This window comes from Lutjanus erythropterus, chromosome 10 (genome assembly GCF_056507025.1).
Source record: "Lutjanus erythropterus isolate fLutEry1 chromosome 10, fLutEry1.hap2, whole genome shotgun sequence".
Lineage (NCBI taxonomy): Eukaryota > Metazoa > Chordata > Actinopteri > Lutjaniformes > Lutjanidae > Lutjanus > Lutjanus erythropterus.
The window spans coordinates 5,176,120-5,312,680 of record NC_139326.1 but is presented as its reverse complement, the minus strand read 5'-3'; the positions used below and the strand labels follow the sequence as shown (position 1 = coordinate 5,312,680).

The 136,561-nt window shown below is 42.1% G+C and overlaps 1 protein-coding gene across 2 annotated transcripts; it reads left to right on the top strand.

The window, feature by feature from the left end:
* The first annotated feature begins 57,319 nt into the window (after window positions 1-57,319).
* Window positions 57,320-126,099, top strand: fam222aa (family with sequence similarity 222 member Aa). 2 transcript variants are annotated; one of them, XM_084727972.1, is made up of 4 exons: window positions 57,320-58,217; window positions 94,242-94,384; window positions 106,014-106,079; window positions 122,011-126,099. In XM_084727972.1, the coding sequence occupies exons 2-4, from the start codon at window positions 94,288-94,290 to the stop codon at window positions 123,483-123,485; spliced, it is 1,638 nt and encodes a 545-aa protein (XP_084584098.1). In that variant the 5' UTR covers window positions 57,320-58,217; window positions 94,242-94,287; the 3' UTR covers window positions 123,486-126,099. The 2 variants fall into 2 exon arrangements, with proteins under 2 accessions (XP_084584098.1, XP_084584099.1); XM_084727973.1 differs by lacking the exon at window positions 106,014-106,079.
* Window positions 126,100-136,561: the final 10,462 nt, after the last annotated feature.

The following is a 136,561-nucleotide window of genomic DNA, read 5'->3' as shown; positions in this document are numbered from 1 at the left end:
AGGTGGACACTATCTGCTGTATCCTGGGACCTTGAGACACACTGATGGAATCTGATTCCTTGTCAAAACAGATGTCAAACTGATGCTGTGGTCTTACCGACTGACCGGCCGACTGATGAGCTGGCCGCCGATATGTGAGCGAGCACCTGGACATCTGCGGGGGGTCACAACAACCACGGTGAAGTTGGAGCCTGGGGCAGGCTGCCAGGCCAGACTTCACCTTGCCACTTCCAATGAGCCCACAGCACATTTCCTCAGCCTTCCTGCCATTCATCACCGCACCATGACAGGCAAATTCATCTGAGCAGGAAAGAGGAGCTAATCCTCTATATCTGAGACAGTGATAGACTTGCTGCTCCACAGGACCAATGAAATTAGGCTAAAACTGCTGTGGGGGTTCACAGGAAATTGGCCTTGCCAATCATTCGCAGCAACCCAGTGTTGTACCACAAGCCTCAAATTTAATGTCAATCTCGCCCGCATCTGTTCATTTACACTGGCCTATTTTCATAATGCAGATGTATCCATCTCTGACTTTGATTGCCCTCTCGCAGAAAAGTTGCTGCTTTCTCTAACGTGATGTAGAGATTAATGTAAAAACTGTTTTGAATCCATAATTTGGGACATCAGAGGTAAACAGCAGCCCTGTGTCCATAGTAGAGGATCAAGTATATATTATTTTAGATCTCTCCAACTCTCTATGTGGCTGTATTGATGTAATTTCAACCCATTTTCCTGATGAGTGCCTCAGTTCTGACGCCCACACAGCTTCTCATAATCGCAGCGGTCAGCATATAAGTGGGCTCTCCACCAGCAACTCAGCAATATTGAAAAGTGAAAATCTATTCATCAACATGTTTTTCCGTTAACTACATCTGAATGCAGAGTGGAAGTCCCAATAGGGTTGAGTCATTACTTTCAGTAAAATAACTCCATTAAATAAGAGCGAACACAAAGCTGTCCCCCACACGCAGCCTCGACTTTTCCCTCGAGCTGCTCCCCCTCCTGCTGTCTCCCAGAGCTCTGGGTTCACAAACACTAATACTGTCTGCCACTTCAGTTCTACATAGATTTGTGAGGAGACCAGGGGTGATCATTTCTTCCCCCTTCTTTTTTTTCTCTCCCCCTCCCCTCAGGTGACACTCTGAAATATATTTTGTGTGCCCTTTCACTTCAGACGAGCTCAGTGTGGAGGAAGCCCAGAGGAGACTAATGAGAGAGCGCAGGGGTATGGCTCCGTCTGCCTCCATGCCTCATTTTTCTTGATTTCAGCCGCTCCAGTGTCGGCATGGGCTCCTGCTGGTCAGGTGATGGCGGTGCCAGCTGGTGCATCCAGCTCGGACGGACAGCGATTCATTTCCCCCAGCTGGTGATTTATGGCACGGCAAAGCAGAGAGAAGCTGGTGTGCATGGCACCAGGCCGCCTGAGTTAGTGCACTGTCCGGCCCCGTCATGCTTTACCACACAGCGGGCTGGACTGCCTAATTTACGCTGGCAGACAGTCACATATATCACACCCCGTCTGGCCAATGAAGATTGGTGGTGTTTGAAAGGGTCTGTATACACAGTCGATTTTACCCACGTGTTACTCCCTGCCCAGCATTGCACCAAGGAATATTGTTTTTCTTTTCCTCTCCTTCTTTGTCTATTTGATCTTTCATGCTTCTTTTCTGCACCTCTTTTCGGTGCCTCTCGTCTCTATCTTTCTCTGTCGCCCCCTCTCTCAGTGTGTGGACGTAATGTGAAGTGACTGTGTTGGAGGGAGGCCCTCTCTCGCTGGACCGGCTCCTGAGGACTGTGCCCTTCTGTTCAGAGAAACTGGGGGAGGTCACAGTAGGTAGCTCCCTCGAGCCATGGCGTATTAATGCCTGGGCTGACCTCGGTGATAAGAAGGAAGCTTCGGGCACATGTTTGATTCATGAGTCCATCCTCAGTGGGCCCTGGGGGGCTTTTTCCACTGCTGTCCTTTTACTGGCAGGGTGGAGGGTTGCTGCAGGGGAGATCAGTCCTGTCTGTCACAGAGAGGTTGGGGTGTGATAAAGGCACGGGGGCTGGGAGTGGGCCAGAGCACACAGATCGGCCCCTGTGTCGGGCACAAGCGATGACTTAATGGTGGGTGGTGATGCGACAGCCAAGTGTTGAGGGATATTAGAACGGATATCAGCGATGGGGCCTGACATCATGAGCACCCCACCTGCCTGGAGGAGGGTTTGTTCAGGAGCGGGATGAGAAAGTGAGTTGAAGGGCACTTGGCAGCTCCACTTCTTCAGCTTTTTTTCTCCCCCCTTTTTTGTCAGTATTTTACATTTTCCACCGTTTCAAAATATTGGACGTGTCTGAAGGCTGGCAAAAAGGAGTTAGATGGCTCAGATGGGGTGGAAGATGGGGTTTGTGGGAGTAAGCCGACACAGTTTCAGTTCCAGCACATATCTCCAAATTACATCCTCTGGAGTTTGGTTAGGGATTACTCCTGTCTAATCCTGACAAATGCTGCAGAGTGAGACACATCTCTGACAACAGAGCAACTACACAGCCTGCGATGACCACGGTGATCGGTTTAAATAAGTGCATGCAAGGGTACAGGACGTACTCACATGCACTCACATTTTTAAAATAAAGCTGCATGTGCTGTGATGAAAATTCAGATATCTACATTAATTAAATAAAAATCCACAAAAACAGAATGATGGGGTTAAATTTAGAGGATTTTTGCTCATTAAATGCACAATATATAAGTTCTGCCATTAGGGTTTGGGCTGTTGAAATAACCACAATTTTGAAATACTGCAGGGATACACAGGGAAAATTTTTATTCATGTAATGTTTAGTCCTTCCTCACTCTCTCATATGTCCGATGTATCCTGTGTTTACCCAGAAGTTATAGCATCTGGGGGCTGGTAATGTAATGTAATAATACCTTGAAAAATATCAACATTCAATACCATTTTTGATACTACGGGGAGCGCATACAATATAAAGGGCACAACGTTTGAGATTTTTATTAAAAGGTACATAGCTATGAGGAGGTGCGAAGGAAGGAAGAAGAGGTGCAGATCATGGAGAGGTATAGGTCAGCATTGGTGCAAAAAAATCACAAAAATGATTGCGTTGTGGCCACGATACTGCAGAAAATGAGCAATGAAACCATTGATTGTTGGAAACACTTGGGATAATGTGAGTACACGCCTCAACAAACTATGTAACACGAGGAATGAGGAATTTTTACATAACTTTAAATGGTCAGTGAAACATTTGGTTTGTGCAGAAAATGTGCGTGTTCTGGTCATGGTTGCACGCCTTCAGAAGAAATGGTTTTCTAAAAGCCCAGATCTGGGTAATTACAGTGCACACAGAGAAAGAGAGGGAGGCACATCCTTGAACAACAGTATCTTGCCAGACACTTCAGAGCTCCTAATGCCAGCTGTTTGAATGTGGCTGTGTAATACATAATCCTGATTTGTGTTCCTTTCAGTCACCAAAAGATCTGTACATGCCTCAAAGAAACTTGTCAAGGCTTTTCAGCGCACATTGCCTTCTCACAATCAAGTCGATGCTTGTCAACGCCACTGCTATCAAAATAGTCACAGTAGGGAGGGGCAATCCACTTTTCACATATCCCATTGCTGTCACCTCCTTCTGCCCGTCACTAATCTTTAAAAGCTATTTGCAGTTTTAATATAGATCTCAAATCCCGTTTCCCCTTTCTCTCTTCCACTTGTACACACACACACACACACACACACACACACACACACAAAATCATTGTTCTTCTTTTGTGGTTTGCTGGAGAGCTGGGTTTGGTGGGTAGAGCGAGCCTTCTCATTCCTCCATGCGTTCCCATGGTCGCGCTTTTGTTTTAGCTAAGCTGGTGCCCCCGGATTAAAGTGAAAATAATCCTTCTTTCATTGTTGTTTTTGTTCTGAAAACCTGCTGAAAAGCGATCTGTTGATTTTTCTCTCATCTTTCACAGATTAAGTTTAAATTGAACGATGAAAGGAGAATTTGCCGGTAATGTCTGTTTATGTTTGTACGTGCTGAGGCAGAGGTAACGTTGACTTTGTTTTTCTTCTCTGGTGATTTCATTCGCGCATGGCTGAGTGAAGGAGCTCTACAACCTTTTCCAATTTTTACGACGTGTAATGCACATTTGCAGTGAAATGCACTGTATGTTTAATTTATCCAAACTCTGATTCATATCCACTTGAATTATTGTCTGGCCCTGCAGCCAAGCTACCCATTTGTGTCAGATGGCAGACTAATGGTGATATTAATGAAGTCATTGCTTTAGTCAGAAAATCAATAGTCACTCGAAACGGTCAATGCAGGCGAGTAGGCTTGAATGGTGACCTAGTTCCCATGTAATGACAGCTCTTAACCCATCCTGTATTGTGTGATGCTCATAACATCTGCTCCCATACGGCCATACCATCATATTTGGGCCATTCTACAGAACTGGTTCAAAGTTGGAGTGGTGAACATCTTAAATAAATACTCTCTTTTTCCCAGAACGTCATGAATATGTAAATTCTATAACATCCAAGGTGCACATGTAACAAATTTCTAAGCGTATTTTCTTTCTTTGTGAAGGCATAAAATTGATCCTATTGATTAAAAACAAAGGAAACAGTCTTAATATACACTGACCCAATAATTTCATTTATTTTGTTTTCAACAAAACATGCCATGTTTCAGGAGAGACTCTTTTGATAGAGATCATTTCAGCTGTTATTCGTCACATTACAGGATTTTAACTGACATAGAGTTTGCTAACATACTTCGTCACAACCAAAGCATCATGTTTCGGTTGTGACAACTTTACATAATTTCGAGCTGATCTCAAAGATGCTAGTCGGCATGTGGTCAGCTGGCGCAGTTCTGAACAGTAATAAAAAACAACCAAAAAAGTTTCCTTAATTACAGAAAATATGTTTTAGTGATGAAATGCATTTATGTGAAAATGATGAGACCTATATTCTCACCGTGCAGCCATGGAAGAGAGAGAGAGAGAGAGAGAGAGAGAGAGAGAGAGAGAGAGAGAGAGAGAGAGAGACACAGGCATACTTTCTGATCAAAAGTGAAGTATAAGAGTGTAGAATTGGGTAGGGACTGTAGGGACGTGTGCAGGTATTATGGACTTGTCCCCAGCAATAATCTAATTTAAATAGAACCACTGCTGTCTCTCAGTGTCTAGTCAGTGTTAATTAATGAGATTAAGTATTGTGACAAAGCACCTGTGCTCACTGTAGACACAAAACAGTACATTTTTCAGTCGCTGTCCCTCGTTATTCCTTACACTGTTTTGGTCCACTGCCTATAGCCAGAACTCTGTTTTACTGACAAAACATTTACTATATGGTTTAAGCAACTAGCGACAAATCTTGCAAGTCATTCACACCATCAGGGGGAAAGTGAGAAATACACACAAATCAATTATTTTGTCATTTATTCCCATGCTGTAGTCTTAGTCAGCGCTTCTCTGGCAGCAGCACAGTGTCTTTCTGTCTCCCCTTGCGCCCTGTGCCGGAGACTGATAACTTTTTACTTTATTTTGCAACAACAGACTGTGATGTGTTTATTGTCCTCACCAACTGTGGCATGAAATATCTGCCCTTGGAGCAGGGGTGTAGCTAAAAACAGTCTTAGCCCATGGACTTGCTGTTTTGATCGTGACATGTAAATGCATGCCACGATACATCTATGATTTATGCACCTAAGTGGCTTTTAAATTTTGGGTTATGAGACAGCAGTTTGCACCAATTTGGTCGAATGGCCCATTTATGCAACCAAACAAAGTAGAATACAATGCACAGCAGTGCAGCAGAGTATAGTAAAAGAAAATTGGGGCAGCTGTGATGTCTTTGTTTGCATGTGCCAATCAGCTCTGCCAAGCAAAAATGAATTTGTTGATGCTTCACACGACTAGTAATACCAATATTATTCCACATCAGTTGCCGTGAACAAATAGCTCCAAGAAACATCAGCCCAGTCCTCTTTTTTGCCACAGAAGGCAGGGGCCAAGAGGGGCCAGGAGGTTAACCTGGGTTTGGCATTAAACAGCCTGGCTGTTATTGTTGGGTCTTGTGAGTCTGTAAAAGGCCCAGCAGCAGCATTGGAGTTGGAGTGGGGCCACGCGGAGGTCAGCTGGCCTCGCTGGTCAACTGAGCAATGAGGAGAAGGTGAGGGGGGCCCTGTGTACCAACCGGCTTCGGTTCCTGCTTACAGAAGCAGCCCCACACTGACATCAGTCAAAACTCATGACTGTGTTATTACTGTGTTCTGTTGTGCGCGCAGAGATGAATAGGCTCTGCATTCAGTGCAACAAAGAGCCTTGGCATGCATACAGGAGCAGGAAGTGGGAATTCTAATACTGCTTTATCATGGGCAGTAAAAGAAGACAATACGAGCTGTCCCCTCTGAACTGGTTTAGTGAACACTCAAATCCCTATCTTCTGTAGAGAGACACTCCCTGCAAGTCAGTTCACACACTTTTTATTTTTTTTTAATTTTTTTTTACAAAATGGCTCACAATGGCATGAGTACATACTTGTCTCAGCGCTGCTTGCTATATCCCTGGAGTTACCATACAGCAGTCACTTTCTTTACACTCATGTGACTGCAGCTGCTTCTAAATGTCAACTTTGATTTAATTAATTCCTTCTCTTTCTGCATATGCACAGTTTTTATGAAAGCAGTAAATAGCATGTTTAGCCTGTAAGACTAAAGGGCTTGTCTGTCACTAGAGATGAAACGGCATGAAAATTTCATATCACAATTATAGCGACCAAAATTATCATGATTATCATTATTGTAGTATTGTTAAAATGTGCTGGAAATGTTAAAAAAAAACAGTACTGGCACACACACTGAAATCATTTCACCGGTTTATGTTTTATTTCAAAAACCTCTCAATGATTTGAAATTGCATCACGTCCCTTACAATGTCAGAGTTTACACAGACACGAAACAGACGGACAGATGGACTGTTGCGAACTTTGGTTGAAGGTGGACAGTATTTACTGTGAATTTTTTCAAAGCACAGCAACCAAACACATTTTGTGCTTTGATGCCCTCGGAAACATTAGTTTAAAATCTTCTGTCCGTCTTATTTCGATTTAGGATGACAATTATGATTTTTGACATGAAAGAAACCTGTTTCCTCACTGCATTTGTAACTGAAGAATTTCCTGAGTTAGGTGATAATGAAGATATGATAATGAAGAATGATAATGATAATGAAGATAGCGAACTACACACCAAAATATTATGACTGAAATGCTGCTTAAATCACATGATGGTGCTTTAAAATTTCCTGGACCATGTATTTATGAGTATATATTGAGTCCCGAGACAATTCATTTTGAATCTGATCCATGTGCTACGTCATTGAAATCTTAGTCTGACTCACTGGATGCACATAGCTGGTATAAGCCCCGTCATTGTTCGCTTGCTCCAAGCGGCACTGTGGCGCCTGCATCAACATTTTCAAAGTCTTACAACAAAAGACCTCTGAGCTGCAATCTGTACACTGAAAACCGCAAACTAGCACCTGGGACACTAATGGTTTGAACGTAAACAAGCTAACAGCTATTACCAGTGTTTTAGACATTTTAATGCCGCAACTCGCCTCCCAACGTGCAAATGTTCCACCAAAACAAGTTCCCTCTCGACACTATTTTGCAGCAGCACCATCGCTGCACCCTGGACTTGGCACGGCCCCAGACTTCCCAAAAAGGTGGGGTGTCCTTTCCACAGACACAATTAATCATCTGACTCGCTAAAATTGAAGCTAAAATTGAAGCTAAAATTGAACGCCCATTTGTTGTCCGTTACAGCAAGCTAGCTAGCTAGTGACGAGTAAAGTGAGACAGCCGTTGTCAAGGATACGGTCAATATTGTGTACATTGTAGACGCAGATTCAGAAATGACAGGATAGTTTTTTAAAGATAAGATATGTGGTCTGAAACAGGATGGGACACAGCCATGAGTTTCAGAATTTCTTCTGTCATAGGAAGATAGAATTTTTCCTGTCTTTGTGACTTAAGTTAAGACAGGACAAGCTTTTCTGTAATGAGGCCCCTGCTGGCTGTAAATGTCAGAGCATATGATTCATATTACTTTCATTGTTATCAAACCAGTCAATGACCTCTTGTGCCCTGTGTGGAAGCATCTAGGATTCGTCCATATGTCGGATCAGGTTGTTAACTTTATTTCTCTGGTCTGTAGGTACTGAACAGTGTGCAACATGTTGACAATGACTTAAAACAAAATAGATTAAAAGCAATATTAATAAAATAGAGTAGATAAAATAGGTTAAAAAAGACAAAACAAAATGAAAACAAATAAAACATAAAAGGGCTGAAAACAAAACTGATAATAATAAAATAACAGATCATATTGAATAAAATTAATAAAATAAAATAAAAATAAATGAAGTCAGTGTCTATAAACCATTCTGAATCAAAAGTCAGGTAGGTTTTAAGTTTGCATTTTAAACTTTTTGACACTTCCAGCTGCCCTCAGAATATAGTGGCCAGAAAAAAAGTGTAAAAAAGGAACTTAGTCCTACAAATAGAAATTTTATCAGTGGACAATTTGGAACAAAATTAAAGCGATATGTAGAATATATATTTGTAGTGTTAAACACAACAACATGTAAACGTGAACAGTGACTATCACTTTAAGTTTCAACAGATTGAACTGTAAAGTACAGTTATAAAACACTAGACGTGTTGATAATAAATGCAAACACAACTGTATGAACATAAATACAAACTCAGCTGATGCTGATGGAGGTCGAGTGGATTGACATTAAACATTAAATATTCTATCCTGCATTTAAGACTTTAGTTTATTTTTCCACCCACCTTTTTTACTACTTTTAATGAAGCAAACAAAGACATGTCATGTTTTCTCTTTAAAATGTCTCTCTGCTCTGACCTTTTGTGCCACAGCGCTGCAGTTTATCAGTGTATTCATATATGAACATAAAAGTGACTTGCATATACAGCCATGTTGATTGTACTGGGGGGAAATACAGTAAATGGTGATGCTCAAAACTGAAATTGTACTGTAACAACGCTGGGGTTAAAATGCAAAGAGCTTAATAATAATGATTGTTTGTGCACAAAGGGCAGTAATCTGTGTCTGTGGGGCTAACTGAGGCACAGCGACGCGAGCCTCCTCTGTGGGCTGCACAGCAGATGCAACTAAAATGCTGTTACCAGAGACAGCCTGGTCCTCGGGCTAAGCTCAAATACCCAAATGCCAGCCCCTCCCCTCCCCCATCCCCACCCCCTCACCCCCCCTTCAGCAAAACTTCCACATTTTAATCCAATAGTGTGCACAGAGCTCAGGGAAATGATATTTAGGAGACAATGAGTGCCCTGCAGAGAAAAAGAAGGGAGGGGGGATTAGAGTGTGTCTCTGAAGTGGCTTTGACTCCCCTACTGATGGAGAGTAATTAAAGCAGCCTACTGTGTTGTCGATGTAGCTAAAGGGGGATAATAATGAAACATCACAGCTCATAGAGCTCAGGCCTGCAGCACCTTACTTTGGCCTGAAGCCCTGATTAGGAGACTATGTAGGTTGTTCCTAGACTCAATACTTAATACTCAAACACACACCATAATGCTCCTGCTCTCAAATGTTATGGCTCTTTCAGTTAGGCAGTTAAAAAAAAAATCTTGGTTATTTACTTTTAACCAAATGTAGAAGAAGTGATCACAGGCTCCTGTGATGACATTTACAAACCCAAATTCCCTAAAAGTTTTTGTAAATATGCACTCATTCTGAATTTGATGCCTGCAACGTGTTTCACAAAAGTTGGGATAGGAGCGTGTTTACCACTGTGATGCGTCACCTTTTCTTTTAACAACACTCAGCAAATGTTTCTGAACTGAGGACGCTAATTTTTGACAATTAAAGTGAAATTATTTCCTATTCTTGCTTGATATATGACTTCAGATACTCAAGAGCCTGAGGTCTCTGTTGTTGTATTTATTGCTTTATAATGCACCGCACCTGGGCCAGACTGGTGTCCAGTCTCTTTAAGTATGAAGCCACGCTGCTGTGCAGATGTGTCTTGGAATTGTCTCGCTGAAATAAGCAGGGACATCTCTGACAGAGACATCATCGGGGTGGCAGCATATGTTGCTTCAAAACCTGTTTGTACTTGTCAGCGTTAATGCGACCTTTATGGACCTTTATGGACATGAAGAGGTGAAATCTCTAAATTCCTGCAGTTTTGCACTGAGGAAAGTTAAACTGTTGGACTGTTTGCCCCTGCAGTTTTTCATAAAGTGGTGACCTTCACTCCATCCATGCTTGTGAATGACTGAAGCTTTCAAGGATGCCAATTTAATACCCAATCATGATGCTGTAACCTGTTACCGATTAACCTCTTTACCTGTGTTGGTGCTTTTCCAGTCTTTATTTGCACCAATCAAATTTAAAATTAGCAAATATTTACAATAATAATACAGTTTATCAGTTTGAATATTGAATATCTTGTCTTTGTACTGTATTCAATTCAATACAGATGAAAATAATTTTTCAAATCATTGCATTTTGTTTTTATTTGCATTTTACACAGCGTTCCAGCTTTTTTCGAATTGGGGTTTATATATTTTTTGATTTGATGACACATCATTGTCTGGCCGCTCCAGTTACAACTGAGAGGACAGTTGTAAAATGAATGTTAACTATCATAACAGTTATCTAAGGTCGCTGTTTGCTCACAGGCCAATTACACATAAAACTTTGTAAAGTCTCTGACTCATCCGTGTTGCCTGACTCCTCTTATCTTCCTTTTAAAATAATCTGGCAAGACCTAAATGCCACTGCTTGCATCTTGAAACATGTCAGCGGGCTCAACAAAGTGCATCTTTGATACAGCATGGAATAAAATGGATGAGTGATTTACACATAATGTCCAGACTCTGAGCTGAGGTGTCAACCAAACACCTGCGCTCTCTGTGCTCTGCTCTCTGCAGGTTACTGAGGGTCACGTCAGCTCTGGGGCCTCCTTTGACAATTCTACTGAAACATTACAATCATCAGACACCTGACTGTTAAAGCGACCCAGTATGAATGTATTATTGGGATAGTAATATTGTTTGGGTTTTTTTTTATGTCAGGACATTGAGTCAGTCTGGATGTCCTCATGTGCTTCAGTTTATCAGTAATTTTACATGCTAAGTTTGGGAAAACCATCATAAATGCCACAATCAGTTACTTGTTCCTGCCATAACTAGTGCAGCACCTGTTCAACATGGGTCACTTACTTTCCCTCTGGCGTTGCTGCTTGCACCTTCACCACTTGAACCTCACCAACTTCAAACATTGTCCTGAGCAATACACCTGCCATCAGGCAGTTGCGTCCCCCAAGCAATGCTAGAATATACACGTCGTTTGAGTGCAAAAGCTCACAAAACAAAGCAAACTCACTGAGTGGTGATACCCAGTCAGGGATCTGCATTTCAAGTAAAAGTAGCGTTCAACTTAATAGTGAACTTATGTAGCCATTTGGAACCAGGCTATTTAGTCATTTGGGACCAGGATAGTTAGCTACATGGCTATTTAGCTATTTGGGACATGTCTATTTAGTGATTTGGGACCAAGGTATTTCATTTTTTTGGGACATGGGTATTTAGTTATGTGAGACCAGGCTATTCAGCTATTAGGGACCAGGCTATTTAGTCATTTGGGACCAGAATGTTTAGCTACATGGCCACTTAGGTTTTTGGGACCAAGATATTTTGTTATTTGGGACATGGCTATTTAGCTATTAGGAGATACGCTGTTTGGTCATTTTGGACCAGGGTCGTTAGATACATGGCTATTTAGCTATTTGGGACCAGGATATTTATGTTTTTTAGAACATGCCCATTTAGGATCAGGATATTTATCCACTTGCAACCAGAATATTTAGTTGTTTGTGACATAGATTGGATGGCTGATGCTAAATATGTGTTGTGGTGTTCCTGTCTTTATAAATAGACAAATAACTTGACTCCTATTGTGAGACAGAGAGGAGTCACATGTGTCGTCTGTAGTAAACCATGATTTAATAGGTTTAATTTAACTGAAGTGAGCAACATTTCATTTCATTTGAATGGAGTGCAATATTGGGATCCCAACTTTGAGATCTACATAAAATGTATTCAATACATTTATTCAAATGTATTCAGCCTTAGTGGTGTTTTTTGCATTTTGGCTGGTCGCGGAGAATAAATCCTTACATTCCATATTCATCAGGATGCTGATCATATCTGTGCTTTTTTTTTTTTCAAAATGTAAATAAATGAACCCCAAAACAACAACACATTTTATTTATCACTTGTAATACTGAATGAATTGTATAGAGCAAACTAATGCAAAAAAAAAAAAAAAAAAAAAAAAAAGCATTTGTTTCAAGATGAAAGCAAATATTCATAATCACAGGGTTGTCCCTAATTAGCATGTCTAATTTTGGACATTGTTTTCCATTTGTGCCATGACAATATTTTTTGTAGTGTATAATTAATTCACATTAGTCTTTCTCCCCTTCTGCACTCCCTGACTTATTTATCATTCCTGAGGCTCAGGGTAAAGGGTTAAATACAACATCTGAGGAGGAGGAGACCTGCTTCACATTATTGTTTCCTGAATCTGTATAAGAAGATGATACCACATTTTATTGCACATATTGTCGCTCCCCGAAGGCATCCACTTTATGTATATGAATGACAGGTTCTGCTGGTAGAGGCAGACTCAGCCAGACTTTTCACTGACAGTGCAGTTTGGTTTGCACATGGTTAAAGTTGGGATTGTAGGTGAGAGACAATGGCAGGTTTCACCTAGTCTATTTCTGTCAAGATCAACAGTTGCCTTCTCATCATGAGTGGTTTGGTTTGGAGACAGTTCAGAGCGCGTTAAAGCAGAGATCGCAGTCACAGAAAGAAAACAGCTGGGATCGAGCTCACTCTGCCCAGACACATGTGGATAATGGATCATTTTCATTCCAACTCCCAATGCGTTTGCGCAAGTTAGGGGGTATAGAGCAGGGGTGGAGGAGTCAGCAGATGTTAAATTAAGCATGGAGTGAATACATAATGAGCTATTAAGGCAGGAAAACATGTCCTAAATACGGTGGTATTTTGCTCACACATCCCAAATGGTCAAAGGACTCTACACTCTTAGACTAAGGGTTCCGAAAAGGTTCTTCCTTTTTGAAAATAAAAATATAGGATTGTTGAAATCCTTGAAGAAGTGTTTTGTCAAATTTTATTCATACTATCATAGAATAAAATCATTCTTGGTAGAACCGAGTGTGTTCTGATAAAAACCCTTAGAGTATATAAAGGTTCTTGGTAGAACTCCTTTAGTGTGTTCTAAAAAAAGCCTGGGAATATAAAAAAAATTTCGGTAGAACATTCTGGGTTCTAGATAAAACCCTTGGAGCATATAGAGGTTTGCAGTAGAGCTCCCTGGGTGTGTTCTAGATAAAACCCTTTCAGTATAAAAAAGCTTGTTGGTAGAACTCCATGGGTTCTAGATTAAAACCTTTGGCATATATAGAGGTTCTCTGTATAACTCCCTGAGTGTGTTCTAGATAAATCCTTTGGCATATAGAAAGATTCTCTGTAGAATCCCCCAAATCAGAAGAGAAAAGAAAGAATGAAATTATGAACAGCTTCTCTCTGTGCATCAGAAAAATATAAAAATATAAAAATATTAAAATGCAAATAGAAGCAGAAACAGACAAACACCACCAATAAGAGCTTTAAAATCGATTAGAAATGTGTTCTAGATAAAAAGCTCTTTAATATAAAAAGGTCCTCTGTAGAACCTTCTTGGTGTGTTCCAGATGAAAGATGGAAAGATTCTAATTACAGCCCCCTGAGAGGGTTTTGGGTGGAACCATTACACCATAGATGGAGTCTCTGTAGAACCTCCCACAGGGGGTTCGGGGTGAAACCTTTGACAGATGGGTCTAGGTATAACCCTTGATGTTGGGTTCTAGTTAGAACTCTCTGAAAGGGTTCCAAGTGGAACCTTTATGGAAGGCTCTATCGGGAATCAAAATGGGTTCTCCATTGGGGACAAACCAAAGAACTATGTATGGTTCTAGATAGTACCTTTGTTTATGAGGGTGTTTCTGAAAGCCTCCCCCCCTGCGGTGGTCCTGGCAGGGGTAGAGGATATGAGCAGGATGGATTCTGAGCAGGGCAATTCTGTGGCGCTTTTTGAATTTTGAATTTCAGCATTTAGGTCAAACTTTACCTCGGGTCTTGCAACCATCTGCTCCTGGGATGCAGGCCAAGGCCACAGGGCAGGCTTCTGGTAGCAAGGAGGAGGCCGGCACCATCTCAGACTCTATAAAGGAGCTCTACAGAGCTCAGAACATCCCTGTGAGGTGCCCTCTCCCTACCCTGTGTTTCAGGTGTTTTCCCTTTTTAGCTGCATCCTCCAGGGAGCCAGCTTTAAAATGGATGATTGCCTGCGACCGTCGCATTAAAAGCATTAATCCCGCTCTTATCAAGCAGGGAATGATGAATTAGGAGCGTCAGCTCTGGGCTCACCTTTGTTGTCATTTGAACAGAATCAAAGCTTTAAATCACAGGGCTGCACCTGGTAATAGGAGGGGGGATGGCGTTCTAATACTGTGTGTGACAGAGCCGCACTGCTTCCAGCTGATTTAATAAGTCCAGAAGGAGGGGGTGGCGCTGGGCTAAATGAAAATTTGAGCAAGGTTTTGAAATATATGATTGCCGGATGAAATGGCAGTTGCCCTCATTTCTCTTTGGTTAATGTTCCTTTTTCCTTGCTGTGTAATACAAGCCTGCTGAATCTGAGCTGTCATTCAGTCATTGTCAGGCCAGTTTTGATAAGGTTCGTAACAATGCAGCACTGTATGTGCTCAGAGTACGATACTTGCTTTCCCTTTTCCTGCTGGTAATTCAAGTCCTCTTTGAAGGATCAGACCGACTCGCTGATGTTTTTGACAAGTTTTCACCGGGGAAGGCCTTGTTATAATCAAGGTTGATTTGTTTAGAGGTAGAGTGTGTGTCGGTACAGGAGCAGAGAACATGCTCTGCCACGGGTAGGACACTCACTCCCAGTACTGCTGAGCTGCTGCTACATTACTGCAATTCACAACAACATCAGGTCAAATTGCTTTTATAACAAAAACTACACTCCACTTGCTCTATAAAAATAAAAGTGCTACCTAGAACCATACAGGGTTCTTTGGCTTGTTCCCATACAGTATGGAAGCACTGGACACTACGCCGGCCAGTGTATCCTTCAATGTAACGCAGAAGTGTTGAAAACGGCAACAACAAATCAGACAAACACAGATGGCGACTGCCCATAATGCTTCAGTTTAAATGTAACTAAGGTTTAAATTTGCTTGGCGCAGTATTACCATGGTTACGTGTCTCCAGCTGGGACAGAGGCTCTCAAAAAGTGATGTGATGTGCACTGAGCAGTGCGTCCGAAAAGAATCATACGACTGTTTCATACGTGAGGTAAAGCCTGGTTAGGGTTATACCTAGAACCCACTGTGGAAGGTTCCAACAAGAACCTCCTGTCGATGTTCTACAGATAACCTTTCTATGGTGTAATGGTTCCACTCAGAATACTCACTGGGGGTTCTATTTAGAACCTTTCCACCTTATATGGGTGCTAACAAGTACCCATCCAGGGGGTCCCACTAAGAACCCTTTTATATTCCAAGGTTTTTAACTAGAGCCCACCAAGGGGGTTTTCCCAAGAACCCTTTTATATTCCAGAGTTTTTAACTAGAACCCACCCATTGTGGTTCTACCAAGAACCTTTTCACATTCCAAGGTTTTCATCTACAATGCGGCCAGGGTGTTCTCCCAAGACCCCATTTATATTCCAAGGTTTTCATCTAGAACCCACTCAAGTGATTCTCCCAAGAACTCTTTTATATATCAAGGTTTTTATCTAGAACCCACCATGGGGGTTCCACCAAGAACCCTTTTGTATTCCAAGTATTTCATCCAGCACCCACCCATGGGACCCTAAAAATACATTTTGTAAGGGTTTCATCTATAACCCTCTTGTTCTCTGAGGGTTCTCTGAAGAACCATGTTTTCGACAGATGAGGCATCATTTAACAACCACGTTTTCAGCAGTCCTTTAAGAACTCTTTCTTCCAGAAGAGGTTCTTTGGATGAAAAGAATTTTTTAATGAAACCCTATAAGAAGCCTTGACAAACTCTTTCCTCAAAAAAGGGTTCTTCAGAAACAAATGTTTCTGGGCAGAACCTCATCATTTCAGGAAGAACCCTTTTAGAACCCTTAATTCTAAGAGTGATGACCTGATGCAAGATGTCTGTGTGGTTTAAATGTTACTGACTACACTTTATGAAGGGTGGGGGAGTGCAGCAATTGAACATGACAAAACATATCAACCCCAGCCTTTTTATTTGTGCATCTTTGCATATTTTAATGAAATTAAATGGTTTATGAGCAACATTTAAGCTGCTAACCTCTCTTGTTTATGGAGTGCTGCCATGTATTTATGATAAAAACACGCACAGAATTAAGCGACTGCTTTAATGAGAAGAGACAATGCAAGTCTATTATTAAAATTATTTTACCACATTCATTTCTGTAAATTCCCACTTCAAAGCAGCTCATTACATTTTGTTAATTAAACCTAGAATAATTGAACCTTACTTCAAAATGCAGGAATATGAGAGCAGATTTCTGTTGTTCATTGAAATGTGGATTGGACTTCAGTAGCCTAGTTTTCTGCAACATCTGAGGCAGCTAAAGGTGATTATCCACTTTCTAAATTATATTATTATTCCCCTGTCCTCATCTTTCGTACTTTTCCTGTTTTTTCCTCTTTTCTCTCACTGTGTCATTTCTTTTCTGAACACCCACAAGGTCTGTAAAGCACTCAGCCAGCTCAATCCATACCCTTCGAGAAGCATGGAGACCACTCTCCTTTGAGTCTGTAAGTGCTGCACAGAAATATGTGAAAAGACAGTCATGTTGCAGTGAATATTAATGGCTCTTTGAGTGCTTGCTCCCTGGTAAACAGAAGGATTGAGTTGACATGTAGCCAAAGACATAATTTAAATCTGGGGAGGTCACAGGAAACATTAGCAAATTATCTACCCAATGCCTTCCAAGATCTCCCGGCAGATAATGGAAAAGCCAATCTATTTGGCTGATCGGTATCTTATCGGAATAGGCTGAGAAAAGCTCACAGTAATTTCACTTGATATGATAGAAGATTTCCCTTCACTTTGAGATTAGGTTTGCCTCAGGGGTCTGTGCTATAATTGTACGCTTCTAACAAGGTGAAACATTGGTGGAATTCACAACTATATTTCTCATGAAACATACGAGGAGAGGGCGGCACTGTGTGAGACGTGCATGTGGGAGTAAATATGCATGTCCTCTAGTTAGCACCAAAGCAGGACATGGATAAAGAAGGGTGATTATTGTCAGTACATTTCATTTAATGCAATGCAACATTTCATTTTCAACACTGGAACTCCTTATCAAGACTTTGCAATCGTGTATATCAACTTTGCTACTTACTTTTTGTCATTTTAGTGTTATTACTGTTCAGAATTATGCCAAAATAAAGGCTATTGTAATGTTTCTTCAGTCATATTTATGTGAAATAAATATAGAATTTACTGAATGTATGTAGTTTACATACACATTACAGAAAGTAATGAACTGACTGAAAATAAGTTGTCTCTTTTATCAGATAGAAAAATCAGTTCAAAACAAGACTAACAGGCCGTCAGCACCAGTTAAAGTTATACAACTTTAACTATAGCTAGAACTATAAAAAATAAAGTTCTAAAAGAGTTCAGCTATAAAGTTGCACCATCCACTTGAATTAAAGTGATTTTGGAACTATGTTTTTTATAATTATAGTTACAGTCCTTCGTGTGGACGGTCCATAAGAGCTTACTGCCATGTTAGCAGCTATGTGAGGCTAAACTTAGTCACAGTGGTGCTTTGAGCTAAATGCTATGCTAGCATGCTAACATGCTCACAATGACAGTGCTAATATGCTCGATGTTTAGCAGCTATAATGTTACGTTACAGGAATGTTAACAGCTTTGCAAATATTTAGGGTGTGTTGCAATACTCATGCATGACACCAAAAATACCAGGATGTTCTGCTGCACCCTGTGCCATTATGCAGGTATGCAAGCCGGTATTTTGCCCCACAATCCTCAGATCACAGGGGTCAAAGTTCAAGATGCAATACTGTGTCAAAGTAGCATGTCCCAACCGTATGCATACTGCATGCAACAATACATACGTAGTGTGCGATTTGGAATGCAACCCAAGTCATAAACCATGTTATCTGGACAGCTTAAATTTTTTTACCTGATGATGGTGCTAGATGGAAAGTCAGGGGGTCATCAAATTCACATGTATTCATCCTCTGGCAAACATGGAAATCTGTGCCAAATGTCACGGCAATCCATCCAGTATTTGGTTGAATATGTCAACCTTTTTGTGCAAAATAAATGAAAAGTTAAGGAATCACCAAATCGTCATTCTCTGGGGACTGAAAATGTCAAAATTAAAATACAGAATTTCATTGCGGTCCATCCAACAGTCTTTAAGATATTTCATTTTGTGCTGGAAGGACTGATGAGCTGACAAACTGACGCACATCCACAGACCCACGCCGCTAGCATATCTAAAAATTTAAAATCTAAAACAGATGGCAGGATAAATGTATGGACGAGAGGAGCAATGAATCATTAATTTAATCATGTTGTTGTCATTAGAACGGCAAAAATATCATACCAATCTGTCTAAATTATGTTTTACTACTATTATGGTATGGGGGTCATTCATCGTGATAAATGCAATGGCTATTGGTAAAGCCATTGTCTGTGACCTTAAAGATGTGGAAATGAGCCATCGGTGAACTTGAGGCCATCTGTTGCACATCTGCAGACTGAGGATCCATCCACTTCCACAGAGGAAGACGAGAGGAGCGGGAGATGGCGAGGCAGAGACAAGACGGAGGGTGAATCTTACCTTAATCTTCTGTCCATCCAGTCAGATTCCATCAGACTGCTTTCTGCCCCGTATTACTCTGCCCTCTAAGGTTTTGTTTTAGTTAAGCCCAGCTGAGCTACCTTCAGAAATGGTGGTCCACCTTGACGGGAATGAGCTCTGACAGCTGTGGCTATAAAGTGGAAACAGATCCGAGGCCTCCTGTATGGCCTCTGGAATTCCACAGCTCTCCGGAGCCAAATCAGCTGTCCTTTACACCTATCGATCCAAGGCCATTGATTCCTCCGCTGATTTAATTTGCTTTCTGGGGTCTGATTAGTAATGATTTACAGAGCCCTTTGTTCTCCATGCAAAACCTTAAAACAATCCTTTTGATGAATTATCTGTTTTTTTTTCTGTGCCCTTTCATGTATGAACCTTAAAAATTCATAGGTTATGACCCCACCCGCCAGAGAGGAGCGTGCTCTGCCCTCTGGTGATCAGTGGGAATTGGAGGAGCTTGTTTTCACCTCACCACAGTAAATCTAGCAGCAGAGGTCATCAACCCAAGAGACACTCGAAAATACGGGCTGACAGGTTTCTGCTGTTGGCCCACTAAACTATTGACAACTGCAGTGGCTTAAAAAATGTTTGGTAGAGACTGCTTTATAAACATCTATGCTGCCTGTTTCCATTAATGCACATATATTAAGCATGCCTTGATAACCATTAGACTGCTACTAGATGGTCTCTCTCCACTTGTTACACAACGGCACTGCATTTTAATGAAAGGTGGTGTCCAGGAGTTACCAAGGCTACACTAGATTAATATGAAAAGGGACCTACTTACTTGTGGGAATTAGTTGACTTTTGACTCTTTATGGTTCTTAATTGTGTGAAATTACACGCATATGTTTTAAATTAAATCAGTGGTTCAGAATTTTTAAAGTGGGGTTGTATGAGGTACTTATCCACAGTCAGTGTATCAGCTAAGCAATGAACTGCTGAGTACTGCAAAACACAATTTTGCAAGCATCCCACTGGAGTTTTTGTAACCGCCCGATGAACGTAAATCCAATATTCACTCACCATTTAGCTCAGGTTTTGTCCGCCTATGACAAAAACACTTCAATGAGAACCTCTTGAATCAACAATAATCAGTAGCCGACCAAAACAAAGAGCTAAAAGTAGCTAATCACTGTAGAGTTGTGTACAAACTGGCGCACAGTAAAAACCTCATCTACAGTCAGTGGTGCAGTGGTGCAATTTAAATGGCACATGGGTTGTAGGACAGTTGCAGGTTGCAGGTTTCCATGTGCACAGTAACAAGACTTTTGCGTAAATGACTACAACTTCTCTCTTAATGGGGAGAAGTTTCACCCTGTTTCACCCACTGCAACCCATCCTCTATTAATCAGAATATAAATTTTTATGACCCAGCCTGCCTGACCCACGGTTTCTCTGCAGTGCTTGCAATTGCGTTTATCTGTGGTCCGTGCGTAACTTAAAGCGGGTCATTTCACCATCCTCAAATTGCTTCTCATACTTGCCAAATCCGCCTTTTGTGTAGCGATGCCCCAGGTGCCGGCGCATCTGGTTTTTAAAGGAAATGGGAGATGACGCTATGATTGGTTTAATCCATGTTAAGCCCAAACCACACCTATTATTAATTAAGACTAAATACAACCCCTTTGCACCTTGCACCTTACTTTACTCCAAGATTAAGTGCAATTTAACTAGCAAAACTGAAATTCAACACATCCTATATGCAGCTGCACCATGCACTTCAGACCCTGCACTGTAGGTTGTTTAAATAGAGCCCACAGGATTTTATGCTTTGTTTTATTGAATTTATGTCATTTATACAACAGTCACAATACATTTTAAAATAGACATTATAATGCACAGTGTAGAAACACAGGATGATATACATAGAAAAAAAAATTCAAAAGAGGGTGATGAAAGTTACTTATGCACATGTACTGTAAACACACCTGCACACATGGACACCTGTCATCTGATATGTTACAGTTATGTAGGTCTGTAGGTAACCACTTTCATATCTGCACAAACAAACTATATGTACGCTGAATTTCAGAATGCCAACCATATTTTCTTTACACACACGTGTAAGGAGAAATAATAATGCACATAATATCTATGACGTTGACAGGTCCCATAATTTAAACTTAATAGGTTTCAGTAACATTAGAGAATCGTGTTAGTGACATTTCTGAAAAATACAGGGGCTGAAAGTATCAAGAGGGAATGTGCAAAAATAGCCTACATTACAGAGACCAACCCTGCATGCCATGCTCTCCACTTGGTGTAACCTCCTCCCACCATGCAGTGCAGAAAGAGCTCTGAGGTCACAGCTGCAGCGTGCGGGGGATGTCAGGGCAGGCCGGGTGGAAACCTGGGCCTGAGAGGAGAGCTTTTTGTTGAAGGGAAGATTTAGAGACTCTCTCCTGCTGTCAGGATGGAGGGCAGGAAGTGAAACTTGTGCCGCAGCTTCACAGCTGGAGCCCCTCCCCCCCATCGTGACCCAGTGACTCTGTGGTGTTTACAGCCCCATGATAAAACATGAGAACAACTTGCATGAGCAACAAAATGTTTACAGGTTGTGTAGCGAGTTTTTGATGTAGATCCCTCTTGATTGGAATGGGTGAAGAGATAAAATGAAAAATATTGAAAAATATAGAACAAACTAATTTACATGGAGGAGTGCTGAGAAAGAATTAAGCAGTCTCACAGCCTGAGGGAAGAAGCTGCTCTTCAGTGTGGTGCAGGGGTCAGCGAACTTTACCATCAAAAAAAGCCATTTTTGGTCGAAAAAGAAATCTGCCTGGAGCTGCAGCTATTTTCCTCTGAGACTTTTTTTGGATTTGGCATCCATAGCTAGCCGAGGGAGACTTAAGACTAGCCACCGGCTAAATTTATAGGAAAAGCCGCTGAGCTGTAGACTCAGGCTATGACGCACATTTTAGCTGTTAAAATATAAAAACTTTCTCTTTTCATTGCATGTATAAGCTGCACATTTTTACAACTGGAGAGTGTAAGAATCACTTTAGGCCTGCAAAAATTATGAATGAAAATTAAACTCTTTTAAAAAAGAACCAAAGAATTAATTTCCATTTAATTTTTTGTCAGTGCTGCAGGGAGCCACTGAAGAGGGCAGAGAGAGCTGCATGCTGCTCCAGAGCAGGAGTCTGCTCTGTTGGTACAGCTGTGGATACTTCTGTATCTCCTGCCCGACTGATGCAGGGTGAACAGGCTGTGGCTCGGGTGAGTAATGTCTTTTATTATGCTTTGGGCCACCGTAGGTTCTCCTGAAGGCTCAGAAGGGGAGGGCGAGATGAGGTTTTTGCAATCTGCAAGCTTACCCCGAGATGGTGCTATATTCTGCACACTGGTCCTTTAATAGGTTGGAGATCCAGGTTAAAAAAAACAGCGAGATGATATCAATCATATGTCTGCATATGAATTATGGACCTGGATTCAGGAAGTGTTTGGTCCAGCATTAATACTGGAAATCATTTTTTAAAAGCTACTATGCATGATTTTCCTAAAATAAAGAAAAGAAAAACAATTTATAGACTTGATAAAAATCAACTCTCTCAGTCATCACTTACAGCCTTCTAGAATTTTGTTGTGCTGTCTGTATCTGCAGAGACTCTGCTGGTTGATATGTGACGTCCTGGGGATGAGACTGACATATCCTGCTTATTCCACCTTTACATTTCTGTTTCTGCATGGATTAAACAAAGAAAATGCCAGGCTAACTGTTTCTCCCTGCTGCCAGTATTTATGGTTATTGAATTTCACACTAAAGACATTTTTGGAAATACAGTTATTCTGTCGTGCTGTGAGACAGATGAAAAGATAACAACACTTTCATGTCTGTATGTTAAATATAGCTTTGCTTGGGCGCAGATCTCATTACAGCTTATGAGTTCACACTACAGGATCATAGCCTGGTTTTCCACTCACCGAATCACCGTTTTTGAAAATCGCAGACAAAACCCATGAGAGCTGACTGATGCCTTGCAGACACTCAAAAAGTATCAAGCAGGTTGACTAATTGATTGTGTTGTGGTCAAGGAGTCATGCAACTAGCTATATGGTAGCAGATAGAAAATACAGCAACATCATATTGTATTGCAACTTTAAAATTATTGTATTTTAACAAAAAAGTTATGTACACTGCATCGACCTGGGATTCTACACTGAATGGCAAAACTACACCACGTGCACCATGTTACATGGAGGTTCGGTCGTCTGAACAAGACAGCGACTATATATCACCTCACACAGAGTCAGTCACAGCCCATTTCACAGTCACTCCTTCCATTCAAAACAAATGTCCCCGATCTACGCCGTCTTTACTAGATGTTTGATCAATGCTGTGCTGATATGTGATCAGTCGTGCTGAGGTGAACGGTTGCTCTCAAACTGCAAACAAGGTTTCGTTGATGGTTTATTTTTACACATTGCATTATCCTCTTAAAACTAAATATTTTAACTCTTAATAAAGCATAAAACTGTTGTAAAAACTGTTATATTGTATCAATATAATAAATTCTAATTGGGAAAGTATTAACATGGACTTAAAAACCTAGTTGGTTTAATTTGATAACCACCATAATTGTATTCATATTTATCACCGGCGCAGTCTGTAAATCAGAGCTGACAATGCTTTAACTACCAGTATGTAAGAGTCAGATTTCCATATGGAGCGCTCTTGATGTGAAATAAAGCAAAGGCACGTAACCTCTGGTGTGTAAATGTGAATGTTTGCCCCGAGTCATTTGCCTGCCAACAGACATGAAGACTCGGGGGAAATGAGGTGTGACACACGGGCCCACACACGCCAGGTTGTGGCAGTTGTTGCTTTGATGATCCTGCGAGCTTATGGGTCTCCAGGTGAAACGCAACTCCTTGTCCCAGACGTTGACTGTAAATATCCGACTGTTGTCTACACCACACAAGTGGAGCTTTGACTTTCCCTTCACGCCCTTTCATGCCATTTCGCCATATGTGTTATTCTTCACAGTCTTCCCGAGAACTTTCCTGATTTGTTGCATTACAAAGCAACAGCTCAGTAGATTATTATCCTTTGTTTGGTGCGTTCTGGACTGTCTGCGTGGAACAATGAGAGGAGATTGTCTCTGATTATTTGGAGGCTGCTGATAATTGATTATGATATTTGAGCAGCAGCACAAGAGCCTACAAGCTCTGTTGGGCAACCGGCTTCCCGATAACCCCACACCTGGCTTGATGGTGAGATATAAACAAAAGGAGCCTTGATCAGCTCAAGATACCTGATCTTAAAATAATCTTAAAGCACAACATTCGAACAGTTGGGGAAAACAAACTTCTCAGAGATGAAAGCGTTTTGTGTGCGTGCATACCCCAAAAATCAAAGACCACCTATGCCTCTTGGTATGTAAGATCATGTGAGGTGACATTGATAATAAAACCAATTTGTTTTCAATCAGAGGGAACATCTTGTGCTGAGATTCCTCTGTGTTTTCAGAAACAGGCCTTGATTATTGTTCTGCCCTTGCCTTCAAAGTAAGCTTCAATAACACTGCCTCACTTGCAGATGTCAAAAGTACAAGGCCTGCGAATACACACTGTCACATTCCCCCTTTCTGTCAAATGATTCCTTTCTGTCTTTGCACTTTGTTTGCCATCAAAAAACATCAAGCAGGGGCCTAGCGTGTTGTTTTCAGGGCTTTCTGTTTGTGTTTGTGTACATGAATGAGTGTGTGAGCGCGTGCATTTTTACGTGCACGGTGGGTGTTCCCTCAAACACATAGTAAGCTGATGATGGCTGGTGACGGCCTGATTGATTTCTGTCAAAAAATAAAGCAAGCCGAGGCTGCGCCGAGACAGCAGGTGGAGATTTCTGTTAATGGCAGAGCGGCCCAGCCAGACTCCACTGGGACACCTGGAGTGAGTCGAGCACTCTTAAGGTCAGGGAACAAGTGTGTGTATGTGTGCATTTGGTATCTTGAACACACACAAACAAACAGAGTTACTAGAGCGTAGCCTAACGTTAGACACAGCCAGGATGTGTTTCTTTATTCACATTCATTCAATAAAAGATAATTGTCCACTCATAGTCTAGTAACCATAAAGGCACGGCAGGTGTGTCAAGGTTTTGATTTCTGCACTTATTGAAGCAGCGTGCATGGGGCTGTGGCAAGTCAAATGCAAAGTATATAAACAATTTGCAGGGTGGTGCCTTTTTGCAACCTTTACAAAACTAAAAAATTGAAAGCAGAAGTAGATTAAAGTCCCAGTGGATATTTCAAAAGTATCTGGCGTCCGTATTTTGATGTATTTCCAAGTGGACCAGTATAGGCAGGCAGGACGTTGGGAGAAATTTGAACTTTGAAAAGTGAGTGTGTCATAACAAGACGTACCATGCCATTGCTAGCTAGCTAACTAATGAATCTTAGATCTGTGCTGCTAAAAGTTGAGGACTGATTGGTGGGTGGTTGTGATGATATTATTGGTTGAAGTAGTAACCAGGTGTTATTTCCAAGGCCATCCAGTATTTTATGGGCTTACGGGTTGTGCTGATGCTGGGGATGTTTACCCTCCAGCAGTCCCAGCCAAACAGGTTAACCGGGACTGTCACATTCACCAAAAACACTGCTCCTTATCATACTTACTCATTATACTTAGTATAATGCAGCAAACTAATAATGGTGTTTCCATATTTTCAGTATCAACTTGTGAGGATGTTGACTTTTTGCAGTAAATAGGACCTGTTATTTTAAAAGTTTAGTATGTAGGATTTAGGGGCATCTATTGGCAGAATGTGGCACAAATTTAATGTAATATTTGTAAGTATGTTTTCAAATAAGAGTTAAGAGTGTTTTTGTTATTTAATGATGAGATATGTATATCTACAGAAGGGCGCAGGTCCTGCCATGTTAAACTGCTATGTTTCTGCAGACCAAAAGAGACAAACCAAGCGCTGGTTCTAGAGAGGGCCTTTTGCGTCACACAGCCACCGCAGGTTCCCCTTCACATTTGGAAGGAGAGGGTGCAGATGTGGTGAGGTGTTTGCTATCTGCAAGCTCACCACTAGATGCCACTGAATTCTAAACACTGGTTGTTTAAAGTGAGTCTGCTGGAAACAAAAAATTTAGCCACCGACAGCAGCGAGGGCATTTTAACTCAAATTAGTTAGCTAGCTGCAGCTGACGAAAGCCACTGACAGTTTAATCATTATTCACCAGCTGGAAATGAGAAGCCTGCTTTTGTCCACCTCTGTCTGAAATCAGTCAATCAAAAGTGACAAAAAAATGTAATAAATCTGGCGTTCTTATCCAGGTAAACTGTATGTGCCGTGCCAGAACGCCAGAAGGCTCAACAGACACAGTAACTGAGGTCAGTTGTCCCCAGGCGGCCTGGTCTCTCCAAAAGACATATGAATGACACGCCAATGTCTTAAGTCATTTTGCCTGTTATCACAGTCATTTCATGCCATGAAGTATGCACAGATGTGTGTCACTGTACGTGTAAATGTCATTGAGAAAAAAAAAAATTATACAGCATCCCATGGGATCACATCTAGTATTTTTGTGGGCCCTCCTCACATGAGGGCCTGTATATTGACTTCCCTCCAGTCCTGCGCCCGTGGTTGTCCCTAAGAGGAACCCTTTATGTCCTGTCTGGGTGCCGCTTCCTGCCTCCACCCACAGTTCTCTCATCTTTTTTCACTTTTCTCCTCTTTCTTCCCTTTTCCTCTCCTTTGCTGTGGTGGCTGCGGTCGGGTGTCCTCTCACCTCTCCTCCCCAGAGGGCCCTCTCCCTGATTCAGTTCCCCCCTTATCTGCCACATCAAAGGATCTCATTACTAGCTGTGACACCAGCCCCACCCTGAGCCAACCTGTTCCTACCATCACATTTAAATAGCATCACATTGTATTCATAATAGGTAATGTCATGCACTGCGGTCTCTGATGTCTTGCTGATCCCCCTCTTCTCTCCTTTCCTTTCCTTTCCTTTCTACTTCTCTCTTCCCATTTCAACCCCACATGCCCGACAGACGCCCCTCTATAAAATTCTCTTTTATTTATAGCTTGTTTGCTTTTTATAAGGCAGCTGTGTAGACCAAAGTCGCTCGTCTTGTTTGATGTGCACATCTCTCATCTGTGATTACGAAGTGAATCTTAAAAAAAAGGACAGGCTGTTAAATGAAACGACTGGAGTGGAGCCTCCTTAGTGAAGATAATTCTGCACGCATTTTATTTGCCTGCTCTCCATCGACAGCACATAATTTGTGTCTCAGATCCTGTCTGAAGACCCCCTGCACTCTTTCCAGCACACAGAGGGGGCTGATTTTGGCAGTCCCACCTGAAAACCGCAGCATCCCAGGCTCTACCTGTTACCTCAGGAGTCCCAGAGCTGCAGCCTGGGCCATAATTAACAGGAGTGGGGTCCCCACTCATGTCGCTTGATGCCCTCATTTACCCACTTAATTTATTTACTAAACAGAGCATTGGCTCAGCTCCGCTCATGTTCCGGTAACGCTCTCCACGCCGGCAGGGCTGTTAAAGAACAGAGCAGAGCTTTCCTCATGTGTCGTAAATAATCTCCGTGGCAGACTTTACTGAAGCCACTGAGCGCAGCCAGAGATGAATCTGATTGTAATAGCGGATGGGGAGCTTTCGTGAGCTGCATTTATCATGACCAATGTGAAGACAATAGTGTCCAGCAGGAATAATGGATCTTTAAAGGGATAGTTTGGATTATTTGAGGTGGGGTCGTATGAGGTCCTTGCCGATGGTCAGTATTACCTACAGTGGAGCACAACCGTAGTTAGGAGAAGCAGAGAGGAGCACCAGCATGGAAGCTAATCAATGAACTGCTGTGAACGGGGTCAACAACAAAAGATATTTTAGAGACTTAAAGAGACAGTTCAACCCCCCCAAAACATATATTTTTCCTCTGACCCGAAGTGGTATTTATCCATCCATAGCTGTTTGGTGTGAGTTGCCTAATTTTAGAGATATCTGCTGTAGAGGTTTCTGCCTTCTCTTGAATATAATGGAACTAGATGGCACTGGTCCTTCTTTTATTAGAAAGAAAGTAGATTCTACGTCAGAGAGAGATTAGTTCCAACATAAAACTGTTCACAGCAAGGTCTGTGAAATATCTTAAGCAACCCGGGTCACGTTGTTTGGGGGGAAAAAAAGTGCTTTTTAGTCCCATTATATTGGAGAGAAGACAGACATCTCTACAGATATCTTCAAAACTCTGCAACTCACGCACACACACAAAAAAAATTTGTAGATGGATAAATAGCACTACAGGCCAGGGGAAAAATATGTAGTTTTGATTTGGGAGTGAACTCTCCCTTTAAAAAAGAAGGTTCAAATAAAAGAATCAACATTAGTTTAAATGTACACTATATTTGGAATATATTTTTTTACCAGTTTACCAATATCTAACTGTCATTAAGTAAGTCAAATATCACTCTCTCATCACTAGCCAGACTCCTGGCAGACTGCTGCCTTAATTTGTTAGTTTGGTGAATCCAAACTATCTTTTAAAAACACGGAAGTCATTCAGTGACACAAACAAACAAATCAGTGGTAGATCAGCAACTCATGTTCTGCAAAGTAAAAAGACTGATTTCGCACATGGAGTCTGGTTGGTGAGGATAGAGCAATATTTGACTCATATAATGGTAGTTTCCCGTTGCAAAAGGCTGTCTGACGACAAGGTAAACAGGTGAAAATATTCTAAAGATAGTGTACACTTTCACCACTTTACTTTGCCATCAGAAAGACTGGATTCACCAAAATCACACAATAATACAAACAAACAAACAGATTGAGGCAGCAGTAGACCCGCAGCTCCCGTAGTCTGCGAGGAAAGAGCAATATTTGGATTATATAATGGCAGGTATATAAAAAATCCATTGGAAAAGGCTCTCTGACTGCAAGGTGGATCAGTCAAAATATTCTAAATATAGTGCAAACTTAAGCTGATATTGCCTTTTTTTAATGGCTAAAATCCATTTTGCTGCTGACCCTGTCTGCAACCGTAGTGTCCGTGCCGGTGCCCCTCTCTTCTTCTCCAAACTGGGGGCATGTTGACAACCATCTACTGTTGGTTATACACTAACTTCATCACTAATACACTGAAGTACCTCATACAGCTCCACATCAAATAATCTGACTATCCCTTTAGCTTTGTCTCCTCTCTGTGCTCACTAATTTGACAGATATCAGTCACTCCCCACCTGCAGGCGGCCAATTAAACGGCTATACAGTCTAACCTGGATGCTCTCACTCGACTGACCCGGCTACAGTATGCAGGTGTGTGTGCATGCACGGTCTGTGGTGTGCAGTGTGCTGGTCGGGGAGAGGGCACATGCAGAGTTTAGTCAGAGAAAGCACAACTGCAAGGACAACTTCTCCATCTCTTCCAGACATTTATCTGACACTTGAGAGTAATAGATGAAGGTTGCAGCATTTTTGGAAGGGGATGCCGGAGTTTTATTTCACAGGATGTTTTGTTTTTTCCCGTAGAGGATTTATTTTGGCAGGGCTGTTACTCAGAAGCGCTGCTCTTTCCTCCCCTCCTCTCTTCCTCTCTATCTATCTCTGTCCTCTCTTCATCTCCATCCTTTATTTCTCTCTGAGGCGCTGTCTCTTCCTTACAGCCTCCCCTCCGTTTGATAAACTTTTGAGATTTTGTATAACAAAGCACACAAGAAACAGCAGCCACGAGAAAAAAAAAGGACAATCACACTGTCAAGGTGCTTTGAAGAGCAGAGCACTGCAGCAGCAGATTAATGTCCTCATAAAGCGAGGGAGCTGATTTTGATGGAGGACTTTATAGATTTTGTAGGTGGACCACCTCCTTTGGGTGATATTTCTTTTCTCCTTTGTTCTACATACTTGAGGTAAAAGAGAGAAAAGGGTGGAAAAATGAGGGAGCAGAGCGAGCACAGAGGTTGATGGTGACAGTGACAATAACCAGATCAGCTACACAGTCAGTCATGTATATGAAAATCTCCGCCTTGTGGGAGAATGACGTACTGTTCAATGATTATTACCTCTCAGGAACAATAGACAGTATGTGTCGCCTTCAGCCTCGTCCTCCTAACACACACACTCTGTCTCACACACACTTATGCACACTGACAAGTTAGGGTGCTAACTAGAACCATAAAGGGTTCCTCAGCTTCGCCCCATTGGAGAACCCTTTTTGGTTCCTAATAGAACCTTTTACAGAGATTCCACTTGGAACCCTTTCAGAGAGCTTTACCTTGAAACCTATAATCATGAATCATGAATCATGTGAAAGGTTTCACCCAGAACCCCCTATGAGATGTTCTATACAGAACACTTCTGTACTGTAATGCTTCCACCCAGAACCCCCTATTATCCAGACCTGTTCCACCTCCTAAGGGTGCTAACAAGAACCCACTATGGGAGTTCTAACCAGGACCTTTTGTATTCCAAGGATTGCATCTAGAATACACCCAGGATGTTCCTCCAAGAACCCTTTTTATATTCCACGGGTTTTATCTGGAACCCACCAGGGGGGTTCTACCAAGAACCTTTTCATATCTATCTAGCAGCCATCTAGAATCCTTCTATGGTGTAATGGTGCCATCCAGAACCCTCTCTGGGGGTTCTAGTCAGAACTTTTCCACCTTCTAAGGGGGCTAACACAAACCCACCCAGGGAGTTTTACCAAGGACCCTTTTATATTCTAAGGTTTTTATTTTTACTTTATCTTTATTTAACCAGGCAAGTCATTACGAACAAACTCTTTATCTAGAACCACTCAGTGGGTTCTACCAAGAACCTTTTAATATAATGGTTTGGTTTGTAGTTTGTATGGTATAAATAACCCTTGACAAAGGAGTTCTTCAAGAATGTCAACAATCGCTGAAGAACTCTTTCTTCCAAAAATGGTTTGTTAGATGAAAAGGGTTCTGAATGCAACCCTTAGTCGTACAAAGGACCCTTGACAAACCCTTTCTGTGAAAAAGGGTTCTTCAGAAGCAGAACCTCAGCCCTTCAGGTAGAACCGTTTTGGAGCCCTTGTTTGTAAGAGTGTAGGCAGAGTTTTCAGACAGCTGAAAACTGTCACTGATATAACACCATTAGGAGGCAATTGTCCAAGAGTGATTGGCCCCCTACAAACAATGAATCACTAGTTACTATGGAAATGAAGTCAAAAAGAAAACAGCAGTGGCTATTGACGTGGGCAGGTAATGAAATGATAATACCCCGCAGATGGAACGGTTGTCAAGGAGTCATTGACCTTGATTCCTCCCAGAGTTCCTTTCTGTTCTCTCTGCTCAGGGTTGATAAGAGCAAACAAGAAACGTGCAACATCAAAAGATCTGTCGGATCATTTTTGTCTCATGTAAAATGTAACGCAAATATGAAATATTTCAGAATTTTACCCACATGTCGCGGTGTGTATGTGTGTATGATGATGACAAACAAAAGTGAAGGTCTATCCTCTACTGTTGAGTACTGGAGTGATAACTCAGATGGTGTTTGCTTTTTATAAAATCAAAAGCAAACAGCAGCCCTTCCTGAACATTAACTATATGTGATTGCATATTTGTCTGGAGGGCAAATGGAGAGTCTGTGGAATACAAAAGCTTTATGCTATATATCTTCCCTTTTTTGTTGAGGCTGTTTGATGAAATTCAATTTGATGGCCCAAACTGCAGTAAGAAGAGAGGCTTGATGGAGGAGAGTTGAGCCTGAGCCACGCGAGCCGGGGTAAGGAGACCTCCCTCTGGGCCCGGCGGCCCAATCCAGTTTATTGATTTTCTGTCCTCTCCTTCAACATCTGGAATGCGCCATACCCAATAGATTATGACAAACGTGCCCGCCAGAGACCAACGATCCTCTAATTGAACTTGATGGACTACAGTCGAGGATCAAAGGTTGGGAAAAATTCGGTGACATAGCAGGTTTCTCTACTCCTCCCAAAGACACTCCTTCAAACTCTATAAAACAGGCCGAGGTCTCAGGGAAGAAAGGCGTGTCTTCTGTCCAACCGTCTCTCCTCTCTTGTCTTCTCCATGGCTGTGGACAGCTAGACTTTCACCGCACCGCTGAGCACAATGGAGTCAGTGCTTTACAATAACAACCTCCTGCCAAAAGCACAAAAAAACAAGGCAGGAGAAAAGCTCAGTGCTCTATTTTGATGAAAGTAACAAGCACAGCTTGTTGTAAATAGGCTTTCTGAAGCCTGAGGCAGCTTTTCTCCCCAGGGGACGTGCTTTCTGCATCTCTCCCAGGGTTGCTGTCGCCAAAAGGTTCTCTCTGTAAGGGAAAAAGGAGGCACAAACAAGAAGTTGCTTCAGCTCTTCTGGCAAGAGGAAATCATCCCTCAGTAGGGCACACTAGCTGGGATTTACCATCCATTCAGATTAGGAATAAGATGTTTGGGTTACAATATGCAATTGTGTATGGACCTTTTTGTTAGCTGCATTGTTAGGATTACAGTCCAGGTGCACACAGAGACACATTGTTAGCTGAGTGTGTCGAGGTGTTGAGCTACTGAGGGAAGAGGTAGCGCCCTGTCTGCCTGTGAGCTCTTCCTCCTGATCCCTGATAACTCGGATGTGTGCTTATTCAAATGGGTTTTGCTTCGGGCACCCTCTTGCAAATCAGGTGCCATCCGCAGTGGCATTGTCACACAAATTAGAAACGGATGTTTTGGGCAGAGCAGAGGTGCGGAGTCTGTGGACATAGTTAGCCCTGGTTCCTTTTCACGTGTTAGTGTCTCTCTCCACACCTCCACAGGAAGCTCAGCCACGGGACCAAAGCCTGTCTCACCTCTTTCTCCTCTTTAAGAGCGAAAAGGGACATAAAAGATGATTGTCTCCAACCTGCCACCCACATTTGAGAGTAGTTTTTTTTCTTTTAATAAATCTCCTCAAACCTCTCTCTTCAGTTACCTTTCTCCCCAATGCCTATAAGCCCCTCTGATCCTTTCCAATAATAATGGCATTGCCAGCCAATCTCTCTGAAAATGGGTTCAGCGCATACCTAATCCCATTTAATTACTTAGACACACAGGGCTCAGGACACACTCCTCAGGCGGCGGCCCCCCCTCTGTAAGCATGCCCTGTTTGCACCCCATCCACCTCTACTCATGAATTATGGATCCCTGGCTGCGAGGCGAGGGGTGATCATTCCGCCTGCTCTGTCATAAGGCTCAGGGAGAGCCTTAGCTCAGTGTAAATATGGTGCCTGTCTGGGGTTGAGGTGCCCTATTGTGCATGGTATTAAAAGCTCACCACTCTCCCTCTCAGTCCCTCCACCGCTGCAGTGCTCGCAGCAGGGGGGCAGGGGTAATCGCACAGGCCTTCCAGCACTCTGCTCAACTGCAGCCGGGCTCACGCTGACCGGCATTATGGCTGACAGTCATCATACCTGAGAGGTGGGGAGAAATGAAAAGGAGATGGAGGCTGAAAACTGGAGAAATGGGCTGAATCAGCCCGGTTTTACTGTTGATTTGTCAGCACAAATGCCAGTTTACACAGTGAGAAAACATCAACACTTTCAGTGTGATCGAATGTCAAAGTCCGCCCGACCCTGTACTCTGGGTGATGTAATGGTGATATGACTGAACAGACAGTCCCTGAATGATAAGGGGTTTTGAGTGCCAGGCAGTGGCTGTTTGCTTTTTTAAACAGGGAGATCTGTATGCTATCTGAACACGCTGTTGATTCCAGTCGCTGCCACAATGTTAGCAGCTGAGTGGAGCGGAGGAGCACGCCGGATAAATCATGTTGTCCACTTCCCATGTGCTCGGCTGACAGGATCAGACCTCTGCTTCACACACGCTCAGAAATAAAGGGTTCCTCAGCTTGTTCCCATAGGAGAACCCCTTTTTTTCACTTGGAACCCTTTCAGAGAGTTCTACCTAGAATCCAACATAAGGAGTTACAGGTTTCACTCAGAACCCTTTTCTGGTGTAATGGTTCCACCCTGAACCCTCTCTGGGGTTTCTGTCCAGAACCTTTCCACTTTTTAACAAGAACTCATCCAGGGGATTCTGCCAAGAACCTTTTTCATTTCAAGGGTTTTATCTAGAACTCACTTAAAGGGTTCAACTAAGGTGGAGGAGGGACATGGTTGGGGCACTGGCCATCCCTGAAATCTGATTACCCCCCCAAGTCATAAAAATACTTAATTCTTTAAAACTGTTCCTCCGTTGTACCTCTAACCTCAGGCTGCAGATTCACCAAATTCAATCTCCAGACTCCATCATGAAAAGCACTTTTAGTTTTATGATTTATTATTTTAGTGAATTTAGCAGAAATTAAAAGCAGGCTATATTCAAACTAAAATTATGCAAATTTAAAAATTTGCAAAATTTGTATCTTCCAAGGCTTTTATCTAGGATACGCTCAGGGGGTTCTACAGAGAACCTTTTTTTCTATTATGGTACAAAGAACCAGTGACAAATGCTTTTTTCAAAAAAGCATTCTTCAGAAGCAAATGTTTCTGGGTAGAACCTCAGCCCTGCGGGAAGAACCCTTCTGGAACCCTTGTTTCTCGGAGTGCAGCTGCTATCAGATGCTTGGACTGCACACACTCCTGGGCGTGATATACCACTCCGTTGTGTCACTACCAGGTTGGAAGCACGACAACACGTTTTATTGAGAAGGAACGTCTACAGGAGCCTTCATCAGGATTGTATACATTCACAGAAACAGCTAAATAAAGTCGACGGCCACCTAAGGACTCTATAATTGGCAATGTCACAGTTCTCCCCTTGCCTTAGGAAAAGAAAAGAAGGATGATGTCTGTGTCAGCTCTGAGATGGTTCGATGCTGTCTGTCAGGGCCCTGAGCACATTTCCCTGAGCTTGATACAGACAGGGCTTGTCTCGCTGCCCTCAGCAGCAGACAGACGTCTCATCTTTATCTCTCCAGATTTCTACCTAATCTGTTTCTCTCCCCTTGGCCTCTCTTCATGAATCTGTCATAAATCATTTTTGGATTCTGGCCCCGTTTGCACAGACGGTTTCATAAAGGGAGAGGAATGGGCATCAGATATCCAGACTAAATAGCGATCAAATTACACGGGATATGAAATGCTGTAGTTTGGAATCCATTATACTACTCAATAAGAGTCTTCTCACTGTAATATGTCAGCTCTGGCCCTGAAGGAACAAAAGCACAGATGGTACTGTATATGTGCAATATGCATATGACTGAACAGTCTAATAACTATGGTTGACAGCTGAGTGAACAACATACAAGCTGACTGCACACAACTTATTCAAAATACAGCCCTGCCTCTGTGTTAGGGCTTCCACAAGCGATCATTTCCCCTAATGATTGATTAGTTGATTGTTTCATGAAAGTATTGGACAGTGTTGATCCCAAAGCCCAAGATGTCTTCTTTTGTCCACAAACCAAATATATTCAGTTTGATGTCACCGAGGAGCTAAGAAATGTGAAAATATTCATATCTGAGGAACTGAAATCAGAGAATTTGAACTTTTATTATTTAGAAAATAGTTGGCATCTAATCACTTAATCGGCTATTTGTTGCAGCTGTATTATCAATTACTCTGGTACTTATTTTCATGATTAACTGTTTAGTATATAAAATATAAAAAGCACATTGCCATAACCAACACTTTTCATTTATTATCATAAATGACAAAAATAAAAAAGCGAATCCTCACATTCAAGAAGCTGGAATCAGCAAAATGTTTGACATTGAAACTATTGATCAATTATCAAATTAACTGGCAGCTAAATTTCTTTCATTTGCCCTTTTGTACATGTATAACATTTCCACATTAAAATGTCTGAAAACACAGGGTGTATTTTGTTGAGGTGTGTACTTACATTATCCCAACTGTTTGCAACAATGTTTGAACCCGGAAATATCTGTAATTTATTTAATATAATGGTGCATCTTCGTTCGGATCAGTTTTTACTTCATGCCTGTTAGTTCTGGTCTGTAAAGAACACCAAAACATCTGTATCGGCTAGCATGAGTTTAGTCAGAGGTCATTCAATTGTATTCAAAATCAGACTGGGGTTGTGTGATGTTTTTGCATCTTCCATCAGTCTAACTCTGTAGCTGTAATCAATTTAAGGACAACTGGTACATCTGCTAAGTTTTAATAATATCTGATCATATCCTTGGTATGAAATCAATGTGAAAACAGCTGCTTGACTGAAATATTGTTGATGTGTTTAATGTATCAGACAGCGTCCACTTTCAGTTTTAATTCTCGTGACTTTTCTCTACTGAAAAACGTTAAGTGGTTTATGATAGCAGACACAAATTTCTTAAATATGCAAGTAAAGACAACTCTGAGTAAAAGAGTGAAAAATGAAAAATGTTACAATTATGCCGACTCTCCCCTAATTATTAGTCATTGCAATTTCTCAGAGCCCGGAGTGACGTCTTCAAAATGCTTCTTTTGTGGAACCAACAGTCCAAAATCCAAATATTCTTCATTTACTATAACAAATGACAAAGAAAAGCAGCAAATTCTGACATTTACAAAGCTGCAGCCAGTAAATGTTTGACTTTGCTGAAGAAAGTCTGAATAGTTGGCAGCTAATTTTCTTTCGATTAATCGACTAATTGTTGCAGTTCTATTTGATAGTCTTGAGTCTTGAGTCTAACTGTATGTACATTTAAATTTACCTGATTTAACTGATTTTGTGCATTATACAAAGATGCTGAAAAACACAATAAAGTGGTTGAGGACCTTTAAAATGAGTTCACAGTTGCTTTTAAACCGCCCACACCAGGTGCTCTTATCCACAGATGAGGGTTCATGTTATGCTTGGCCTTCTTTACTGGTTACATTGATTCTGCAGGTTAATTACAACGTGGGTTTTTTTTTTCCTGTCTGTTGTTGTTGCTTTTTTTCATTTTAAGGTTCACATGAAAACAACTAATTACATTCAATAACAAACTAAAGTGATGATCGCACTAAATGGACTGGACCTATCTCCCTCCATCTGTTAAAACCACGGCTTTTTTTTTTTTTGGTTTTTTTTTTAAAGGGCTCTTCATTTTGACAAGTATCATTGAAAAATTCAGTCACCATGGCAACGCCAGACTCATTACATTTAATCCACTAATTGCTAACTAGCTCCACAATTGGCTGTAATTGCTTTGGGGACACAGTTAACCCCTTGGTTGGTATGCAGAGCAAGGCTACTCCTGCCGCCGTCGGACAAAGGCCAGAAATGAAAGATGGTGCAGTGGAAGCTCCGCCCACGAGATCCAACACCCCCCACACACACATCCCCCCAAACACACACCCCCACATGACAAAAAAAATCTGTGCACTCTCCATCCTCATCATCCAAGCATTCCTAAATCTCCGAGCGCAATATTAATTAATGGGGATGGTTGCCATGGTGATTGATCACCATATTCTCTGTCAGCAGTATTTAGTCAAATGGGCCCTAATGTTTGTTTGTTAATGGAGCAGTAAACAATACTGCTGGAAGTCTTTTATTACCTCCTCAGCAGCTCTGCGAGCACCTGGGCCTTTCAACAACGGCACACTGTACACCCAACATCAAATGAAAGAGAGGGAATCTACTCGCTCTGATAAATTGCAGTTCTTTCGGCTCTCACGGTTACCGAGATTGGCCAACGGAGGCGGAGAGCGGCCCTAACATGACGGCATCGTAACACGTCCAACATTACTGAGGTCATGAAATCCCTGCGACATGTACACTCTGACAAATAAAGGTGCTAACTAGAACCATGAAAGGTTCTTTGGCTTGTCCCCTGGGGAACGCTTTTTATTCCTGTTTTTTTTACAGGTTCAGTGCGGAACCATTTCCTAGGCTTTTTCCACCAACATGGAACTGGCCCCGTTTTGGTTCATGCACCTACTTTTGCACTCTTCTGAGCATTTCCATCAAAAATAAAGCCCAAAATGTTGGTTCCCAGGTGGAACCAACAAAGGTTTTCCTCAGGAACCAAAGTGGCCGAGTTACATTCTACAGGTTGCTGTATGTTGTGCAGCGCCCTCTGTTGGTGACATCCTTCATTACAGCGGTTCCCTCAAACCTGTTGGAAATGCAGGCTGGTTCACTAGAAAGCACCAACAGTCCAAGAATCTCAACTGGAACCGGTTCACGAACCAGAGTTCTTCAGAGAGTTCTACCTTGAACCCAACGTAAAGGGATATATGTAGAGCCATTTGTAAAAGGTTTCTCCCAGAACCCCCTATGAGAGTTTCCAAGAATTTTATCTAGAACGCATGCAAGGGTTTCTAATGAGAACCTTTCAGAGAGTTCTACCTAGCATCCAACATAGAGGGGTATATATAGAACCAGCTGTGAAAGGTTTCACCCAGAACCCCCTATGAGAGGTCCCATAGAGAAGCCTCCTGTGGTGCAGTGAACCTTTCCACCTTCTAAGGGTGCTAACAAGAAGGTTCTACCCAGAACCTATTCATATTCCAAGGAATTTATCTAGAATCCAGACAGGGGGTTAAGCAGAGAACCTTTTTAAATTCAGAATATTTTTTATCTAGAAACCACCCAGGAGGTTCTACAAAGAACCCTTTTATATTCCAAGGATTGTATCTAGAACCCACCCAGGAGGTTCTGCTGAGAACCCTTTTATATTATGCTACAAACAATCCTTGACAAACCTTTACCTAAGGAGTTCCACAAAGGGTTATTAATGGAACCAATAGTCTTAAATAGAACCCTTGACAAATCCTTTCTTGAAAAAAGGGTTGTACAGAAACAAATGGAAGGTGGAACCTCAGCCCTCGAGGAAGAACCTTTATTTCTCGGAGTGTAATGACTAGAAAAAAGTGAGCTACATTATAGAGGACATCAGAGCGCACTCATCAGCGCTCACGTCTGCAGACCAAACAAAGGACTCTTTTCTAAGATCAGTAATCTTCTATTTATTTAGGTGATGTCTTTGATGGTATCAGTGTCGTCGTTAAAATGAGTCACACAAATGACTGTGTGATGATGAAAACATATAGGGTGAACAATGTGGAGGCTGCTTTTAGGTTTGTCTGTGCGTGTGTGTGTGTGTGTGTTCACATGTTGGTGTTAGAGTATGTTTTAGTGTGTGTGTATGAGTCAGGGCACTGAACAAACCCAAACCCCTTTGAAGAGTGAAAGGCTCAAAGGATGGAGAGGCAATCCGAGAACTTCACAGGCGCAGAGGGGAAATTGCCTTGAACCTTGAGGTGTATGAAAGTGCAATTTGTGTCCCATCTGTTCTGCTTCCCTTCCATTAGGAGGAAGGGTGCTCTAAGGCCACCGAGGAGAAAATGCCCCTGTGAGGGTCTCTGGGTACACACAGGCTCTCGTAGATTTAATTTGCCAGACCAGTCATTCCCTTTTTCCTCTCTGTACTATTAGACCTTTGAATGTTATTACCTCGCTCCTCTTTGTAATTTTTTTTTTCTAAAAAATGAAAGAACAATGCGTTTTGGTTTGGGAAAAAAAAAGTAAAAGGTACCCGACAAAAGTAGCTTTTGGTCTCATGTCTCTGTGTGAGCCAATAAGCGATTTGTGCTGTAATATTTCCACGCCGTATTGACCATCTTTTCCAGGAGAGATGGGAACATTGGGAGACGAGAGAATGAAAATGAGAGCGAGACAAGCCTGCAGCTCTATTGAGAGAAGAGTCTCTCCACCTTCACTGAATCCTGTCTCTGTCATACCACTCTACAAAGTGGCTGGATCGGCTTCCTTAACTTTTTGCCCTTTCTTCAGAGGGATTTGCATGACAGAAGCCAGGAGAGAAGTTTGTTGCCCGGGCAACGGATTGCCTCCATTTGCAGTTGGAGCAGAGGTGTTACTAGAGGAGTTGGAAACCATGGCATCGGAGATTAGATTAGACGGATACATGTTTGTCAGAGCTAAGGTAGTAGAGTGCATTACTGGCACCAGAAAGAGCCACTATCATCGATTCTCGTTTTAAATATAGCTTTAGAGGAGAGAATCTTTGAAGTATCACCGGTGCATTAGGTCAGCTGTTGTGTTGACACCTTTCACTTTAAAAGGCATACATTTCACGGATCACTTCTGCAAAATCAGAGTTTGACTTTGTTTATATCGGTAAGTTGCAGAACTATTAGACTCATAAACCAATTAATGGCCAGGTCTAAATGCAGGGATGATTGTTGTAGGAATCGTATGCATAATGGACCGGTGATGACTGGGTGTTCCTGTGAGGCCAATTCTCTCTTTTGAATTCCTGTTCAGAACTATAAAGAGCTGTAATGGACTTGGAGTGGCCTTAATTGGCCCTTTAGTGATATATTTTTTTTTTCTGTTTCAATTTAGTCTATTCAGTTTTTTCCTGAACAACCATAGCGTGACCAAGGTGGGACTTTGAATTGTATTAATTGATTAGTATGTATCCATTATCCATTTTCTCTGAAAACTGGCAAAGTAAGCCTTCACATACAGTCAAACAACTTTTGCTATACACAAATATGCATATTGCCTCTGTGCTGTTTATTTATTTTGATGGTTTAATCTGCCATTAGGGGTCTCTCTCACATTATAAAATAACGTAGTTTGATGACGTAGAGTGATCCCAGCCAAGGTAAACTATGCAGAATTTTCCCCCAAAAAAACAATGCACAGACTCATACAAAACAATCCCTTTAAATCATCACCCATGATCCAGTATAAGTGCACGGCCATTCCTGCATCCGTGGAGACCCAGCCTTCTGCCAGTACCTTCTTTTTTTCTCCTTATTTTGCTGTGCACGGGACGCTTTATAAGCCAAAAAATATTGGTATTTGATATTCTGGAAGTGAGACTCAATAATCAAATATCTTTCTGGTGCATTTACAAACAGCATCTGGCAAATCCTACTTATTCTAACTTTAAAGCTGGCTACACAACCTCGCAAAATATATATCAGATTTAGTTGTTTAGTTTTAGTTGTGTGAAGGAATGTAGCAAACGTTAGCTAACCTGATTATGTGTCATCAGTGGCATGGCCATTATGCATTTTAGTTTGACATTTTTTTTAATTCTTCAGCACATTTAGATAGAAAACAATGACTAGCATTGTAAATAATGATGACAACAAAAACTTTAATCAAACATTTGTCAATAACTCTAACCTCATTAGTCTGCATTCCTTCCTGTGAATTAACAGTAAAATGAGTGCAGGTGCAGCATAATTTGTGTCTTTGCAATTTTATTATTTTAATTCTTTAAAAGTCATTCAAAGGTTTCCATTTGAAAAATCCAGAACACAGATGGAGGTGCTCTTTAATGCAGACAAAACTTTTTCGGAGTCAGCAAGTTGTGGCCCCTGTTGGAGGAACCCCTTTAAAAGGAGGAAGGTCATAGGTGCAGACACCTCCGCCCCTTCCCTGCCGATATAACAAATCCTAATGGCACCTTTCAGCAAAACGCTCGTCTCGACAAATTGATTTCCATGTGTGAAACAGAGAGTTGTCCCAGGAGACAACAGCTCCTAAAACCCTCTTCACACGTATATGCTGCTAATTTAGAGGAAAGGACAGAAAATGAATGTGAAATCGAAATGGGGTTGCGTTGTGAGACAATATTAACAGTCGTATGGGCGTTGGGGGGGTGCGTGCAGTTGGCGATTAGAACCACAGTTTATATAGAGGAGAGTGCACAGAGTCCCTATTGCCAACTGTGAAACAAATGGCATCTAAATTGAATAATTCAGTCTGGGGGAGAAAGACGTGGGATTTGCACACAAAGACTGACTGACAGATAGAGTGAGAGGAGAGGCAGCCAACCTTTAACAGAGCCGGAGAGAAAAGACAGTAAATGGCAAGTTAGATTAATAGATTGGCAAGGTCTCACAGAAGATGGGATAATAATTCACCAAGCAAAAGAAAGGCAGCTTTTTTTGAGGTCAGAGTTGAGTGAAGAGGAATTATGAAGATGGAAATATGAATATTGAATAATGCAGTCGAGATCCTTCCTTGAAACAAAAAAGGGATTAAGAGTGGAAGGAAAAGTCAAAGGTTAGAAGCAGTTATGGAGAAAGATAGAAGCGAGTCAGGTGGGTGTTGAGGGAAAAAAAAGAATCTGAAGGAACTGAAGCGTAGTGGAGACAGAACAGCTGGAGAAAGAAGAGCGGACAGAGGTCAAGGTGTTATTATAATCCACATCCAGCATTCGCCGTCTGTCTCAAGCATTCACCTCTGTCTGTGCACCTTTTAACCAGCGGCTGACGTGCAGACATGAAGCAGCAAACGGACATGTAAATGAACACCTGGATTTCTGAGAGCGTCTTTGGATCCAGTTTCTTACAGAGCCGTTTTAGCTGAACAAATACAAATCACTCCGAAAGTCATTTATGTCGCAGTGGAATGGGAAATGGACTATTTAATTTTTACAAAGCAACCTCTAACTCCTGCTAATTGCGTGCAGCTTATTTCGGCTGGTTTCTCTTCCCATGTGAGGCGACTGCGTGTTTCTCTCCTGCTCGGGCTCTCTGCCTCCCCGGCACCTCGGTTTTAGATTTTTCTCTGATCTCATTCGGCCTTTGTGCTTTGAGCTAAGATGTCCTGCTGGGATTGTTAACCAGCTTCCAACACAGACTTTTAACCTGCTGTCTCATTCACGGTCGTGTCCAAACCCATTATTTTAAACTATGTCTTATTTGTCTGCCAATTTTTGCCTTTGTGTCTCTGAAGCAGCCCCTTAAGCTTTTAACTTTAAGCTATAATCAGTATTTTTAGATTAATTTATCACACAACTACTTATATGTGAAAGGGGTCACTCGTAGTGATGAACCTGCAGATAATTATCAGCACTCTGAAGTTCCTGTCAGTTGTACAGAGTTTTTTTAGCATCTTTCAGCTCATTGTTTTAAATTTCTGGCCTGCAACTTTATAGTTTTGGCTCACTCTCACTGTTCTCATAGTGTTCTCTAAGGGCTCTAAAAAAAACCTGACTGCATGCTATCTGACCAGCACCAACTTTCTGGTGAACATAGTGGAGCTTTTAACTGCTAAAGAGATGATTCCTTCAGGAGACAGTGACCAAAACAGAGCTAAAAGCACGTGAATTGTTGGCAGAAACATGACTGCAAATGGCAACTGTTTGCTAACACATTTTCCATATCAACTTATATATTTTATATGTTATATGTTGTTAAAAGTGAGACTGTGCTGCACATGGCAATAATTTGAGTAACAGTAACTGCTAGAATCTGTTAATGTTGGCACAGTAGTGTAATGTAAGTAATGAAAGCTGCCTACTGACTCTAATATCTATCCATCTTAAGGGTGCTTTTCCACTTACCTTATTAGGTCCAGACTTTCAGACTTTCCAGTTTGAGCTGAACCAAAATTATACATGTGAAACCGACCCCAGACTACATTTCAGATGAACCCTAAAATTGAACTGTTGTTCGCTGAAGCTACGACGCCTGTGTGCTTTTGTATTAGGATGCAGTCACCCGAGTAACAGGTTTCACTTCCCAGCTGATAGAAGGACCAGGAGTCACTGGATTTAAAAAATATATAAGGTTAGATAACATAACAAGGGCATCGATGTTGGTGTTGGTGATGTATATTATGTGAGATGAGAGGTGTAGTTCACCGAGCAGGTCCACGCTAAACTAAACTAAACTATGACTAACCTACAACCTTTCATCTTGTAAATCAGCAGACATCATATGTGTAATTTGAGACATAATTCAAATGTGAACATAGACATACCATTCATATTTTTTCCAGTTTGTTTCCATGAGGCTCACTGGAAGGGGAGGGATTTCACCTCCCTCTGGCAGCAAAATCCCCTGAGTGTACTGAATTAAGATAAACTGTGTCTGACAGCTGATACACTCAACTCATCATTTGTCCACGGAAAAACGTATTATTTCTTCTCAATGTAATTAACAATAACAGATTTGTACTGTCTTTTACATCACTGATAGTTTTCAAAAGAAAAATGCACGTAAATGCAAACATAAGGACTACAAATAATAAAGTAGTAAAGCTTTACCTCATCATGGTCATTATTATTACCATTGTAATGATTATCATTATTGTCATTATCATAATGTTGTTAAAACTCCCGTAGTTCAAACTTCTCAATTTATAGCATAAATGTCTTTGTAATTATTTCAGCTTCACAATTCAGCTGCATCAAGGACGATTTGTATGGACTTAAGTAATTGGACCAAGAATCCAATGAGACAGTTTCAGCGTGGTGATTGCTTCCAGGAGACAGCGGTGCTCGAGTGTTGTGGAGAGGTTGTCTCTAATGTGATTAGCTGTCTGTTTCAAATTAAACACAAGCCAATAATGAAACCAGGGACAAAGTATCCCATTGTCCTTAGCATCCCTACAGATATCCTCACTTCTCTGTTTCTTTCTTTACTTTGACAGCTTTTGTTCCGCCTTTCATTTCCAGCCCTTGTCCTTTTAAAAGACAGACAGTAGAGAAGAGGTGAGTGCGTGTGTGAGTATGCGCGTGTGTGTGTGTGTGTGTATGTGATTGTGTATAGTGTATGTGTGTGTTTTGGGGGTGCAGGGTGGGTGAAAGGAGGGAGCACTCAAATCCCAGTGGCTCTGGGGAGCTGTCAGAACTGATAGTGCTCTATCACTTGCGAACGGAGGTGCAAAATTGGGCAGAGCTGAGCACTGCGCAAAGCAGAGGATGATGGTCCCTCTGTCCACTGGAGCCTGACTGACTGAGATGGAGAGACATGGAAAGTGTTCAACCAGCTGCCTCACAACTTGAAATGAACAAGCCTAAGCAATTCAAAATGCAACACAGGGAATTCAGAATACAGTAACTGGCAACAGGGACGACAAAATCCTCTGAGTTCTCTGATGTTTTGTCCATAATGTAAATCCTGACTGCAAATAAGACTATTATTTTTAAGAAACAGTAAAGTCTTTGTACTAACTATAATATTACAGCAATACTTCAACAGTTTGTTATTGCTCTGAGTTATTTACTGCTCTCAGTTGCATAAATACTGTATGTAGCTAGAGCCGGGAGATGCTTAGCTTAGCTTAGCTTAGCTTAGCATAAAAAAGAAACAGGGGCAAAACAGTCATTGAAGTTACCTGTGGAGGCAACAAGCCTCTGCCAAAAAAGGGGTGAAAATTAGCATGTCAACCCAGGTGTCCATCAGTGCCAATCTGGAACCAATAAATACCTGCAACGACTGCAGAGTCATTTGTCCTGAGAATGAATGACGATTGAACCCTGTCCAACTGCAGACAAAAGCCAGATGTTTGTGGGTGTGAGTGGGTATTTTGTCCACTATCAAAGGGGCTTAATTAACAGCTTGTTTGTTTAAATCATTTTAAAAAAAATGAAAAAAAAAACGAAGTGTAATCAGGAAGATGTTCCAGGAAGTTAGGCTACTGCTCCCTGCCAAGAAACAGTCTGGCACATAATTCCCTGTAAAAATGCAAACTGTCATTTTTACACTTTACTTTCTGTACAGATTAAACAAACAAGATACAATCTGTTAATTGGTGCATATTAGAGGTGCTGTTAGGCAGATTTTTGTCACCTTTGAACAGAGATAAACTAGCTGTTTCCCAGTTTCCAGTTTCTATGCTAAGCTAACCATCTCCCTGCTCCAACTTCATATTGAACACATTATTATTATTATTAATAATAATATTATTATATTGAACTACATTATCTATAATCTTTATGGTATAGTTTAGTTTTTGGAATATGTGTAAAATACAAAAAAAGGAACTGGAAATGGTGTAACATGAATGTGAAACCTGATCAAGCTGCATGTAGATTTTATACCGAAGGAAATATTTTCACAAAATGACAATGAATGTGTTTGAAACACTGGAAAAAGCTCTATAGTGGACTTTGAGTTGGCATTGTTTTCTCCAACTACAGTTTCAAAAGTCAAAAGTCACCTTTCAAAAGTGCTATGGGTGAAATCACAACAGCTCTTGAACTCCACAGCTGGGTACCGAACTTCAGTCCTACTGAACTGCCTCGATCCTTTCGAGTACTGAAGAAAGGGCTCGTCATCCGGTGCCAAACTTTGATACCTAAGGAGTGAATTTAATCAGCATCGATGAGCAAATAAAGGTGCAGGATGCCTGTACCAAGATTTAATGTTACACCTTGTAGGAAAAACACTGTTAACATTGCTAAATTTAAAAAAAATCTTCAGTTTATCTTTACAGATAACTGAACGATTACTTCGCAGGCCAGTTCAGCTCACCTGTTAGCCTGGCGGTGAGTTCATTCACCATATCGTCCCCCTGCACATCCTCACCTCACCACTGCAGGGATAGATAATGTGGAGCTGAGGCAGAGAGCATTTCTGACAGCTAACATGGTTTTACTTACAGACTGAGAGATAAAGCAGAGAAACACCTGAAGTTGACGGTCAGACCTGGGCTAGCTTCTCTTTAGCACACAGAAATAAGGAGGTCCCACTCTGCCTCTATTTCCCAGCACTACAAACGGCACCAACGCAGTCACCTCCTCCTTCTTCTTCTTCAGATTCTGCAAGTTCTTAACGTTCCTTTAGAAAGTTATTATTATTTTTATATAGTCTGAAACTAAACATCAGTTTCTTCTATCAGTTGAATAAAGTGTGCAGATTAAAAAAAACTCCCTCCAAGTATATTTGTACGGTAATGTGTGATGTAATTTGCTTTTAGTTGCAATTGATTTTATGACATTTTTGTATTGTTTAGGAACAATAGGAAGGAAGTCAAGGTACAGGCATCGGCATCGAAAAGCTTTGAATGATACAGAGCCCTGCTGAGCAACTGAGCAAACTCTGTTCACTGATGAAGACCATTTAGCGCGATTAAAAACACCAGAAAAAGGCTAGTAAGTGGACCTTGAGCGACCACACTTGAAAATCATGCAATTCAGTATTTTTTTGAGTGTACTTAATTTAGTCACCTTTCCAGCATGAACACACTACCTACTTGAAACCCAGTTAGAATAAGTATGAAACTGGGACACAGTTAAGGACTTCTATTAAAATTACAGTCACATTTTCATGAGATTAAAGTATCTAATTAGTGCAGAGATCATCCCAATCATTCGCTATACGGAGAGGGACTGTAAGTCAAGAGTATAGGTGGAAATCTCTTAAATTGACTTTCTTTATGTTATACTTTTTACACACATACTGCTGTGTGTGTGTGTGTGTTTGAGCTGTTCTCCTGGGTGCATGTCATTAAAGCAGGTCTTCACTAAAACAAAGCGTATTCAGTGGCCCCTCACCTGTCACAGACACCAGTGCTGAGCTGACTCTGCTTTGTATGGAGAGACGGGAGATCCAACATGTGAAGCTCTCAAACAACAGGAAGAATTGCTGTGTTCTTGGCAGACCTGCCTCAACCAGCTGCTGTGAGGAAGGAAAAGCAACAGCATCAGTACACAATGTGAGTGGCTTCCTTGATAGACAGCAGCATCAATTAAGTTGTTAATATTTGGTACTGCGTGTTTTGTAGGATGGTGATGCTTCATATTATGATATCACGATGCAAGCACATCAACTTGGTGTAAAATATTTATATTCAGCACATTTACATTACTGAAATGTTCTATTTACTACGTAAAGATATAGTGGCATAATGGCATCCTGAGCAGAAATGAAGTCACACTCCCTCTGTGTGTGTAATCTGAGCATCTCTGTTCTTTGTTTTATAGCTGAACCTGTGGTGCATGCATGTTAAGGCCTGAGTAGACTCTCAAATGGATGTATACACTAGTGATGCACACTTGCAGCAGTGGGCACTGCAATTAATCCACAGATTGGGCAGGCCAGGTCATAAAAATCAACATTTTTATTGAGTGACGAGTGAGAAATATGGTCAAGCGTCTCCCCAAAGAGGCGCATTTACGCACGTGGCACAGTAGCGCAACTTCTGTGATTATTTATTTCTTTTTTCTTTGGAGAGCTTCCTCTGTCCTGCCAAGGTTATAACTACAGTTTTTACTTTTGCTGCTTAAATGTCTGATGATATTTGCTGCAGGGACATTACTGCGTGCATGGAATGAAACGGCAAGCAGCCTCTCTAATCATTTAAGTAAACTATTAAAGAAATCACTCTTATATTAATATAACACAGAATAAAGAAATCACCTGGAAAGTTCACACTCGTCAATATAATTGAAAAGGTAACATAGACTGGTAGAGATGTGGATTTCTACACTGGAGAAAATAGTTTGTTCAGCTGTGTAGCAGGTGGGGGATTTATGTGTACATGCGGATTCAGATGAACTCTGTATCTAGAGTCCGACTGGACAGGGCTGGGTATCGTTCAAAAACTTTTAATATCAGTACCGCTAGCGATGCCTTCACTTCGATAACAGTTCCTGAACAATACTTTATTTGATACAAATTCAGTAAAATACATCTTAAATTTTATTTTTCATTTCCTTTCACTCACTTAAAGCAGTTTCATAACATAAAAACAAACCTATCTAACAGTGTGGTTAAACTCGAGCCATCTGTTTCAGCTCTTTAGTTTTATATTTCACCACCTTGGTGCTGAAATTCAGTATCAACTGACAAACATTTTTCAGTGCTTGGTAGTATTGAAATAATTTGGTCAGTCCCATACAAGTATTGGAGGAAGAGATCCACACATGCATAGACTGTATTCTGTAGTTTGATGTAGCTTAGTGGCCTCGCAGACGACAAATTGGAGACACACACGTGTCTGCACAGAACCTTCCTGTACACCCTGTGACGGTGAAATTTATGTCACATCGACTCTAGCAGACCCTTATGCACACGTAAAGCATAACTGTGGCTTTAATGCATGTGAGCTACAAGCTGCTAAAGGGCTCACACTTGAGTCAGAGCTGGCGTTTCCTCTCATCAATTCCTAAATAGCTTGATGGGCACATAATGTAATGTAACATCTGTTTGCATTAGTGACCAGCTAGAGTAGGCTTGATAGCTAACTAGCTGTTACCAGTGTGTTGCAATCGCTAGATGTCACTGAATGTTATGTCTGTTTAAAGCAAATTCAGATTTTCTTCCAGAAACATTATACATGTCAAAAAATATTTCCTGAAAACGTGAAATGACAGTGAGCAATTGTAGAACTGGATTAGTGCTCCTGTTGCTGTGCTCAGGACTGAAATTGTGGTGCAATGATGCACTGGAGCAACATGTCCCCTAACATTGCATAATCTAGAGTGCATTAGCATTTAGCATTTACAGTGCAAGTGACGAGAAGAGCAGTTCCTTTAAGTAATCTGGTTCATTTCGTTTACCTGCCACAAGTGAGAATAAATGGTGGATTTTTCTGGGTTTGAACACTTTTGAAAACATTTGGCTTGTAGTACACAACTCAACAAAATATACAACTCAGGCCGTAGACTTTTAGATGTTTTATTAAGGAAATGTTACATATTTTTTTAATAATGTGCTTCTGGGAGCTGCTATCATAAAAGTGCTGACAAGTACTACCTAGAAAAAGGTGTTAAAAGGTGTTTTATTGTGTTACAGGACAGTGACAGTTAGATGTGAGAACTTCTGCTTCAAAGCCCTGCATAACTTCCTACATTAGATGTTGCAAATTCAAATAGTTTGGGCGTCTCCTCCTGTGTGTCTTCAGTTTTTTTTATGAGGAGGAAGAGCTGCCATGAGGGTGTGACAGAGGTCACACTGTGCCTGACCCCCCCACCTCCACCCACTCAAGCACTTTCATACATCTGTTTAATGGAGACATGTAAACCACTGACACCATGTCATCTCTGACCATTTGCATGTTTTGTGTTGCTATTTTTGTTTACAGTTCAGTTTATACTTTTCACTCACTTATGCACATGCAATTATTTTATTTTGTTGTTTTCTAAATGAAATATGGGTCCTGTGAATAGCAAAACAGACACCACCCAAAAGCACACTCATCCCAAACATAAAGGGCACCACATAACCTCAACTCAGCCTGTCTGCAAACAGTCTTCTGTGTGCATGCTGAGGCTCCGGGTGGTGTCTCATTAAGACATCTCTGACCAGTCACACACAGGAAACCAGATGCTTTTGCGGGTTGAACCAAAACACTGTTCAGGAAAACAGCTTTCGAAGATATAAACATGTGACAATCCATGCGTGTCAAGTCAAGTTTACTTCACTTAAACTGCACCTTGAATTAAAAACAAGGTTACCATGCACTTCACAGAGAATCAGTCTCAACCTGAACTGTTCAGGAATACATTGTCCTTTTTAAACATAAACTAGCGTTTTGTTCACCTTCACATACTGAAGAAAAAACACACACAAATCTAGACCAAACGATCGAAATACCACCGTCTTTGCAATAGCAAGGCCATAGGAAAGAATGTGTCTTATTGGTTTTTCTGAAATACCAACCAAGCAAGCACATTTCTGAAGGTTGCTCCACAAGCAAGGGGCCGCAATAGCAAACACACAGTTCTCCTTGAGTTTCAGTGTGGACGTGAGATTGCCAACAGCCACAGAGGAGACAGAGGGATGTTGTAAAAATACCAAAGTTCAGGAGTAACACTTCTTCGTCTGGGTCTGTGTGGCTGCTCTGGCCTCTGATCTCTGTCCTGGCTTCCCCTCGTCTCGACAACATTTGGCTGTCAGCGTAAAGTCTCCGGGGAGACATCTATTTGCCAATTGCTGAGACTTAAAATATTGCAAAAGATGCTTGTCTTGTCAAGCTCTTGTAACAGCAGGATTTGATATGTGCTTACTCATACAGTATTATTTAGGCTTGGGGAGAAACAGATTACATGTAACAGTATTACGTAATTAGGATGAAAAACAGGTAACAGACACGTTTTGTAAAAATGAGGATTATTAGCAAGGTTATGATTTTAAAATGCATTTTAAAATAAAGAACGATATGCTAACATGCACAGTGCCCAAACGTTAAAACACTTCACGAGCCTCACAGCAACCAGCTAATTTTTGACTGAATCATGTCTTCTAGTGCCGCTCAGCCTTGCCGCCAATTATAAAATAGACGTCTGTAAAACTGTTGACAGGACACCTCGAACTGCAAACAGTTTTTACATTTGTAAAACTTTCCTCAAGCTGAAAAAAAGCAATTTAAACGTCTGTTACGCCATCACAATTTAAAGTCTACGGCCCGAGCACAGTTTTTCTAGATGTGCGATAATTATCATATTTGTACTATCATTTTAACACCTACATATATACAAACAATAATTCCAAAAAAAAAGTCTGAATGCACAATAATTTGTATAACCTGCAACGAAACCTTTCTTTGAGAGCATCCAATCACATCAGCACCACATTGATCATGTAGCTGGTAGAGCAGTGACACAGTCTCGGGCTTTTATTTTGACAGGTAAGAACAGAAGGAGTGGTTGTGTGATGAGCAGCGATCAGTTCTGCGTAAAGTGATGAATTGTTACAATCTTCTTTAGATGACAGGGCATCTGTGTAATACGGTGCACATGGCATAGTTATGAAATTTGGTGTAGTATCCCGGCCACGAACTCGACATCTAATTTTAAGGGAAATTTACCGGTAAGACCAAACACTAACGTTACCCACACAAAACAACCTCTAATGTTAGCAACACAGACCAACCGCTATACAAGATAAGCACTAACGTTATCTACAAAGACAGCCTATAATGTTAGCTACACAGAAATCCAGTTAGCTAGGTAACCTGTCAATACTACTATTACTGCTACTACTGAAAAATATTTCGGACTGTAGGTGGTGATGCTGAGAATTGGGAAGGTAAAAACACAAGCCCCAATAAGTTTATTTTATTTTACTTGACAGATATTGAAATTTCTGCGCAATTATCTATTGCCATTAATCTTAATGTGCATTTGTGCACAAAGGAGGGAATAGTCGACTGCATTTTTGGATAACTTTATTGGAACACATTTTTAAAGTAACCCTTCCAGTCCTGGTATTATTGTAGCCAACAACCTTCACACTGAATCAAATGAAGTTGGCCTACTGTGGCGCTACTAGCAGCTGAAATGGGGGTCAGCTGTGTTTTATTCATCTAAGTTGTTGTTATAGTCAACAGGACAGAGGAATCTTGGTTCCAACTGGTGTCTCCGTTTTCTATGATGGTTTTAGCTTCAGGCCTTTCACTCAGCTCTCTGCTTTCATGTTGATCTCTTCTCGCTTCTGTCAAAGACGTTTAACGCAACACTACGGAGACTCAACCCCACATAGCGGTGGTGTCATCCTCGCAACATTATCCCCTCTTATCAAGCCTTTCGTCTACCGCCTTCCTCCTTGTTTGATTCTTTCGTGCCCTTGCTCCCTCTCCAGTCTGCTCTTCCTCCCCTGCCACCTCTGACTGCCCCCGATCTCATCCTCCACCTCTGTGTCCTCTAACCACTTGACACCTTTTCAGATTCATCCCCATCAGTTGGCAGACAGCGTGCATTTCAACCCGGAGGGCACAATGCAGCAATCCCGGCGAATCAATGGCAGATAAATCAATGCTATCTCTTTTTTCCATGCCTCTGCTGCCATCGATTTTTTTTTTCTGTTACTTTGCTGTTTGTGGAGACTTGAACTTTGCTCAATTAAACTGAGTTCACTTTCAGGAACAAATTGTAACAGCGTAAGGCTTTCAGCTCGGAGACAGACACTAATGTTAGCTCTGGATGGGGCTTTATTTATGAGATGCCCCATTCGAACTGTGGTTTTTACTGAAGCTGAACCTGGATTTATTGGCATTGTGAGCCCTCTTCGAGATGAGGCATGCTAAATGCTCGCCTTGATAGTGAGGTCTTTCATTTTGAACCAGAGCTAATACCTAAAACAGAGACAAAGCAAATACCCTTTGATCATATTTACCAAGAAAGAGGGAGGCCCAATTAGCATGTGAATAACCCCTTGCTTTGGTGTTTTAGTTAAACGCTTATAGGTCTTTTGGCAGGGAACTATCTAATGTGATTTCATATCCAATCTCCAGGCTCTAGATCCTGTCATTGGGAGTGATTTCTGGGAAATGCACAGACTCAGACATATTATTTTGAAAACTGCATTTAATATAGCCCACAGAAAATTATCCACTGTGATATTTCGCTAGTCTCCCCCATAAATAATTCATTGTTTTTATGTGCCCTCATGCTGCCTTGGGGATTGGAACAGCTGAGTGTTTTCACAACGTATTTGTGTCCAATCTTCTGCGTATTGGGCGCACTCTAATCAAACCACAGTAAACATGCCTTGAATGTTTGTTGAGTCATCTGCTTATCAGCTAATCAAATGGCTTATTTGCCTGCCTGCCTGCCTCACTGGAGCACAACACAGCTCTGGTTGAATATTTTTCAATTAATTGTTCATCTGTTTGATTGACTGTGCAGCCACACGGCGTAGGTGATATGATTGAACTCCACGGGCTTTAATGTATGCTCTATAGGTTCACTGCAGCATTGAGGGGGAGATGTGATTGCAGTGAATACATTTAAGGGATTGGCAAAGTCGGGCGCTCTATTATTGGTCTGGAAATTTTTACCTTCCACAGCAGGCACTTTTCACTGTTTTAGTAGGGTTTTTTGTCCTGCACTCCTACAAATAAGGGTTCCAGAAGGGTTCTCTCTAAAAGGCTGAGGTTCTACCCTGAACCATTTGCTTCTGAAGAACCCTTTTGTGCAGGGGTGGCTTTTCAATGGCTCTTTGTAAGGCTAAAGGTTCCCTTAAGAACCTTTTTCATCCAAAGAGCACTTTTTCGTGGAAAGCAATTTTCAAGGATCGTTAAAATCCTTGAAGAATTCTCTGATCGAGTTCTCTTTGTATCATAATATAAAAGGGTTCTCAGTAGAACCCCCTAGGTGGGTTCTAGATGAAACCCTTGGGATGTAAAAAGCCTCTTTGTAGAACCCCCTGACTGTGCTCTAGATAAAACCTTTGGAATATAAAATGTTCTTGGTAGAAGCTCCTGGGTGGGTTCTAGATAAAACCCTTGGAATATAAAACGTTCTTGGTAGAAACTCCTGGGTGGGTTCTAGATAAAACCCTTGGAATATAAAACGTTATTGGGAAAACCCCCTAAGTGGGTTCTAGATAAAAGCTCTGGAATATAAAAAAGGTTATGAGTAGAAACTCCTGGGTGGGTTCTAGATAAAGCCCTTGAAATACAGTATATTCTTGCTATAACCCCCTGAGTTGGTTCTTGTTTGCACCGAGAAGGTGGATAGAACCCCCAGAGAAGATTCTGGGTGGAACCATTACACCATAAGGGGGTTCTCGGTAGAACCTCTCCTGATGGGCTCTGGGTTAAACCTTTTACAGATGGTTCTAGCTGTAACCCTTAATGCTGGGTTCCAGGTTGGACTCTCTGTAAGGGTTCCCGGTGAGACTGTTATAAAAGGTCCTACCAGGAACCAAAAAGCGTTCTCCTACAGGGACAGACCGAAGAACCTTTCCTGGTTCTAGTTAGCACCTTTATTTCTAAGAGTGTGTAGCTGTTAGGCCACATAAAGGACCCCGTATGTAGCTATTTTTCTGTGAAAGAACTAGCATGAAAGTGCAAGTCATAGAGAGAATTTCAAAGGCAGAAGCCAGGACAGCGACATGGAGCTGCCAGGGATTGGTGAGCAATCAGATAGGGCAGAATTGATGACCTGGCTCAGGATGGATTTCTTGGAGCGGGCTGCCAGACCGAGGTAATACTTTCAGGCTCTTATCAGCACTGGCATAAGCTGAGTGCTGCATCACCCACTTCCCAGCGTCAGCTTATTATGAGAGTCCATGATGTGTGATTGCTTGTACTGCCTTTGTGTGTCCCGGGGTCTGCGTACACTGGACACAGTTGGCAAGAAGAAGAAGAAGAAGAATACTAAGGGGCCTCTGTCAAAGTAAACCCTCCTTTTTTCCCCCCCAATGTTGTAATGATGTTTTGCAAAAAAATAGGTGTTTTGCAAGGTTTCCTGTGACTCACATAAGCTGGAGGTGTCAGTGAAGGAAGTTAAGTAGACAGTCACATATATGTCATACTTTTTTAAAGATTGTCTTGCTGAAATATATTTAGGTAAAAGGTAACATTTTGAGGTGGCACTGTTTATGTACTCAACAAAAATATAAATGCAACACTTTTGTTTCTGCTCCTGTTTTTCAGGAGTTGAAGTTAAAAAAAAAGTCTAAGCTTTCTTCTGAGCACACAAAAGGTTTATTTCTCTGAAATTTTGTGAACACATTAAAGGTGTGCCTCGGATTGGTCACAATAAAAGGCCGCTCTAAAATGTGAAGTTTTATCTTGAAACAAAACATGTATTAGTCACTTAACTGTGACTATTTCACATAGGGCTACAGATGGCATTTTTCCCCAGGAGGGGATTCTTACCCCAACCATCACCAATTGCTCCAAATTCTAAACCCATCCAATGAAGGCAGCAAGTACTGTCCAATCAGAGGCTCAGGACTTTGTCCTCCTGGGGTAAAAAGTTACTATCACAGATTTTAAGAGATTTGTGAACAGAATTTGAAAGAAGCAAACCTTCTGTGCGCACAGAAGAAATCTCAGATTCCTTTTATTTGAGCAAAAGCACAAGTGTTGCATTCATACTTTTGTTGAGTATACACAGGCGACCCTGTGCATTCTCATAAGAGTTGTTGCAAGAATATTCAGGGACAATGTAAGTGCATGCCATGCATCCTACACAATACATCAAGTCCATTCAGTCAAGTACTGTATTTAAGTTTTGAGGCTTGTACTTCACTTGAGTGTTTCCATTTTCTGCTACTTTATACTTCTTCTCCACCACAGTTCAGGGACAAACGTTGAACTTTTTAACTCTGCTGCATTTAAATTAAGAACTTTAGTGTTTATGTTGCAGATTCAGATTTATTCAAAAAATATAACCAATAAATAAATCTTGATGTATTATTCAAGATTAAGACTGCAACATTAAAGTGAAAATAAACACATGAATGGATCAATAATGATAAACCAATATTATGATATATGTTATGTGTTACACTTAAAGTTAAAGTTACTATTTGAGTGTACAATATTTTTTTTATTCTGCTGTCTAATGTTTATATCCCTGTGAATGGACACTTGCATAAATTTTACCTCTATGTTATTGGTTATAAATAAATATAAACAAACCATGCTAATACAAGTGTTGCTAGCTAGCAAACAACATTTTTTATCATGGCTGCAAGATCAGGGGAAATTGTAACATTGTGTTAGAAACTTATTTCACTAAATTTAAACATGAAATTATTTTTAACTAAAAAAGAAATTGCTTAATGTTCTGCAAAAATAAAAACATTTCTTTCAAAGCATACTTTGCCTGACATCTAAAAGAATCTAAACAACCATATACAAAAGAAATCAAACAGTACTAAATGGTACATGTGAGTTTCCCCCACCAAGGTGCAATTTTAACACTATGGCTTCGTGTGTTAATTTTAATGTTATAGTATTTTCCTGAATTAATGTAATCAGTGTATCATGAATTAATGCACATATGTATTTCTTATATGAAATGATGACTAGTATTTTTTTAAAGTGATATGTGATTCGTGAAGGAAGATGTAACAATGTTACAATTGCCCCTGGTCTCCCCTACTTTCACTGTTGTATATTCTGAATGCTTCTGTGCTTGGACACAAGTAAAATTTTGAATGCAGGACTTTTACTTGTTGCAGAGTATTTCTACACTGTGAAATAATACTACTTTGACTTGTTCGATTATTTCTTGAATTTGTGCTCATCAACCACAGTAGACTGTGTTTGTATCTGAGGTTGAACCTGATGAAACTTTTGTTATTATAAACAGATGATTTCAAGGTTTATTATCTGCATGGAATATTTGTCCTATAGGAGTTTCAAACCAATTAAGTTAAATAGCATTTTACAGTCACCAATTCATAAACAGTAGATTGATTTCGCATGCTAATCACAGTTAATTGTATTCTGGTTGCATAATAACACTTTATGTGTCCCTGCAGAGCAGCCACAGAGCAGCAATCCTGCAGCCTGAAGTAAGTATTTCTTGCTCAAGGGCACGTCTGCAGAGCATCAGCCTGCAGGTTTGAGTCTAAGTCTGCTCATTAATGGACGCTGCATTTAACCTTTAACTGGCTGCTGATAAGAGAAAAAAGAGTGATTAAAGATCTCAATCTGCATTCTGCCACTGCGATTTATATCAGACGATTTTTTTTTCTTATTCCGCGAATAAACAACGTGGTTTCAGACGCTTGGACGCCGAGCATCTCTATGGTAACAGTCCTCAATTACCGATGATTGGCCAACCCGTGGGAATGTTTCTATTCCCTGAGTACAGTGATTGGTCGGTGGGCGGTCTGTGCAGCCTGACAGTCTGCACCGTTCCGGGTTATTGTCAGTCTCGGCAGCTCAGCGCAAGGGCAGGACCGCATCCCGGAGCTGCCTGAAGCAGCTAGCTCTTTATTCACACCCAAGCATTTCTGATTTGGTTCACACACCAAAGAGAGCAGCTCGGAGCGTTGCTATCGAGGTTCCTCCACAGCCTCAGCTGGAAATCTGAGTCTGAATCGGGAGGCAAGACATCTGAGAGAGGCTGCCGACACCGCGGAGAAAGTGACGGACGGAGCAGAGCCTGACCACCGGGATTTTACATCGCAGCAGTTTAGGATATTTCAGGCAGCTGCTTTGGCCCAGCCTTGATTTCTTTCAGGGTACCTTCACACAATTTTGCCTAGAAAATACTACAAACATTTGCATGATATATTTCACCTGAGGTCGTCTATAGAGAGCAGGCGGACCACTTTAAACCCATGCGTAACAGCGGTGGATTTTGGAATACTGCGTAGCAGTTCAACCATCCAGTCTTTCGAATCACTCTTGTGTTATTTGGAGGTATCTACAGGCGAGAGGAAGAGCAACCAGGACCTTTTACTGTGTTCCGGAGGCTAAACGTTGAAAACCCGAGGCGCACTTGGTGCGCAATCCTTCCGAGGACGCTCCTGAAATTGCCGACCTGCGCTTTTGCCCTCGACAAAAATTGGCAGCCGAGTCGAGAAAAAAGGCAAAGCTTATTAACTTTGCATGCCAGAGGCTATAGTGTGGAATCTAATTCGCAGGGTTACCGGTATATTTGCATACCATCGGAAGAGGAGGATAAACTTAATCAACATTTGACATCGACAAAGCGGCTGCTGGATTTCGGAGAACAGAATGAATCCTTTTTAATTTGGACCCCAGAAGTATGAGGCAGATTGCTCAGTGAATGCTACAATCTGCATGGGGTTCTAGTCTGCACTACGGAGCAATTTATGGTAAATATATTTTAAATATCTTTTTCTTCTCCAAGTCTTTCGCATTCAGAGAGGTTTGGGTCATTCTTTATAACCATTAACGTAGTTTCTGTCAGAGGCTCGCTGAAGCCTTTTGGGATGGTAAATAGAGGAACAGCAGAAAATAACGAATGTTTGTAAATGCTCTGTTTTTTTCCCAGGATGCTGCTCACATAACGATGTCTCAGATTTAAAGCCTTTGTTTCCATGCGTGACCCACAATAAAGGAAGTGTTGTAAAAATCGACTTGTTAGAGAGCCGCTCCCGAATGGCTTTAGGAACTGCTTTGATGTGTAATATTGGTCTTTTCAAGTATGGGTAGCAATTAAGTGTATTGTCGAGGGTATTGCACCGCAGGCACCACAGGCAGGAGTATGTGGCACTAGAGGAGTTGCGGCTCAGAGCAAAAGGTGCGAATTTTTCATCTGTACGCCCCCGTGCGTCACTGTGTGCGGGGAGGGCGACTATAGTGTCTGGTGCAATTAGTGATTTTTCACCCCAGAGTGTTAATGATATACAATCTCTTTTTATAGTGTGTCTCTGCATTGTGACAGGCTTTTATCAAGGCGCTCATAAAATTCATGGAGATGTGTGCGTAAAACTTTTCACTTTGTGGATGATGCTCTGTGCTGCATTGAGGTCTGGTGGTAATTTGTCATTGTCTTGTGAATTCTTCAGCAAATTTGTCCTGCGCAACCCAGGCTTTGCATGTAAATACAGAAGTCTGATTATCTTGAACGCGGCTGAAGTTTTATTTGAATGTGAATGTCGGCTGATAAAGTTTAGGCTGTGAACTTTGAGCCCATTGGGTTGCTGAGGTTGCTCTGCAATATTTAACTCCATCGCTCACACTGCACACAAATGAGGCTGCACATTATGCTGACTGTGCAGTGAAAAAGCTGCACACGGTATGTTTTATCATTAGACTACAAGCATCCTCAAAATTTATCTTCCTCACTGGCTCCAGTCATTCTCTCTCCAGCAGCCCTGCAGACAGGCAGCTCGCTGAATGTAATATGGGCCCCTACAGCAGGGCAGGCGCCCCCACAGTCAGGGCACCTGCCATAGAGCCTTCCTGGCTGTATTGAATAAAACATCCAGTGATGTATGAGGCAGGGGCTGCACCCGAGGGGGCAGAACTGCCTCATTTACTTCCTCCACTCTGCGCCTGTGACCTGCTGAGCAAATTGTGCTCATATTAGCTCTGCGGCTGCTCCTCACCTAAACAAATAGTCTTCCCAGCATAATGCTTGCCTTAACTCAACATGATGGTTGGACAAGGCAGGGGAGAACGAAATGGCAGAAAAGCTTTAATATCTGGGTCACTGAATTACCTTTTGGAGTTTGTAGCTCTTGTTTTGCCTCTTTATTTTCTGGCTTGCTGTTAGATCTTTTTTTTCTCTCTCTCTCTCTGTAACATTGGACCTTCAAGTGTCCTGCTGCAAGACTTTATTCACATTTCATCCTCCTCTTACTTGCACCATGTTTCCTGCCGCTCTCAACTGTCTAAAAATTACTAAAACCTAAAATTGCTAACAAAAATCTGATCTACTATGCACATTTATGCTGGCAACAGTTGGAAGGTGGAGAACATGAAAGAAGCCTGGAGTTTTTATCGATTTGCAACTCAAATTACGAATCAGTTTGGTTTATTCATAGTTAAACATCATAACGGTATTTAGTGGAATCGACTAATCTGTTCTCATGAACTTAACATGAATATAAAGGATTAATTATTCTCAAGTTAATTCAACTTAGATTGTTTTTATTTTGAGACCACTTAAGAATTTATAAACATGAGTTGATCTGACTTGAATCTTCTGACCTGAAAAGATGAGTTGAATAAATGCACAGCTGTGAGTTCACGCAATTTAACAAAATACATTTCTCCAGAAAGGCAGAGGGGAACTTGTGTTTTTAAGTTGGCAAAAGCCCATAAATAAATCATCACTGAAAATGCTGATCACACCAGCAATTTAATCTATTCTGTTGTACTTTACGCTGCAATGATGAGAACCTAAATTACTTAAATTAAATCTGATCAACTGTATTGATTTATGCTGAGAACAGTTGGAAAGTGGGGGACATATTTTGGCATCTAACTAAAAGAGGCCAGGCATTTAAAAAAAAAAAATCAATTTGCAACTCAAATTGCACATTAATTTGGATGATTAACTGTAAAACATCATACAGGAATTTAGTGGAATCTGGTAATGTTTTTTTCACAGTAGATATGTTTTATTTATTTATTTATGTTGATTCACCTTAAAATTGCCCATCTTTATTTTCAGACCACTTCAGAACTTATAAACCTGAGTTGATCTGATTTGAATTCTTCTGGCTTGAGATGATGAGTTGAATAAATGTGCAGCTGAGAGTTCACTCAACTCATCAAATGAAAATTCAAAAGAAAATTAGATAACTTTGAACTAATAATTTAACCTGAGTTCAGTCAAATCACATTTTTAGAGCAGCAGGGAAACTTCTGTTTTTGAGTTCAACCTATATAAAATGATTTCCAGTGAAAGGCAAAAGTCCACAAATAGTCATCGCTTTGTAGGTTTAAAACTTGTGTTGCACACCAGCGATTTATTCTATTCTACTTTACTTTCTGATTAAATTATGAAAGCTTAAATTACTGAAGTAAAATCTTTCTGCTGTATTCATTTATGCTGGGAAGAGTTGGAAGAAGGTAGAGAACATATTTTGGCACCTAACTAAAAGAAGCCTGGCGTTTTTTATCAATTTGCAACTCAAATTGCATATCAGTTTGGTTGATTGATAGCGTTTGGGTTCCTTACTGTATTCTTTGCTTATTAAAGTGCCTGCCTGAAGTGAATAAGTGAGCTGCACTCATGAATATCGTTAAAGTCGCTGAAGTTTAATTTCCTGCACTGTGTATTAATCTTTTTTAATCCCTGCATGGTTTGATTGTCTCAACACCTACCCAGAGGCAGCAAAACTCATTTTGGCACTTAAGATGACTAAAATAGTAGATACAGATGTGTGTGTATGTGTGTGAGAGAGAGTGTGTGCGTGTGTGTTACTAAAGATCTACCCAGCCCTGAAGTGTTTAAGCTAAGCATGTCCATTCTTGTGTGGACTTTAATGCAAGTGTTTCTTTTTTATTCACACAAATCTAATAACACATTTAAAACAGATTTTCTTTCCACAAACTCCATTTATAGAAAATTGTTTTGTAGATGTAAATAACGATGAAACACATTTTCTTCTCCTGCCAGAGAAAAGAAAAGACAACCATTCTCTGATTAGCCGAGATCCTAGAAAAGAAAGAAGCCTCTTTGCTCGGAAATATCGTCGGACTCTTAAACGAACATGAACGTTTTCTCTCAAAGCCATGTCAACAGCAGCTCATTAGGTACCCGATCAAAGTGTTTCGTTCCAAGAAAAAAGTCTGCAGCAGTCCTTGTTTTAACACTTTTCATGTGCAGGCAAACAAAAGAGATGTGCCCTTTCTTGTACTTAACAGTATTACATGATTTAATATAAACTCTGTTGTCCCTGGCAGCCAGACTTGTCTTGCACATCAGTACTCAGGATGTGGAGACAGAGCGTGAAAAAAGGCAACATAAAACAAAAGCACTTCACACAAATGATTGCGGAGAAACAAACACACCCTTCAGCCAGTCAGTGTGAATAAATAGAGGTGAGAGCGATGTTCAGTTTCCAGCACAGATGATGCTGTTGATGGGGTTTGACATTAAATGTACAGGCAGGATTTAGCAGTGATGGTTCTGTTAGTGTTTTTTTTTTTTTTTTTTGCAGGTAGGAAGTTCTTTATGCTTGTTACATAGTTAGCTGCTACAATTCATCAAACTACACACTGTATCGCTGGATGATTGACCCTCGGTCTTATTAGCTGTGTTGGCAAAGTCAAACGAGCAGCTCTCATTTTCTCCCTCCGGTCTCTTGATGTTTCCACAATGTCGGGGTCAAATAATCAAACGCAGACTTGTTTAAATGGTTCAGGGTCACTACTGGCAGAGGACTGGTTCTCAGTGATACAGCTTTCCCATGTTATTGACCTTGTCCCAGTGAGCTTTTTTTTTTTTTTTTTTTTTTGGCATTGAAAAGAAGTGGTCGGTGAAAAGATGTTCAGAATATGTTAATATATTTTTTTCACTGACTATTTGAAGACATGGATGGAACGTTCACTTTTAGACCATGTTTTACCAGGATTTGCAGTCGTGACATTTTTCATGCTCTACAATGTGCAAATAATAATGTGCATATTGTCACTTTGGTGCCAGAAAATACAGGACTCAAACCCCAGTCTCCTGGTTGATAAGACTCCTGTATTTAACACATTTATTTTCCTGCTCATGTAAACTTCTTTGTCACTTTTTACATCACATCACCTGACTTCCTAAAGCTTTTCTGGCTGAAAATCTTCTGGAGTAGTTGAAGCTGTAACCAACATGTCTAAGTACTTGGACATGGGCTACAGCAGTGAGCACAGTTTCTTATTTTATATTAAAAATTCTCAAATTATAACGTCCTGGAAGCTTCTTATTAGCAGCACACAGCCTATTTAGTTTGGGCTAGGCATCAAGAACTGACTCCAAATAGGGTTCAATCCCAAAATGATGATTCCAAAAGAGTAAATAAGACTTTCAAGTTAAACAGTGCACTGCAAATGCTTACCATATATTGACCTGGTAAGACTATAGACATGCAAGTTGACTGCGTGCATGTCTTCCCGTCTTGTGAGTCAAGCATTATTCTCAGATAACCTACTCAGCCGCCGCTGAGTTGCTTGACGAGCAGGTGAAAAGCACAAATCGTGTTTGTCTTCACCTCAATTTAGCAAATGCTATGCTACAAATGGCTTTAAGGGCTGGATACTCCTCTATTGATGCAGTAAAGTAGCCCAATTAAATCCCCAAATATTCAAGAAACCAGAAAAGAGACCACTGTTGTTGCAGGAGAATGCAGGAGGACACTCGGAGAATCTGAATCGAGAATCATGAAAATCTGAATGAAACCCAATCCTATGTATCCTTCTGTGTTTATGACATTTTATATGAAACATTAATTGTGTTGAAATTCAGCAACCAGTCAAATATAACTTTTGAGAAATGCCTTCGCACTGATCAGTATTCTCTCTCTTTAAACCTTCAAATGACCAAATTATTAAAATGATTTTTAAAAAATGTGTTTTGTGACACATTGTTGTTAAAACTGCATTTAAGCAAGCTGAAAGGAGGTTCAGAAATCAGTGCCGAAATCCCAGTTGGTGCTCGCTGGGTCATATTATTTCATGGATACCCGTTTAATCATGTGATGCCCACACGAGTCCACTTTTACAGTGTAATATATAAAACTCATGTCACACAAATAATCTTAAAATCTTAAGTAACTTGACTGAATTGTTCAGACATCATTACACCGGAGCTTAAGCGTCTCAGTTCTGTCATGTTTTTGTTTGAAGTGGAGTAGCTCCACAAAAATAGACTACAAGCATCATGTGATTACATACATGCTCCCCTGCAGCGTTCCTGATGAGCGCTACGTGTTAGCGAGACGCTGTGTGGTTCTCTGCTCGTTGCTCCACAGATGATTTCCTGTTACTCGGGCTGCAGTGAAAGGTTTACCTGTCTGGCCGCCGCTCAGCTCATGTGACCTGACTTGCCGCGGCGGTAGACGTTGGCAGCTCTTCATCAGGGTTATCTGCAGCCACTTAGCGCATGACGGACAGCGATGATCCTCCGACCTCCTCCCTCCCGTCCCCTCTCACCTCCTGTCAGACTGAATGGAAGTCACGTCTCGCCAGGCCCCGGGGTTAATGTATAGCCTTTTAATTTGGAAAGGTTAGGGCGGTAAGTCCGTTTTTTGTTTGAAAATGCTCTCAGGCATGAGAAATATAGTCAGCAGGAACTGTGCAGTTTATATGTGGTTAATGAGTACACTAGAACACTCACTCACTTAGAAATAAAGGTGCTAACTAGAACTATAAACCTTTTTTGCTCCTAGTAGAACCTTTTATAAAGTTTCCACTTGGAGCCTTTTCAGAAGTTCTACCTAGAACCATCTGTGAAAGGTTTCACCTAGAATCACCTATGTGAGGTGTTACAGAGAACCATTCTATGGTGTAACGGTTCCACCCAGAGCCCTCTGTGGGGGTTCTATCCAGAACCTGTCAACCTTTCTGGGTGCAAACAAGAACCCAACCAGGTTTCTCAGGGTTTTCCCAAAATCCTCTCTCATTTCTAAGGGTTTTATCTGACCACATTTGGCGGTTCTACAGAGAACCTTTTTATATTCCAAGGTCTATATCTAGAACCCACTCAGAGGGTTCTCTCAAGAACATCTGTCATTTTTTAAGGGTGTTATCAAGAGCACGCTCAGGGGGTTTTCCCGAGATCTTCTGTAATTTCTAAGAATGTTATCTAGAATACACTCACTTGGTCCTACACAGAACCTTTTTATATTCCAAGGGTTTTATCTAGAACCCTCTCAGGGGATTCTCCCAAGAACATTTTTCATTTTGAAGGGTTTTATGTAGAACACACTAAGGGAGTTCTCCCAACATCCTCTGTCATTTCTAATAGTTTTATCTAGAACCCATCAAGGAGGTACTGCCAAGAACTTTTTATTTTCCAAGGGTTCACTCACAGGGTTCTACCCACAACCCTTTTATATTAATGTACCCTTGATGAAAGAGTTCTTCTAGGATTTCAACAATCCTCACAGAACTGTTTCTTCCAAAAAGGGTTCTTTTATTAGAACTCCTAGTCAAACCCTTCCTGAACAGAAAAGGCTTCTCAAGGACCAAATGGTTCCAGGTAGAACCTCGGCCATTATTTCTCAGAGTGCACAGCGGGGCCTGAGTGCTGTGCAGTTTATAGTTTGCTCTATAACCCAGCCAGAGAAGCGAGGGGAGGCATGCTCCTTCCAAAGTGTTCTTGGGAGAAGAAAGAGAATAAAGCAAATCTGACAAGCTCTCCAACAGCGAATTTGCTCTCCTTAAAAACAATGCCGCTCTTGCCTTCCTCATGGTCACATTGATTTGTTCTGGGTGACAGTGCAGGCTGCTGTGAAATCACCCCAGCGCCATTGATCTCAAGGAGAGAGGAGGAGGAGAGGGAATGAGAGCCTGGCGACAGTGAGCAACATGGGAAAATCCTCAGCGTGCCCTCCTCAACCTTAACCAGTAATAAAATGAAGGCCTTGGTTACTATCAGATCAGCCCCCGCTGTACTTCTTCAGCCACTGTATCGCAGTCTTGTCGGGCGCTTTGATTTGTTTTGGAGGCCCGTACATGCTGTTTGATTTGCTATTGTGCCTCGCCATGTTTCACATTATCAGCTGAACTCTTTATTGCCACTGTTTTCCATGCCAGAAGCAAGGCTGTTTTTTATCTCATGCAGGCCTCTGATTAATCTTCCCCTCTATGCTGGTGTACTTTAATCTTGAATGGGAGATATCTGATTCTCCTCGGCTATTGAGGAAGATCAAACTTTAATGGAACAAGGAACTGCACATCATCCTAATCTCCATCTCCCTGCATTTTGGTTGACTGCTCTCCCTCGGGCTTTGTAGCTTTCTGCAGAAGCAGGAAATACATCAGACAGATAAGGTGTTTTCTCTTCATGCTTTGGTAATTTATTCCCTGTTGACAATGGCCACCACTTTACATCTCTGCTGTTTGATTACCCGGTCAAAGGAACAGTGGGTAAAAAGCACGGGGAAATTGATTGACACCTCAAAATGTCTATCCTGCATGACCTAAACGTGTGAAACTTGTCCAGAGGCTTTAAAGGGATAGTTCAGATTCTTTGAGGTGGGGTTGTATTAAGTAGTTATTGATGGGTGGTGAGCATGCCACCAGTTTGGAGAAGCAGCAGGAGTACCAGTGTAGGAAGCTGAGCAACGTGCTGCTGTAGGCAGAGTCTGCAACGAAAAGTATTTTAGCCACCTAGAAAATATCAGTATAGGTTTAAGTGTGCACTGTGTTTAGAATATTTTCATTACTTAACCTTGCCATCAGACAGCTTTCTCCAAAAGTAAATTGCCATTATATAAGCCAGATATCGCTTCCTGCAAGCCAACCAGACTCCACTGGCAAAATCAGCAAATTTACCTCAAAGAACAGGAGTTGCTGGTCTACCGTTGCCATGATCTGTTAGTTTGTTTGCGTTATTGTGTGACTTTTGTGTTTTAAAAGGTTAGTTTGGATTCACCAAAATCACAGAATAACGCAAACAACCTAACCAATGGAGTCAGCAGTTGACCACTGGAAAATTATTATTTTTGCCGCAGGAGTCTGGTTGAGGGAGAAAGTTTAGCGAAGTAATCAATATCAGTAGTAATCAATACGGAGATGCTTGCTTAGCTTGCTCCGTATTCCTTTCAACAAAAATGTCACATTGTTTGCTAACAAGCTAAAACAAAAAATGTTCTATTGTTTGTTTGATAAAAAAGTTATCAACGTCTTACTTTGTTTAGCAGCCAGTGAAAACGTTGGATAGCCTAGTTAAGCTACTGGACAGGAGGTTCAACAGAATTAAATTAAATTGCATCAATAAAAACTCTGCTGACCCTGTGCACAGCTGTACATTGCTTAGCGTCTGTGCTGGTAGTCCTCTCTGTTTCTCCAAACTGAGGCTTCTGTCTGCTGTCAGTAATACACTGACTATGGATAAGTACCTCACACAACCCCACCTCAAATGATCCGAACTTTTCTTTTAATTGGGGCTCCTTCACAGTTCATTCCACAGGAAAACGTGCTTCCTCTGTCTCTGTTTATCGACATACGAGAGATGTGACCCACGTCATCTGTCTATAATAGCCTGAGGAGGGATACGTCAGCTGTATGGATGTATTAAGGTTCAATGCGTTAGATTACACTACAGCCAATCCAGGAATTAGCTATTGACCGCTATTTTCCCCATTCACTTCCTCCATATCACTGAATAATGGTGCACATTATGCTGACCAGCATCCGGCTAGATGCATATTGTTGCAAATGGATAACACTTATGGGGTGTCACACCTCCCACAGACGGTTTGTGTCTGTGACAAAAAGAGGCTATTACCCAATTCTAAGGCGGTTTGCTGTAAGGTAATGAAATTTCCACTGACTGGAGAAAACAATGTTGTCTGGTCCGGATTGTAATTGCAGAACCCACCTCGCCATTTTCCTGAGTTCAGCGTGAATGCAAGCAACACGATTTAATAAAACTCTGGAGATTTTTATCATTTATTGCCAGGCCTGGCAGCCGCATCAGGGAGCGTAAAGCCGAGGCTTGCGCAGATAAAACTCATTCAATTTACTTGTTGAATTTTAACCAAGCCGGAGACCATTTACAAGAGAGGCGGCATGTGACCCATAGGGAGACATTTATGGTGTTTGTATAAGGCCGGTGCGGGTCAGCTATATTCTTAATATAAAGCCACTATTTCCTTAATCTTAAAGGAGGAGGAGGCTGGAATTTCCGTCATTTTCTCCGGTGTTATTATTTTTGTCGAAGGGTCGAAAATCTGCGGGATATTAGGCCCTCAGGCCAAAGAGCTTCTGTGTGCCTGCCTCCACTCACATACAAAAACATAGGAGCATTGACATGAGGACATGTATGGACACACACACACACTCTGACACACACACACACACACACACACACACACACACTCCTAGCCCTGTTTTATTACCTCCTGCCTGCTGCTGGAATTGCTTTCCTCCCTCGAGTGAGCCAGGCAAAGCCGGCTTTATTGTGTTAACCTATTTGTGTGTCAAGAGCGATTGCAGCGTTCTTTATCTCTGTTTGTATTCGGACGGGGAGACGGCAGAGAGAGGGAGCGAGGAAGAGGGGGAGAACAGGAGGGAGGAGGAGGACGAGGAGGAGGAAGAGGAGGAGGGGGGGTTGCACAGGAGCCAGGCAAGCCACCGGAGTTAGACGGATGGCCGGTCACCTCGCTCCACTCTGGAGGATAATGACTGGTTGCTTAGCAATAACCCACCCCCACCCACTTCCAGACTTGCATCCAGAGTAATCACTTTTTTCCTCTAAAAGATTTCATATATAATTATAAGCCCAGTGCCGGCCTCTGAAATCTGCCTAATGGGTCTTTTCATTTATTTAGCAGAGTGGGGTTGAGGGTGCGAGCTGGCGATTTTGGTGTGTGTGTGTGTGTGTGTGTGTGTGTGTGTGTGTGTGTGTGTGTGTGTGTGTGTATTTGGGGGCTGCTTATCAACTCCTGATTATTGTAGGGTTGCAGAATGTGTGTGTGTTTGTCAGCATGTGTTTATATCTGCTCTGTGTTGAGCAGTTGGTGGAGTTTGACCGGGATTACGACGAGGCCAGAGCTATATTTCCTGCCTGATAGCAGCAGCTGTACAACCTTTGACCCGAGTAATGCTGCAGTGGCAACGCTGCACTCAAATAGATGCATCCGCACATCCACATATCTACGTTTTTTTGATGGCCGACCAGAGGCTACGAGTGCTTCTTCTCGTGAGCTCTTAGTTTTATTAACATTTTTATTGAGTTGAACAAATTGCTGACCTTTTGTGGCATAATGAATAGCCCGGCCTGCTTAGGAAAAATGAGAGTTTTGGCAGAAGTGACTGGCGTCAGTCCAAGCTGTTTAACACATGATTTGCAGTGTGTTTATTCAGCAGGTGACATCGTTTAATACCGCTGAGTGTTTTCCAACATTTCAATTCTTTTTTTTTTTTTTGTTCTTTTTTTCAAATCTTACTTCTCCTCAATCAGCACATTAATCTATATGCTTGTCTTTAATTTGCACTGTGTCTGAGTTTAGGTGTGTTTTTAGGATGACGGTATAATATCTGAACATGACCCCAATTTAAACTGCCTTTCATCACCAGCAGACACTAATGTTGGCACAAAGTCCAGAGTCTTTTTGAAAAATAGAAGAAGTAAAAAAAAAAAGAGAGAGAGATTCCCTATGAAGACATTATAATGCACACTTAAAACTGTAGTCAGATATTACAGGCCACAGTTCATTCTATTTACTGAAGCATATAATAAAAAAAACACTTTCAATGAAGGTCATGTCTATAATGCATTATAAGCACATTTGTGATGTGAAGAATTGAAATGATGTTCATAAGACATTATTCCAGAAACTTGCAGAGACTTAGAATTTATAATCTGTTCTTTATGTGTCTTTATAACTGGCTGAAGCTATGGTGGTTATAATGCCAAAGACTCCGATTCATTGTTCTTTCAAACAGTGTTGGCAGTTTGGCATGGAGTTACAAAGCATTATGAATGCTGAACTTATAATACTTAATAATAATAAAGAAATAAGTAATAAATAAGTTGTCATGTATGATTATAAACATATATAAAGAGGCTTATAAATGCATTATAATGTCTTAAAAATGTTCTATAATGCGTTATAGCCACTGTGTTATGTCTCTATAATTTTAGTTGACTGTGTTTTTAAGTGGCAGGACGAAGGTATAATATCTGAACATGACCCCAATTTAAACTGCCTTTCATCACCAGCAGACACTAATGTTGGCACAAAGTCCAGAGTCGTTTTAATGCTCAGCCAATTATCCTCTCTGCTTTTGAAAATAGATTTTTTTTTTCATCTCCTCTTTTTATGAAGAAGTAAAAAAAAAATTTGAAATTCCCTGTGAAGCTCGTATTAAACTTTTACTTGTTTATGATGATAAATAAAAAAAAGTCACTCAAACAGACCTCGTGGGCCAAATGAAATGTTTTGACTTATGTCGGCGCAGCCAGTTGGCGTTAGACTGTTCATTTATGGAAAGACAAATTACAGTTTACAAAAACTCTTTTTTTGTTATTGGAGCTTCTTCAAATAATGTCAGCCGTGTCTGATAGTTACCCATCTGTGCTTTCTCTCCATATCCTGCTCAGTGCCATCTTTCCTTATCCAGGCTCATGCACCATTGCTGAAACTGACAGCTATGCACGTCCTGGGAACTTCATACAGATAAACTAAACATACAGCACTCTCCCCCACCCCCATCTCCGTGGCATGCTTCCGTGGCTGCGTCTATAGGAACAGCTGTCCAGCTGTCACCGCAGCCAGCCAGTCAGCCGCTCTCCAAGGCAACATCTGTAGAGACTGAACGCACAAGGGCAGCCTGCCTACCGTTCTCTGCTGTTCGACGTCCCCAAAGACCGTGGAAGTGTGTCAGGCCTTTTGGCTGCACATTACCACTGACCACATCAACCGTATCACTGGGTTTTGATTGAACGTTATCTGCTCCTGTGCCACTTAAATAAGCTCCACGAGGCGACACGCCGCTGTTTTTCTGTCACCGACTTCACAATGATCTGTTAGTGAAGCGATTCATATTATCACAGCAGTTCTTAAAAACAAAACATCTGACTGTACAGCCCCGGAAAAGAAAAAACAAACCACATTATCGTACCCATTAATAGTCATCTGCCTCTGCATGGATATGTGTGTGTGTGTGTGTGTGTGTCTGTGTCTGTGTGTGTGCGCACGCGTTTGTGTGTGTAAACAAAATCCCAGCGAGCAAGGTGCAATGGCCTGGAACTGACGAGAACCCACTGGGAGAGTCTCTCCTTGATGTAGCCCCCCCCGCTCCCCCTCCCCGCCATCTTTTCCTCCTGGCAGCGGAGTGACGGTGAGGTGGGTGGCTGTGGCGGCAGCGGTGGAGGGGGGGGGCACAGAGCCATGTGAGTGGGGAGATGAACAGAGCTGCGGTCCCCTCTGTCAGCCACAAACTAGGATCAGGGAGATCGCATGGGACTCCTCTCCTAGGATGAGCAAAGGGAAGAAGGGAGAAAGCAGCTGTTCTGTGTTTTTCTCTTACTTCTTCACCAGCTCACTCATGTTCTTTTTTTTTTTTTACCCTCTCTGTCGTCTTCTCTGAGGCTGTCATTAGCTTCTGTCATGCTCTTTTTTCGGTGGGCTTGTCTTTAAAGGCTTTGAGTGCTGCCGCAGACGTGGATGAGAGGAAAATTTGCTCTCTAAAAAGCGTCATAATCATTCCCCGTGCCTCTTCTTGTTGTTTTTAGGAACTTTTAAACACTCTTAAAAATAATCATCCCAAAAGGTTTCTTCTTTGCTAAGGGCTTAGGTTCTTCCCAGAAAAATTTACTTTTAAAGAACTCTTTTTGCAGAAAGGATATAAGGACTAACAACCCATTTCATCCAAAGAACCCTTTTTGGAAGAATGAGTACTTAAAGGATTATTCCTTGAAGAACTCTATCATTAAGTTCATCAAGGTTTCTTTTTACCATAATATAAAAGAGTTCTTCATAGGTGGGTTCTAGAAAAAACACTATGCAGTTCTATGCAGAACCCTCTGAACATGTTCCAGACAAAACCCTTGGAGTATAAAAAGGTTTTTGGCAAAACTCCCTGAGTGGGTTCTAGATAACACCCTTTGAATATAAAAAGGTTCTCAGAAGAAACCCCTGGGTGTGTTCTAGATAAAACCCTTGGAATATAAAAAGGTTCTCAGTAGAAACCCTATGCGTGGGTTTTAGATCAATTCCTTTGAATGTAATTTTCTCTCAGTAGAACCCTGGATGTGTTCTAGATAAAACCATTGGAACACAAAAGGTTCCAGGTAGAAATCCCTTGGTGGGTTCTAGATAAAACCCTTAGAATATAAAAAGGATCTTGGCCAAACCTTCTGAGTGTGTTCTTGATAAAAAGAGACACCCTGGGTGAGTTCCTGTTGGCACCCTTAGAGAATGGAAAGGTTCTGGGGAGAACCCCAAGTGATGGTCCTGGGTGAAACCATTACACTCTGTAGAACCTCTCATCATTTCCCAGATGTTTCTAACCCTTTATGTTGGACTCTAGGCAGAGCTCTCTGAAAGGGTTCCAGGCGGAACCATTATGAAAGGTGCTATCAAGAACCATAAAGGGTTCTCCTACGGGGGCAAGCCAAAGAGTCCCTTGTGGTTCTAGTTAGCACCTTTGTTTGTAAGAGTGAAGGACTTGATTTCTTCATCAGTCCTCTTGGTATCCGAGGGCCTCTCAGGCAGACTGAGCCTCTCCCCACAGACAGCTGCAGACTCATACAGGCTCTGGGCGAAGTTTGATGGATCCTGTTTACTGGAGCTGAGAGAATGCCTGGGTATCTCAAATTAAGTGTCACTTAAAGCTTGTCTTTTAGTCAGCTTTCCATTTTGTTCCCCCATCTCTGGTGACAGCACTGTGCTGCCAATTGTAACAGGGATTGAGAGGAAGACATTTGGTGATTACACATTCTGTCATGATTGAGGGGTGAAGCCAGCAACTCGAGGCAAAAACCAAATTCCATATGGCTGCGGTGAAATCTCTCCACCCATAGTGAGTTACACTCAAACAGCACCCTGTCCTGATGACAGGGAAATCGCCTGCTCATGACTTATCGTTTTATCATTCAAATTTACCCCATTGATGCTCGCTGCCGTGATTGACAGCCGGGCTTGAAAGCCACAGCTATCTCAATTGAGCTGCGGCAGCCAGTTGGTAACCGTGACAATGGTCTCTCCTCTTTGCCTTGTTTTCACACTTTTTCTGCTGTCACAGAAACCTCACTGATTGCTTCTCTGCCAAGACAGCATCCTATTAATCTTTTAAATAAGGCCCACAGCCCAGCAGTATTGTTTGCAGAAAACCGAGAGGACCTTGCGAGACCACACTGAAAGGGAAAAGGGGGCAACAGGGGCTGAATCTGTCTCATTGTGGCAGGAAAGCTGAGCCTCCTTAAAACCAACAATATTAGAAATCTAATAGCTGCTGCTGTGGAGATAGATGGTGCTGAGGTCTGAATATAGCCCCACCTGATGACTCTGTGGGCTCTCTTGTCTTCTTTGCTCTCCAGGTGCATTCTGTGCTTTCATCTGCATCGTGGCACTCTGAATAAAAGCCTCTGTGTTTATGGTCATTTTCTTTTTCTATGCACTTATTGATCCCTTTCAGCATGCTTGGAATAGGCTTTACTTTTTTCTTTTTTTTTTCAATTCTGCCCTCAAACCGCATAACAGCGGCATATTCCGAAATGGCAAACCATTGATGTATTGTGATGTGACCTAGGGAAGGAAGAATAGCAGCTCAGCCCTTTGTCCCTCTGTACTTAGCTGACAATTTGTTTGAGAGAAACACAAACACGACTGAAATAACGGTGTTCTTGCACAAACATATGTTTCTTACAACCCAGAAAAACCTCCACCTCGCCTTGACTTTCAAAAGGCTTTCTGCACTCTGATTTCATGGACTCGGCTTTTGTGTTTAATTAGGTGTGATTTGTGAAAATTTCCCAAGTGTGAGGAAGTCTTCTTTGAGTCTCTGTACTTTCTTGTCAAGTGGTTGTTAATGGAGAATTGCTGCAATGCTCCTGACACCTTCTGCTTTGTAATGAGTGCCTTCCTATGCAAAATGGCCCCATAAACCAAACCTTTCAAGTATGAGGAACATGTGGCAGCAGTATTTGGTGTCTCGCTAGTTGGGGGATGTTTATGCCACTTAAAGATCCTAAAGTTATGGGATCGTTATATGCTTTCCTTCCATGTGTCTTTGTCTCATCTCTGGACATAGAAACCCAGTGAGGCAGGGCAACCTAAATGACTAATTGACTCCCAGGTCAGAGCCACATGATAGCAAAGACTGCTGGTCAATGGAAATTGATATACTTTCCCCTACAGGGAGCTATGACTGCTTTGTGATCATCTGTGTGATCACGCACCTGTGCATGCACATGCACGCATGAGCATTTGAGCGTAACTGTTCATCCTCTGTGGCTGCAACTGTTTAAAAACGCAGCAAATCAGTCCATTAATAATGACCTCACATTATAACACCGCTATTTATAAAGACTTTAGTCTGGCACCTACCTGTAATCTCACATGATACTGCTGTGAGAACAATAAGAGTCTGAAAATAAGAAATCAGTGAAGTAAAGAATTTGTGGTAACACTGTCTATGAAGGCCATGTCTGTTGTGAGTTATAAGGACATTCATAAGATATTATAATGCACACTTAAAGTGGTGTCAAATATTACACAACCAGGCCACAATCCGTTCTAAATATTAAAGCACGTAATTAAAAATTAAATGTGGTAACACTTTCTACGTAGGTCATGTCTAAAATGCAACTCTTTATAAATGTTTATGAAGCAGGTTTATAAAGTATTTTAAGTGACGGACATAATGTGTAATAAGTTGATAAGAATTCACAATTCTTATACCTCTATGTCAAAGTGACTGTGTTTGGACGTTGCACATCACATTATAACAATCATAATGTTTTTCAAAATGACGTATCATACAGATTATAAATTCTAAGTTTATGAAATGGAATAAAGTCTTACGAATACCATATGCTAATAACTTTATACAGTCACTTTACACTTAAAGTTCATGCCCAGACATGTTATAGCGTATCATAGATGTTCATAAGACATTATTCTATTTTAGAGATTCTATTTTAGATAATGATACATTAGAGCATAGTTATAATGTGCTGTGTAACCCAGGGTTTAAATTCATCTTTCAAACACTGTGTCACTTTGGCACAGCTATAAAGTGTCATGAATCCTGAACTTAGATTACATTATGTCCACCACTAAAAACACTTTTAAAACCTTGTTATAAGTTTTCATGCATGATTATAAACATTTGTAAAGAGTTGTATATGTCCTTTAATAACTGAATGAATTGTGTCTTGGTTGTGTAATATTATTTGACACCAGTTTCAAGTGTCCCCACTTCAGTTTTTGATGAAAAAATGTCCTCCTGCTGTTTTGCAGTGGTGAAGGTCTTTACTCTGTGTGTGTGTGTGTAGCCTCGCCGATGTGCTTTCTATCAATGAAGTTTTCAGTGCTTCATGTGCAGCTTTTTGTGCACAAAGACACACAAGTGTCTGTAACAGTTGGTCCCTGAAATGTGCGTTAAACCGCAAGTCTGTGTTTCCTCTGAACATGCAAAATGTGTGCACGCAGGGATGTCTTTTTGCTCTTGTTTGCAGGTTAAACACAAACACTGCTGTCCCAGATTCACACACAAGCCCCCTCCACCTGAGTCTGATCCCCGGCAACCAGCCCGAGCGCCTCACACGCAGCCACGAGCCTCCTCCCCTCCGCCCGTCATCCAAAAAAGAGATTCTCTCAGTTCCACCAGTTTCAAAGCGCTCGCATAGCTCGGCTGTGTCGAAGCACGCCCCTCCTCCCTGACCCCACCTCGCGGAGACGGCACTCTTGACCTGCTGCCCCATTGTTTCCAGTGGGGATGGATGAGGAGCCGCCTCTGCCGGCGCGATCCTTCACTCAATAGCCGCTCCATCTGTTGACTGCGTGACTCTGGGTTACAAGCGGGGATTTTGCTCCGTCTGTGCAGGGTGTGAAAGGAGCTATCTCAGGGGGCTTCCTGAATAGGGTTTTAAAACTGCAGTTGCAGGGTGTTGTGATGCCCCTCACACCCCACCCACCCCTCCACCCGTCATCAGCCCAACACAGCCGGCTGGGTGTGTGCGGGATGAGAGGCCTTCATTGTGCCTGTTCACAGGCCCCTAGGCAACAGGGTCACCTTGTCCCCAAACAAATGCTGCCCTCAGTGGGATTGTTGGCACTGCATGTCTGTGTTTCTGTGTGTGTGTGTGTGTGTGTGTGTGTGTGTGTGTGTGTGTAGAGGGGGAGTGGGTATTTGAGTATAAGAATGCATCATCAGGAAGAGGGCAGAGGCCTTGGCTGTGAGGACATTTATCTAACATCTCTGCCTTTCACATCAAGGCCTATTCAGTGCAACCCGTCTGCGTCAGTCAGGCTTTCAAAGGACATCACAGATAGAGAAACACTCTGGGCTGCTTTACAGGTCAAACTGCTCTCACTGAGCATTTAGACCAACAAAGCTGCTGATGTCATTTTCTATTTCTCTTGTACATTCAGCTTAGAGAGGAAAGAACATCACCAGGGTTTTGTCTCTCGTGAATTTGAGTTCCCATCTCTTGAAATAGTGGAGGAGCGCTGCTGAGGCTTTTGAGGCCGATCTGTTCAGTGGTTCGTTTCTGTTTAACATGGAGTACTTGTTAGCAAAAAAAAAAAAAAAGAATAAAGAATAAAAAACACAAATCTGTAGCTGTTTTGACTGCTGGTTCACCTTCAGTAATTAATGTTGAAATTGCAGTCTGCCGTTTGTGCTGAGGTCCTATGTGTATCTGCGTGGGAGTTGTTATTTGGCAATTTCTCTTAAGTGAAAATAGGCAGGATGCTGCCCTCTAGGATCCCTTTCTTTCTCCTGAATACAATTCCCGTCAACCAAAAGAAAAACCCCTGTTTGGAATGACTTAGTCTTTTATTGCGGATGCAAACAGTTGTACATATTCATTATATCCAGGCTTTTGTAAGTTTTCTCTACCATGCCTTAAAGGGATAGTTCAGATTATTTAATGTGGGGTTGTCATTGAATTACCTGCAGTAGATGCTGGTCTGCATGCCCCCAGTTTGGAGAAGCAGAGAGCATCACCACCATTAGCCACCTAAAAAGGTCCATCTTAAAGAAGTCAATATCAGTTTAAGTGTACTTTATATTTAGAATATTTTCACCACTTTATTTTACCGTTAGGCAACCTTTGTCGTCGGGAAACAGCTGTAAAATATTGCTCGCTCCAAATCAACAAAACTCCTCGGGTGAAATCTGTAATTTTGCCTTGCAGAACCCAGGAGATGCTGATCCACCGCTGCCTCAGTCAGTTAGTTCGGTGCTATCACTCATCCTCATAAATAATCTGAACTATCCCTTTAATTGCTTTTGACAGTGTAAATTAGTCAACTGCTGTTCTTTTATTTCTGACTAACGGGGTGGTCCTCCTGGTTTGAGCTCCGTCCCAAAGAGACACGGTGTCTGTTTCCTGTTCTTTTCCTTTATCACACAGACACAGCTTCACCAGTGGGGCCCCGAACCCCTCAGCTGTCACAGGATGTCCCCAGCACACCTTTACCTCGGCTAAGATGATTAAAGTAGCAGGATCCACTCTCCTCACGTCTTTTGCGCGAGTGTTTCACCTCCACCTCTCTCTGCCGGCTGAGAAAAGTGAGCAACAGTATCAGACGTAGAAGCAGGCAGTTGGTTCAGGCGTGGAGCCCCCCCACCAGACGAGACAGAGAGTTAAAGGGGGGGGGGGGGCAACCGTTGAGTGGAATGAGTGGAGGTAGAAAACTGCAGTGACAGCAGAATGAATAAATTGAAAAACTCTCTCATTGTAAATTGTCTATCGCTCGTGACAAACGATCTGATAGGCGAGCGGCCCGGGTTTCCGACGCATCCGTCCCAATAGAGCTGTGAATAACTGGTCTATCTCCACACTGCTTAGCACTGGCCCCGCACTTAATAATTCATACAGTGTGAAATATTTTCCCCGGTACAGATATGCCAAAGAGCTGCCGCCAGCAGGCGGGGGCGGCGAGGGGGGTGTCCCTGCGGTGCTAATTTGGGGGATGGTGACGTGCATAGATTTCTAAGGGGGCTCTAGTTTAGAGGAGATGCCTCAGACACATTTGCTCTGTCTGTTATTGGAAAGAGGCGAGCTGGAGATGCAGAGAGTGAGAGTGAAAGAGTGCAGCTGACATTTAACTCATGGCTGATCTGCCTGGAACTGGGAACAGAGGAGGGAAATACATTTCCATTTAAGCTGACTGAACACAGTTATCAGTGACGGTGGGGACAAAGGGAGGCTGTAAACCTGCTAAGTAGTTTTTGCTGTTTGCCCCGGTGAGTGTTGTGGTCGCGGTTGACATCAGTGGCAGCAGGTGTCCGTGGACACCTGGTTTGTGTCTCCTGTTTCCATCAGGTGACTCCTCCTGCCTCAGGCTCCTGCAGCTCTCATGGTCCCTGACCTTATTGTCCCCTTCATTCACGGCGCTGAGCTCACGCCGCCTTATTCTCCACGGCAATGAACCCAAAGCTATAATGGCCTGAGCGTGCGCGGGTGTGCGCAGATGTATGCTTGCCTGCGATAGCGGCGTACCATGTGTGTCATTTTTGTGCAACAGTGCTGTGTGGTTTTGTCTGGCTCGTTCCGCAGCGCAGGCCTGTACAAACTGGGTTTTTATGGTTCGCATTCAGGCCCTGATACCAATTATGCAAACTATTAAAAATTTAAGGAGGACAGTCTTTTATAATTTAATCCTAAAGTAATAGATTCTATTAAAAATGCATGAGAGGAGCTTTATAGATGGAGCTAGAATTAGTGTCTATCAAAGAGTCCAGTCAAGGATGCAGAGGGAATGGGCAGCAGGAGTGGTGGTATTGCCTCATTATTCAAATAGGATATGATTACCATAGAGCAGGAGTCCCTCAGAGCGAGAGCAGAGCTCGCCGGCCACTCAGATCACAAACAGGAGGAGTTTGCTTGCCTCCTCAGAGGGAGCTCCTTTTTTCTGGTGAAATGAAAGTGATTTTAGATTTCCTGTCTTAACTTTCGCAAACGGGATTCAAAGCGATGTGTGATTTATTGTGGTTTAAAGTCATCAAAATGCTCTTTGTGTTCTCGGGTTTCTCCTCCCTGGTGCTTCGCTTCAGATTGTTTAGTCTTGTCCTCGCTGAGAGCATGTAGAAGGTGTTCAAGCATGAAAACAGGAAGCCTGCAGTGTTGTAACTTAATGGCTCATGCAGCAAGCAAGTGGCAGACCTTTTACTGGCCTCGGCACTCCTTTGGTTTACCTCACAGAGCTTCCTGGACAGGTGGAGAGCAGAGCGAAGATTTTCCACAGTCTGCGTGTGCTGGTTTTTAAAGTCGAGATGAAATGAAAAATGTCTTTCTAACCCTCTTAGATCACATTCCCAGTCATATTGTGCACCTATTTAACAATATATGCTGAAAAATACAAAAAATATATTGCTTTGTATTATATCAAAATCAAGGAAAATCCATTCAGTTTTTCTTCCTGTAAATCAAAATATGACAGGTGCTTATGCAAGCTAGAGGCAACTAATTTCAACCAATAATGTCATGGCATCCACCATCAATCAATCTTCAAGAACTTCTTTCACTTTGGGGAAAATGGTGACAGGAGATAATGGTCAAGGCATTTTACAGTGGGCTTCCTTTGCAACTATCTAACATTAGCTAGATGGACCACAGGATGAGCCAGGGGGCCGGGCTTCACTGCTTAACGTTACTGTACAAAAGCACAACTTATAACTAGCTACAAAAACACAATATAATGACTTTATTCAGTGATTTGGTTCAAATTGGATCATGTTTTCTGCAGAAAGCACTGTGTGATTTTTCCCAACTTAGCTGCCGTTAACTGGCAACCAAATTGGGCTCAGCAACCTTACAGTGCCACTTACCAAGTTTCCTGATGCTTTCCTGAGGATCCTGATGCTTTTACTTGTTGCTAAAGTAGCTAACTGCTAATTGCCGCCAGCTTGCTGAGCCGTGCAGCTAAAAGTCCAGGGGTGTCAGGAGCCAAACTAGGGCTATGTGTTGGAGAGAATCTGGCGATATGATATGCATCATGATACAGGGGTTATGATTTAATATTTTGCAAAATATTGTGATACGCAAGGCAAAATATTGTCATTTTTAAATCTAATTTAAGGAAAATTGTCATAGTATAAAGGACATACCACCATATGCATAAAATCTAAGCTGCAAGGTTTTATGCAATCAGAACAGTGAAGACAGACACTGATAACAACACTGCTATCCAGTGACTGGGAACTTAAACACAACATAAAAGGAACCACTGCCACAAATCTATGCATGCATCAATCAAACCCTGACCTCCGTTTCATGTCGACTTTAACAAAGCAGCCATATTTGCTCTGTTTTACTTTTAAACCTTTCAGTCATTTTGTTCTCCACTTTATCCTCGTCTGGCAGGGGAGCGAGCTAAACAGTTTTTATGCACCGCAGGTTTTATGGAGTGCAGATAGCAGTTGAATTTCACTCTGTTGTCATTGTGACTTGCTTCAATAATTACAGGTAGAGAGCTGAAGTGATTCAGATACCACGAAACTCTCTGTGCTTATTAATGTGCTGCAAGAAGTGGATTGAAGACGCCAATAAAAATTGGAACCCTCATGAAGCTTATATGGATTTTAAGTTGTGCCTCAGAGGTAAATTCCGTGCCTTTTTGATGTAATGGCTGCCTGTTTATGGAATAAATCCAATGGGCTTAATCGATCATCTCCGTGGAAAGGTCAAGAGGAGAAGCTCTGGTGTTTGAAGTGCTTATCCCGTGGAGGAGTGCCAGAAATGTGACACCTCCTTATGAGTGGGTGGCTGCGGGCAGATTAGTGACGGACAGGGTGGCCCAGGGGGATGATTTAGGGAGATTCAGCTCTAAATACTCTGTGTATATCAGCGAGCGAGAGGGAAAATTATAAGCTGCCTTCCCCCAATCCCTATTTTCAACAGAAAAGCATATTAGTAGATTAAAAAGAAAATTTATCCAAAAAAAAAAAAAAAAAAAAGATGAGAGAAAAGCAAAAACAAGAGGGTCACAGCTGCTCGTGAAAGGTGAACAAAAGTTTATTGGTTTTAACCTCCTGTCCGCGCTCTCTGTTTAATGTTGCTTGAAGTTACCGGTCGGTTTCATCCCTCCGCAGCCTAATCTAATCTGGAGTGGGTGGCTGTGGGCAGCATCTGTGCTCCGAGTTGAAATAGGGCTTTCTCTCTGCCTAATCCTCTATCCAGGGATCACTCAGTAGGGTGAAGACAATTACCAGCCTGCTTTCTCATGCTAATGGAATCTCTAACTAGATCTTACAGAAAGAGAGGAAAAAATAGACGGAGGAAGAGGAGAAGCAGGGACAATGGCGCAGAAAGATGACCCAACTAAAATGGGTTTTTAGATTACCATTTAATTATTGATAGAGACCCAGTTGTAAGGCCTAAGGTCAGGATTTGGAGAGCATTTTCTGAGAAAGGAGATAGATTATCCAGTTATTTCGGTGTGTGTGTGTGTGTGTGTGTGTTGGGGGTGTCGTGTCAGGAAGTTGCTGAGACAGGACTGATGTCACCGACATATCAGCAGCTGTGTGCCAGGTAGTCTGCCTTTCACCTTTTTATCACCTGCCTCCAGCAAGGTGTCTGGAGTGGTTTTAAATTGCATTAATATGCAGGAATTTATAGATTGCCTCCCTTGGCATTTCTGCAGGGAGGGGAAGAGAGTATTACAGTCTCCATCTGCACTAATTACTGGGTCTTGGCAGTGTTACCTGTCTCTTGTGAAGGACAAACCAAGGCACTGAGCAGTAACACACAGAGCAGAAGGAGCTCATCTGCTGGGGGAGTCTTCAGGAAGAGGGATGTCTCCGGGGCATTTTTTACTCTGATATGTTTGATGTGTTGGGAGCCTTGACTACCATAAAAAATCTCTGCGAGCAACATCAATAAACTAAATGACTTCGTCCAACTTGCTTCATCTCGAGCCGCAGAGAGAAAAAGCTAACAGGCTTTGCACCTGATTTCAGTGACAGTTGCACGTTCGCTCAAACTGTTGTAGTTAAACGTATCAGCATATATCTTCTGTTAATCCCGGTGGAGACTTAAATTGACTGTCTCCAGTGTGTCAGAAGATTTAAAGTCATGGCAGCTCAATGGTAAATCTTAAAGGGATAGTTGGGATTTTTTGAAGTGGGGTTGTGTGAGGTGCTTATTGATAGTCAGTAGTAGATGCTGGTGGATACTAAGGACAGGCTCTGCAGCAAAACATTTTAGCCAGCTTAAAAAAATCAATGTAAGTTAAAGTGTTTGACAAATTTAGAATATTTTCACAGCTTTATCTTGACATCAGACACACTTTTCTGACATGAAACCGTCATTATATGTCAAATATCGCTCTCTATAGCTCAACCGGACTGCATAGGTGAAATCCATCTGAACACAGATGTTCTCTCGATCAATTAATTGAGTAATCGATTTGAATCGCTTCTTCCTTTGCCTGGTCTTATAGCAATTCATAAAATCCCAAAATCGACCTTTTTTATGCATGTCTTTTCTCCTGCAGACGTGTGGTACAGCCTTGCAGTTTTAAGCCTGTTAGTTGAGTTGTCGTAACACAAGATTTTGTGGTGCGAGGTTTTGCTTATTTTAGTGTGTTGGCCAAGTCATGTTTAATGAAAAGTACATGATTAGTGTAACTTTGGTGTCACATAAATATTTTTAATAATGCACCAGGTTAGAAGGTTCTTTGTACAATTTACAGCATTAGTTCTCTGAAAATATCTTTCATATCCAAGCAAAATTGGTACTGTAACTGAAATATCCCTAACTAAATCGATATCGAATTGAACTGTGAATCAGTGCCCAGCAGCTATTTATTTTTGTGTTATTGTCCGACTGTTTTAAAATGCTAGTTTGAATTCACTGCTGTAAATCAACAGTAAAAATCTGTAAACTGCAGCAATTTGGCAGATGAGAATTATCTGGGAAGCATCACATTTATTCACTCTACATGGAGCTAAAATCAGTGCTGAATTATTTTAAATGTTTGCTTAATGAGTAGCACACATGAGTATCATGATAACTGTGATATTGTATCATGCAAACATTTGTGGCAGTGGTTCATTAAGTGTGAGTCCAACTGCTAGTGTTTAGTCACAATTTAGTCATGAAATAAAGGGACTTTAGGTGGTACACCGCCCATCGACAATTACCTCATACAACCTGTCTTCAAATAATCTGAACTACCCCTTTAACAGGTGTACATCAGACACGTTCTCCTTGAAGAGAAAGCAAGTCTTTGATCTACTAAATAAATCACAGGAGCAACGAAATGTATCAAAAATCCTTGAGAGGGAAAAGATAATCAGTCTGCACATATGCTGTTATCTCCGTGATGACCTCGCTTCTCAATTCTCTCCGTGGCTGGTCAAACTCGCTGATAACGGGAGCCCTTATCAGGTCGCTTTTGTCATGGAAAGCATCTACCATTTTAAATCATTACAACCTGCCCACTTTTTCACTTTCCCCAATCACTGAGGAGTGACACCAAGACCTTGGCAGTGAAAACAAGAGATCAATGCTTTAACTCTTTGCACTTCAGGTGGCTCGCTGAGCTGCCAGGCTGCCAGGTTTCTGCATCAAATCTGCATCTCAGCTCGCCGTGGGTTTCTCAGGTTTCTGTGTTTGTCTGTCGGCCTGTCAGAAAAGACTTTCTTGGATTGCTGCTGCACGAACATCTTGCTGGTGTTTGTGCCATCTGTGCCTTTAGCCAGCAGGTGATTACCAACTGCAGCCTCACCTCCCACTCTGTCCAATTGGATTCTCTCTGCTGGCATGGTCAGGGCCAGCTTTCAGAGGGAGCTGGATGACAACAGCTGGATAGCACACATTATGGAGTAAAAGGAAAGGCTGCTGAGTCTCAGCAAAGACGGAAACTGCAATGAGGAGAAAATATGTGGAGAAAAATAGCTGCTTCCTCTCCCAACTATAGCTTAGCTGAGAGCACTCATGTCATCCTCTCTTTTTTAGTCCTTAACAGCCAGCTGAGCAAAAAACAGCTTTGTCAAACTTCAGATATGACACATAACATTTTAACAGTGAACCATTTGATTGCCTTGTGGGCTTCACAACACACTAATTTGATCTATTCACCATATTCACGCAGCGGCCATTTTCCCCTGACATCAAACTCAGGGTGGGAACACGGAAGCTCAGCTGCAGGATGTAATTTGTGCGAATGTGGGGAATCTGACAAATCATACATAATCAGCAACTGAAATGGGGATGGGGACGGGGATAATCCAGAAACACACTGGACCATATTTCAACCTAAAACTACCTATTTAATATATGTTTAATGACCCATTAGCTACAACAGCTAACAGTAGCATGAAACCACTCCGCCGTTTGATAGTGACTTTATTAAATCATACTGTCTGTTCAAGTGGTCAGTCTGGCAGTAAATGTACAGTGCAGGTTACTGCGTGTCAGTTAATAAGCACTTCAGATGCTCACGACCGAGAGGAGTTTCATCTGTTATTTCCCAGCTGCTGGAAAAGTGAAAGGGGTTAGCGATGGGAACTGCTACGAGGAGAATATGTGAAGAAGAACGTTTTGCTTCCTCTCCCGACTATCTTGTGAGCACTTGTGTCATCCTCTTTTTTACAGTCCTCAATATCCAGCCGAGCAAAAATGGCTTTGTCACACTTCAGATATATCAAATGAGATCAATGTCAACATTTCAACGGTGCACCATTTGATTGCCTTGTGGGCTTCACAACACACTAATGTTATGCATGGCTGACTAACGGATCTATGACACCCTCCAGTGAAAGACGGCAGAGTTGTCCTTTGGACCATGGGAATTGGGGTCACCTTAGGCCCTGCACAGAGCGATGTTTGGAGTCAGGCTTCGGCAAGTGAGAGAAGAAATCACATTGTTTGAATTTAATTATATTCCATTGATTTATTGAACACCCATTAATAAGCATACATTTCGAGGCAGGGCCATTTTGCGTGAAGGTTTTCTCCCCCGTCTCTCTCCCTTCGTTTCTCTCGCCTGCTCACTCCATTTCATCATAAATTGACATAAGCCTTTCTTTGAAGTTCAGGAGCCAAGCTGAGGAATGACAGCACAACAAACAATGAACAAAACACAAAAAGACAATGAACACTGTTTGAATATTCAAGTGAGCCACCGTAGGATGGGTAGAGGGGAAAAAAAGAAGCCTTGTTTTATTGTTGTTGTGTTAAGCCGTGAATGGACCTGTCTGGGACAATAAAGGATTGTGTCACATTGGGATAAGAAATTTTGCAATATCAACAATGCTTTACAAATGGTGTGTAATAAGGTTTACTGAGAAAATATAAATCCTAGCATGAAAACCAAGAAAGCGCAGCTCATTTTTCACATTTGGCTGAAGTTACTGTGGAGGGTTTGTGATTTATGTTGGAGAGCCCTGCCTGGTGAGGTTGCAACTGCGGCAAAAATTGTGTAAATAATCAGTTTTTTGTTTTTTTTAGGGGGACATTTAGCCATATTTTTGTTCAATTAACAGCGGCCCTCTGGTGTATCTGTGATCAACAGTTGAGCATAAACCCTCCACATCTGTTCAGGATGTCACAACATTCGCAGGGTTTCTGTGTGAAAGTGGTATTAGATGACAAGCGATGCTGCTGCCTTACAAAACAATACAAGAAAGGCTGAGGCAATAAGAGGAGAAGAGGATGTGTTTCCCCTGTGGTTTGTCTGACAATCTTAAGCCACGCTCTCATTGCTCAAACTCCCTCGCTGGCATCAGCAGGAGCACAGAGGCTCAGTCATGTTGTAAGAGCACCTTGGTTGCACTGTGCTGGAAACAGAACAGATTTTTCTGAGGGGACTCTCCCAGCGTGGGATTGCAGGCATGTGTCGGGTTTCAGACTGGTGATTAGCCCCCAGGATATCTAATTTTTTAAAATCCAAATTAGAAATACAAAAGGCTACAACCGTTATTATTTGTGGGTTTTGTTTGTTGCAGTTGCTTTTTACATCTCATTGCCTTTTGCTCAATTTTAATTTTGATGCACTCAAAAAATGTTTGCTGCTTTTTAAAGCTACAAATGAAAAATTACATTTTTTTCTGCTACTGCATTTAGACTCTTGTCTCACTGCTGTTTTTGTTGTAGCATGTTGTTCAGCTTCAAGCTTAATGAGTTCAAAGTTGGTTTCAATTAAACATAATTTTCAAGCTCATTTTAGTTTCATTTATTGTGAATATATCTCAGCTCTCATAGCCTCTGCTGGAGTCTTTGCTACCAGTGTCTGCAGTCTGATTCTTCCTTGTCTAGACAGTTTCCTACTCTGTCAGGTCTGTAGTACAACATGTAAACATTTCTGAATGACTATGGATTACAAAAAATCTGCTTTGTAAAAATGTTTATCCAGTCTTACTGCTGATTTTACCTGAGAGTCAGACGAATCTACAAACTAATATTTCATTTGCTCTGGCAGATCGGTCCGGTCCCCCTCCCCATTTTCTCCAACATCTGCACTTAAAGCTTTTGTAAAGAAGAAAGATGTGTTTGCTGTAATTCAAGCATGATTTGGTAAAAGTGTACATTACGTGTCTTGTAGCTCTGATTGGTTAAAGGTTGCTCCAGCTGTATCCAGAGGCAACTGAAAATTAACTGAGATGCAAACTGGTCTGTCGATGTCAGGATACGATGTACAGCACACTCTGATGACAGAGTCAAAAACTTCTTGTCCCAATCCCAGAAGAATGACTCCTGTCCCATCCTGATCCCGTCAATCCACAGTCCAGACATGTCATGCACCGGTCTCGTGGCTGCAAACAGCCACCAGAGCAGACAGGAGAGAATAAAACTGAATTTTAAAAAGCCTAGAAAGTGTATTTATATTAGGAATGCATATTTATATATACAAAAAAACAGACTTCCGTCCTGCTGCTTCCTTTGACTTTTTGCCTGTTCCATCGCAGTCCTGTGATGAATAATGAAGTTGACTCCCATCCCACGGAAATCCCACAGGAATCCCATGGAATCCCAGCAGAATTCCCCAAAAAATGTCAGTCTCTACTCTGAATTAGCTCGAGAAATAGCAATAAAAGAACAGATTAATGCTCAGTTCACTACATGAGAAACTTGCGTTTCCTCACATAACCTGTCAAGCTAACTAAGGTTTCACTTACTGCCTGCTCATGTTCACTGCTCAGGTGTAAATGAACAAAGAGCAGTACGCTGTGCCTTATATAACTGATCCTTTGGTAAACCCTACCAAAAGCTGCACATGTAATACTTCAGAGAATAGCAGTCTCGGGTTGTTTCCTAGGATTGCAGTGAAGATGCATTGTTTCCCGCAGTAGCTCGAGCAGCCTTGGTTGTCGAGGAACAAGCCTCGTTTCAAATATGTGGAGACATTTTCTATTCCAAAATAACTGAAGGAAACCGAGTATGTTATGAATTCGTGGTGCAGAGGCAGGTGCCAAGAGCTGGACCGTGGTAGGGATACCGTGTTGCTCAGAACAAAGATCCCACTCCACCATAACCACCTGTAGGCTGGTATCTAACAAAACTTTCATTTCACTGGTGGACCCTCTGCTCTAACTACCTGACAGGCTTAAATTTCGCCCTCAGAATGCTGCTCAGGTAGCGGCCGAAAATATAAAGTTTAATTCAGTGTAATATTCTCAATTTTTCATAGGACCCTCGGCTGTCCTCATCCCAAACACATCCAGCCAAGCTGAGTTTGGTTTGCATGTTGCAAACTCAGAACTCACTATGTATGAATCTGCATCTAAATTTCATTCATCTTAATTTACTCCAGCTCTTTGCATTTTCTACATTTGGAACGTGGTTGCCACACAGTCATAATGGCTCACTGCCTTCTGAGCCCATTATTTACCATTAATGAAACCTAGCCCAGCACAAAGATGCAGCAGTTGGCTGTGAAGTCAATTAGTCCTCATTGCTATTACAGGGTTGACATTAGTCTAGGCAGGCGTGTTTTGATTAGAGATGACAGACGACTCGCTGCTATTGGATTGCCAGACATTCCTCACCCTTCATCCCATGGGTGAAGCTATTGAAGCTGACTGGAATATGGAAAGCTAACAGCTGAGTGTTTTTGCCAAGATGCCCTTCATCTGCAGAGAAACCTCTTATAAATACGACTGCAAGGCATACGAGGCTGTATAAGCTCCAATAACAGTGACGTGCTGCATCGTATATATAAGAATCAGCTGCCAATATGTTATCCCAACACTGTATATCATTGCAATAATGCCTAAACTGTAGGCTTTTACACACAATGGCCTTTTGTTGTGCAGGTTATTTATTGTGCTGCTGGTGTGAGGTTGTGCAGAGCTGGTGGGTGAGTGCATCCAGGGGCTTGTATTGTTAGGGAATCAGTGGCTCTTGTTTGTGGAGCTGGGAGGGTTTGTTAACAATGCCTTTTTTATGTCCCAGAGTGCGTGCCTGTCGGCAAACGTCCCCTCAGAATTTTTGTTTGTGTGTTGTTTTGTTGTTGGTGTGTTTGTGGATCGGGGTCGGCGAACATAACCCTCTCATTGTGTGCCACGTCCAGGCAGAGCAGTTTTGTATCAGGCGCATGTGAGCATTAGTGTGTGTGTGTGTGTGTTTTGAATATACAGTATGAGTGCAAATTATTTAGTGCGGGTGTGTGGAAAGTGCCGAGCTGAAGGGGTTTACTGCCAGTCCTTCCTAATGGAGCCTTTCACTCTCCTCCATTCATGTGACGGTATGGTGACGGAGAAGGGGGAGCCGGGGATTAAGGGGGTAGAGGCAGTGCCTTGTTAAAGAAAAAGAAAGGGTTTGAGTGTGTCGATTGGATTAACTTGTTTGGGCTTATTAAGAGGGGAGACACAGCAGCTTGTTAAAAGCACTGCATGGGGCGTCCCACAGTGAGACGGCAGGGTCACCATTCAATTAGGCTGAAGCCCCACCTCCGCTCATTGTGGCGGCTGTCTGCCAGGCTCCCGGACCACGGCTGGTCCTACGCTGGGAGGGGGACTTTCACCGGAGACACTTTAACTGAGACAGGCAGAGCTCTACAAAAGCCCGATGATTGGATTTCTATAAAAATCACTGAAGGATAATATTAGCAAGCGCTGGGAATTGTTTTTGTTAATGCTGCTGGTGCTTTAGTTTCAGTATAGATATCAAAATTAGAGCTGGGACAGATCCGATTCAATAACAGTAACAGGTGTCGATACTGACGTAACTAACTCATCGGACTGATGTCACCATACTGTAATTTTCATGGCCAAATATTGTAGCACGAATTGATTAATCAGTAATAAAACAGCTCTATGAAGATATCCATTCTGCAAAACTTTATCTTACAACATTTATGGTGTTTTTTTTGTTTTTTTTGTTTTTCTTGGCTAAATTCTGGAATCTGCATGGCAAATAGTTAAAATTATGTTATGATTGTGGTTATGGTTAATAAACTATGGTTACAGTATTGCTATGGTTAGGAAAAGATTGTGATTTCAGTTAATAAAAAGTGGAGCAACAGCTGCAGGTTGTAATCGGATGTGAACTGCAGTTGCCTGTATTAATGCAGCAATTCACTGCAAGTCAGGAGTCGATAGTTCCAAGTTGGTTTTCCCAACTTTAAATATAAATGTGCCCCAGTGCATCTGCTCAGGAAAACATAGACACCTGCAGCAGACTGATGTTTGTATCGCTGCAGACTTAACAGATTAACGAACTGTAGAAGAGACGGGAGAAGTTGGCGAGTACTGCATGCTTGCAGAAACTTATGTCGAACACAAATCAGCGAAATGGAAATGGCAACCTGTTACAGCATGTTTCAAAAACACAAACACTACATATAGTAAAAATTGATGAAAAGGTAATTTTGCTCACTGTGTGCACCACCACATTTCTGTGACGTCAGGTGTGTTTATGCCAGCGAACTTGGACTATATGGATCTTGTTTCTAATTACAACTTGAATGGCAGCTTCTTTGCACTTTTGAGTGTCGGAGGTTGTTTTTCCTGAGTTTAGAGTATGATGTACTGCACCCAGACATGCTATGTGCCCTTCTACCTCACTGTCATCCTTACCTTTCAGCCTCACTACATAGAGGGCATGCTGTTTAACAATAAAGACAACAACTCCCATGATCCCACGCTACTTCACAGTGTCATCAAACTAAATCTTTTTATTTTTTCATCGTGAGAGACCCCTAGCAGTACGTTTAACAGTTCTTGATCCTTGGACGCATTTCAGCCCGTCCCATTAAGTTCTGAGGTTCGATACCCCGATGGGCCCTGGTATCAGCTGCCACACGCTTTCATTCACCTGAAACATGTGCAGCTCTAAACACACACACACACTCCCGTTTATTCACCCATGACCACCCTGTTCCTCCCAGCAGTTGGCAGGATGCTTATCTGGGCACACAGCTTTGGGCGCGGGGAGCCATCTCCTCTGATCTCCTCTGCAGTTTAAGAACCTTTTAACTTAGAAATAGCCCTCTGCCGAGCCCACCGCCTCTTGATTCCGGCTTATTCCCTCATCTCATGGGACTGATCTTCCGCCCCCATTGCAAACCCTGCAGCAGCGTTAGCAGAACGGGGAAGAGCCGATAGACATCCTGGCTTTTGAGATATCCTCGCACTGGTGTAATAGGAGACCTGTGAGTGGATTTGATGAGTGAGTGAAGTGCAGGTGGGGTTTTTTTTTTTTCTTCCAAACGCCGCGTGTGTGTTTGCGCTCACATACATCCTCCTGCACCTTCACGGGGATTAACCTGGCCATGACAGGGTGTTTTAGGGCAGCTGGATGATGGTTTGGGGATAATTTCCTGCCACTGATAGACATCTGCTAAGTAGTACAATAACCTAATAGGAGGAGATGAGGGGAACGGGGGGACATGACAAACAAGCCAAAGACTTGCTCCTTCTGCTTCGCTCTTAAAGGCAATAATAGGAGAAAATTGGTTCTTGAAATTGAATTGAAAAAAAGTGGGTCTCTTTCAGCGAAGTATAATGCCTCAGAATACATTTGGTGAGCAGCAAATGGAGAAAAATGGAGGGTAGTTACACGATTGTCTTTCATTTCAGAGAGGGGGAAAACCGTGGAGGTATCCCCCCGTTAAGACTAGCTTTTAGTCTCAATCTACACCATGTGTCCCTTTCCCTCTCTCCCAACCACTATCTTTTAACAAATGGGCTGTGAGGACGGGCTCGTTGTGAAATTAGTATCCTCACAGAGAGGACACAGAGAAAGGATTATGTGAATAGCCAGTAATGAGCTCAAAGTGCCAGTGTGTTTGGGCCAGGCCTGCCTGTGTGTGAGAGGAAATGGCACTGCAAGCGACCTTTTTTGCTCAAGCACCTGGCGAGAAATAGAGTGGCCCCTCTCTTCCATCTGCAATGTGTGTGTGTGTGTGTGAGAGAGAGAGAGAGAGGGAGAGAGAGAGAGAGAGAGAGAGAGTGATGGAGAGAGGGTGCACTGTGGAATTAAGGAGAAATTCTGCATCTAAAGATTTAATTTACTTACATTTATTAGGGAGGAGTAGTTTTTTTTGTGAACACCACTCTCAGACCGTCAGGTTTGTGTTGTTTTTGTGCTGCTCCTGACAGGTTTTTAAAAATACACATTTTTGACTCGGAGTGTTAAGTGTGTTATACAAGCCTCCGGGGCTGAGGTCAAATTTAATGTCTCCTGAAAAATGTTTTATTTAAAAATGCTTTTTGTGAGTGAAAGACTGAATCCTTTGCAGGGACGATGCATTTTCCTTGTAACACCTGCTTCTAATCTTTAAGTATTCAAACCAGGAAAGTCGTTCCACCTTAATTATAGGCAGTAAATTGTGCTGTGTTTGTCTATCGCGCATCCTTCCTCCATTTCTCAATCCATACTTTAATCAGGTTTTACTTTATATCCGTGAAGGAGAAGAAAATGTATTTGGTGACAAACAGTGCAATAAAACAGTGGCAGTAAACATGGATTGACTGCTCTAAGCTCTGTTTTAAAAGGCTGGATTGTGTGTGAGGAGGTCTGTTAAAGTTTATACAAATGCACACATTAATGAAAATATAGTCAGTTCTTTTAAATTTACATTTAAACTATATTTACAATGGTGCTCTACATTTTTATGAGTCAGCAGTGGATGCAGAATGTGAACGCATGGGAAGAAACGTCTCAGACTGAGGACTGCATTTTATTTATATTTCAGAGGATTTATTGTTCAAGGTCAGATGATTTAGCATGGGCTGAAAAGTAGGCAGTAAATTCAATGTATGAAATCAAAATAATAATAATCTTAAAAGGATGTGATTTATTTGATTCTGTTAAACATTTTCAGCAGTAACAGTCTGAACTGTACATAAATATATTGTATAGATTATTGACGAATCTCACTTTAAAGGGACAGTTCGCCCCAAAATCAAATATACATATTTTTTTCTCTTACCTGAGGTGCTGTTTATCCATCTAGATTGTTGTAATGTGAGCTGCTGAGTTTTTGAGATGTCCGCCGTAGAGATCCCACATCTTATTTTATTTATTACTTTCTTATGGCATTAGTTTGATGAGTAGAAACAGCTAAATGTAGCGGTTAACCTCAAAATGTATTTTATTTACTATTTTTATATGCAGTATAACAATGATGTGGCTGAAATAAAACTCAGAAAGACGAGTTGGCATGTGATGCGCATTGTTTTGGGGAATAATCATGATAAAGTTGTATGATTAAACTTTTTCCCACAAACAAAAATCGCAATAAATTGTAATATTGCATCGCTATACTTGTAGAAGTAGGAGATATTGTCCCAGCAAAAAAGAGACTTTCATTTTGGTGCTTTGAGTGTCATCTTGTTCCATTATAATTGAGGGAAAACAACACATTTCTGTGTCTGATATCTCCAAAACTTGTCAGGTCATGCCAAACTAGATGGATAAATATCACTTCATGTCAGAGGGAAAGAATGTAATTTTGTTTTTGGGTTGACTTGTCCCTTTAAATTTTGCTTTTCCACCTTGGTCAAATATTTCAGCAACATTTTGTCATTAGTAAAGGTCAGTGTGATTGACTGCTTCTATTAGTGCTTTATTACTTTGATGTTTTTCACTGGTGATCTATATATTTTGCTTTATACCTCAAGCGAGCAAGAGCAGGAGCTGATGCTTTATGGGCCGCCATTAATTTATCTCGTAATCATTATAATTGCTTTCTTTCATATTAAAATGATAATCTATACAACTCAGTAATGGACTGATGGCAGGTGGCTAAATGTTCATTTAGTGATTCACTGAGAAAATAAATAACAGAGGACAAGCCTGTGACAGGCACATGAGAAATCATTTTTCAATAATCTGCCACGCATCATGGCGGGAGACGCTGGCGCTGACAGCACAGATGAAATATTTGCCTCTGTTCTTTGTTTTAATATGGGAGGAGACCAGCCCAGATGGAAACGATAGTGTTTCATATCGATGCTTTTTGGACAAGAGACTCAAACACATTCAGAGCTGAGATTAAGGCCGCAATGGCTTCTGGGCTTCTGCAGTGTTACGCTCAGTACAGTAAGAGCACATTTTTTCCTGGAAACCAAACAATATATCCGCTAAGTGAGCTATAGAGGAGTGAATCTCGATCCTTATCATATAAAAACACTTTCCGGATCTAAAGGGTTTGCTTTAGCTGTTCTCATCTGGCACATAATCCAAGTAGAAGACTTTGTAATCAGTCATCATTGTGCTATGTGACACTGGTATGTTGCTGATGAATGATACCCTCCATGCTACTCGATTGTTGAGGTTCTCAGCGAGGGAGCTGTGGGTTTTCTTTTGTTTCCACCGGGGCTGTGATGGGCTTTTTGAGAGGAAACTCGCAGCAACTGCCTCCCTGTTCCTGAGTGAAGGTGGCTGTGGGGAAAAGGGGGAGTGCAGAGCTAGAGATTTATGGCCTAGAGGGAGATTGATTAGTGCCGTCACTAGCCCTGATGTACGGTTGGCAGTCTCCCCCTCCCAACCCATCGCACTCGCTCACACACACACATGCATGCAGCCATACGGTTCAACACGCAGCTACACATACATCCAGACACCGCTCAGTCCCCCAGGCCTCTCCTGACAGTCCCCCAGAGCTGTTGCATGTTAAGTTGTAGCAGACAGACTGCTGTTTTCTCAGCATTACCATTTTTTTGCTGTCCATAGATAACGCCATCAATCACCAAATACACACTGCTGCCCTGGAAGGAATGTGCCTGAGTGCTGCTACTTTCTGTGTGTGCCTGTGTTTGTTTTGAGGACGGTTTCATAGACAGGAGATGCGGTTGAATGGCTGTGTGGATGTGCTGTTTGAAGCTGCGGAGTGACTGGCCTGGACTGTGCTCTGAACCCGTGTCAACCGTGCTGCCCCAGTGCAGGTGTGTGTTTATCATTCAGCACACAGAGCTGAGAGGCAGGCAGCTGTAGGCATGCGTTCCCAATTAAATCCTGGGTGAGAAACCGAGCCCATCTAGCCCAGAGCCAGCTCCTGCCGGCTTTACCGGACACGGCCATGGAGCTTTGACCTCGAATCATCCTGCTTAACTCACTCAGTGTTCCTTTCTTTCTGTTTCTTGCTCCTTTTCTGCTCCAGGTTGGCGGCAGAACTCCCCCGGCTGTAGTACTGTGCCCACCTCGCCATGCTGGCCTGTCTGCAGAGGAGGCAAAACCCTCCACCCCAGCACCCGGTGTGTGCCAGCAAGACCCTGGAGCCCCCGCAAGCCCTAGGACGGAAATGTGAGTTACAAAATACAATTTTGCATCAAAATAACCCGTTTGCCTGTCTGTGTTTTTACTGATGTGTGCTGGAAAGCCGAGACTCAACTCATGTTTGTGCATGAGAGCAGAGAAAAGGTGTGCCTTTGTGTTCAGCTCTCAGTACTTTTGTAGCTTCTAATTGAATCTCTGTGGTTTGAAGTTTAGTTGCTCCCCTGTGTCGCTGTTTGTACTTCCAAGAATCTCCTTTATTTTACTGATTCACGTTTGCTTTTAGCTGCAGAGGAGTTGTGTTATTGCTGATGAAAGCCCTACTTTTATGTATTTTGCTGCCTCACAGTAAAAGCTGTCGGATAACAAAGTGGTGGAACTTTTACTGTGGAGACTTCACAGGAAATAAGATGTTTATCCACGGTTCAGATGCTCGACCAACGACGAGTGCTTCCTCAGTAAATACATACTTTCAAGCTGGTGCAAACTCCACTGTGCTGGGCTGTCATGTCAAGCAGCAGATTTTTATGAAAAAATGAGCAAAAGAGCAGTAAAAGTTACCAACAGAGGCAACAAGCCATCATTTCCTCCACCGACATGGGGCAAAAATTAGTGTGTCCAACTGGGTATCATGTTTCCATCACTGCGATCAGAGCTGGAGCCGATAAACACCTGTGACTACTGCAGATCATACTTGCCAACCCCCACAATTTTCCCAGGAGACTCCTGTTTATCATTGCTCTCTCACTATTTCCTCCTGGGATCATAATTCTCCTGATTTCTGACAGATTTTCACACGTTTTTTTTTCCTTTTCATTATCACAATCTGACACTGTACAACATGTATAGGCCCTATGCACCAGGCAGGGGCAAAAACTAAATGAAAAAAACTGGTGAATATTAGTTCATGCCAGAGATTTTATTTTAAGTTCATGCTAGAGGGGGAAATGATTCTGTACTCTTTCCTGATAATTAAAAGTGAAATTAAAATTATTCATCATAAAAATGCCGTTGCAGTTAAATTGTTATTTTTATCTTTTGAAATTTACTATAATGCAGGAAACAAAGTCGCTGAAGCTCAAACTTTTTGAGGTATCAGAAATCCTCCCTACTTTTTAGGTCTCGAGGTTGGCAAGCATGCTGCAGAGTCGTCTGGGACTGAATGCTGATTGTACACTTTTCCCATCGAAGACACAAGCCAGATGTTAATGGGTTTTTTTGTCCAGTGTAAAAGGTGCTAAAGTGACATGGAGCGATGGAGGTCAGGAGTTCAGCTCGCCTAAAGTGAAGTAATGAGAGCTGCTTGTGTTCATCGTTTGTATTTAATCTATCTGTCGCACTGAAAGATGGAAACGCGTAGTTAACCCTGGCTGTGAATAAGTGAGGGAAAATAGACTTTCCGGTTTCTGTTGTGTGTCACTGTGTTTCTTCACTACTCTGAGGAATTCTAAACAGTTTCACTCGCTCTGCACTTAGACCTTGGATTGCCGTGTTGTTTGGCTACTCATTGTGCGGGGGGCTGTTTAGCTGTGCTGATTGTGCAGTCGTGGCAACAGGGCTGAACAGACAGTGTTTAACGTGCCTCGCTGGCCCTGGGTGACCCTGAGGGTCTGTAAACATTTACAGTGTCTGGCCCTGGCTGTGCCGGCCGCCTGTAAAGCATGACAGCTGCTCTGTTTGCTCCCCGAGCACCACCCTCTGTCCACTCACAAAATGGTGTAAAGGGACAGAGATGAGCCAGGGCTGAAAACTGTTACAGAGCTGGCAAAACTAGTTCGAACCAGTTTGGGATTAGAGAGAGCTGCGGCAGTCAGGCATCTGGAAGGTGAATTTCTCAGTAATTTTGTTGAAGCCTTTGGATAAGCCCTTTACAGTGAGAGTCTGTTTTCTGATGACGGGAAGAAAGGTCTTTCCTCCATATTGAACGCTCCTCGAGTCTTTAGTGGCCTTTGTTTACATGGCAGGCCTACGAGCTACCTCAAGCCGATTAAATGGGCTGGCGGATGGAGAGCAAGGGAGCGCTAACCTACCAGTTTTTACCTCAGCTTAGAAAGGCTTAGAGGGAATAGCAGGTTCTTCATCAGTGGGACATTGTATCAGGTCTGTAACCAGTCCAGTGAAAGGCTTTAAAGTGGCCCTGATTGGCTGTGGGTGAAGAAATGAAGCATTGCCTGCGTTCTTTCTCAGCTCCTCACCGGCCAATTAGCTCCCTCTCAGCTCAACATCACACTCCAATCACCTCCTACAGAGGAGAGCAGAGTTAAAGACAACAAGGTGACTCTGTGTTACCTCTGTCCTCAGGTCTGGGGTTGTATTATCTGCTCTGTATGGATGTTTCATAAGGAGTTGTGCAGGGGTTGTGCACATGACATCACAGTATGCAGAAGTCACTGTGTTTACACCCACTGAGAGGCAAAAAGACATCAGTGTCAGCGGTCAGATTTAGTGCTGTGAAATAAAAAAAAAAACACATCTAAACTGGGAGAGAGCTGTTGTGCAATTGACTGTGCAAATAGATTCAACAAGAAATCAGTGCAATCTTTTTACAGAAGAAAAGAGAAGCAAAGAGGTCGTTGCAATAGAAACAACATGGATTTGCAGTTGTGTCAGATGTTGTCACTGTCAGGCGGAAACCTTACTTTTCAGGAAACAAAAAGAACCCTGTCATAGTTAGTAACTATTTTAATACTTTTCATTTGTTATATACTCTCAAACCCATAGAAGGACACAGAGGGTGTCCAATGGCATTGATTTATGAAAGAAAAAAATATGGAGATAGAAGGATATGTTTGATTTTTAGGCAAAAATCAAACCTTGAGATACACTGTATTTGGCTACTTAAATATTAAGCATCTTTCATTTATATATTATGTAAAGCTGGGCATACACTGTAAGATCAGAGCCAATTTCTGGCCCCAATTTTGAGCCGCACGGCTCATTTTAGAGTCGGACCAAATTTCAGCTGACGGGCATCGTTTGCTGTACAGTGTGCACAGGGGGAATAAGGACTGATCACCAGCTCCTGAGTTTTGATAAATTTCTGATTTTCTGACTTGCTGTGGTGACACAACACGCCATGTGGACAATTCTCTATGAAAAATGGACAAGCCATACTGTAGACATCTTCCTAGCGACCTCTGAGTCCATGTGTGCCACGTTCTAGCACACATAGAACAGATGATTAAAGCAGCATGTTTCTGACTTGTTTGCATTATTGCCAGCAAACGTCTGCCTGCCTCTGAACTTTTAATCAAATCTTTATTTGTCAGTAGCCAGGACAGTCCACAAGTGCTGACAGACCATTTTAATTTTATATTTTACATGAACAGCCCAAGCACATAAATCTTGAGTGTTGGCTTTACATTGCAGATGATTCAGTTAGAATTAAACAACATTTCTAAATTCGTACACTGTACGCCCAGCTTAACTGAGCATTTTGATCTACAATTGAGCATCGCATTGCACGTCCTCACTCTGGACACAACTGCATACCTCAACACTCTTCCATGTGAATATGTCTCTCCGGTGATGTACTAAAATAAAAATATCTGTACAGACTTGTCCACATACAATCAGATTATTCTTTAGTGTCCTCGTCACTTTAATTTCACCAACAAATCACGCCAAGCGTCGAGGCTTTTGTATCCCCTCTTTGCTTTGTGTATTTCCTCAACGCCAAAATCAGGAAACCTGATTCGTGGCCGCGTGTCAATGTCCGTGGACCACTCTGTCTTTGGGAAATTGTAAGGATCATTGTTTTTGCTCAGTCCGACTGAGGGGTGTGTCCTGGTGGGAAAGTGATGTCACGTGCACACACTCTATAGGTGTGTGTGAAACAGAGAAGGAACAAGAGAGCTAAATAGAGCTCCTGGCGCATTTGGAAGGGGGGAAGCTCTTCAGCTGAGTGGGGTTCAACTGGGCCCACTAATGAGGTTTCAGAGAGACGTGAAGTGAAAGCGAGGACAAAGAGAAACTGCGCAAAATAGAATTAGAGAAGGTAAAGATGGAGAGGAAGGGAGAGAAATGGAGGGAGTCCTCAACAGTCATCTTAATCGATTCCCTCCTTCCAATTTCGCAGGATTAGCCCACTTCCTCTCAGGGTCCTTTATTGAGGAGCAGCCAGTGGGAGTCAGGACTCAAATCAATAGAGAAAAAGAACAGTCTCCAGTCTTCCCTTTGCCCTCCCTCTCCCTGACCCTCTCTATCCGACTCTCCCTCGCTTTCTCCACCTGTTAAATCCTTTGATTGAAAGACTACCACAGCAACTGACTTGAGGTTCATAATGAGGATGTTTGAACATAATAGCCTCCTTTCTGTCCTTGGAGGGGGAGGAGGGGGAGGCAAGTGTTGGATTTCCACCACTGTGCAGCTCTTGGCCTGAATAAGGCAATTGTTCGTCCAGGCCCAGAAGGGGTGCAGAAAGGCAGACAGTGGGTCTGGCTGCAGAAGTGGGCACACTCAGGTCACCATGCTGAGCAGGTCCCCATGATTGATTGTTCGTGGCCCATTTTGTGCCAACATGGAAGGGGGCTTGTGGGTAAGGTGACCTGGGCTCTCAACAGGAGGCTGAATACCAGAATACACCCCTCAAAGAGACAGAGTGAGTGAGAGCACAGGAGGGGGATTACCTGGCAGTGAGGTAGAGGTGAGCTGTGTCATTTGCATCTGCTGTCCTTTACACAAAAGTAGTGTGTGTTCATGTGTGTGTGAGGAGTGGGGTGGCGGAGCAGTTGGGATGAGAGGGCGAGGAGGGTTTTAGAAAAAGCCCCTGCATGCAGATGCCGAGTGGCTGCACAGTTCATTGATGCGACTCCCATTAAAAATCCCTCATACCCTCAATAAAAAAGGACTTAACTGGCTCTACCATCAGCTGGAAGCGTTCAGATCGGCTCGCCAGACAATCAATTTCCCCCAAGCGCACAGAGCTTAGCGGGAGAAACGGGAGGCGGAGAGCGGGATGTTTCCATTATCACAGCCCGCTCTGTGTCTGGACTCGGGGGGGTTGGGGGTGGGTGAGGTACTGTAGAGCGGGGAGTGCAGGGGAGAGAAAGGAGGGAGCGGCAGAGGGAGGTGGGGAAAGAAGACAGACAAGTGGAGAAGAGAGAGGGAGAGAAGCAGAAAGGGAGACAGAGAAGCTGGCTTTTCAAAAAGCCATTGACCACCTGCCCTTAAAAATATCATATTGGATTAGCCTCACAGAGACGGCCTTTTGATATTTTTTTCTTTGGCCGTAGAATTAAAAGGAGTGCAGAGCATTACTTGAATTATAAATCATAGGCACTTGCTTTCACTGCGCCCAAATTCCGCGCATATGTGGCTGCACTCTCTAGCGCCAGCCCCTGTCATTTTTAATTAAATCCCCCCTTATGGGTGACATTTGTAGCTTGCCCCCTCCTTCGTCCTCCCCTCCACGTCTCTCTACCACTGCCCTAGATGGAGACATGAAAGGCAGAGACAGCAGCGGAGCCAGGGCCTCTCATCGTGTTGTGCCCCAGAGAGAGGGCACCCATCCAGACAGATGAGAGAGAAAGACCCTGCGAGGGGGAGAAGGGTGAATGGATGCCACTGACCCCGGCCACCCTCAGCCGGCGGCGATCTCCCTCGCTAATCCATCCCTCTCCTTGATCGCCGTCCTCCACTTTGGGTCTGAAGGTCCAGGGAGCACGGGTGAGTGTAGCCCTGCTCCTGGAGGGGAGAGGGAGCTGTAAGGCAGGTGTAATGATATTAGGATTCTTGATGATTTAGACTGCTGATATTTGGGTTATTGTTAATGTGGACTCTTTGATAATTTGGAGAGTTGCTATTGGGGTTCTTGATGATTTGCAATGATGATATTGGGGTTTTTACACTTTGGAGTTTTGATATTGGGGTTCTTGTTAATTTGGACCCTTAATGTTGGGGTTATCTATCATTTTCAGTGTTGATATTGGGTTTTTTTTTTGCTGATTTGGAGTGTTAGTATTGGGGTTTTTGGTGATTTTGAGTGTTGGTGTTGGGGTTACTTATAATTTAGAGTGCTGGCACTAGAACTCTTGATGATCTGAAGTGTTTACATTGTGGTTTCATAGTGATTTAGAGTATTGATATTGGGGTTTTTGATAATTTGAAGCGTTGATATTGGGGTTATTTACAATTCACTTTGGTGGTATTGGGGTTCATGGCGCTTTGGAGTGTTGATATTTGGATTATTGATCATTTTGAGTGTTGATAGTGAAGTTTTTGATTATCTGAAGTGTTTACAATGAGCCTCTAATGGTTTGGAGTGTTGGTATTGGGGTAATTAATCATTTGGAGTGTTGATATTGCGGTTCAAGATCATTGAGAGTGTTGATTTTGAGGGTCTCTATGATTTTGAGTTTTGTTATTAGGTTCCTTGTTAATTCAGAGCATTGATTTTGGGGTACACAGGTGCAAGCAAGTGATGAGTAACACTGAGATGACTGGACAGGAGGCCCAACAGCCCCCACCGCTACCCTGCCTCCTCCCTGGCCCAGACAGCAATTACTCTGCCACATGTCAACTACAGAATAACAGGTCCAGAACCCCTCAATTGACTGGGTGATGGGAATATTTCTGCCTGGCTATTTTCCAATATCTTTTCAGATTTCAGCAGGTTTTCATTTGTTTATTCATTACTTAGCTTGACGTTTTCTAAGTATGCCATTGTCACACTGGGTGTGCACATTTGTGTTCTTTATCCAGGTCAGGAGTCGGTTCTGCCCTCGTTAACCACACATGTCACTGCCACTCCCATATTTGTCCTGTGATTGGGTCAGACTTTAGGCTAAACCTGGGTGTTTCCTCCTGTGTATAACCCCAGCAGGGCCTGGCTCCAGTTCATACACACACACACACACACAGAGCCATGTTTCCATCATTTCAGGGTACATTGCATTGACTTATATTCATTTCATCGAGACTTACCTTAACCCTAACCAATAACGACAACCTTCCTAACCCTGACCCAAGTTTCACCCTCAAATTTTTTTGATTTACGTTACGGTTACTTGCATTTTGTCCCCATGAGGAAGGCGAGTCTCCACAATGTGAGTGTGTAAACAGATTTATGTCCCCAAAACACACACACACACACACACACACACACACAGAGTGATTTAGCATACTTTTGGTTACATTGCAATGACTTTTGTAACCCTAATTAACACAGACACTCACATCGTTATGAATCCAACTGCGGTTAAAAATGAAGCTCAGAAAAACTGGTTTGTCCTGTTAAATATCTCCAATCAACTGGTGTGTGTTACATATTATTTTCTTCTATGTGTGTTTTTTTATTTATATTTAGTCATAATCATTTAAAATACCAGAGACAGATTACCGTTTCAGTGTCCTATTGTTGTTTTATAAGCAGTATCCTATGTATATTTGATCCCATTTCTTAATTCAAGTCTAATATATATTTTTTCTATACTATTTTGTGTGTTTTTTGTTTTTTTTATTCATAATTATTTAAATTGTAATTCCAAATGTCCAAATGTAATTTTGGACAATAACGTTTATTGTTAAACTGTAAAATATCCTTTTTTTTCACTCCATAATATCATTATTGGCATCAACCCCAGAAATCCAGTATCGGTCTCCAGCACACACACACACACACACACACACACACACACACACACTCAGGCACACCTGCAGCCGTAACCCTCTGTGACACCACCCAGGAGGCCTGAGGTGCCAATCAGCCAGGTGTAGATGAGAAGTTCCCAGAGGGCCTGATATCCCGGGTTCATGCTATGTCAGGCCGGGTTCAGCCCTCTCCCAGCTTGAACGACAGAGACAACCTGGCCGTGTCACACACAGCCTCAGGACATGACATGGAGGTTCACCTGGGGATTGTAGTTTTCCTAATAGCCCTGCGCCTCTGCAGGCAGAGCTGCCAGAGCCATTAGTTTGCTTTGCTTTTAGCAGCTTCTCTTCCTAAGCCACACTTCCAGGGAGAAGGAATATGTTCAGGTAATGACCTCCAGCCACCTTTCTCCCACTGTTGTCTGAGGCGGCGCGAGACATAACACGGGAATTAGCCGCCCATATCAAATTGCAGCACGTTACTCCAACGGCTGGGAGAAGAAAAAAAAAACGGGGCAGAGTTTTCAGTTGAATATTTAAAAGTGGTCACATGCAGCAGCAGAAATAACAACCTTTTCCCTGATTGCCTCAGTACCCTGGAGGTGGGGGGGTAGAGTGGAACTGGGGGAGAAGGACCGGAGACAGGGCGAGGGAGAGAGAATCTGCATGCACTTGACCTTTTCCCACTGATTGAACTACCTCGTTTCTAACTCCCATTTGGAATTCCACAGAGTGCCCACAGAGACTGTCATTATTCCACAGTCTGCAGCAGGGAAGCAGAGGTCAGGAGGTATTTTTCACAGTGATAGGTGATTGACAGCTATCCATGGCCTGCCTCCTCCTGGATGCCTACTTATGCAATCTCATTTTGGGGAACGCTGGGTTTGCACAGCCACATGAAATGTGTCATTCACCCTTTAATCACGTCGCTATTTTGAAAAATCCAGAGGCTGGTTGCACAAAACACCTTAAGTATGAAACTTAATTTCTCCTTAGCTGTGGGATTTACTTAAGGGTGTTGCACAGAATCCCTTAAAAGGTTTGCTTAGTTAAAAGAAAACCCTTAAGGCATTTACTACATCGATGGTTGTGTCTAGAAGGGAAGGGAGTGATCACTTTAACTCGAGCCATGATATTTCCCTTAACCTATACAAGTGTTTTCTGTCCCTGAACCTACTCAGATCTTAACCACAGCATTGTCATGTAATAAAACATAATTACAAGATGCACAATGATGTATGAAAGAAAAAAGAGAAAACAAAGAAAAAGGAAAAAGAAAAAAAGATCACTAATTAGTGGAAGACATCAAACAAAACTGATTGGAATAATTCAAAGTTAACTTACACTATAGGGCTGACAGGTAAAGAAATCCCTATACATAATGTACCCTGTACAGAAGTAGTTCATAATAAATGTGACATCTTCTTCCAATGAGTTATTTATTTATTGTTGATTTCATTAGACATTAAAGTGCTAAAGCTACAGATAAACTAGACACTGTGACAGTAACTTTAGGTAATGTTATAACTGAGCTATCCAACTCAGCTGTGACCTAATGTTCTATAAAATTAATAATTTTTAACAGAATTCATACCATATATTATTCATTTATCCCCATTAGCATGGCTTTGTTGTCATTTAGGTCTGTTTTCTTACTTTAGTTGCTTAGATCTTTTGTGCAACTTCAAACCTGTAATATGTAACATGTCCTCATTAACATGTCTAAACATATGTTATATATTTTGTTGAATTGTGTACTTACTTTATCTCATATGTCCAAAAATGTTCAAACACAGAGAAATCCGTAATTTATCTAAGGTAACGATGTGTTTCGTACTAGCTGTTGGTAGCTAATTGCTAACTGCTTTAACTTCAGGGAAAACACTGGATACATTGGATACATCATGTGTTTTTGTTTTTTTCCCTTACTTTGACTGCTAAAGTCTTTTGTGCAATGGTTTATCTAATTTTAACGGATTCATTAAGTGGATTAACCTTACATGAACATTTTAAAGAAACCTGGAGGAGAGGACTTAAGGGTGTTGTGCAGCTGATTTTATTTTAAGGAAGCCTCTGGCTTTAAGGAAATTTTTAAGTTAAGGTGTTTTTTCTTACCACCTGCCCCACAGCATTAATAGAGTTTCACATCATTTCAGAGGGACGGCCATGTGATACTGGTTGTCCTGGTCTTACCTCATGCCTACTACAGGCTCTCTTCTGTCATGTTGGCGTCTCAGCGCTGGCACACAGAGGATCATTTCCGGCTGGTGGCGTCCCACCGAGCCATGCCTTCCCTCTGCCCTCTGCCTTCTGCTGTGCACACGGGGGGTGAAGCAATCTTATTGCCTTGGGAGGTGAGCTTGAGGAAGAGGGGCTCTGCTTTAGTTTTGGTCACAGCGGGACTTGGGTTGAAAAACAGGTTCCTGGTTCCAAAGCCTCCGAGCTGGCATTTGGGCGTCCCAGGTGCAAGGCATCGACACCCTCTGTCTTCGCCTGCCAGAGCGTGGGGGTGGGTTGGGGGGATGTGAGCGAGGGTACAGAGAGTGTCCGCAGTCCCTTGCTGTCCCACAGGAAATGACACACAGCCTGTGCCATCTCTGAGCCGAGCCCACCAGACTGACCATGAGAGGCGTTCAGGAGGTGTTGCTCGCTCCTGGCACGCTCCGAGTGTTTTAGAGTGGTCTCTTCGTGACAAAACTCCAAAATAAAAATGTAGTTTTCGTCCAACATTTGGAATACAAAGTGTGCAAGTAGGAAGAAAGGTTTCATTGTCCTTTTTTAACTGGATTGCCAACCTTTAATTACCCTATTTCTGTCCAGTCACTTTATCTAAAGTTAACAAGACATTACACCTGTTTAAAAGTATGAATCAAAATGTTATTATATCTGCCAAATAAGCATTGAATAATGTTGTTTTATAAGTATGCAAAAAGTGTTGTATGACTCTTACAGGACTATTTAATGTGGGAAACTGCTGTTATATAAGCTAAATATCGCTCTTACGAAACCAACCAAACTCCATAAGCAAAATCTGAAAATATTCTAATATAGCAAGCACATAAACAAATATTTATTTTTGTAGAATAAAATGGCTTTAGTCGCTGACCCTGTCCACAGCAGTGTTTCTCTCTGCTTCTACAAATTGGGGGTGCGCTGACCGGCGTGTACTGCTGGTAATAACACTGACTATCAATGAGAACCTTATAAAACCCTGCATTAAATAATCTGAACTATCCCTTCAAGAGTACATTCAGAAAGATTTATTTTGTGGTCAAACTGTCACACACTTTTTTGTTACATAAATAACATCTACTGTGGCTGCATCTGTTAATTTTCCATTTGGTAAATTGGCCCATATATTCTAACCTCTCGGCCGTGATTGAAATTCACAGAAGGTAAATATTGATCAGTATGTATCGTCTCCTGTAAAGAATTCCTTTACGGCGGGAAAATTCCTGAGAAAGGTTGGGAGAACAAATCAAAACTACAGAGTCGAGAGTCGGAAGAGTTTGGTATTTTGGTCCGAACCGGTCGTAAACTTGCACCGGATTTTAATGTCATCCCCGGCTGTGGTTTTTCAGCCTGCTCTAATAGTGTGGAGGGTTTGGCGGAGAAAGCATGGGAGTGCAAACTGACCACAGCACAATGTTGAAATCATCGCTCCTGTGGGACATTTTACTACAGTTTCTGTGGTTTGCTCGTCAGTCTCATTCTCATGGAGGCCATCTTCACATGCATCATCTTTTTAGGCTTGAGAAATGATGAAGCACATTTACTTGGTTAAAAGTTCAGGGTTAGGGTGTGTTTTTGTTGCTGACCTCTGGTTGCCAGTTCCTCGAACTCTGGACTTCTGGTCCTTTGAAGAGATTTCAAACCACTTTTTACAAACCCTAACCCCAGAGGAAACTCCACAAAGCCAGGTCTTTATCTGCAATTTGTTTTGTTTTGTTGTTGTTGCTAGGCAATGAAAATGTTATTGACCTGCCAGGTAGCATGAAAAGTATTACTTATGGGGTGCTTCAGTGTTTTTCAACCAGGGCCCCATTTTCCCATGTTTTTGTGTCTTAAGGGATGAATGGGGAAAACAACGGAGGGAGAGTGCTGCAGCCTTCAGAAGTGAAGACTTTGCAAAAGTGTAAGTTTATCACCATTGTCTTCATCGTCATTCAAACAAAATTAAAACTCACCAAGAACATCTTGGCTTGTCATTCCACTGCTCCAACAATCACCAGTTTGTGTTTGGTGAAAATAAATGTTTCATTCACAGAGTTAGATGTGAAAATATTCTGGCTCTACACGCTGTTTCTCTGTGTCTGACCTCCCTCTTGATCCTGTCCTGATATTTTCACATCTAATGCTGTAAATTAAGGGTTAATTTCAACCAAATAACCAGAGTTGGTGATGGAAAGACGAGCCACGATGTTGATGGTCAGTTTTAGTTTATTTCTATTGAGTTTGAATGAGGATGACAATGTTGCAATTACAGTTTTGCAAAGGGAGTCTGATTAGTTTGGTGAGAGCAATAAATAGAGCTGCAAAGATTAATCTATGCCTTAATTATTAAAGTCATTGCAACTTTTTTGGTAATCAGTAATCAAGTCAATATTCTCTGATTCCAGCTTTTTAACTGTGAATATTTGCTGTTTTTTACTCCTCTATGGCAGTAAACTGAATATCTTTGGGTTGTGGATAAAACAAGACATGTGAGAATGTCGTCTTGGGTTTTAGGAAACGTTGATTGTTTTTTTTCTAGATATTCTATAGACCAAACAACTAATTGATTAATCAAGAAAATAACTGCCAGACACTGAAAATAATCATGAGTTGCAGCCTCACCAATAAAACTGTTTTCTAGTTAAACAAAACATTATCTTACTCTTTGAAAAAAGGTCTCTCTCAGTAGTGATCCTTTCCATAATGTTGTCAGACACGTTGAAAAGTGATCTGAGCCTGTCAGTGCCACTTTTAGTGTATGTACACAGACAGACACAAAAACATCAGAAAATATGGTCCAGGTTGAAAAAAATGTTTCCCTTTAATGAACTGATGAAAGATGTGACACCCCACACATTTTCCCAGTGGCAGAATCTGGAGAGCAGCTTCACACAATAAATGTAAAGTTTTTCTCTTTCACCGCAGTCCAACAGATGGATGAAATGAGAGCATATTAATTAAGAAACATTAAAGATTTCAGCTTTGAGCAATACTTAAAAAACACATTGCTTCTGTTAAATCCCTGCCTCCACGGCTCCAATGACAATAAATCTTTCAAAATGTTTTTTCATCTCACGGAAAAGTTGTGCATCCCGATCCCCGATCACTTCACATCCCTCTCCTCTCCTCTCCTCTCCTCTCCTCTCCTCTCCTCTCCTCTCCTCTCCTCTCGTTGGCATGTGTACTGCAGCCGAGTGCCTTGTTGTCTGTGCAGTGTTAAATATTAATTGGGAATCAGTGGAGGACTTGTCTCCTAAATGATAGAACAGAAGGGCCCAGGCTTGCCTCAGGCAGCCTGCAGGCGCCTTTCTTCTTCCATTTACCTGCAGGCCTGCGCACCAGCACTTCCTCCAGTCTGACAGGCCTGCCCAGGCGCCTCCAGCCTCCCCTCATCTCTCCCACTCTCCTCCTTTCTTCCTCCGTCTCTGCTCTCTGCACTGGTTCCTTTTCTTATCTCTTTGTGCACTCACAATCTCTACCTCTGGGGTCCTTTACTCCAAACCTGTGTGTGTGTGTTTGTGTTGTTGCTGTGTCCATTTGAGTTTGTGCATGACTGTGAATGCTGCTTGCTCTCGGCTGTACATGTGGCCCTTTGAGAAAATAGTGTCACAGCGTGGCATCTTCTCTTAAAGACAGGACAGGGAGGGCACAACATAAATCTTTCAGGTCAGGATTTTCGCTTGTTGTATTTCTTTCTTGGCTCTGCCTCGTCACTGAACGCTTTAATCTCTGTTTCTTCCTCCTGATGTTTCCCCATAACCGGCCTCACAGTTTGTCTTTCTTTCTTCTGTGAGCCTGCCTTTGTTCGTCTCTATCAGCCGTGTCATCTGGAGAGGTGCACCAAGACAAAACAACCGGCACCAGCTACTTTTTGGTGCACCAGCTCTAGCTCTATCTTGCGGATGACCCTGCTGGATTGAGTTTAAGGAGAAATCTATAATAAAGTTACTGTAATAAATCATAAAATGACCGCGATTTGGCATTCAATATCAAGTTGAAATGCTAGTTTCTCTGAAATCGATGCTTCACTTGTGGTGTCCTCTTTTAAAATTTCTATGTTGATGTTTTTGTTTGTCCATTTCATGTTAATTAGAGTTCAAATTGAGGCCAAATATTCACCGAATGAGTAAGTGTGTGTCGAAAGAAATCCTGACTAATCTCGTGGAAGCCATAGCTGCTTATAACGGTTAAATTGAGCAGTATTTTAATGGAGTCTGGCAGGCAATGAGAGAGGCACCCACTTAACCCCAAAGTTCAGAGTGAGTATTTTCAAAGCAGTGGGCTTTCATTTTCAGGATATCGGGCTTTGCTTTACATGGACAGACAGCTGACAGTTCTAAACAGCTGATCAGCTGACAGTGGAGGACCCGTCGTTGCTTGTTATTGTGATGATCCATCCTGTGCTCCTGCAGTGTTCATGCAGTCTGCAGAGCTTCTGGGGAGGAGGGGGTGGAGGGGACAAGTTACTTTAGCCATAGATTGCATATTAAATAGGACTTCAACTTATTTAATATATTGTCTAAGGCTCCAGCTTGCTAATTTGAGTGCTGTACTCATCTTTGCACACACATTTGCTACCCATTGCTGCTTTAATGAAGCCACAGCAGAGCTTTGTTTTGGAAATCAAAGCAACCTGACCTGTTGTCGTGTTTTGTATCTCTTTGCACTGGAGCACAGCTTTCCACAAGGTTCAGCGAGGGTACACAGTGAAGTGGCAGGGCTGGATGTAAAATGGAAAAACGTAGAGACGGAGGAGAGGGCAGCAGAGAGGCGTGCGGGGATATAACTGGAGGAGAGTAGGGGGTGGAGTTGACTTTGATGCCATAGGAATGAGTTCACAGGCTCATGAGCACAGGCCTAATCGCACATGACAATATCGGCTGGTGTGCCAGTCGCAACGCATAACCACCCCGCTGCTTGTGCTGACTCGGGGTATTTGCTGATAAAGCTCTGCTTTCTAGACCATGCTGTATGCACAATGAGGGTGGCCCGGGCAGGCCTGAGGGTTGGCTCATCACAGGCAGCCTACAAACCGGGGGCGAGGTCCCCCCATCTATACACAACCATGCACTCCACTAAGCCCTTTGGCCAGACTTGATTATTAAACAGAGAGCAGTTTTCTGATGAATATAGTTATTTTTTCCATTTATAATCTATTATGTTGCCCATCCAGGCCCATAAATTATTGCAAATGGAAAGAGCCTGGCAAAACTCGTGCCTGAAATGAGGTCGTGGCTGTGAAATATTCAGGGTTGATATTTTTGTATTGAAATGCCGTCTTTTTTTTTTTTCTTCTTCTTCTTTTTTTTTGGCTGTCATGGGAACAAACATGGAGCCCGTTCTTTTTGTTTGGCCGTTTTGTTTATGGAGTGCACTGTGTAGTGTGAGTTAAACATGTTGCCCCAGTTTCTGTGTTTGTTTGGTGCACGGGTGTCCCACAAAAGGCCTGACATGGCCGCTGCTGGCCTGCATTCCTTTGTGGCTCAAAGAGGACATAAACGACCCACTGGTGTTGTTTGTGCTGGACAGTTGGCTGGATCATCAGTAATTAACACGTGCAGCGATCTCTCCTTTGAATGAAATGCTTTATTTGTATGATTTCTTGCATGAAAAGCCAACATAAAAGCCCTAAATATATTTATCTTTTTCTTCTTTGGGAATCTTCACGGAGGTTAGTACAGATAAGAGTGTTTTTAATTCCAGAAAGAGGCAGTAGGTCTGCTGTGGTGCCAGTGGTGTTAATGGGGCAGGAATGCAGGACGAGTGCTTTCCCACGCTGTTAGTTTTCTTCTGCTGGGCGCGTTTGAGACGAGGCTCTGGGCCGGCGAGGCTCTGCTAATGCAGCCAGAGTGCAGACAAATGGAAAGTGACACTTGTGTGTGTAGAATGGTATTTGTGGTGACGCTTTGACTACAGATAATAAAGTGTTCGCCCTGAGGTGATTTCGCCCGGCAAGCACCCCAGATGAAACTCACTTACTCAGAGAGGGAGACGGAAGAGACAGAGAGAGGGGGGATGAAGAGACAGTGAGGGAGGAAGAAGAGATGGAAAGGGGAGATGAAGAGACAGATGAAGAAGACTAGATAAAGGAAATATAGAGAGGAGGTAAAGAGGGTGAAGAAGAGAGAAAGCAGAAATAAGATCAAGAGACATGTAGAGGGAAATTCAACGGTTTGTAATTTCAGTGTTTTATGGGTCAGAGAGAGAATTGCTCCTTTGACTCCACCTGGTATTAATAATGTATCACATTTATTCACCTGCTTTTTGGAATAAAAATTAAAGAACATGTATGCCGGAGTCTTGCACAGGTCCAGTTTTGCAGGGATGACGTATTTTTGTCGACCAATCACTCTGGTTCCCTCCACAAAAAGACAATGGGATTTTCCTGCTGGATTTTGGATTAATAAACCCTGTGGCAAACAGAAGTTCATGATAGTTACATGTTTTGTTCAGCTAATCATCACAAATGAACACCAGTTTTATGATTTTTGAAGCATAAATGCAATCGCCACAAGTAAAAAGTTCATGTTAGGATATAAATCAAGTACACCGCAGTGTATGTTGTAGAGCAAAACATGAAAGTCTCTTAAGACCTTATTCCAGGCAAATTACTAAAAACCCATTCAAAAAAAACCATTGATGCATAGACGAAGGAACTGGAGGTGCTAAAATGCTCGTTCCGGGTTTTAGGTGTAGGTGTATTATTTGGCTAGGTGTAGGCTATCACTATAAAAAAAGGAAACAAAAAAATACTGAAAAAAGCTGATTAGGCTTGATAATACCGTATTAGCTGCTTTAAGTGTTAAAAATACTGCACAGTCATTTTCATTTATTTACTTCCCGCCTATATTTAGTTCATTTTTACCCATTCCCATGAATTTATATAACTATATATTTTTTTTTTTACCTGTTACACAGCGTTTCTGCAGGTTACCCGGCTGGTACTTGACTCAGTGCAGGACTCTCATGTATGCATCTTACTTAGATTTTTAGATTTTGACCATTAATGGTTATCAGTGTTAGAGCTTCTAATTAGAAAGGATGTCAGGTTCAACTGGGGGGTAAAATGTTTGGATCAACTGTTGTTAGCAGGATCTGTGAGTGTGTGTTTCTGTGTGTGTGTGTGTGTGTGTGTGTGTGTGTGTGTGTGTGTGTGTGTGTGTGTGTGTGTGTGTGTGTCTGTCTACCAGGCCATGTGTACAGAGGAGTCCTTCAGGATCAATCAATTCTCAGTAATTTCCCCTACAGCCCATAAAAGCCAGGTCTGTCTGGAAGGAGCATGAGGTTGCCACATCAAACCAGCTAATTAATTTTCATGGCTGATTCAGTAACATCTGGCTTTAGAGATAAATTCTAACGAGAAAATGTAAACATGACAGTGTCCTGGTGGTATAATATTTCAATTTCTTGGGAGGAAACCTTTATAATAGAGACCTAATTAGCTGTTTTGATCTGACACGTCGTCCACCATTGAATTATACACATATGTGAACCTGTAAAAGAATAATAATGCTAATGGTCAGACATGCTGTGCAGAAAGTTGCTGTGAAAACGGATCTTGTTTTTTCCTCCTCCTTCCGAGTCTTATCTGTACCTGTGGACCTTATCTCTGTCTCAGTGTGCAGCATTAACCGCACACGTGTACCGCCTCACTGCAGGCTAACTAAATGACCTCATGCTGCAGTCTGTGTGAGGAGGAAGCCCAAATTAGGCTCTCAATTTGGTATTTCTTCCATCTGCTTGTGCAGGAAATAGATAGATTAAATCTTAGATGAGATTGGGTTTAATGAAATGAAAGATTAGATTTGGGAGTTTTGTCCAAGTTTTTTTTTTTTTTTTTTTTAAATCTCTTTTAATGATTAAATCCATTTTTGACATTGTGCCATGTCTGCGTGCCTGTGAAGGATCAGTGTGCAGATTGCTTTAACATTCTCATTATCCTCTTTGCTATTTGTGAAACATGTTGGCAGGTTAAAAGCCCAATATGTGATTGCAGTGTGGCACCCCCTGTTGAAAAATGTTGTCCAACTACTGATTCAGTTATTTTGTTGTTATGTAGGGTCTGACATTCGATCTTTAAGTAACATTATGTGACTGTGAAATCAAATATTTGTTTACTTTGCAAAAAAGCTGATTTTTGATTCAAAAAGTTACATTAAAGGAACAATCTGTGATAAATTCGCTGTATGGAATCATCATGACCATGATATGCCATCAGAGATTAACGTAACATGCAAAGCTGAAACACCGGCTTCTCCAAAAACAACCCCACAGCCAGCATGTTCTCCTTTGGAATTTTCATTCCAGGCTGGGATAACTTTTGTTTTTGTTTGCCTGTTTAACATTTATTAGAGTTAAAATAATTCAGGCACAATGTTCACAGAATGAGTTAGGGACTTAGTGAAGAAGACCACATTTTTTCCCCCGCTCTTTTACTACGTTTCCACCCAAAGCAGCTGTAACTTTTAGTCCCAGGAACCACTTTTCAAGGAAGTAAAAGGTTCTGTTGTTATCTGTGTTCCCACCACGAAGATTAGATAAATTAGTTACTGTAAGCACTGTAGTTAGCATGTGTTGACATTTCAGTTTTGTGTGTGACTGAACAACAGATGCACTTCCTGCTGAATTTCATCCTCTGCATAAATGCTCAATAAAGCCTGGAGTTTGTGTTTATGTTTTCATCTGTAACTCCATGTTGATGTGTCAAAGCATAATAAACAAAAAGTAACCTGGTGTGCGGATGTAGATTTTTCGAAATGGTTGCTGAAATAAAATGCTGCAACCAATCAGAAATGTTTGGCACTGCAAGCCACACCCCTTTACTTCCTTTACTTTTTGAAAGTTTTATTTAGTGTCTGACATTTGATTCCAAAGTAACACTTATGTGACTGAAATATTAGCTTTGTTTACTCAAAAAATATAGTTTCTTTTATTTCAAAAGTCACATTAAAGATTACAATTGATAGGTCAATCCCCTCAAAAATACATGTGAATAATTTAGAGAAGACAGAGAGGAGTTTGGTGAAGAATACCGCATTTTCCTCTCTGCCGTCTTACAATATGCATTTGTTTGATGATTATGATGACACAAGCAGCCGTGAATTCAGACAGCTCTATCCTCTGAGAAATCACTGCAGTTTGATTTTTATCTTTGCAATTATAGATAGCAAAGGCCCGACAAATAATTGCCTTGATTTTTTTTCTCTCTGTGTTGTTGCACAGAAAATCAACCTTGAGATGAACAGAGGGAGATGAGTGTTCCTAAAAATGGCTTTTCTGATATCAAGCAAGCAGCAGGGTTCCCTTTCCCCTAACGTGCACTTGAATTGATTAGTACTCTGGCTGAGGGCATATTCAACATGTCTGCCCCCCTGCGTGGCTGCTCTACCCTGTTGATCACTGGCTCATACATGTGCCTCCTCTGCTCCTTCTCTCCTCAGGAAGCTCCTGTGGGGCACCGAGGCTTTGATTGACTGGCGGCCGAGTCCACAGGACGCCTCTATTATTATCATCTCTACCTCTGCAGAGGGGCGGGGGGCTATGTCCAGGGGGTCTGGCCGACAGCCCCTGCTTTGTGTGCCCGATAGTCAATTAGAGGCAGCGCACTGCCGGAGACGAGTGGGATGCAGGGTTAATTGCAGAGGACCAAACAGCTGGCTCTATCAGGGCCCATTGTGTTTGCAGCAGTTGTCACGGCAATTGAGGCCTGGCTGTAATCGCTGACTAATCAGCCCTGTGCCAGATGACACCTCCATTAGCACAAGGCAGGTATTGTTCAGGACGCGAAGCTGCCTCTGGCTTCCCCCCGCCCGCCCGTCCTTCTACAGCAGGCTGGTGGGGAGAGGATGTCATAGACCCTGATCCTATCTGCTAAGAGCTAAACAATGGCCGCAGGTCAAGGGTTCCTCCGTGGAACAATGCCGTTGAATCTGCCCTTTCTAGGCTGAAACGCATTTGACAGGTCAAACTTTTTTTCCAAGCCGAGGGATTCTGACGTGAAGGACTGTTTTAGCCATGAATTATTAATTTGAAGAACTTCATTACAATGAGGGCAAAGTGTCCATTAGTGGTGGAATGTGGTGCAAGGCTGTAGAAAAACAAGGGGGGCGTCCTGCTGGCCTGGTGGTCTAAAACACAAACCACATAACTGAAGAAGCCACAGTTTGAATCCTTTGTTGCATGCAGTTCCCCTGTGGAGATGAAACAGCCTGAAAATCTAATTTCATGATTATAGTTAAATTGCCACAGTTATCAGTATAATCGTGGTATTGTTAAAATGTGCTGAAAATGTTCAAAAACTATAGATACACACATTGAAATCATTTCATCGAGTTTTATATCGAAAACCTCTCAAGCATTTGGTTAAACATCATGTCCTTTGACTCGAAACAAACCCACATTGCTGCTGCACCTGCATCTGGGCAACTGTTGCTAACTTTGGTTGATGCACTTACTGTGAGTTTTTGAAAGTGCAGTAATCAACTATGGTTTTACTAATTAAAATTTGAAACAGTAAAACAGTTTATGGGTAATTTTACCATGGTTTACAGAGAAACTGGAAATCGTTTCATCCCTATTTCACCTTGAAAAAAAAATACAGCTGACCCACATTACACAGAACATTTGGTCCCAGGAACTACTTTTCAGGGAGCAAAAAGGTTCCTACAGCTCATTCCTGTCTGCTAATGTGTAAAAAAAAAAAACATTTTTATATGCAACAATACAACAACGATGACAGGGTTTCCAATTCCTGCTGGATGTCACCCTCAGCATAAACCCTCAATAACCATGTTTCCACTGCAGAAATTTTCCTCAGGGACTAGGAACCTATGGAGGAGCTCAGTGGACATCCACTGCAGGGACCAGAGTTTAAATTTAAGTTCCAAGGAAATTATTTTGCCTACCAAAACATCCCTTCTTCGGGGAATAGTATTTTCCAGTACAGGAAGTACAGCACAGGAACTTAGGGGTGGGGTTTGCGGCACTGAACATTTCTGATTGGTCAAGCGTGCAAATGATGAACGTTGTTATATAATCAAGCTCAAAAATCACATGTAAAACCAGTCATTGCTTTTTTCATACAGGAGCAGACTAATTTGTCTAATGTTGGCTGGTCTTTAGCCCACAGAGGAAATGCAGACAACAATAGAACTTTTTAGTTCCTTGGAAAGTAGTTCTTGAGACTAAAAGTTCTGGGTACTTTGGGTGGAAATGCAAATTAAAGCCTGGACCTCGTTATTAGCCCATGTATGCCTTCTTCTCTAACTGCAAACATAATAAACAAAAAAACAAAACAAAAAAATGGTTGGCTGAAATAAAATGCTGCCAGTAACTGGCCAATCAGAAAGCCTCAGCATTGCAAGCCCCACCTCCAAAGTTTGTGATCTTTTGGAAAGTGCTACCCCCTAGAGCAGTGACTTTTATTGGGGATAAAATAATGGCCCCAGATCTTAATTTAGACGCTGGTTCATGCGGTGGAAACACACTGAGTTCCCCTAAAGGTTCCTCGTCCTTGGGGAAAGCTCCTGTGGTGGAAACGTGGCTTTGGGGGGAGAAAAAAAAAATGACGTAGCACAAATATCTGCCTGTAGGTCGAAAGGACACATGATCAGTGTAGCAGCTAATGTCCTCTCTTGGCTCACACACTCATCTAACAGAGACTGTCCCTCTCGGGGGAAATGGCTCCCAGTGATCGTGGTTGATGGTGGACTGAAGCTGACCTCGTGTTTTCTTTCATCTTTCTGGTTAATCTCTGCTCCTGTTGTTTGCCCTAACCTCATCACAGACTGCTCTGTTTGTTTGGCCAAAGTTAATGTGTACTATGCACTCGTTGTTCTGTGAAAACTTAATTGCAGTTCAACCGAACGCTCCGCTCTTCTCCCTTCATTTAAACAAGCACTCTTTTTTTCCACTGCTCACCAATGTACATGGTCAGAGGGGATCAAAGCATGTGGTAAGTAGGGATACGGGCTGCAGGAGTGAGTGAGAATACGCCAAGGGCTTTTTGATGTGTTGGAGCATTTTCTCCACTAATAAGAAGAAACTTCTCCAACCTGCTCATAATTTTAGAACACTTGGAACACTAATAAATGGGAGCAAGGGCATTTCAGGCAGTTCTCTCTGACTTTTTCCTCTGCTTATTCATTTAAACCTCTAATTAAAATGCAAAGCATTCTCATGGTCCTCTGGATTTGGTGCTGCACTCTCGCTCAGCCTCTGACTCCCTATCTCCTCTCCCTTTTTCTCCACTCCCCTGCCCCCCCACCCCCACCTCCTCTCTTTCCACCTCACCTAACTCCCTGCTCTCATACTCTCTCTGACTGCCTTTGCTTCTTGTGATCAACACAATTTGACCTCTCACTTGGAAGAAGTGCACAGAATTTAATGGATTTTTTACAGTCTAATCTAACCAGTTCCCTCTTTATTGCTGTTTTGTACCCAGTGGACCTCATCTTTACCAGGCCCCCCCTCCTCACCCTCCCCTCCTCCTCCACCACCTCCTCCACCCTCGCACCAAGAAAATTAGTTCATCAGAATTCAAAATGTACTGCTGGCTAATTAAAGGAGTGTTAATTGAGTGTTCAGAATTGGGTACCCCCTTCACCACGGATACACACACACACATGCGTGCATACACAGAAGCACACATGCAATCACAGTGACAGCACGGGGTACACCAAGGACGTCGCGCTTGGGGAGTTTCATGCCAATCAAAAATGGAGAGAAAGGAGAGTGCCCATCCTCCAAGTGAAATGGGATTTCTAGATCATATCATGGCCTAGTGCAGCTCAGTCCGGCTCTGTGCTGCCATGTTATCCTATCCGAGCCTTTGCTATCTCTGTCTGACCGCTGGAGAGTGTAACACTGCTAAGATAGCCTCTCTCACTGCGTGCATCGTGCTAATGAGGGGTGGCATTTAGAGATGTGCTGCTCTGACACATGGGCATTGTGTGCCAGGCACTGGGTGATTAAGGACGAAGGTCAGCCCATTAATTGCCTCCCTGCCATCTCCGCTCCCTGGCGCGTGATCTCTCAGAACTAATGCATGTGTTTGCCTGAGCTTTTATCTCATCTCCAATGCAGTTCAATCATATGCTTGGTTTGTTTACATTCCTTTCATGTGAAACTTTTTTTTTCCTTACTTTATTGTAAAAGCAGAGCTGCTAGCCCATGCTTCCCTGTTCATTTACTATAAGCTGTTTCATGTGCTGCTTGGGAGTGCACATAGCCTCCTGCTCTCAGGAAGGGAAAAAGCATATTCTTCCATCCCCAGGGGAAATAATTAATCCTTACAAGGCTGTCGCATGTCGAAATGAAGCGAGTGTGAAGCATTTAGCCCAGGAGGCATTGCAGGCTGTCGCCCGCACAGGCACCTGTTGTTGTCCCTGCCCTACATTTCATGAGAGAGCGCCGAGCAGAGGATAACAACATGCTCCACTGATGGCAAATGAGACACACAACTGCAGATGCAGGTTTGTGTGTGTATGCGTGTATATTTTTGCCTTTTTTTCCTCCTGTTATCATGCATTGTGTTTGCATGCACGACCACGCAGAAGAGTGTGCACAGGTGCAGGAAACCCCCTACCTTCTGAGGAGGTGAGGGCTCACACAAAGGAGGCAGTGTTGGCTGCCTCAGAGGGTGTTTATCAGCCAGCACCATCTGTATGCTGCTGCTCAGAGCTATGATCTACTGCAGCCCCAACCAATAAGTCACAGAGCGCCGGCCTAAAAAGAGACTCTCTCCTTTAACCTCCATGTCCTCACTTATAGACTTACTGCTCTGGAGGAGAGAGATGTGGAGACCCTGCACATCAAACACACAGTGTGTATAACAGCGAGTGTATGAGAGTGAAATTACACCTCGGTCTGTGGCCATACTTACTGTAATCAACTTTGCTATAAAATTTATACCATGGAACTTTTTAAAGAGGAAGCTGGAATCAGAAGCATCCAGATGCTCATTTGCCTCCTCCTCCTCTTCTTCCTTTATGCCTGTGGGTTCTAATAACCGGAAGCCTTTGTGGAGCTGAGATGGGTTTTGTAGGCCTGAAAGGCCTCTAATCCCTGTGGCCTGTGAAGTGTGAAACCCTTTGATGCCAGGTTGGTGTGCCAAAGGCTCTGCCTATTGACAAACAAGGGCCAAGCTGGGAAAAGACGGAGGGAGAGGGCTTTCTCGTCTCTTGCGGAAGAAATGCAGGCTCAGGCATGGAAAATATGGACTCAGTCAGTGAGAAGGAATAGAATTAGCCACCCTTTAATGAATTTCCTGGCTGTTTTTATAGTTTTTTTTCCTCATGTGGCAGTAATTAGGTGGAATGATGGGCATATTGCAGCTGGGGGCTTGTAGGGGCGGCAGGGCACAGGCCCTTGATATGCCTGAAAGCCAAGTATCTTTCCTCATTTAGACCATGTGATGATCAAAGACAGTTTTTTTTGCCCTCATGTAAAGAAGATCAGAAAAAATGCTGCCATTCCATTTGCATGTGGATCAGCAATGTGCTTTGAAATGAGCATGTTTTTCTCTTCTGAGCAAATGAAATAAGTCTTCTGTCAGTTTTCCACTGCAAGTCAGAACATCAAAGCAAATGGCACTGCTGTCACCAGGGAAGCAGAGCTTTGCCTCAGTAAGGTTGGTTAGATCTAAGATAGGATGGCCTGGCACACTCAGCCTGGCCCATTAAGATGGCACCAGGTTCCCTCACTCTGATTAAAAACCAAGTCATTAAAGTCAGGCCATTTTTACAAATTTAAATTCATATTTCAAGTGTAGTGTTTCTGATTTAGAAAACATGTTGTCTGCAGGGTGAACCAAACCGACTCAGAATAGGTCGTGCACTAAATTTGACTCACGATATTCACGGTCTCTCCCCTCTGCTGTTAAATTCCCAATTTATTTCTTTTATGATATGGATCTTGTAGATTTAATCATTTTCACAGTTGGAGACCCATAGGGTTGTTGAAATGAACTCCCCACGCTATCTGTAATGGGAGCAAAGAAATGAGAATTGTGACTACTTGGCTGTGGAGTCTCTTTAAAATGATTTTGCAATCGCAAAGGAAATGGAGTGAGTCCTAGTCACAGCCTGCACCCTGCAGACTCCTTAGGTCGCCAGGACATTTGCTGACGGCACAGTTATGGCAGTTAATTTTTGTGCGTTTTGTTAGCTTTTGCATAAAAATGTCATTTTTGAAGGGGTTGCAAGTCATTTGTGGCAGCTGATATATTGCTTGTAAATTGAGTTCTTTTCCCAACCCCCCACCCTTTTTGTTACACTGAGCTAAGTAGCCATGAAATTGCCTGAATAATGTCGTTTAAATCCAATCTCACCGTGGCCCCTCACCTCCATGCCCAGCCCCCAAACAATGACACATGGTGGGGTTTTTAGAAATTGCCATTTTCCTGTTTGCCACCTCAATTCACAATGCCCAAGCCTTGGCTCATTGAGCGAGGCCCATTGCTAGTCTCACTCGCCACGTTCACTGCTGAATTGAATTTTGGGATTGGATTGGTTTCATATGGCAAACAGTACACAGCATTTACATTTATATTTATAGCAACCTGCCTTTTGTCTGCTCTGCCATGTATTATTCTGGAAATTTAAAATGAAGACATGTAATAACAATATATGTATTTGTGAAGACAAAGGACATTTTTTGCTACTATATGCTAATCGTTAAAGGGATATTTCAGATTTTTTTGAAGTAGGGTTGTATACTTGTCCATAATCAGTGTAGATGGCAGTCAGCAGGCCCCCAGTTTGAAGATACAGAAAGGAATACCACAGCAAAATGCAAAATGCATCTTAGCGACCTAAAAAAAACCAGTCATATTAAAAAAAAAATCAATACTGATTTCAGTGAAAGTCAGTCAAATTATATTTAGAATATTTTCTCTACTTCCAAACTCCTTTTGCAAAAACAGCAATTTTACCTTGCAGCAGACAGGAGCTGCTGGCCTCTCACTGTCTCCACTGGGTAGTTTATTTGTGACTTTGGTGAATCCAAACTAAGATTTTAAAACACAGTAACACAAAAAAAAAAATGATCAGGCAGCAATAGACCAGCAACTCCCATGCCCTGCTAGGTAAAATGACTATTTTTGTCGAAAGAGTCTGGTGGTTTTGGAAACAGTGATATTTGACTTATATAACAGCAGTTTCTCATTATAAAATGCTGTCTGACAGCAAGGTAAAGCAGTGAAAATGTTTTAAATATAACACACACTTAAACTGATATTAATTGTTTTAGGTGGTCCTTTTCTGTCCATTGCTTAGTTTCCTAAAAATTTCATAGTCTCACAAGGGTAAACCATCAGCATGTATTATGTTTGAGTTATTTGAGCTCAACAATAATTCGTTTCCTTTTTAAATGATTTCTTTCTTTTAAATTTGTTCATCTGCAAACCAGTAATTCAGTTTTATCCTTGACCAAGTTTGCAAATAGCAGCACTTCAGTATTCCTGACTTGGCTCTGGTCTGACATAGTTAACCTTAACCAGGCTAGTAATTCCCCATGGATGTTTAATTGGTTTTTTTGTGAGGGCCTCTCCACGTACTCCTGGATTGAATAAATGTGGAAATTCTGTGGCCAAGGGTAAGACCCAGTAAGTGATACCACTTATAAATCTCAAATGTGCCACTGCAATTAAACAAGCTTTTATCCCCTCCCCTTCGTCCCTCCTTGCCTGGTATCCAAGGCTAACCCAATTCAATGCTAAAGAGAGTCCGAATTAATTTCACAATGGACTGATTTAACAGCGCCTAAGGTACCAGGCTTTGACAGAATGAGTTTTTAAAAAGATCCATTTGTCTAGGGATGAACTTCCGCAGGAGGGTGTGAAAATGAGATGGAAAGAAAGCTCAAATGGAGGAGGGGAGTGATGGGACATAAACGGATGTCAGCCCTGATTTACAATTCACAAACTCTGTTTGGGTTCTTCTGCTGTGTTATTGTTCTTGAACACCCTCAGAAATGAAGGTGCTAACAAGAACCATAAAGGGTTCTTCAGCTTGTCCTCACAGGAGAGCCATTTTTGGCTCCTTGTAGAAACGTTTCATTTGGAACCCTTTCAGAGGATTCTACCTAGAACCCAACACAAAGGGTTCTACCTACAACCATCTGTGAAAGGTTTCTCACAAAACCCCCTATGAGAGGTTCTACAGAGAACCTGTCTATGGTGTAGCTGTTCCACCACAACCTTCTGCGTGCTGAACAGAACCCACACATATATTCCAGAGAAATTCCAGATATCCCAAAGGATTTGTCTAGAACCTACTGGGGGTTTCTATTGAGAATGTTTTTTATTCTATAGGAGTTATTTGAGTGTTTTATCTAGCACCCACCCAGAGGGTTCTACCAACAACCTTTAATATTCCAAAGGTTTCATCTAGAACCCACTCAAGGGGCTCTTTTTAGACTCTATTTATATTATGGTACAAAAACCTTTGAAAAAAGTGTTGTTTTGGATGAAAAGGGTTCTTAATGTAACCCTCAGTAAGTACCCTTGATTCAGAGGCAAATGGTTCCGAGCAGAACCTCAGCCCCTCAGAAAAGGAATTCTTATTTCTAAGAGAGTAGAACAGTGACATTTTCCAGCCTGCTTTAGATGTAGTCACTGTAATGCTGCCAGGTTTTACTGTTGCAGCAGTAGCAGTTATTGCAATTGATTGATTGATCTGACTTTGTGGCTGCCATTGCTGTCGGCTCCTTCGATATTTCTGGTAATTAAACCCCTGGACTGCTCTGGTCTGGTCTGCTGCTCTGTTCTCCTACACATGCAGCCATCTGTATTATTATTTTTTTTATGTCAGTTGTTCATTTCACTGATACTTTTCTCTCTGTTTGTCTTGCAGGTGACCTGGTCGTGCCCACACATTCCCCACGCTACCCCACGGCGGCAGAACTTGATGCCTACGCTCAGAAGACGGCCAACAGCCCTCTGTCCATCAAGATCTTCCCCACCAACATCAGGGTTCCCCAGCACAAGCACCTTAACCGGACTGTGAATGGATACGACACCACAGGGCAACGCTACAGTCCCTACCCACATCTCCACACAGGGGGCTACCATGGCCTGCTCGCCATCGTCAAGGCCTCCTCATCGTCATCGTCATCGACATCCACCTTTGTCCCTTCGAAAGGAGTTCTCAAGAACTCCGAAGGCAGACGGACTAAGCTCTCTCCAGCCCACATAGCTGTTGCCCCGTACCCACCCCCTAGTAGTAGCACTTTAGCCAGTGGCCACGGCCAGATGGTATACCACACCGGGCCCTCGAAGCCTCCAGAAGGCCCCGGACTGTCGGTCCCCCCAAATGTCACTGTAGCTGGCTCAGTGATTCCTGTAACAGGGGGCCGCGGCCTGGCCCTGCCCGCACAGTCCAACCTCCCCTCCATCCAGAGCATCATCTACCAGATCAACCAGCATTGCCAGGCCCAGGCTCTGCAGCAGGTGTGCCAAGGGGCCGCCACCGCGCCATCGAATTCCAGCCCCTCCAAGCAGGGCACGACTGTCATGGGGCTCTCGTCTAGCTCCTCAGGTGGGGGCTACGTGGTCGGGATGGCTCCGCAAGCTAATATGGTGTATACAGGGCCCGGGCTGCCGACTCAGAACGCAGAGGCGATAAAGACTGGCGTGTACGCAGACGGTATGGACTACATCCTCTGGCAGAAGCAGCAGCAGCAGCAGCAACAGCAGCAGCAGCAGCAGCAGCAGGCCGTGCTCCGCATGTACAGTGGAGGGAGTGGAGGAGGGGGCGCCATCAGCAAGTCCCCCGAAACTTGTGTTCCAGGGGGCGGGATTATGGCGACACAAGTGTCCTCCTCTTCCTCCAGACCTTATCACCTGACAGCGAGCGCCAGCGGAGGAGGCGGGCTGGACAAAGTCAGCTCCTCGCCGTTGAACTGTGTGGGTATGCATGGAAACTTCTCAGTGGGTCAGTACTTTGCCCCACCATGGAACAGTGTGCTGGTGACACCGGACAGTGACTGCTACAACCCCCAGGAGCTTTTGGGCACCTCCACGGGAGGGCCGGCCACGGGGCACAGAGAAATGGGCTACCCCCATCACCATCACCTCTACCACCACCACCACCATCATCACCACCCCGCCATAGACAGCGGGGGAGGCTTGTGCTGCAGCCTGCCCACCAAGAGCCTGTGCAACACGTCGGTGCTGAGCAGCAGCTTGCAGTCTCTGGAGTACCTGATCAACGACATCCACCCACCCTGCATCAAGGAACAGATGCTCGGCAAAGGCTACGAGACTGTGTCTGTGCCGCGTCTGTTAGACCACCAGCATGCACACATCCGCCTCCCTGTTTACAGATAGAGGAGGAAGAAGAGGAGGAAGAGAATCAATAGTTGTGAATTTGTGAAGAATCAAAGTTGAAGAACAGAGATGTTTTTTTCCTGGGTACAGATTGTTGAGAGTGGCACTGCTTTAACTAGTGTGGGAGCTTAGAGAAAGAGCAGTTGTTGTGCTGTGTGACCCTACTGTAGGTTCGGTGGTTTCAAGGCAGGCAGGCTGTGGGAATCCCAAATATGAGAGGTGGTGGTAGCGATTGCCAGTGGGAGAGAAAAAGGGATTTCAAGATTCTCCAGATGTTCCATTGTGTGGTTTGCCAATAGGAATTTTGGATTGATTTATTTTTTCTTCTGTTTTTTTTGTTTGTTGTTTTACTTGCCTGAACATTTTTGATGAGAATCATAGGTTGACATGAAGTGCATACCCCTTCCAAATACTAAAGGATGAAGCTACTGTGTAGGTTGTCACTGAAATGGTCTTAAAAGGACCGAAGTTTAGGGCTGCTCTCAAAATCCAAAACTCTGTAACACATAAACACACAAACACATACAGATACGCTGTAAAAACCTGAGAAAACGCAAAATTTCAAGGCAGCTCACTTCAGTAGATTTTTGAGTTTTTAAGGCTGCAAGGAGCTTTAATATTGTGTTGGTTTTGGAGGCTCCTGTGGACAAAAGTGGTAGTGTTTCCACTGCCATAACCACAAAATATAACATCAAAAATAAAATGATCTAAATTAAAATATCCTCCTGCATCCTTTTAACTGGCTGGACTGGCCTTTAACTGGACAACTCAGTGAAACCTTGACTGATCAAATGTAAACACATTACAAGGAGAATCTAATGGTCTTGTTTGCTTTTCTAGGTCAGATAGAAGCATCACTAATAAACTGAGACTGTTTCATAATAAAACTCCTTGCTGTACCTTTAATTTTTGGGGAAAAAACTACCGACTTGTAATGTTTTGTTCACATAATTTACTTTTCCTCTGTAGATACATGAATTTGTGTTTCTAAAGCTCAAATATTTGAGTTTATCCAAAGAAGAAAATGAAATTATCTCAACAAAATATTACACGTCGGCAAAACTTTCGTTGCGAGTTTGAGTTTGATTCAAAACTCAAAATTGTAGTGAATTCCGTCGCCTTGAGTTTTCTCAACTTGTTTTTACAGCGTGCACTCATGTACTGAGACTAAAAGTGTAGGCAGCACTCGGGTGGGTATGTACAAGGATCACAAGGTTGAATTAAAAGGATAGTACAATATTAGTTATTATTGCTGTTATAATTGATACATAAATTGCACTGCTTGAATCTTGTTAACTTTGAAGTTTGGAATTGGGTAGTTTGGATATGATATATTTAAGAAACTTGAAAAACTTGAACCTATTTTTTGTTGTTTTATATATTTGTAGGTATATTATATGCATCGGCTGCTATGGGGAAAAGTGTCTCAAATGCTTTTTTTTATTTTATTTTTTTCCACTTTTTTGTTTTTATGATTTAATAATAATTCCTCCTCAAGCTGATGTGCAGTCTCTTATGTCCTGGTGTGAGGCATAGTCGCTGCTTTGGTTCTGTAAGAACCCGGTCGGAGAGCTCTTTTTCCTAACCAACACTGGAATCTACAATAAATCTTGAAATACTTATTTAAAAAAGAAAATGTCGCAAAAAAATACAAGAAAAAGAAATGTTACAATGAAGAATGTGACTGGGAGGTTATCTACGTAACCTTACGTGTATGTTTATGCGTGTATGTGGCTGAGTGCATGCGCGTGTGTGCATTTTTTAGTTTGTGTTCTTCAAAATCCTCAGACTTTTTTTTTTTTTCAATCGTGTCATTATAAGATTTTCTGCCACCAAGACTGACAAACTGATTCACCAGTCCCATAAACGTCATATCTGAGTAATGTACTGCAGATATTTTGCTCCTGTTTTTTTTAATGGGAGGCTTTAGATATTCTCTGGAGCAAAGAGTAGAGATCAAGTTCTCACATGACTCCTGTAGTTACGGCGCTACACCCCTGACTCCTGTCAAATGTTATCATAAGGACAGAACAAATGGAAGTCCTATCCTAATCCTGCAAAGAAAAAAACAAAATGAAAACAATCATGCCCCGTCCTCTGGCATCAGATGAAATGAGACGAGGCTCACTGCTTCTCCTTGTCCATTTCAGCCCCCTGGTTGGGACGCATTTAGCCCGGGCCAGTCTTAACTTGATGATTCAGAGCGGTGAAATATTTATTATGACTGTGAGATTCCCTTGAATGTACTGCACTTAAATTACTGCAATGTTTTATTGCCTTGTGGGACTCGAGTGAAAGAGAAAAATTGGATCAGTGCAGCAGTCCTCTGGTCTTAAATTAGCATTTCTTTTGTCCGTCAAATTTCAATGGTAAATTGAATTTAGTAACTGGAGAAAGAGAAAGACGGAGAGAGACGGAGCTTTGTTGTTGTGGGGGAAAATACTGGCATCAGTCTAGATTTATGAAGTGCAATTATTATGACTGTATTAACATTTTTCTCTGAGCTTACACCAAAAAATGTAAACTACAGTTGTCAATACATTCCCAATGTACCACATCCCTAATCCCTACCCTTTTTTGTTTTTGAGGTGTAAAATAAATTTCTTTAAGAATATATTCAGAAGCCACGTCTCGGCTTTGAAGTCTGTCATTATTTTTTTAACGTATGTCCTCTAGAAGTCGGCGGGAAATTGGACCCTTGTTTCTGCAGCTCTGTGATATGTGATGTAGATCCTTTACTGTACTGAGGCGATAAAAATGAAGGAAATTTAATTGATCATCTTTTAAATGTTTACACTGTGGCATCCAAAGATAAAGAACAGGCAGCATTGTTAAAAAAAGAAAGGATTTACTCATGAATATTGAGGAAATAATTTTTCTTTGATCGTTTGCACTCCATAAATAGACCTGTTTTTCCCTTAAGATAACCCTCGCTTAATCTTAACTACGAGCCTTAAATTTCGAGCTAATGGTGTTTGTAGACACGCTGCTGTGTTTGAAGGCTGACAAAGATTTCAGTCGAAAGAGAATACCAAGCCCCCTTTGGCTTAAATTTGCACAGTAAGCCTCCTTAACATTCCAGTGAAAATTTTTCATGTTGTTTCAACAGCTTAATACCCCAGCCACAGTGTGATTCCAGCATATTTTCTGTCTTGTAGAAATATTTTGACAGATTTACAGATACATCCCGTCCCTAAATCCCCTCCGTTTGGCTTCTGCATCCAAGCATTAAACCCTGTCACATGATGTTGAAGTGAAGAGGAGACACTTGAGGCAGCGGAGTTTCTGGTGTCTGGCCTTTCCCACCAGTGGAGGTCTGAGGCACCAGGCCTCTCTGCTAATGGGAATATTGGGTGACGCCTGGCTGCTGGACACTGCCAGTAGAGAGTATTCATTCGCTCAAAGGGTTGAAATCAAACCCTTTTCAAATGGCAAGGGATTTCCTATTAGGTACAGAGAGGAATCTGGCCATTTTGAGCCAAGTTCAGCTGAATAAAACACAGAGACAATGACATGAACTGAAACCATTTTCTATTTTTTAGCAAAAATGTTTAAGTCAATTCCATTGTATTGTATTGAAGGGGAAATCTGTAATATATTTACTGTAATTGATCATAAAATGACCACGATATGTCACCAGAAATTAATGAAACATGCTAAGTTGAAATACTCTGACAACAACACTACAGCCACAGTCGGAATGACTGTTTGGACGTTTCACATTAATTAGAGTTCAAATTAATGCCGAGTGTTCACCAAAATGAGTAAGTGTCTGTTCATGAGCTGTAAGGAATCATAAATAATATTTTAGAAGGAGCAGATGTTAATAATAATTAAAATGAGCAATGTGTTAATGGAGTCTGGCAGGCAGAAGGCAGACAGTCACTGAACTCCAGCTCCAGAGTGTTTATTTTTGGAGCAGCTGCCTTTTGTTTTCAGGATTTGCAGACAAATGACAGTTATAAACAGCTGATCCACTGACAGTGTAGAAATAGGACAGAAATTAAACAGGATTTCAGCCTATTTAATATACAGTCTATGGCTCTACTTATTTTTGGACATGCATTTGTTACATGTTGCTCCTTTAAATAAAAGGTGGTATGTAGTCACTCTTACCATCTTTGCTTCGTGGCTACATTTTCGACTGTACAGGCTCCAATCTGTCTGTCCCCCTGCTCCTTTACACACATTAATGAGCTCCTATTGACGGGATGCATCTTAGCCCTCCAACTCCGGTCCATTCCACAATTCCCGATTTGGACAATGGACGCTTAGCCCCATATTAGGATAATAGAATTAAATTTCAAATAGATTTGTGCCTGAGCTGATCCATCCACGGCTCACTCAGCTGCAGAGGCAGAGTGGCATATGGCATGTCATTATCTAAGCCCACCCTCCCCCTGTCCGGGGCCAACAGGGTTCAGCAGTGCTTAAACAAACTGAAGGTTAGGACTGGCTGGCTGGCGTTGAAGGGGGGAGGACAGCAGGGTTTGTAAGAGGGGAAGGGGGGTTGTGGTGGTGGAGGGTGGAGGGGTTGCTAAATCACAGCCTCCACAGCGTCTCAGAGGGCCTCAGCGCCGCACCATGGCGCCCGGGCTCAGAGGCCTGCTTTAAAAGCTGGGCTGTGTTTGATCGAGGGGATTTGTTTTCTGTTGGATTATACATGGTTGCTCCCTGCCTGGATGAGGGGCCCCGTGCAATGTGACAGATCTCAGCAAAAGACAGAAAGAGCGAGAGAGATACACAGGGAGGGATTTTGGGGTCAGAGAAGCCTCGAAGCATCAGTAATCAGGATAATTGCCATGTTCCTGGTGCTGGTTTCAGCCTCCCCTCTCTGGCTCTGCGGCCTCATATTCAGATTCGAGCTCTGAGGAAATCACATTCCTCGCTGAAAGACTTTTTGTGCCTCAATTTACACAATTCTAGTAAGTGAAATCATTTGAAATGAAGTTTTTAATGGTTGGAAATGATAAATTACCCCATCTGATTGAGGACATTTAGATCTATAACGTATCTCTGTGGCTACAGACTATTGACTGTTAACACGTTTTCAAGGGCAACGAGACACTCACGAGGATGGCCTGAGGGCAAAGCAGAGGGGAATTGACTTATGCTGGTTGTAAAAATCCCTTAGTAAATCCCAATAAGTCCATGAAGACCTTTACCCGGTGCAAAGGTCTAGTCACATATTATGCACCTTAAATACTGCTGAGAAGGAAGGGGAGCGGACGGGCCCGTTCAAAGCAGGGTCAGCTCTTTCACTCTCATAACAGAGGGGACGGCAGGGAGGGATAGAGAAAATAAAGGCAGCTGCTCGCTCTGTAGAGTCTTGGCGCTGCTTCTCTAACATACAGATGACAGAGGGAGGTGGGTGGGTGGGTGGTTGGAAGGGGGGGGGGGGGCTAACGTCCCCTCCACGCCGCTTTGGTCAACCTCAGTCATGTCCCCTGGCTGCCCTTGGGCCCCTGGGGCTCTCATCTCCGAGTCCTTCCCAGCATCCCTCCTTAACGTCTGCAGAAGATAAAGTCATGAGGCCGGTCGTGTCCATTTGGCTCCTACCTAGCAAGAAGATACTTTAATCAATAATACAGATGGTCCTGCTCTCTGAGAAATAAAGGTGCTAACTGGAACCATAAAAGGTTCTCCGGTTTGTCCACATGGTTCCTGGTGGAAGCAAGGAAAGACCAGTTGTCTATGATAGCTCCTAGCAAATACCATGACCTGAGAACCTTCACAGACATGTTCTTAGTAGAACCTTTTCCACTTGGAACCCTCTCAGAGACATCTACCTAGAACCCAACATAAAGGGTTATACCTAGAACCATCTGTGAAAGTTTTCACCCAGAACCCTCTATGAGAGGTTCTAAAGGAGAACCCTTCTATGGTGCAATGGCTCCACCCAGAACCCTATCTGGGGGATTTATCCAGCTGCTAAGGGTGCTAACAAGAACCCACCCAGGGGGTTCCACTGCAACCCCTTTTATATTCCAAGGGTTTTTTATCTAGAACCCACCTAGAGGGGTATGCCGAGAACCCCTTTAATCTTCCAAGGGTTTTTTTTTTCTAGAACCTACCCCAGGGTTCTACCGCAATCCCTTTCATATTCCAAGGGTTTTATCCAGAACCCGGCCAGGAGATTCAACCGAGAACCATTTTATATTATAGTACAATGAAAGATTTCAACAATCCTTGAAGAACTCTTTCTTGCAAAAAGGGTTCTCTAGATGAAAATGGTTCTTAAGGGAACATTTAGTCAAAAAAGAACCCTCAATGAACCATTTCTTCAAATAAGTGTTCTTTAGGAGCGAATGGTTCTGGGTAGAACCTCAGCCCATCAGGAAGAACCCTTTTGGAACCCTTATTTCTAAGAGTATGAGGAGGCTTGTATAGTTAACCCAGCAGCCTTATCGCTCTATTGCACAATATTATTAAAAATTTGTTGTTTTGCCAGAGTTGGAGCACATTTTCATGTCTTTAGTGCTGCTGAATAGAACTGGATGGGTCACACGTGAGCACCACACAATTTAAATGTTGTTTTAAGCCTTTATTAAACACAACACAAGATAAAAATCAGCACAGATCACAAAATAAATCAGGATCTTCTTCCAAACGGCACAGCCCCAGAGCCCCTTTTTAAAGGCAATGCAGCAGGTTATAATTCCAGGAGCTTACAGCTTTTTATTTCTTCAGCGTCACAACTATGTATGTTCAGCTGAAAAAGCTTATGGCCTCCAAATATTCATCTAGTTTATGTGGTGGGTATATTTCTGTATCCAATCTAAACACAAAAGTCTGGGGATTTTGCTCTTTTTTTCTTCCTGTTTCCTTTTTACTGTTTGTGTGGCTCTCAGAATGTTCCTGTGGACAAACAGGGCTGTTTTTTTGTTTTTTTTTCCCGAATGATCTCAAATGCACCAACGCTGCCAAAGTCTGAGGGTGCTGCAACCTTGAGAAAATCATATATATGGAAATGGGAAATCTATAAAGCATCTCTCTTATTGTTCTCCCTGCAGTGTTGTATTTATGTTTAAAAAATGATTTTGTCTCCTCAGGATGAAAAAATGTAAAGAATACCTTGCTTTTCTTTTTGAAAATGATAATATATGAGTCTTAGATTTCGAAATAAGAAGTCTGAATATAAAAAAAAGCTGTAAAATCCTTTAGTCGTGGGGTTTTCAACTTTTGAATGTGCCTACAGCCAAGCATCCCAGTGATTGCTTACCTTCTACTCCCTCTCCAGTTCTGCAATCTCCCCCTAATCTCCCCACAACCATCATCTTCAATTTGCTGAAACTGCCACTGTCCCCCATCCATCCCAACAACCACAGTAGATATTTTGTCTGTTCCCTGCTTTTTGTCAATCTCAGGACTGAAATTTCTTTATTTTAATGTAGATGGTTGGTTTTCATTTGACCTCTCCTCTCTTATGTATTATTGTTTGACATAAGTAAATAAAGCAGATGACTTCTACGCCTGTCTTGTTGCTGTAAAAATCTTCTTAAATAATTTTTAAGACTCTGGACGAAGCCTTACTGTAATGAAGGTAAGCATATTAGTCTTAGGAGTCACTTTGCACATCACCGCCATATGCCGGCCTCTTGCAATCCTGTTGTGCACTTGACCTTTTTGACCTCTGCAGAGGTATATTTTGTCCTCACAGTTTCTTAAGGATACGTCCTTTGTGCTATCGCTGGAAAACAATCTCAATTTTTATAATCAAACAATCAAGAAAGAAATTTTTAAAAAAGGGAGACAGCACCGTTTTATACTGTCGAAATGACTGACACTTTTCCCTGGAAGAAGACTTGGAGAAACTCCTCTTAAGCAGACGCAAAGGCGAGCTAAGTCTCTTTACACGCAATTTACCAAAGTGGCAAAGACAAGGTGTCCTCTGAAGCCTGGACATTCAAGCCATGTAATAAGGGAATGTCAGCTGTCTCAAATAAGCATTCTTCTGAACCACATTTCTTACAAATCAAAGCAAAGCCACTGATATTTGTCTTTTTCTGCAGCCCACATCCCTACACACTAAGCTCTTTTTAAGTTGAGTGCAGCAGAAGATACTTCTGTATGTCTTGGCAGATGGCAGCAGGGTGAACAGGCTGTGGCTGGGGTGGGTATTGTCTTTCTCCCACTTTTTCAGCACCACTGGACAACTTTGCAATAACTGGGATTATTCTGTGATCTTACTGTGCATCTGCAGAAATTACTCAGGAAGACAGTATAGACAGTTGAAAAATTGTGCAGAGGCCATGATACACTCATGAATTAATCAGTCAGATGAAATTTTAGTGTATGGATTTTAAGAAAGACATAATTTGCAAAAAAGTAAAAAAGTAAAAAATTTAGTCAACTATAAGTTTATATGTGTGTGTGTGTGTGTGTGGGGGGGGGTTAAGATGTTATTGGTTTCAACCTGGCACTCAGTAATGTGATGTTTGTTTTTCATGTTTCTCTCATGCAGCTTGAATGGATGCTGCTGGATTTTTCAAAACAAAGTGGATCTACTGAATTAATCCAGGATTCATGTCAGAATAATCCGAAAATTTAGATCTAGATTAGTTAGAAAAGTTATTTATTGGCATTAACCCTGATAACAAGTCAGGTAAGGCAATATTTTAGTGGTTTTAGGGAATGTACTGGCACAGTGTCCATGTCGTTTCCACATCACGACACCAAAAGTCGAAGAACAAATTCCCGACTCCAGAAATGGGACCATCCCAGGAACGTGTGAATGCAGCATAACTGTCGACCTGCTGAGAATGAGTTATGTGTGAATCAGGAAATGAAGGGAAATTAATTTATTACTGGCAAACGTCTTAAATAACAAGCTATTTAATCTTTGGGTTTGGGCTAAGGCTCAAGTCCCGCTGATGTCACAAGTCATTGGTGTTAAAGTCCAAGTCGAGTTGTAAGTCTTCAGAGTTATTAAATTTGTGACTCAAGTCTGAACTGAGTCCAGGTTATGTGACTTGAGTTTACATATTTTCAAATTATTGTTTTAGTTATGCATTATTTTTTAGACTCCATGTCCTGGGATTGGGTCGTCGGGGCCCCCGCCCACGACTGCCAGCCAAATCACAACGCATAAGCCCCTTCTGAACCCTCCTGCGGGTGATGGGCCTACGGGAGGGCGGGCCCACGTCGCTCCTTCGGGCTGGGCCCGGCCGGGTCCCATGGGCAAAGACCCGGCCACCAGGCGCTCGCCTGCAAGCCCCAACCCCAGGCCTGGCTCCAGGGTGGGGCCCCGGTAACACCAATCTGGGCGACGTAACTATATCAGATGCCTCCTGGGCGCCTCCCTAGGGAGGTGTTCTGGGCATGCCCCACTGGGAGGAGGCCCCGGGGAAGACCTAGGACAGGCTGGAGTGACTATGTCGCTCGGCTGGCCTGGGAACGCCTTGGGGTCCCTCCGGAACACCTGGAGGAAGTGTCCAGGGAGAGGGAAGTCTGGGTGTCCCTGCTCAGACTGCTGTCCCCGCAACCCGGCCCCGGATAAGCGGAAGATAATGGATGGATAATGGATGGATTATTTTTTAGTTTTGTCATTTATAACCTGTATAAATGTAAAGCTATGAAAGAAATTGTTTTCATGTTAAGACGGAGAGAATTTTGCCAGTACAACATGATGTTCTTACTACCAGTCCACTTCCTGAAGATAAGGAGCACAACGTACACTCAATCTAAAATGTTTAACAACACTGTGGTACCTTCAAGAACTCAATATTGACGCCTTTTCCTCCTTTCTCTCCTCACTCCCAACCTCTCCACCCACCTAAAACATCAGATAAGCCATAGACTGATGAGCCAGCCGCCTCCACCAGAGCGTGTGGTACTGGGAGACTGCACACTGATTTCATACACGCTCGCTCAGACAGAAAAAGAGCTCTGTGGAGCAGAAATGCTTCTCTTATTAGCAAAACTCATTCACCTGCACGCCACATTGAGTCCATGGCAATTTCACAATAAATCATGAGAGATGCCTCATGCCTATAGAGGCCGGGCGGGCAGCAGGCTGACGCTCCGCCGCGGCCGTGCCCTCGCCTGTCAGTTTAGACACTCTGAATCATTTCGGGTTCAGCAGCCTCGTTTCATCTGAGATGAACTGAAAGGTCATCTCACACGCCACCTCACCAATATGTCTCCGGCTCCTCATCTCCCAGTGCTTCCAGTGATTGCTCATTCCATTTAGAAATACCACACCTTGGTGAGAGATTTCACTGGAAAGGAGTTTCAAGGCATTATCTCAAGGCGGAAAATTAGATCTGACTTAAAGGGACAGTTCACAACAAAATCAACAATATTTTTTTTCCCTCTTGCCTGTAGTGGTATTTATCCAACTAGAGTGTTTTGTTGTGAGCTGCTGAGTTTTAGAGACATCAGGTGTTGAGATGTCTGCCTTCTCTCTCATGTAAAGGAGCTGGATGGCACTCAGCTTGTGGTCTTCAAAGCCCTGCAAAACTTATTTTTCATGGTTAAAAGAAAGAAGTTCCTATATGAAACTGCTCACAAGGTCTATGGAGTATCTTGAGCAACCAGGTCATGAATTTTGGAAACAGACATTGCTGTTTTTTAATGTATTTTTAGTTGCTTTGAGCATCACAAGCCAAGTGGCTCTAGTGCCTTTATATTCCAGAGAAGGCAGACATTTCTACGGCCAGTATCTTCTAATCTCTGCAACTCATGCCAATATAATATGTATATGTATCTGTGTTTATATAGAAGAGAGGACATCAGCATGGCTTACACCAGAAGTCATGTCAATGTTGTATTTTCTGATCTAATATTCACTGGCAATGTAATTGTTGTGCACAAAACGTGGAACTGAACTACAATATAGTATTTTACTTCTTTATGGTTCAAATTATTTTGTACTGAAGCTGCTGACTGACAATATTTTGCACAACATTGAATATCTTTGCCATTTTTTACACTTTGCAAAGTCATCCTGTGTGCCAGACTGGAGGGTTTTAGCAGGCCCTGATCAAGATGGATAAATGGCACTACAGGCCATGTATTTTTGATTTTGGAGTGAACAGTCCCTTTAAAACTCTGAGAAACCCACTCCAGGAGTTGTATTTTTAAGTCTTAACTTTAGTCTGGAGAGTCATTCAGTGATGATCCATCCACCTCTTTTGCAATACTAGATGGAGAAATGATTAATAAGAGTGTGACTTATATGCAAGGAGGTTTCCTCTGTGTCAGGCTGCTGGACCTCAAACTGCAGACAATGAATGTTGCACTTGAAGTCATCAGACAGTCTGGAGAGTTGTTTAGTGAATAGAGAATGAGCTGGCCCGAGTCCAGCCCACTATCCGCTTGAGACTCATCAGCCTAAACACCTTAAAGCTTAACTGGCTGGACAATAGCTGAACAATTTGTACTGCCAATATCTAAGCTAGTTAGTTTACTTAAGACCTTTGGCTGTGGCTGTCAACTTTCCCTTATGTGCAGTTACTAAATGAGGGCCGTTACAACATGATCCTACTTGGCTGTCACTCGGTTTGTTGAGACACATTTGTGGCAGCGAGCGCGCGCACACACATGCTGCAAGCGAGTGAGCCATTTTGTTAACAGCTCACACTTCCTGTGCAAGTGTGCGGTTCCAGAGTTGCTGACAGTGACACTTGCAGGACCGAGCCCTGCCCTACTTAACAGGCTGCAGGGAGGAGGGCAGGCCAAGTTGTCAGCAGCGCTAGGTGCTCACTGCTTAGATAAACCTGGAGGATTAGTGGCCCAGTTAAAGTTGGGGCAAAGAGGATTAGCCTCTTCTCTGAGGTGGTGAGAGATTCCCTGTGTCCTTCAGCGCTGCCGGCCTCAGAGAGGGGAGACAGGAGGAGGAGGGGGAGGAGGAGGAGAGTGGGAGGTGAGGGGTGAGGCCCTAGTTATCATGAGTAAGAATCACCACTGTAACATTTTACAGAGGAAAAGGGAAGGTGAGGTGTAATGATGGAAGGTGAAAGGAAATGAAGCAGTTCATAAATTGTTACCAGCTTGTGGTTTCATTAAGAAGGAAAAAGCCCATAATTACTGACCGGGTGTTGGAGCGAGGTCAACGAGACCTGAGATCCACAGGAAAAAAGTGCTTCATAAGTGGACAGCATTCTGCAAACTATAACCCATTATAGTAATAACAGTTAGCACCGACAATGCAATATTTACAGCTGTAATTAAAAAAAATACCTGTGCCCTACAGTAACTGCATGAGTAGATACAGCTAACAGTTGTCTGCCTCAACTGGGATCTCCACGTGAACACAGCAGAGGAATTTAGAGCTCTGCAGCCATCAGCAGGCTGCAGGAGGAACTGCAAGTCTTGACTAACATGAACATAACTCAAATTCCTTGTGGTGAATTTTGGGGATTTGTGGAGCATAATGAATGTATATTTAGTAAGAAACACAAGAAACTTTACATTTGCAATGTCATCAAAATCCTCTGGGAAAGATGATATAGGTGGTTGGACACCAATAATGTAATTCTTGATAATATAAAATGTATGTAATTAATAGATTTTAGAATTTTATGAATCATTCTGTTACACCGTACACCTTTCTCACCCTTATTCTATTATGTTTTTGCAAATATGCAATTATAAACAATAAAAAAAAGAAAGTACAAAATGAAATAAAACATTCAAACCAACAAAATAGAAACAAACAAGCCATAAAAAAAGGTGAAAAGCACAGATGGGGAGATATTAGGAACAGACTGGAAAAAACACCACTTGTTTACAGCACACAGAAAATTTCACATTCATTCATTTTCTTTAGATAACAATGGTAGGGGAAATATTTGATTCATTATTGACACCCCCAAAAAATTACAAAATAAAATAACTGGGTTCGATGGTATCAAAGTAAGGAATATGACTGGAATCTGCTCACTTGCAGCTTTAAAGCTGACAGAACATTGTTGTAATAATAATGAGATTGTAGGAACAAAAATGTACATATTTATTGTCCAGCTACACTGTTCTTTCTTGTTAAAACACAAATGGAAACAGAATAAAAAAAACCCTACATTTCCAAAGGCCATAAAGATGTTAATTTAACATACGAAACTATTCTGTCTTTC

Excerpts from the sequence above, each read along its gene's own strand:
- fam222aa (XM_084727972.1), top strand. The coding sequence starts at position 94,288 with ATGCTGGCCTGTCTGCAGAGGAGGCAAAACCCTCCACCCCAGCACCCG. Across the intron at positions 94,385-106,013 it reads GCAAGCCCTAGGACGGAAAT|GGATGAATGGGGAAAACAAC; the intron begins GTGAGTTACAAA and ends TTGTGTCTTAAG. Across the intron at positions 106,080-122,010 it reads AGTGAAGACTTTGCAAAAGT|GTGACCTGGTCGTGCCCACA; the intron begins GTAAGTTTATCA and ends TTTGTCTTGCAG.